Source organism: Vipera ursinii (genome assembly GCF_947247035.1).
Source record: "Vipera ursinii genome assembly, chromosome: 3".
NCBI classification, from domain to species: Eukaryota; Metazoa; Chordata; class Lepidosauria; order Squamata; family Viperidae; genus Vipera; species Vipera ursinii.
Window position 1 is genome coordinate 117,736,260 of NC_139516.1, and position 110,051 is coordinate 117,846,310.

Genomic DNA, 110,051 nt, shown 5'->3' on the forward strand with positions numbered 1-110,051 from the left:
GTTCAGTCTCAGAAAGCTTCTTGGAGATAGTAAGTGCAGGGTTGCAGCTGTTTGCTCTTGTTTTCTTGCAGCAGTGCTGCTCCCACAGCTACATCGCTTGCATTAGCTTCTATGACAAATGACTTTGTTGGGTCAGGGTGCTTCAGAACTGGTTAAGCCGCAAACAGGCATTTGAGCTTCTCAAAAATGGATTGACATTCCATTGATAATTTTAGCTGTTGACTAGGTTTGGGTTTCTTCTCCCCTTTCATTTTTAGCAAGTTTGTAATGGGGAGAGCCATTTGGCCAAATGAAGGAATGAATTGCCTGTAGAAATTGGTAAACCCTAGGAAGTTTTGCAGTTACTTCCTGGTGCAAGGCAATGTCCATTCTAGCAGCATCTGACCTTCTCAGGGTCCATTTCAATCCCCTCATGTGAGATATAGCAGCCCAGCTAATCTATCTTAGTTTCAAAAAACCCTTCAATGTTTCTTTTTGGGGCTGTGCCATTCTAGTCAGAGGGGGGAGGCTTTGCTCTGTTGGTGGAGGTTTATGGATGTATTTCCTCTACTTTGTTCCCTCTAAACTTTGATGTATCTCTTTGCGTGTGAAAAGGGGAAAAGAATGTGCCAGGGGCCATCTGCTTATCTCCACTCTGTTGCGAGATCCAGTGAAGTGCCTGGGAACCATCCCTTATCAGCTCCAGTTCCCATAACAACTTTGCACCTGTGGATTGGTTGAATGCGAACTGGACAGTTGGGCTCTGCAGTGGGGTTTTGTGAATGAAAGTTTTAATGTAGCAATTTGCGTGGGAAGTCTTTAGATCTTGCTTTGCTCTCCTGCTATCACTAACTCTCAATACAAGTTCCTGTTTGAAACAATGCTGGTTTCAAGAGTTCTGCTTTCTTGGGAGAATTAGCTGAGGCAGGTCCCTTCATTAAGCAAGACCTGCAAAGTGGTCAACCTGAAGAGCCACCCACCTTAATATGTGGAGCGTGCACACTATGTCGCTCTATGGCAGCAAGAAGGACACTGCTGAATGTGGAGAAGAGCTCATCACCAAGGCTCACTCTGAAGAGAGCCCACCTGGATGGATGGAAGAGACAGCAGCCATGGAGGGCTCTGCAAGGCCAAGATGGTTGTTCAGTATGGGGAAGAAGGAAGACTGTGTGTAACCTTCACCCAGGATAGCCGAAAACCAGACTGGAGGCATGAGATGGAACTACTCAGTGATGATGAGGAAGCTGAGGGGGAACTGGATCCAACTGACCAGATCCTGAAGCGGGCTATACATTTCATGGTAGAGGCGTTCCAGGACCTAAAGGCAAAAACTGGACAACACCAAGGGAGAAGTGAGGAACAAATCGAAGAAGCTGGGGGAAGCAAAAGCAAGGCCATAGTCACTGAGGTAGTGGGAGTGACAAGCTCCACCAGAATAACGGTGACCACCCTGGCCATCCCTCAGCAAATTGGAGCCCTTGGAGCCAAACTTCCTCAAGCCACAAGAGGAACATCCCTGCAACTTGAGCCTGAGCCAAAACTGGTCCCTCTGGGAGTGAAATTTGATGGGGACCCCAGCAATTAGAATTTTTCCTTGCACATGTCCTCATGTATGTGCAGGTATATGGAAGAACCATCCCTAGTGAGGAAGCTAGTGTCAGGGTCAGCACCCTGGCCCTGGAAGGAGCCACCACACGATGGATGGTAACCTTGCACAACTCAAATGCCCCAGAACTATGGAATTTCAGTCTCTTTATGTCAGCCCTGAGATGGTTTGAAGACCACCTAGCTGACATGAAGGCACAAGACTGCATAAAAACAGGTAAGGATGCTGCTTCATAGTCAAGTACATGGAGGACTTCCAGGACTCGGCATGTTGCCTCAGTTGGCCAGAGAACATCCTGGTGAGTTGTTTCCAGGATGGGCTTGATGATTATACAACGCCTGCATTGTCCATGGGGCCCCGGTTTGCCTACACGACTGATGCATTCTGACTGAAGAAGCAGAGATCGACCAGAATAGCAACTCATACAGGTCGGGGAAGACATGGAAGAGATCTCTCCTAGAAAAGAAAGGAGAGGCACCCAGACCCACAGCAACTCAGCCATGATCGACCACCTCCTTCAAATGTGGCAAGGAAGGTCATTGTGCCCTGGAGTACCATGCAAAAACACCCATAAAGAAGGGAGTGGAAGGGAAGGGAAGCCAGCCAGGAGGGAAGCCAGTGAGAACTACTCAGTGCCCGAAAGATTTGGCCCTGAAAAGTGCGGAGGTCATGGAGTTCCACTCAACCCCAAAACCAAGAGGGGGAACTCCAACCCCAGAGGAGGAGGAAGTGGGAATGCCTGAGAGTGACTACAATGATGACCTCCTGGTAAATGGAATGATCATGCCAATTACCATGCCCATAAAACCATTAATATTGGACAAGGAAGAGTAACTGGCTCTGAACACTCTACTAGACTTAGGCCACACCAGGTACATGATCAATAGGAAAACTGGGGGTCCTGTTACAGAGACTGAAGCCCATCACATTTTGCCAACTTGATAGGTCCATTGCAGGAGGTGTCCCGGCCAGTTTTAAGATTAATCATGGGGTTAATCTTAGGAAGTCACTCAAGACACTTTATCATTTATAGTGGTGTCTGGGATGGAATGGTCCCTCATCCTAGGGTTGACGTGGCTCAAAAAGTGGAACTCGAGGATAAATTGGCGGGAAGGGACATTAAAGTTCCCAAAAGAATCAAAAACCACATCTAAGAGTACCAGTGGGCACATTAGCAGGGGTATGAAAGGAAGACCCCAAACAGGCGTCCTTGGACAATGATGATGTCATTGGCAAATCCAGGGGTCCCCAACCTTTGGGCTGCAGCCTGGTAGTGGGCTGTGCCTGGCCAGCATACACACACCCCCACTCACACTAGCACTGTAGCCATGGGGTGCAAAAAAGGGACATCATGTCTTGAGGCATAAAAACAGGCAGTTGCTGCACTACGTGGTGCAGAAATGGGGCACCACACTGTGGCGCATGAAAACAGGATGCCACTGCACCATGGGGTGTGAAAACGGGATGCCACTGCACTGTGGGGCATAAAAATGGGACGCTACTGTGCCACAGGGCATGAAAATGGGGTGCCACACTGTGGGGTGCAAAACCAGCCACACAAGAATGGAGCAGGGCTAGTGAGTATCATGCAGGTGCTACCAACGCCCCTTTTGCATCCTGCACATGCTCATGGCCTTGTGTGTTTGTACGTAAAATGCTTCCCCCTCTCTTTCCCTCTGGTCTGCCAACTGAAAAAGGCTGGTGACCTCTGGGCTAATCCTTTCAACCTCCAAGTACCTTAGGTGCTTCCAACATGAACGAAAGCATGTTGCTCCTTCCTGGTGCATATGAAAAGGATCCTAGAATGGCAACTGACTTTAATGGATAGATTTATGTATTTAGTTATGACTGTATTGGTATGTTTAAAATATGTTCCTTTTCATTCTTTAGAAACCTAATTTTTGGTGAAATAATGACTGCTGGATCTGTTTTAACACCTCAGATTATACCACTTCGAATTTCAAGCAGCAGAGCAAAACATGAAATAGATACAAATACTCTTGTTGAAATGAAATCAGGTATGTTTACTATGTGAGAACATATGCTAAAGTTATTTGCATATACATGTCAGGCTGGCCCTTACTCAGACTGTTGACTCCAGTTCTTGGTGAAAGCTTTTACTAAAATCAAGTGGTTACAGCAAAAACAAAGCTGGATCTGAGTATTCCCGCACAAATATTACAATTTTCCCTTTCCCATTGGGCCTCCCCACTTGGCCAGCCAGTCAGTGTCCAATAAAATCTCTTTTTAATATTTTAAGAACAGTTTTGAAGGTTGGTGCCTCTCTGTTATAGATTCGCATACCGTTCTCAGGCTTCATCTTTGATCAGCTGGTTTAGTCCAGATCAGCAATTCTGGTTGTTCTCACCCTGTCATCCCCCTCCCCACACTTTCCTGCTCATTCCCATGCCCACTCCTTACTTTCCCAATTGCCTCTCTCATCCCTTACAGATTTCTGAGTAATACTAAATAAACATTAATATCTTAAAATATTATTGTAAAACCAAACAACCGCTCCAACAACTCAGCAATGATATTGAAAACACTAAAACAAGGACAGAACATAACACGATGTAAAGTTATGATCTGAAGCTTTTTATGAAACTGACAAAAGATTGTTAGAGAATAAGTAAGACAGTCTGCTTTTAGAAACCATTGGGTAAAACCAGTGAAACAGATAATTGGGTTGTCAGGAATTCAAAGGCCTCTAGAGGAAAAAAATCTTTCTAAAATAAGCAACAAAGGGGTGATTAGGATTTTGATTTTGAAAAATTACTAATGAACTAAGATTTTGAAACTAATTATAAAAATTATTCTCATGAGAAAATGCCTTTGTTGAATTCTCTTTTAAAAACACAATAGAATTGAGTCTTTGAAGGTTGGGCTAGAGGAAATTAGAAGGAAAGGCATTTTTAAACAATAGACCTGAAAGTTAATTTTAAGAATGTCTGTCTCTATAGATAGACTGGATTTAAAAGATGTTATGAAAAAAGAACAAGTTTTACAGGGCAAGACTGAGACTAATCTGAAAATGGATTTAAAAATCACAAGATACAAGAAAGTTATGGAAAAAGATGCAACACTGGGTATACAAAAGAAACTGGCTGATGAATAATTAAAATAACTAAATAAATAATTAAAAGAGATATACAGATAATAAACCAAGAGACTGACCTGGATAATTTTCCTATATTGGATTTATAAAAGAGGCTTGTTAAAAGTTTGAAGAATTTTGTGAGTACAAAGGAAAACAAATGGGAAAAATATCAAGTTCTAGAACATTATTTGAAGGGACTAATGATCAAGATGTTGAAAGTTAAATAAAGGAATATAAAGTTGGTTTATTTGATCAAGGTTAAAATAGATATGTTTTTATAACTGATAGCTCATAATGAACTTTTTATGGATCAGGATTGATATGATGTTTTAAGGATTTGTTTCTAGATAGGATATGGGATGTAGGAAGAAGAGGTTGTTGTATTTTAAGAGGAGGTGATAAGTTTCTAAAATTGTTTATATTTGTGATGAAGGGTAAAGTCATTTATATTTCTTTTAAGTTTCTTATTTGTTTTCTATTTTTTCAGCATCTTTTTTTTAGGTTGTATTAGTTTTTTATTGTTGAAATTGTAATTTTTAATAAAATTACTATTAAAATACAGAGGATTTCAATAGACCATTTTGGATGTAATGAAAACAATTTAATTTAATTTAATTTAATATTTGCATTTGTATACCGCCCTTTCCCTGAGGACTCAGGGCGGTTTACAGGGAATTAAAAATCAAAACATACAAAAGTTAAAACCAATTAAAAAGCATTAAATCACCCTGTACATTAAAACCCCAGTTAAAATTTTCTCCTCAGCCTGGGCCCGAGAGCTCAAAGAGCCAGGTCTTCAGGCCCCGGCGGAATGATCGGAGGTCGGGAGCAGTCCTCAACTCTACCGGCAGCTGGTTCTAGAGGGCAGGCGCTCCCACTGAGAAGGCCCTATCCCTGGGTGTCACCCGCCGGCAATCTCTCACCGGCGGAACCCTGAGCAGACCCTCCCTGTGAGAGCGCACTGGGCGAAGGGCGTTTGATGCCGGCAGCAGGTGTTCCCTCAAATAACCCGGACCCAGGCCATGTAGGGCTTTATAGGTGATAACCAGCACCTTGAATTTCACCCGGAGGGCAACCGGAAGCCAATGCAGCTCGCGGAGTAGAGGTGTTACATGGGAGTATCGGGAGACCCCCATTACAACTCGCGCGGCCGCATTCTGCACCAGTTGAAGCCTCCGAGTGGTCTTCAAGGGCAGCCCCATGTAGAGAGCGTTACAGTAGTCCAAACGGGAGGTCACAAGCGCATGAGTAACTGTGCGTAGGGCGTCTCGGTCCAGATAGGGACGCAACTGGCGCACCAGGCGAACCTGTGCAAAAGCCCCCCTGGTCACGGCTCCTATGTGATCTTCAAAATTGAGCCGTGAATCCAGGAGGACGCCCAAGTTGCGAGCCCTATCAACGGGGGGTAACACCTCACCCCCCATCGTTAAAGGTGGAATAACTTGGTTAACCCGAGACGCCGATATGCACAGCCACTCAGTCTTGGCGGGATTGAGACGAAGCCTGTTTCTCCCCATCCAGACCTGAACCGCCTCCAGGCACCGGGACATCACGGAGAGGGCATCACTGGGTTGGTTCGGGGTGGAAAGAAAAAGTTGGGTATCATCAGCGTACTGGTGATACCCCACCCCAAAACCACGAATGATCTCGCCCAGCGGCTTCATGTAGATGTTGAACAGGAGGGGCGAGAGAACCGACCCCTGAGGGACTCCACAAATGAGAGACCTCGGGGCGGATCTCTGCCCTCCTGTCAACACCGACTGCGAGCGGCCCTGGAGGTAGGAGGAGAACCACCGTAGGACGGTGCCTCCCACTCCCAACCCCCTGAGACGCCGCAGCAGGATACCATGGTCGATGGTATCGAAGGCCGCTGAGAGATCTAATAGGACCAGGACAGAGGAGCAACCCCTGTCCCTAGCCCTCCAGAGATCATTCACCAGCGCGACCAATGCCGTCTCCGTGCTGTGTCCGGGCCTGAAGCCCGATTGGTACGGGTCCAGATAATCAGTTTCCTCCAGGAACAGAGGGAGCTGATGCGCCACCACACTCTCAACAACCTTCGCCAGGAAGCGAAGGTTGGAGACTGGACGATAGTTGTTTAAAACAGCCGGGTCCAAAGCAGGCTTCTTGAGGAGGGGTCTCACCACCGCCTCCTTCAAGGCGGCAGGGAAGACACCCTCCTTCAAAGAAGCAGTTATTACTGCATGGAACCAGCCTCGTGTTCCCTCCCGAGCCGCATAAGCTAGCCAGGAGGGGCACGGATCCAACAAACAGGTGGTGGAGCTCAGTCTCCCCATGATCCTGTCCACATCATCAGGGGAAACAGGGTCGAACTCAGTCCAGATAACGTGCTCAAGACCGCCTGATTCCTCCACATCAGACTCTGCCCAGTCAGAGTCCAAGCCGGTCCAGATCCGAGCGATTTTGTCCGTCAGATGATGACTAAACTCCTCGGCTCGTCCCTGCAAGGGATCCTCCCTCACCTCCTGGTTAAGGAGGGAGCGAGTCACCCTAAACAGGGCGGCCGGGCGATTATCTGCGGACGCGACAAGGGCGGCAAAGTAGTTAGACTTCGCCGTCCTTATCGCCGCAAGATAAGACCTTATGAAGGTTCTTAACTGCAATCGGTCGGATTCGGATCGGCTGGATCTCCAACCGCTCTCTAGACCTCGTCTCCGACGCTTCATCTCCCGGAGCTCCACAGAGAACCATGGAGCCCAACGGGATCTGCGCCGAGTCAGAGGTCGCATGGGTACAACACAGTCGAGTGCCCTGGTGGCAGCCGTTTCCCAGGCCTCCACCAGAGCATCGACTGGGCTGTGGGTAAGGGTGATAGGTATCGGCCCAAGCGCCCTCTGGAACCGGTCCGGGTCCATTAGGCGCCTGGGGCGGAACCACCTGGTCGGTTCCGCCGCCCAGCGGCGGGGGATGGCATGACGGAAAACCAGCCTCAGGAGGTGATGATCTGACCACGACAGAGGGGTGATGGACGGAGAACCCCCTCCCAGATCATCCAACCACTGTCCAGACAGGAACACCAGGTCGAGAGTATGATCCCCCTCGTGAGTAGGGCCCTCAATAACCTGGGTCAGGCCCATGGCTGTCATGGAAGCCATGAACTCCCGAGCTAACTCCGACGACCCCCCCAGTGATGGCAGGTTGAAGTCACCCAGGACAATAAGCCTGGGGAACTCCACCGCCAACCCTGAGAGGGTGTCGAGCAGCTCAGGCAGGGCTGTTGCCACACAGCTGGGCGCCAGGTATGTGAGCAACAAGCCCAACTGAACCCGAGGACCACATCTCAAGAGGAGGGATTCACTCCCGGCCATCTGGACAATGGTGGCCTCCCGGGGACACAAAGTCTCCCGAATAACCACTGCCACCCCACCACCCCTGCCCTGAGCCCGTGGCTGGTGCAGCACCCGGAAACCTGGCGGGCATAACTCGGTGAGAGGCACCCCTCCCTCCGAACCCAACCAAGTTTCCGTGATGCACGCTAGATCCGCACATTCCTCCTCGATCAGATCACGGATGAGGGGAGCTTTGTTAACTACGGATCTAGCGTTAAAATAGACCAACCTGAGCTCAGGGGCCTGATCACCCTCATCCCCGGGTAGGAGGGTGCTAACTGGAGGGTCGGAGCGCGCCACCGCTCGGAGATAGCGGGGGCGCGATCCCAGATGTTGATATGGCCCTCCGCGCAAACACCTGCTGCCATACCCTATCGCCGTGGGGATTCGATGCCCCACCCCCACATTCCCAGCGCCAGCAGCCACCTCCCCCGACCCCGTCCCGTCGGGACCTCTAACAGGTCCAGACTGAGTGCCGGTTACAAATTCCTTCCCCACCCTCCCCTTCCTCCCCCTCCCTAACCTCTTAAAATAACCGGCTAAGAATCTTATCAGGGGCCTCTTAGCGCGTCTTAACTCGAGGCCCCTGTCCAAGCCCAACCACCTCTCGGAGTCCCAAAACTTGGACCCGTCATTAAGGGGAGTATGGAAACAGGCGACAGGTCGCGCCCATGAGGCAGGAACCGCCCTAAGGGCATACAAGTCCGCTTCGGAATAACGATAGATCATATTGCGCTCGAATAGTCTCTCAGGGCCGATGTTGCAAATATATCCAGAGGATCGCTCGTTGATGGTACATAGATGGAGAAAGAAAAAGTCCAGTGGGCGTATCTCTCAATCTGCAAAGCCAAAGCCATCTCAGCTCTCACCTGAGATGGAAATCCAAAAGACAACCTCAGCCGTCCTCTCACTCCGGCTGAGGCATCTGACTGGAGCAGAGAGAGAAAAAGGGGATCCTGAGCCAGGCCCACCCCAACTGGTCTCTCACACCAGTGAGGTGGACGCTGACCGGTCCAAAACCGTCCTCCCACCACGGTTCAGTCCCGTCCACACTGGACTATCAATAGGGAGATCTTAATTCCCATCAGGTACGGAGCCAGTCATAACGCCTGCCTGGCAACAAAAAAGTAAAGGACAGGGAGGCCAGGCCTCTGTTGATCCTCACACCGCCAATCAGCGCTGTCAGTCAATGCCCGTCCGCCAGTCCAAACCATCTCCAACGGAGGAAAGAGATAGTCCCAGCAGCTATATTGAATCAGAAAGATCGCTAGCATGTCCGCCGAGGCCGATGACCAGGCCCACAGTCTGCAACCACCATCCGGGAGGAGGAGGAGGCTCCGCACCGCAGAAAACGGTGCCAGCCAGCCGATGGTAGTGGAAGAATCTCCGTCCGGTGGGATCATCGCCGATGCCCCTCCAACAACAGAGGGTATCCACGGCGAACAAGCAGAGGAAGGAAGACAGGCAAGGCGTCCCGGGCTTCTCGGCGCTGTAATAGTGCTCGGCGCCATAACGGAGCTCAGCAGGTCGGCAGGAAATTCTCAGCGCTGCTCGTTCAAATCAGCAGGCCGCTGGTTGGGGGGGGGGGCTCGGCGTCACGAAAAGCAGCGCCCAGCAGCTGTTCCAACAATCCCCAATCCCCAAAGCTGCCTCAGCCCGCGAGCAGATGGAAACAAAGCAGACGTCCCGAGCTTCACGACATGGCAGCGCTCAGCACCATGATGAGGCTCAGCAAGTCGACAAACAGTCGACAGACAGTTCTCGGCACCGCTCGCTAGAATCCACAAGCCGCTATTTCGGAGGGGGGGGCTCAGCGCCACAGGGAGCAGCGCTTAGCAGCTGTTTTAAAAACCCCCGAGTCCCGGAGTAGCCACAACCAACAGCAGCACGAAGTCGCCTCGGCCAGCAGCAGATGAAAAAGCAGGGCTGACATCTCGGGTTTCACAGCGTAGCAGCGTTCGGCGCCATCATGGGCCGGCAGGTTGACAGGCGGCAGATATCAAAAGCCGCTAGCTCGAAGGGGGGATCAGCGCCGCAGAGAAACAGCGCCCAGCAACTGTTTTTAGACCCCCCACCCCCAGAATCGCCTCGACATACCGTGGGCTTCCCCGAGCTAAATCCTTTGAAGCCCTCAAAGAGCGCCCGAAGCCTAAGTTGCGGCCGTCGCCATCTTGGGCAGGAAAAAAAACAAGAAATGTAAGTTACATAGAGATGACACCATATGCTCAAATCCTGACAGTGAATGGACAAAATAAATTCTTGTGGAGTTCCACAAATCAAGAGATGGACCTCAGGTAGAACTAGTTTGCCTTTGTGTTCAGATTTGACTGTGAACTTACATCTTCCATTTGAACAGGATGCCAGTCCAAGCAATGCTGTAGATATGCCATATTATATAATGTATTACAAATAGAAAATTAATTTTAAGATTTTTTTTCTAAACATTAGAAATAATATCTTTTATGCAGATTATAGGGACGTGGTGGCTCAGTGGGTTAGGACACTGAGCTTGTCGATCAGAAGGTCGGCAGTTTGGCGGGTCAAATCCCGAGTGCCGCGTAACAGAGTGAGCGCCTGTTACTCGTCCCAGCTTCTGCCAACCTAGCAGTTTGAAAGCACGTAAAAATGCAAGTAGAAAAATAGGGACCACTACGGTGGGAAGGTAACAGCGTTCCATGCACCTTTGGCGTCTAGTCATGCCGGCCACATGACCACGGAGACGTCCTCGGTCAAACGCTGGCTCTTTGGCTTTGAAACGGAGATGAGCACCGGCCCCTAGAGTCGGAAACGACTAGCACGCATTTGCGGGGGAACCTTTACCTTTACCTTTACCTTTATGCAGATTATGTTAGTCAAACTTTAGGACATATAAAGGAACAAAATTGGTAGCAGGTTCTGAGGTTTAAAAAAATGGACCTATACAGTGCACATTGTAGGGTTGCCTACAAATAAAACAAATATGGCTGTTACCATAAGGGTCATCTTACCCCTTGTCTTTCACAGAAAAATCATTGATTCAGTGTCCAAATAATATATGCCATTATAATTAAAGGTAAAATGAAGACTGTGGATTAAATTGTATCTGCTTTGAAAGTCAGAAAAGCCATTTCTTCATTATGTTGGAAACTGAATCAAAAATAACATGCCTTCATATGTGATGGCTTGTCCAACAGTTTTTCTTTTTGATATAAAGTACTGTATTCACAGAATTCTCAGCCAACATTAACTGCTTGATGCAGCTTTTCATGAAATATGTTTTCTATACCCCTAAAGTCATCCTTGAGGGATGTGGTGGCTCAGTGGGTTAGGACGTTGAGCTTGTCGATCAGAAGGTCGGCAGTTTGGCGGGTCGAATCCCGAGTGCTGCGTAACAGAGTGAGCGCCTGTTACTCGTCCCAGCTTCTGCCAACCTAGCAGTTCGAAAGCATGTAAAAATGCAAGTAGAAAAATAGGGACCACTACGGTTTGAAGGTAACAGCGTTCCGTGCGCCTTTGGCGTCTAGTCATGCCGGCCACATGACCACGGAGACGTCCTCGGACAAGCGCTGGCTCTTCGGCTTTGAAACGGAGATGAGCACCAGCCCCTAGAGTTGGAAACGACTAGCACGCATGTGCGGGGAACCTTTACCTTTACCTTTAAAGTCATACTTGTTTGTCTCTTTCAGTGTTGCCGATGTTTGTTTTGGGTTATTTTTTTCCAAAATCAGCTATTTTTTCAATATAGTACAAAAGGAAGGATTACAATTGCATTATATGCAATGATCCCAGACTGATAAAGATTCAGGACATTGTTGTTGGAACAACCATCTGTAGGCTTCTTCATTAGTAGAAGAAAAGCTATCAATTTGCCAATTCACAGGAAGGCAATTAAAAAAGAAAAGCATCTCTACCCTAAAATACTTTTGGAATGTATTGGTTTTACATAGAAATAGACCTAATTTTTATAACCTCGTATCTTCATAAGAAAGCTAGCTTGGTGCAGTAGTTAAGGCAACAGACAAGCAACTGAGAGACTGTGAGTTCTAGTTCATCTTCAGGCACAAACCCAGCTGGATTACTCCGAGCCAGTCATTCTCTCTTAGCCCTAAGAAGGAGACAATTGCAAGCCAATTCTAAAAAAATCTTGTGAAGAAAAAACTATCTTGATGCCTTAACCACTGCACCACATTGTCTCTAGGTATCATTACAGACATTATTATTTAGCAAATTCTTAACTTTCTAGTAAGTTCTCCTAGATTTTCCAAACTACTTTCCAAAGCCTATAATTTCTTTTCCTTTTTGGACATCTGCGACATAAATGTTTGCCTGTGGGTTTTGTGTTTTTTTTGGTAAATTAATGTATAATGTCTTATTGAAAGAGATGATGTGGATTTCCTTATTACTGTCTTTCAGATACACGTGATGTGACCATACATTTTACTATTGATGGAAGTAAACCACAATATTTGAAGAGGTTTGATTATAGAGAACATAATACTTTTAAGTATAAGGAACCAATTACCTTACCACATGGGAAAATAACCATCAAGGCATTGGCAGTCACAAAGTAAGTATTTTCACTATGTACAGGTAGTCTTCGAAATATGAACAGTCACTTTATGGCTATTGAAAGACGCCCCCCCCCAGCTATTTATGGCCTTGTTTTGAAGTTATGGCCACTGCAGTGCCCCCATCATCATTCACCTTTACATCTGACCACAGGGATGCTGTAGTGCCCCCTGCCTTTATCTCCCCATCCCTTCCCTCCAGGAAACTGCAGTGCTTGGGGCTGCTCTTCACACGCCTATCACCTATCTCATACTTACCTTTTGAAGTTCTCCAAACCTCATGTTGCAGAAAAAGGGCAGGCCATTCACCCTTGACCCTTTCAGAAGCTTTGTGCAGTGCTATGCATTAAGGCAGCAAAATGGAGCGATTGCTGTCTTAATGGGGTCTGCACAATGCTGCAGAAAGCTTCTGGTGGCTACAGAAATGGAAGTCTCTGGAAGGCTGTGCAGACCATGTTAGCGAAGCAGGATGGGTTGCTTTGTCCCTCAGCTGCACGGTGCAATTCCAGAAGTGGCTGCAATGTTTTCAGTGGCCGAAGTGTTTCCAGTGCGATGAAGCAATCCATCCCAGTTCTCTGGAAGACCTCTTTAAACGTTAAGCAATGAGAAGGCCTGCAGGGCCTCAGTGGGAGTGGGAAAAGTTGTGTGGGGACCCAAGGGATGGGAAGCAGAGGACAGGCTGTCTCAGGTAGTGGGGGAGGCTTTGGGTGGGCTAGGGAACCCTGAGGAACCTTGAGCTCTATTTAACAATCCACAAATTTATTTAATGGCCACATCATGGAGAGCAACGGTAAGTGTTATTAAACGAGGCCGTTTAGCTTAAGGGCCTTGCAACATGCCAGTATAATGGGAAGGCTCCGTTACAGTTGTATCTTGAGGACTTGTAACTCCTACTTTGAATAAATGTAGAACTGAGTTTTTCTTTGTTCGGAGCTTAGAAATGAGATTTTTGGCATGCATAATTTGTTTTGCTTTTTATGGAAGAGATATTTAGTGAGGCAGGTTTTACTATATTGGAAGAAGAATGTGTATATGTAGTGGTGCTCATAGGAAATCATTTCCGTAAAATATTCTTTGCCTGATCACCCTATGTTAATACACAAAGCCTTATTGCTAAATTCCTATTTTGTAGAGATTTTCCTTACTGATTATTGATGGAATTTTCTGATTCTATATTTCGTTAACCCCTGTTACTTATAGTAGGTATCAACGATAACATCAAGATTTCTTGAATTCTGTGTCAGAAGAATAATTTTTATAGGCACAATTACAAAAGTGCTAATCACCTATATATGTCATAATTAAAACATGATTTTTCAGATCTGTTGTTCAATTTGCAGCATTTTTCTGGAAGTTTTCATTCTTTTTGATGAAATAGTGATATTTTTGTCTTCACCTTAGCAGTGCCAAACAAGTATATGTAAATCCTATCTAGTCTTTTAATTCAGAGCTGTATTTTGAGACAGACTTTTATTCTGAAAAATGGCAATCCAGAAGTCCTAACATAAAAAAAGGATTTATATTTTACTCTTTTTTTGTCTGTCATGAACTTTACATAATCCCTTCTTTTTGTCTTTCAAGAGAAGCTTCTTAAATTTTGTTTGCCAACTGAATTTAGAACATTTCACTTTATGGTACACTTTAACTTAAACCACCGGCCATGATTTTGTTTATGTTTTCCTAATCCAAACTGAAATTTGTTAATTCCCCCTTCCAGCAGGCTCTGAGTACAGAACATGAGAGGAGGAGCAATTACATAGTTGAGCTACTCCTGCAGCAGTATCTTTGCTGATTTAGTTTTGTTTTCAAACCCACAGATGTGGTGGGATATGAATCTGGACACAAGGTGGTGGTGATAGGGAGACTTACTCCATTCCATGTGCATTAGCCTTGATCTCAGTCAAGCCTTCTATATTTTTTCTGCATTTGTTTTGGGGAAAAAAAGATTGCCTACTGAGCATCCACTACAAAGAGGGCTGGGATATCACCCAAAGAAAGAAATTGGCAAGTTGGAGTCAGCTGTATAGTAATATGCTGTATTATCAGGAGTGATTTTGATGGATTAATACTTTATCCCTGATTAATGCTTGCTATACTGTATAATGCAAACATGGTAATAACTTGAATGATGATGTTTAAAAATGTAGTTAGAGTGGTAAGGAGAGCTGAGAAGATTATAGGAAGCTCGCTTTCCTGTGATTCAGGATACTGCTTATAAGCACTACTGCTTATAAGCATTGTTAGAGACCCCACACCCCCACTTCATGGTCTGGTTCTGTTGCTCCCCTCTGGGAGGAGGTTTCAAAGTATTTATAGTAGAACTACTAGATTCTGTAACAGCTTTGTTCCTTATGCCATCTGCCATGTATATGAATACATTCAAACTAGACTGATGTTTCTCTGTGTCATATGTGTGTGAATGAGTATATGCATAATGGTATTTTTTGAGAACTGAATGCAATGAAATTTCATTTTAATGCATGCTGATTAGTGTACATTTAAAGTGACTATAAAGTTTTCATTCTATTCTATGTGGTTGTGGTAAATCAAAAGGTTGGTTGTAACTATGTTAAGATATTAAACATATTAGTTTATTAGTTTTATCTGTGCCATTCTCAGCAGCTGGTAGTTCTTTGTCAGGATTCAGAAGCTAAGTTAATAAATAGGATATTTCCAGGAAATTCTTGAACTATAAATAATTGGAAGAAGGCAATGACAAACCACTATTTTATATTTGCCAAGAAAACCAATTTCAATTTGAGAATGTCTTTACCATTTTTTTTTCATTATGTAATATTAGAGAGCCAGTAAAAAAATAAGGTTTGTCATCTTGGTTAAGTTACTTATATGTGACTGAAGTGCTGTTCTTTTTTGGGCTATACGTTATGTAGGTTTTGTCTAATTTATTTATTTTGTTAAACTTATTTGCTACCTAAACTACCATGGAGCTACTTTTGGCAGCCTACAGTAATAAAAAGAAAGAATAATATTTCTTGATTCTTAAATTACAGAGATTACAGAGAAAGTGCCATTGTAACAAAAGTATTTGTAGTAGAACATGCAACTCCAAACCCTCATGACCTTGATAAAGATGAGAATTTCCTGAATTGTCTCACTAGAAAGGTAATTTTTGTAAGATTTGAAAAATCTATTGCAACGGGTTCTAATACTAGTATAATATGATCATTTTGCTCCTGTGCATATCCATTATTATTGTTCAAAGAAATCAGGGATTTGGAAACAGACTCACTAACAATAATATCAGAAATCTTCTATTTAAATGGGCTTTGAGAATTCTTACTTACTGAGCAAGTTTTGCTTAAATTACGTTTTTCCTTTAAACTTACAAATAAGTTTTCTTCTAGCTACTCACATTAGCCCGTAAGATTTAAGCCAGATTTTCATTACCAGTTTGCTAATTATCCTGCTCCACTCTGCCTTAGTCAAGCCCAATGTAGAATATTGTCTTCAGTTCTGCAGTTCTACCTTAGTCAAGCCCAATGTAGTTCTTCAGTTCTCCAGAGTTTAAAAAAGACTTTTCCCCCTTGACTGTATTCTCTCATTCCCCTGGTAGTTTTCCACCTGCCATTGAATTGGTAATGTTCAGCATCTTTTTTTTTTTAAAAAAAAATCTTTTATATTCTGTTCTTTGAACTATTTCTTTATGTGCCTTCTCTTTTTAATTCACTTCTATAGTCACGATGTTTGGAACATTGCTACTTTTGAGCTAATGGCCTCTTATGTTTGTAAGAACATGACCTAAAATCCCTTCAACTGATGGCCATTTCCAGCACATTCTTTGATTGAAATGATGTTGTTGTGTGTTTAAACTTACTGCCATAGAATTTTAGATTTGGAAAGCACTTAGGTCAGGGGTAGGCAACCTCGGCTCTTTTATGACTCATGGACTTCAACTCCCAGAATTCCTGAGTCAGCATAGCCTACCCCTGACTTAGGTCATCAAGTGCAACCCCATGCTATTTATAGGAATTCAAATAGAACATTCCAGACGACTGTCTAAATTCTACTTGATTTAGAGCAGACATGTCAAACTCGCGATGTCACGTGACGTCGCGCGACGTATCGGAACTTTTCCCCATTGCCAGCAATGGGATGGGCGCGGTTTCTCTGTGACGCTCTGGCCCATGGGCCGGCAGTTTGACACCCCTGATTTAGAGTAACCATCCAAGGAATTCCCCTTTCTTGTATGGCTACTCTACTCAAATAGAACTGATGAAAGAGAACAGGTCTTGACCTATCCTTTCATACCTCACTAATTCACATAATAGAGGGCATTGTGGGGGAGAGCAAAGCACAGACTTGCAACATTCTGTTTCTATAGCCAATATTTAGTCTTCTGGTGGTGTTGATTTCTTGGTTTGATCTACATAGTGGGGCTGACAATTTGTCAAGATGCTATTTTCTTCCGTTCTTCAGTTAGTTGGGTTCTGTAATTAAAAATCTATTTGTAATGCAGGAGATCTGTCTGACTCTCTCTGTCTCTCTCTGTCTCTGTCTCTCTCTCTTGTAATCTATCCTTCTCATATGCAGTGACATAGCTACCCTCTCTTCCCCCCTTTTTCTGTCATCATTCATTTCAATCCCCACATCAGCTTAGCTGCTGCAGACAGATATAGAAATGAGCTGTAGTTCACATAAATTTGCACCTTCCAATAAATTTGATTAGACTGAAAAGGTGCTATCAAAAAAACATCCTGCCAGACTCCTAAATTATCTCAAGGAGCTCAATTAAACAGATGAAATTACATTATGTAAACAATGGAACAACATCTAATCCAATCCCTCTGTTTAGTACTAACAATCGCTAAACCATCACTGACAGGTGGCTATTCGCCTTCTGTTTAAACATCTCCAGCAAAGCAGAGTTTTAGGTAGATTGCGCTAATGTTTAAGAACTCTTAACGTTAGACAGTTGCTTATAACAGCGGTCTCCAACCTTTCTGGCTTTGTGGACCTGTAGGAGGGAGAGAGGGATGGTTCTGCACGAGCTTTGAGTGCGCATATATGCAGGTCCATTGCCCAAGCAGCAGGCACACCCGTCCACTACTCACACAAATGGAGTTGTGCACACTTGCTCACCCGCTGCACACGGAAGTGGTACTGCAGGTGTGCGTGCTTGCACAGCCCGGTTCTGAATGGGCTGCAGCCCGGTAGTGGGCCATGGCCAGGAGTTGGGGATCCCTGGCTTATAATATTCAACTGAATTCTCCTTTTAAATATTTTTTTTTTAAAAAAATCCTTGTTCTGCATCCTGCTCTGTTTTGGCAAAGCTGAAGATGAGGAAACTTTGCGGCATGTGCAAGTCAGGATACAGTCAGGATACAGTCAGGATATCTTCTTACCATAAAAACCTACAATATTTGGAACAGAATATTACACAAGCAAATACATTACTCCAATCTTTCATACCCTTTTCTAGTAATTCCCTTCTTGAAATGAAGACTTGGATTGATCTCTAGTTTTCATAGTGCCTCTTCATGACAGGTCCTTTTATACAGTCTCTTCATTCCTGCTCTCCTGGTCAGATGAATCTACCTAGTTAGTCTAGATTCTAGAATCTTCCAGCCACTAACTGAGTCCTGACATAGGGGTGAGATAACAGGGTGATTCCTAAAAAAAATTCTCAGTTTCACAATATTTCAGATAACATTTTGCAAAGGTGCATGTGACCACTTTAAAAAAAAATCAGTATTACAAGTTAAGCAGCTGTTAGAAGATAGCTGTGTAGAAAGCTGAATTTGGGATTTAGAAAAAAAAAGCATAAATATAGATAGATCAACATCTTTTGTTCTTAGCAGATTGAAAGTGAATTGCCTGATTTGAAGCTAATAAAGAAAGGAGTGAATATGGAAAGTGAATCCAGTTGGAATGGTGCAGCACATAAATTAACAGGTACTGTTTATTTAAACCAGAGGTGAAAGATCTTTGGATTAATACCTTCGAATTTCGCCAGACTTCTACAGACTTCTACAGTGCTATGTGTTAGCTGATCACTTTATCTTTAAATCGAAAAAAGAACTGCATTATTGTGGCTTCCATCCTCATGCATTAAAAATAATGGGTTATGACCTGTCCAGGAAGAAACTTAATCATGGGATTGGGCTGTGGAAGCAGGAGGCATGTGCGTGTGTATGCAACTCCACTTGCGCAAGTAGCAGGCAAGAGCTGCTCCATTTGTGCAAGCAGTGGGCAAGCACACACATCCGCCGCTTGCGCAGAACCATCCTCCCTCCAATTTGCATACCCGGACAGGTTAGGGATTTTTTTAAAAAAATTCCATTTATATCCCGCCCTTCTCTGAAGACTCAGGGCGGCTTACAAGCTTAGCAGTTGCCTTCATTCTATGTATATGCCTGCTTATTAGGGCTTTCACACACACACACACCAAGCGGCATTATTACAAAGTCAGCTTAATTGCCCCCAACAATCTGGGTCCTCATTTTACCTACCTCGGAAGGATGGAAGGCTGAGTCAACCTTGAGCCTGGTGGGATGCGAACCTGCAATAATTGCAGACAGCTGGTGTTACTTAAGGAGGCATTAGCCCACTGCTCCACCAAGGCTAATTCCTGCCTTAAACAACAAATATTTGAGATAGACAAAATAAGCACAGCCCAATTCCTACTGAGTATTCTTAGCTGGGTGAGTTCCCAGTCATAAAACTGCTAGGCAGCGCTTAGGGACTCGCATGCACCCCCTGCTCACAGCTCGGCGGAAGCCTTAGTGGAAGCCTGGGAAAAGGCAGCCACGGAGGCTCTGGACCGAGTTGTACCCTTGCGGCCTCTGACCCGGCGCAGATCCCAGCGAGCCCCATGGTTCACCGAGGAGCTCCGGGAGATGAAGCGTCGGAGACGGGGCCTAGAGAGCCGTTGGAGGTCCAGTCGATCCGAATCCGACCGATTGCGACTAAGAATCCTCACCAGGTCTTATCTCGCTGCGATAAGGGTGGCAAAATCCAACTACTTTTCCACCCTCATCGCGTCCGCAGATAATCGCCCGGCTGCCTTGTTCAGGGTGACTCGCTCCCTATTAAACCAAGAGGTGAGGGGGGAACCCTTGCAGGGTCGAGCCGAGGAATTTGGTCAATATCTGCTGGATAAAATCGCTCGGATTCGAACTGGTCTGGACTCCAACTGGGCTGAGATGGAAGAACAAGACATGGACAGTCTTGTCGACATCATCTGGGAAGAATTTGATCCTGTAACTCCTAAGGAAGTGGACAGGATTATGAGAAGGTTGAGCTCCTCCACATGCTTACTGGACCCGTGCCCTTCCTGGCTGGCCTATGCAGCTCGAGAGGCGACACGAGGCTGGTTCCTAGCGGTCATCTCTGCTTCTCTGAGTGAGGGTCACTTCCCCACCGCCTTGAAGGAGGCGGTGGTGAGACCTCTCCTCAAGAAGCCCACCTTGGACCCATCCTCTTTGAATAACTTTCGTCCAGTCTCCAATCTTCGCTTCCTTGCGAAGGTTGTTGAGAGCGTGGTGGCGCACCAACTTCCTCAGATCCTGGATGAAGCGGTTTATCTAGACCCGTACCAATCGGGTTTCAGGCCGGGCTACAGCACGGAGACGGCATTGGTCGCTCTGATGAATGATCTCTGGAGAGCCCGGGACAGGGGCCATTCCTCTGTCCTAGTCTTATTAGACCTCTCGGCGGCTTTCGATACCATCGACCATGGTATCTTGCTGCGACGCCTCAGGGGACTGGGAGTGGGAGGCACGGTTCTGCGTTGGTTCTCCTCCTTTCTCCAGGGTCGCTCGCAGTCGGTGCTGACAGGGGGACAGAGGTCGACCCCGAGGCCTCTCGCTTGCGGAGTCCCTCAGGGGTCGGTCCTCTCGCCTCTCCTGTTCAACATCTACATGAAACCGCTGGGTGAGATCATTCGCAGTTTTGGAGTAGGGTACCATCAGTATGCTGATGACACCCAGCTTTTTATCTCAACTCCTAACAATATCAGTGATGCCCTAGACGTGATGTCCCGCTGCCTGAAAGCGGTCCGGGAATGGATGGGGAGAAACAGGCTTCAACTGAACCCGGACAAGACTGAATGGCTGTACGTACCGGCAAGCCAGGAGATTCAGAACGTCCCACTGCTTAACATTGGGGACAAGTTACTTCCCCCTGCTGATAGGGCCCGCAACCTGGGTGTCCTCCTAGACTCGCAGCTCTCCCTGGAAGACCACATTGGAGCTGTGACCAAGGGGGCCTTCTCCCGGGTTCGACTAGTTCGCCAACTACGGCCTTATCTAGACCTGGATTCCTTACGTACAGTCACCCATGCCCTTGTGACATCTCGCCTAGACTATTGTAACGCTCTCTACATGGGGCTGCCCTTGAGATCCACTCGGAAGCTTCAACTGGTGCAAAGTGCGGCGGCACGGACACTCTTGGGAGCCTCCCGATACTCCCATATCACACCTCTCCTCCGTGCGCTGCACTGGCTTCCGGTTGCCTTCCGTGTGAAGTTCAAGGTGCTAACAATGACATTCAAAGCCCTACATGGCATGGGTCCGGACTACCTACGGGAGCACCTTCTGCCGATGTCAGCACCCCACCGTCCTGTGCGCTCCCACAGAGAGGGCCTCCTCAGGGTGCCACCGCTCAAGGAATGTCGGCTGGTGGCCCCCAGGGGGAGGGCATTCTCAGTGGGTGCGCCAGCCCTCTGGAACACCTTACCTACCGAAATCCGGATGGCCCCTGACCTCCGTACCTTCCGTCGCGACTTAAAAAACTTTTTTGTTCCAGCAGGCTGGCCTGGCATGATAGCGTTAATTGGGGTCCCAGTTTGTGTTCATTAGTGTTTCTTATTATTTTATTGTTCGGTCTGTATTCTTCGTCCTTCCTCTGTACACCGCCCCGAGTCCCTCGGGAGAAGGGCGGTTTATAAAAACTAATAAATAAATAAATAAATAGATGTCTTATCCCCATATCAAAATTCCAAAGAGATTGGCATGTTGTGATGGCCTGCAAACTGCAATCTTGGAAGGGAGATACCAAAAAATACCATATAATCAATGCCTTTGTCACTATATATTAGGAGCTATTGAAAGAACAGCCCATTTGCTTCTTTACTGTCAGTTGTAATCTGCAATGCAAATTTATCACATCATCATAAACTCAATACCAAGCCTTGTTGATTCTTTTTAGCTCAATTATCATTTACCTGATCAAAGTGATGCGTTGTCTTCCCATGCTGCCATGTTTTGCTTAATAGCCAACAAAATTTTATAGCACTCTGCTAAGAAGAGTGTGACTTGATTAAAAGTCCAAGGTCTTCAGTAATTACACCAAATTTTAAGCCTCCTGTTTGTTTCTAGCTATATTTATGATTTCATATTATCTTTTATATTGATAAAAATAAACACAGATCAGTACCGTATTTGCATTTTAATTCTCACCACCCATTGGAATACAAAATGGGAATGATCAGAACCCTACACCATTAAACTGAAAGTTTGCCTACCAGTAAAGAGGGAAAAGAAGAAGAAAAAACACATCAAGGAATCCCTCAGAACTTGACCTTCATTAAATCCCAAAAAAGATCCAGCATGAGCTCTTCTACTACAGATAAAAGAAGAGAATAACAAATAAAACAACATTGTCATTCCATGTGTGCTGGAATGTCTGAAAAGCTCAGGAGGATTTTCAGCCTAACACCACATACTTATATACTAAGTCCAACAATACACTGAAACTTGTCCACCCAAGGATAAAATACCTCCACACAAACTGAGCAATGCAGTAAATGCAATACAATGCAGTGAGACGTGTGCAGATCTGTACATTGGTGAAACAAAGCAACCACTTCACAAGCGCATGGCACAATACAGGAGATCTGATCCATCAGGACAAGATTCAGAGGCACATCTGCCCTTGAAAGATAAGGGTCACTCTTTTGAACACAACAAAGTCCACATTTTGGATACAGAGGACCATTGCTTTAAAAGAGAGGTAAAAGAGGCCATTTATGTTAACATTGAGCAGCCTCTCTCAAGAGAGGAGGAGGGATAAGACACCATCTATTCCCAATTTACAATGCAGTCTTTTTGACTGTTCCAAGAAGATTCCACTTCTCTGATTCAAGTCACCCCGAGGTCACAGATAAAATCCCAAGTAACCACACAGTGTTAAGACCAGTTGTCTGCATAGGAAATACAATCTTTCCACCCCCACCCATTCTGTCAGAACCTATCATTCTCACACACCCCAACTAATCTCAACTGTCAATAACTGTCCTTCCATCTCCAACACCGTCCAATACAACAGATGAAGCTTCCAGGATAGGAAGCGAAACTTCAAGCTCCTCCAGTCCAGTAGCCTTTTCAAAAATAAAAACCACTTTTGATATATCTTTTATATTTTCTGTTTTATATCATGAAAAGCTGATCAAAATAAGGTATTTTGACCTTGATATTCTGAGCTCCCAAAGTTACTCAAAGATTAGCTGAGGACATGACCACTTTATTGTCAAAAATAAGTGAATACACTTTACATTAAGTATAGTCAGGAAAGAGATGGGATGGGATTATGTGAATCTGAAATGTATTCTCAGTACCAATATAAATAGAAATGCAATTTCAAAACATAATATGAATAATTTAGCAACTGAGCAGTTAAGTAGAAAATTATATAGTAAAGTTTTAACTGGGTTTTCATCTATTTTCTATTACCTCTTAAGCTAAAATGTTGGACTGTACCATAGGCTGTTCTATAAGATGCTAAAATATCTTTTCAAGTATAAAAATGTTCTTTCCTACCATTTAGAACTGTTCAGCTTGTATTTAACTTTACTTTCAGCAGTCTAGATGATATTCAACATTAAAGTTTTTGTGAAAATCAAATATGTTGCTAAACATACAAGATTTCAAAAAAATCCTAATTATATATTAATTGCAAATTAAAACATGAGGTGGATTTTGGGTGCTTGTTACATTTTTGCCCATATGTACACGGTGGCTCAGTGGGTTAGGACACTGAGCTTGTCGATCAGAAGGTCGGCAGTTTGGTGGGTTGAATCCCGAGTGCCGCATAACAGAGTGAGCGCCTGTTACTCGTCCCAGCTTCTGCCAACCTAGCATTTCGAAAGCACGTAAAAATGCAAGTAGAAAAATAGGGACCACTACGGTGGGAAGGTAACAGCATTCCATGCGCCTTTGGCGTCTAGTCATGCCGGCCACATGACCACGGAGACGTCCTCGGACAAGCGCTGGCTCTTCAGCTTTGAAACGGAGATGAGCACCAGCCCCTAGTCAGAAACGACTAGCACGCATGTGCGGGGGAACTTTTACCTTTACCTTTATTGCAGATTTGCTATGTGAGTTAGTTGTTAGAATTTTACACTTTATACAGTGTTAGACAAAGTTTACATTATTTTTAATATATTGTAGGAAAGTAACAGGCTAATATGATGTATGTATCATTTTAGGTTTGTGGAATGAAAAAACATCGTTGTCCTTACATGTTGATGGACCACATTCATTGAAAAAATATTTGAATGTCTCAAATATTAGACAAGAGTCGAACTCTGCTGTGTTGATATCTCAGTCACAGGTGATCAAATCATTTTTTAATGTGTTAACAAATTAATAAAGATTCTGTTAAACCAGGGGTGAGGGTGGGGGTGAGAGAGAGAGTTGATAAGAATTGTAGCAAGTAAGGAATATAACTTCTGTCCTGGAACTAGTTCTTGTTTTGCTTAAGAAAAAAGTGCTATTGTCACAAATGCTAACTGCAGTTCTTAATACCAACAACTGCAAACTCTTTTAAGAAATATTTCAGCCAGGAAGGGTGTTGCTGCTCCCACTTAGACTACCTTCATCCTAGTGATAAAGAGCAACTAGAAGGAAGAAGAATCTTTTAATTGTTGCATAATAATAGTAGCTTCTTTTTTGTTGCTCTGGAACATGAGTGGATCTAGTGCATAGTATTAGTGATAGATCAAATAATTCATCTTTTAGATTATGTTTGTTTTTTCTTCTCTGGAAATTTACCAAAAAGAATCCCTAGACTATGAGCTAGACCAGACATGTCAAACTCGTGACATCTGGTGATATCACGCAACATATTGGGACTGTTTTGCCATTGCCGGCAATGGGGTAGGTGCGGCTTCTGTGTGACACGTCTGGACCACGGGCCAGCAGTTTGATACCCCTGAGCTACACCATCAGAGACTAGGTTTACTCATGAGCAAATATATTAATAAATAAGATATGAATCTACTTTTGAACCTAATTCCAATTACATAAAAATCCTCTCTTTAATGTAAAACACAGTTGTAAGTAATGTAAAAAATATAACATTTTGATAATAAATAGATTGTCATTACCAGGCAAGTACAAATAATAGTCAGTTAAATGTCACATAAACTATCCTTTGTTGCAATTATAGATGATGGCTTTTTGAACCATCTACAGCATTCTGTGTTCTGTGTCTTTCCAAATTCAGTGTTATTTTCTCTAAAATTTTCTGTTTTGAAAATATTTTGTTGGGCTCTGGTAGTGCAGTGGTTAAGGGACGCGGTGGCTCAGTGGGTTAGGACGCTGAGGTTGTCGATCAGAAGGTCGGCAGTTTGGCGGGTCGAATCCCGAGTGCCATGTAACAGAGTGAGCGCCTGTTACTCGTCCCAGCTTCTGCCAACCTAGCAGTTCGAAAGCACGTAAAAATGCAAGTAGAAAAATAGGGACCACTATGGTGGGAAGGTAACAGCGTTCCGTGCGCCTTTGGCGTCTAGTCATGCCGGCCACATGACCACGGAGATGTCCTCGGACAAGCACTGGCTCTTTGGCTTTGAAACGGAGATGAGCACCGGCCCCTAGAGTTTGAAACGACTAGCACGCATGTGCGGGGGAACCTTTACCTTTACCTTTACCTAGTGCAGTGGTTAGAATGCAGTATTGCAGGCAAATTCTGCCCAAGGTTGACTCAGCCTTTCTTCCTTCCTGAGGTTGGTAAAATGAGGACCCAGATTATTGGGGGCAATATGCTGACATTATAAACTGCCCAGAGAGTGTTGTAAAGTACTATGGGGTAGTATATATGTCTAAGTGCTATTGCTACTGTTTCTTGGATCTTCCTATGGTATTTATTGATTTCAAATCCTATGATTTTATGTGTCCCTAGTATGGTATGTACCAACACTTACGTTCAGTCTATAGCAAATCTCTATTTTAGGGTACAATAGCATGAAATACTGCAGTTGCTATAAACTTGGAGGAGTTTCTTTGGGTGCTTAGCTTCATGAACAAAAGCTTGTGGTAGAATTAAATAGGAAAGCAATAGAAGGCTATTGGATCTGATCTGCAAAAATCAGGCCACCATTAGATGGCAATTGACAGATCTAGTAACCTTAGGAAACAGCAAACATTTCTGTATTGTTCTCAAGAAAATTACATGGAAATGTCCATAAGTCACTGTGAATCATGCTGATATAAATCCTTGATGTAACCAAGCAAGATCCATGTGGTCTGATTCGTGCTCATCTATGAATTTTGGCCTTTAATCAGTGTAATGGCTTTCCTTTAATATCTCAAGCTTGTGAAGTTCTTTGTCAAATGCAACATAAAGAAAAATTCATTTAAGCGTTAAATCTGTTTTCTCCTATAAACTATGTTCCCTGATATAAGCTACATTTTTTTACTTACTGAGTTGCCTTTTAAATTTAACCTGTCTGTTTCTTCCTTTCCTATAAGAAAGTTTTCTTTTGTAGAATATTGTAACCTATAGAATATCTGGCATGTATTGTTGATACATATATTCTACAAATTTTAGTGATTTGTGCTTGTTCTATACTTTAAAGGATACAGTATTTTGCTTTGCATGTGGTGCAGAAAATCCACTTCACATTAAAGAATGTATGATCTGTGAAAGCAAACTTTCTGAAGCCCAGATGGTAAGAATTTCTATAATATAAACAATCTCTGAACATATTCTTTCAACCTAGTACTATCTAACAAAAAGACAGTCAACTCTGGTTATATGAGATACCAACAATTATTTTAAAGTGTTTCCATGTAATATACCTCAGAGGGGGGCAACCGTAGCCCCAGGACCATAAGTAACCCTTTTGTTAAAACTCCTAAAACTCCTTACAACAAATATCCTGGTGCAAATGTCAAAATGGATTTGTCACCATTAAAAAGTGACCCACCGGCACCAAAAGCAGGAAAAGTCTTAATTCCACCCATATATATGCATGACATGGCACCACACAGTTGCAATCATTGTTTCACCTACTGTGGCACTGGACTTACCAAACAAGTATTAGGTCCTTTAGCATCAAAAATATTGATCACATGAATACAGTGAGAGCTTTTGTATCCATATTATTGTCTACTTATTTACTGCAAATAAATATGTGGCTTCATTACTCTAGAGAATTCATAATAGTATAGAAAAACGTTTCCATTTCCATAAATTCTAGTTAAAGTACCATAACAAATATAAAAATACTAAAATCATATTATTGAAGCTTACAAAAAGGCAACTCAAAGAGAACCACTTGGCTTCAAATATCCAGCAAAATAGAACTCCTTTTACTCCTTTATTCAATAGTGTGGAGCCCAAACTTGACTTTTATGAGGCAAGATGTTTCAACCACTTTGGTTTAATGGTAAAGGTACCAGGCTAGAAAGCAGGAGATTGTGAGTTCAAGTCCTACCTTAGCCATGAAAGCCAGCTGGGTGATTTTAGGCCAATTTCTCTCAGCCCAATTCGCCTCACTGGGTTGTGGTTGTGGGGAAAAATGGAAGGAGGAAGGGGTATTGGATATATTTTCTGTCTTGAATTATTTATAAAGCTAACAGAATAACAGAGTTGGAAGGGACCTTGCTGTAGATGTAGTTCAATTGAGAAATATACATTGCAGTTTGTCAGGCAGTTTATGAATTCATCTGGTAGTGATGTGTCTATCCCATATTTTTCTATCTTATCAAGAGGTAGGTTGTGGTTTACTTTGTCAAATGACTTACAGAAGTCTAGGTATACAATGTCCACATCATTTCACTAGTCCACCGATTTAGTCACTTGGTCAACGAATGCAATAAGATTTCTTCAGCATGATCTGTTTATGACAAACCCATTGGCTCCTAGTAATAGCTTTGCTTCCTTCTATGTGTTTGCAGATCCGTTCTTTCATTATTTTTTCCAGAATCTTACTAAGTAGTGATGTCAGGCTGATTGATCTGTAATTTTCTGGATCCTTTTTTTTCATTTTTAATAATTTAATAATAATTTAATAATTTAATTTGTATACCGCCCTTCTCCCGAAGGACTCAGGGCAGTGAACAGGGCAATACATAATAAAAAACAGGATACAAAAATTAAAAAGTAATTAAACAACAATGCCCATAATAAATTAATACAGATTAAAAAGTTAAAACCGATTTATAAAACCCAACCCCATCCCATCAGACCACGCCAGCTTGTTCAAAAAGAAAGGTTTTGAGATCGCGCCGGAAGGAGCGAAGGTCGGGGGCCATCCGGAGCTCAACCGGCAAGCGGTTCCATAGGTCTGGCGCACCCACAGAGAACGCTCTCCCCCTGGGGGTCACCAATCAACATTCCTTGATCGGAGGCACCCTGAGGAGGCCCTCTCTGTGGGAGCGCACCGGACGGAGGGAAGTTGACACCGGCCGCAGGTGTTGCCGTAGGTAATCCGGACCCATGCCATGTAGTTCTTTTCCAATCTTCTGGTGGTTCCCTGGTGGTCCAGGATCTTTGAAAAATATGATTCCGTGGTTCAAGATCATATCTGCTAGCTCCTTTAGATCTTTGGGAAGAACTGGTGATTTGAACTTGTCTAGGGGGATGAATGTTGTCTTAATGTTTTCTTGCCTATTTTGACTTTTATTTCCAGTCTGTCATTTATGGTTCTGCTTTGGTACATTGGGCAATTTCCCCCCCCTTTTTTGTGAAGATAGGTGCAAGGAACGAATTAAACAGTTCTTTCTCCTTGTTGCCTATCACTTCCTTGCCATCTTCTCCCATTGGTGGACTAATTATTTCCTTGATTTTTAATATGTTGAAAGAAACTTTTTAAAAATTATTTTTGACATTTGTTGCAAGTCTTACTTCATTCTAAGCCTTAGCTTTTCTGACTTCATCTTTGCAAATTTGGACTATTTGTTGGTATTCTGCCTTAGTTATATGTCCCTCTTTTCATTTTTTGTACTTATCCTTTTTGTCTTTTAATTTATCAGAGTTCTTTGTACAAACATACTGGTTTGTTCTTGGACTTCTTGTTTTTTTTTCAGTGGTATTGAGCTGGACTGGGCTTTATAATCATATTTTTCAGAGTTTCTCAAGCTTCTTGAGTTGTTTTTCTCTTTAAGATTTTAATCCATGGAACCCTTCCCAAGATCCCTCAAGGTTTGTTGAAATCAGCTTTTTTAAAGCCCAAGACACTGGTTTGATTATGTTCTATTGCTTGTGTTGAATTATTTTGAATTCCAATATGTCATGGTCACTCTCCCACAAAGTTCCTGCAACTTCAATCCCTCTATCACTTCTTCCCTATTACTAAGAATTAGGTGCAGTATAACTGTCCTTCCTCTACCTTTTGGATGACAAAGTTGTCAACTAAGTTGGTCAGGAACTTGTTTGATCTCCCACTTAATGCAGTTTATCTCTCAGTTGATGTCAGAGAAGTTCCCCATTACTACTGTGGTGTGTTTCCTACATATATTTGTTAAATCTTCCCCAATAAGATTCTAATCTTTTTACTTTAGTTTTAGAAAAGATTTGGATTTCTTGAAACAATAGATCTCTTCAAAAGATGTTTAAGACAGAGAAAGTACATATGGATCTTTTAGTACCAAATATATATGTTCTCACTTCTATCACAAATGAAGGCAAATATATGTGTTCTAGAATAATGTTGCAAGATCCAATCTGAGTTGCTCACTGGGATGAGAGTTTTAATCTTGAGAGGTTTATTCTTCCAAGCTTTTGGACTCATGATGGAGTGAGAGAGAGAGGTTCTCTGAGGATGGGCTCTAGCATGAAAGCTTGGAAGACTATAAACCTCTGATCCCGGTGATCAACTCAGATTGGATCTCAGTTCTATGTTGGTTCATCCACTTTTTTTTTTTCAAATAGAGGCAAAATGAAATGTATTATCTGGAAAGAGAAAAGGTTATAGCATTTTAAAATCAAGTTTCTTATCTAAGGCCATTTATAGATTTGATCATGTGCTTAATATATATTTTAATAATATAACAGCACTCTTTCAAATACTTAGTACTTTATTAAAAACATTAATATTAGTAGAACATAGATGTACAAAATCTTGGGGAAGGTATAGGAAATAGGTTTTGAGAGAGACATTACAAAATAAATAGAAATGAATATGGAAAAACTCATAAATGTTGTGCCATACTTATACATTGCTTTAGGATTTTAGTATGAAATATTTTAAGGGATATGTAAGATTAATAATTGTGATATAAAATTAGACTGTTTGTTCTGAATGCAGAATTCTTCAGGATCTCTAAAAGATCACAGGACTGGGAAAGGAACAATCACTGATGAATGATTTGGAAAGCTACTGTCACATGTATCAGAGGTTTTCCAAGTTTTTCAGGCCATGGAACCTGTTAGGGTTTTTTTTAAAGAAAAATTCCTGAAACCTGTTCTGCCTGTTTTTGAGACACAGAATGATGAGTTGTCATGAGCACAAACCCCCTGTGGGAACTGGGGGGGCTTCTGTTGTACTTTAGAAAAATTACCATGGATATTCCTGTTTGAATTACTCAACCCCACCCTCACCCTCCAACTTTCACAGAACTCAAGTTCTTGGAATTCAATGTGAACAAACCTGATGTACTTAGGTTAGATTCATTTACACCACACGTGTCAAACTCATGATGTCATATGACGTCACGTGACGTATTGGAACTTTCCCCCATTACCGGCAATGGGGTAGGCGCAATTTCCTCGTGATGAGTTCGGCCCACGGGCCGGCAGTTTGACACACCTGATTTACACCATTCTATCATTCAGTGCCTGCATATAGGGTATTTAAACTCTATTCGTGTCAGCCACTAACCCAACACCACCATGTCTGTTTTTATTGCCATCTAATATCATCTGGATGCCCTACATTTATATATAAACTGTCAGTGAACTATCAGTACATCATACTGGCAGATGCAAGAAGATAGCTCTGTTTCCTAAAAAATTAGAATCATAGGACTGGAGGTCTAGTTCAAGCCACTGCTGAAGGCAGGAGTGTTACACCATCACAGTCAAATGGTTGTCCGGTCTATTTTTGAAAACGTTCAATGATGGAACACCCACATCATCAGAAGGCCAGCTGTTCCATTAATTAATTGCTCTTGCTGTCAGAAACGTCCACCCATACTTCTTGTCCTGTCCTCTGGCATTCTAGAGAAAATGTCAAGCCATGCAAGTACTGGAAGACAATTATCACTCCCCACCCCACCCCACCCCGCCTATCCTACTCTTTGATAGGCTAGACATGTCCATTCATCATACAATTTAGCCTCCAAGCCCTTTATCATCTTTGTTGCTTGTTTGTTTTTGTTTGTTAATTTTTGTTTAGGGAAAATGTATTAGTGGGATTCTTATATTATTTGAATTATCTTAACAGAATATCAACTTTCAAATCAAACAACGATCAAGTATTTCATTGCCAATCTCAAGACCTGACACTGAAGAGAAAAAAGACCAAGGAACTCAGACTGTTGGATTGTTCTACCCATCTCACAAATATCTAGAGAAGAAAGAAAGTGAGGCACTCTTGCAAAAGGAGAAGCAGATTAAGACAAATAATCACAAATCTCTGCTCACAGCTATCAGCCCTGGAAGAGGTATGAAAAAAGCTGATTAAAAATGAAACTCAACAGTTAAGTTTAAGGTTTTCCATCTTTCTGCATTATGTCCTTTTTATTATTTATTTATTTAACTTTTATGTTACCCACCTCTCCTACAGAGTGGCTTTGGGCCACTTACAAGTTATTCCTGTTCAGTTCCTGGATTCTTGAATTACCATTTATATATATATATTTCATTCTTTTTCTTGCCTGCCATTGACTTCCTTTCTATATTGTAATTTTGTTTTTAATTGTAACAGTTTCTTCTACCCATCTTCTAAAGTCAGCCCATCATTTCACTTTTCATCTTTCTCTATTCTGCCTTGAAGAAGAAGACTGATCAGAATGAATATAAACTGCAGGCTACTCCATATGTTAATGAAAACTGGTCAGTATAGGACAAGCTTTCCTAAAAAAATATAGAAATTGTGTCACTGTACATGCATATATATGCACTGAAATTAATTTCAAAATTATCTTTCTTTTTTTAAAAAAAATACAGTAGAATGAAGCCTAAAGCTAATTATTCAGCCAAGGAATGAGGCCAAGAAATCAGAAAACATAAAGGGAGAATTAAAAACTAGGGCAGGGACTCAAAATTTGTAAAATTCCAATGGGCCAGTAAATGGTACTATTCAAATGTCAGATATTTTTACACTAATGTGTGGAATACGGGAAATAAACAGGAAGAACTAAAAACTGCTAGCTTAGGAAGATAAATCTGCTGTTGATAAGCCTCACTAAAACATGATCAGGAATTCTTTTGATTGACACACAGCCCTGGAAGACTATAATTTATTCAGTAAAAAAAATACAACAAAAAGAATAACAGAACAGAGTAACAGATTAACAGAGATGTAAGGGACCTTGGAAGTTTTCTAGTCCAACACCTGCTCAAGCAGGAGACCTTATACCAAAGAAATGGCTCTCCAATCTCTTCTTAAAAACCTCCAGTGATGGAGCACCCACAACTTCCAGAGGCTAGCTGTTCACTGATTAATTATTCTCACTGACAGGAATTTTTTTCCCCTTAATTCTAGGTTGGATCTCTCTTTGATAAACTTCCACCAGTTATTTCTTATCCTGCCCTCAGGAGAATAGTTTGATCGTCTCTTCTCCGTGACTTTTTCTTTTTAGGTGTGCCTCAGTTTTAAACAATATAGTTTTGAACTTTTTTTCTTTTTGACATATCTCTAATTAATCATCTGGTTAAACACTGATTTATTTCATACCCCCTTGCTGGACCATGAACTTTTTACTTTTTTTACTGCTTTGCTTTAGAGTTATGAAACCGTTTCCTTTTTGCCATATAGAAACTGACTATGGGAAGCAACTTTCTCCTTGAAAGTGACCTGATTTGATTTATATTTACATTGGATTTCTACTGCAAGGATTTTGTATTTTACTAGTTCTTAAAAAAATGCTGCTTTAGTTTTCTTTTGTATATAGTTTGGGCCTTTTTTCTTTCTCTCTCTAAAGAGATGGGAATTTTCCCTTTCTTTCCTATTTCCTCTCTATTGTGGAAAATATTATCTTAATTTTTCTTGCATCCATTTTGTTATAGAATTCTATTTTTGTCCTTCAGATGAATTGCCTACATTTTGCTGCAAAGAAATTTGTATTATATTAAAAATGAAAACAACAATAAACCCAGATCAACTTAATGTTAAAGCCTTATTGAAAGCCTTCCGTGAGGGGGGGAGAGTGCTTTTTAAATTATAAGCTCTGAATGAAAATTTAGATAAAATGTTTGATGATTTAACAACAGTCATAAATCAACCTAAGGATGATACTCAGATACAGGTAATAGCGGCTAAATAAAACTTGCAATTGAGTGGATTGGAAGTCAGTTTGTTGCTGTTAGAACTGAAGGAGGAGCTAACTGGAGAAGGCTGAAAGGGGCATGAATTTAAAAGCTTCAGTATTGTAATATGGATCAGTGATGAACGGCATTCTTAAGAAAACTGATGGAGATTGTGGAATAGACTTATTATATTCAATCAGAAGACAACTGTTAAGAGAAGTTATAATTCAACTTGTACAAAAACTTTCTGAACAACAAATGCTGCAGAGATATTTATAATAGAAATCTATGGGGAATGAGCTGCAATTGTTTGGAAAGATCCCAGTTATAATTCTAAGGAAAAGTTTCATTATTAAGAATCAATCAAAGATTGACTTCCGGTTTTGCACCATAGCAACACAGTCAAGGGATTGTGGGGCTCCACATTCCACAGCTGGCTTCACCCTGGGAGGGGACCCTAAATGGATCTAAAGCCACCCCAGAGAGACAATGAAGGAGGGGGCCCCTGTTGATCATGGAAAGACTGTGGTCGATCCATTTGATCCAGGGAAAGCCCTCCAACCCAACAGGAGAAAGGCTAGCTAAACTGCGGTGACTAGTCCAAAAGCACCAAGAACAACTGTGAACAATGTGTTTGGAATTGGGTGAGAATATCGATCTTCTCTATTTTGAAACTGATTTCCTGGAAAAAAATCCCCAAGAAGCAAAAAATCCTCCAAAAGTGAGAAGGAAGGTGATTATAACCCCACTCCTCCATAGATGGAAGCAGCAATTTAATTTTTATTAAATCAGAAATACATTGAAATGGATTGGTGTGATGTAAAGCTACAATCTGAATAAAACTGAAAACTATGGACATTGTTAAGATTTTTGATTTGAAAGCATATTGATGAAATTATAAGAAAATATTTTTTTCATTTTGGAGGTTGGAAAATAAGTAGGTACTGACATTGAGTGGTGGATCAGAGTATGAAACTATAGCTGCACTGTCTCAGAAATTGGCAAGATGCCCAGAAACAGAGCACAACTTGTTCCTTTGATCTACAGTGACTCTTAGCTAAATAGAGAACAACTGAGAATAGAGGAAAGAAAATACACTCGGCTATCTATCACAGAATGAGAAATACAATTGTTATAAAAACTGCTGACCTTCTTGTATTATAAACACTTACTGAGCTGTGATATTTAAGTTTAAGAATTGTTTGCAGAAAGAAAACTCTTGACTTTTTGGCTATGCTTCTAGGGGGGAAATTACTGGATTGTTTTTAAGTGGTTGAATATTTTGGACTGTTCATAAAGATAAGAACTATATAAGACTATGGTGTTTGGAACTTAAGACTGATTGGTTTGGTGAAAATGGAGGTTGCATACACAACTAAAAGTAGTAGGAAACCACACTCAATATTCCTTTCTAAAATCCCCAGTCTGGAGATCTGCAGGAGTAATACTTCAAGACAAGACAAATATCTTCCAGGAGGAAATGCATGCTATAACTAATTCAAATGACAATTGTTTCAAATCATGATGAAATTAAAAATAATTTTAATGATATAAATGAGCACATCTTTTACCTAAACTCAGAATTAAAAAAACTCTCATAAAATGATGACAAAGAATGAACAAATAAATCAGATAATAGAACAAAAACCAGAGGAAAGTAATTTAAAGATGGAGGCGACAAATGAAGAAAATCACAGCTTAACACAGACAAAGAAAAATCTGCAAGATTCTGCTATAATATTGGAAATGGAAAAGGATAAGAAAGATTTGATAAAATAGACTATAGCGCTGTCAGGAGAACCACTAGAGTTTGGGAGACAAAAAATGAAAAGAGAAATTGAGGGAGAAGGAAAGTGAAAGCTTCCTAACGAATATAAATGAGCAAAACTCTCCCTCAAAAGCACTTCACTCAATTTGTCTTTCCCATTTTTAACAACACTTATAAAAATACAGGAAGAACCCCCTGCCAAGCTGAACACACTGATTCAGAAACCTGCTTGGCAAAAGAAGAAGGTGAGAACTAGATTCAAAACAGAGGATTTGACCTACCAGATGGAGTACTATATGATTAAACACTTGTTAAAAGAATAGTTAAATTTTGGATATGAATGTGTTCTATAGTAAGAGAGATGTGATTTATAAGTAGTATAGTATTTTTTTTATGATATGGGAAATGTAAAAATAATGGGATGATTTAAATAAGCAAAATATTTCAGATATTCAAATTTAATCAATCTGGAGAAAACTATAACTGACAAGAAATGTTCTGAATTCTGAAGGGAAATTAAGCTTAAATAAGAATAGGCGAGAGCCAGACTCAAGAGAGACAATTTGAGCTAGTAGATGGAGTACTATATGACCAAATACTTGTTTGAATATGGTTAAAAGAATAGTTAAATTTTCGATATGAATGGGTTCTATAGTAAGAGAGATGTGATTTATAAGTAGTATAGTATTTTTTATGATATGGGAAATGTAAAAATAACAGGATGATTTAAATGTACGAAATGTTTTGGATATTTAAATGTAATCAGTTTTGAGAAAATTATAATTGACAAGAAATGTTTTGAATACTGAGGGGAAATTAAGCCTAAATAAGAATTTTGAAAACAGGACATATAGTGATTCACATAAGATGATTTTTTTGCAAATACAACTGTAAAATAAGCTGATTAGAAAAGACGCTACATACTGATGTTATTCACATAAAACACTTGAAAAATGTTTATATTCAACTTTGTATGTATTGAAAGTACTAAGAACTATATTTGCTCAATGTTGGTAAAAGGAGAATATTATTGGAAGAAGAGAGGATCAAGGAAAGCTATTTCTAGATAGTATGTTGATTATGAAATCATAGAAATTAATTATTGTTGTTAAATTTATGAACCCAGACAACACGTTGTTTACCAAGTACTCAGTGGGTTAGGACGCTGAACTTGTCGATTGGAAGGTCGGCAGTTTGGCGGGTCGAATCCCGAGTGCCGCGTAGCAGAGTGAGCGCCTGTTACTCGTCCCAGCTTCTGCCCACCTAGCAGTTCGAAAGCACGTAAAAATGCAAGTAGAAAAATAGGGACCACTCCGGTGGGAAGGTAACAGCGTTCCGTGCGCCTTTGGCGTCTAGTCATGCCGGCCACATGACCACGGAGACGTCCTCGGACAAGCGCTGGCTCTTCGGCTATGAAACGGAGATGAGCACCGGCCCCTAGAGTCGGAAACGACTAGCACGCATGTGCGGGGGAACCTTTACCTTTACCTTTAAAGATTGTTATTGTAAAAAATCAATTAAATATATTAATAATAAAATGAATCAATTGAAGATTGATCCTGGACAGATCAGAGATGACTGCAGTGGTTTATGGTAGATTTGAAGCCATTGTGGACTTTCGCATGTGAAATACAATAATAGATTATTAATAGAGAGAACTGAAGTTTAGATTTGTTGTTTGGTTTACCTGTTCATTGTTTTTTATATAGTAAATAGTAGGTGAAATTAGCTGGCTAAATAGAGCTGTGGAAGTTTATAAATTGTATACTGTTTTGCAAGGAGGGGAACTATTATTGTTGAAATAATCAGTATTCAACTACAGGGGACAATATATGTGTGTGTTGCTTTTCATGCATATTTTTGACTTGTTTAGTTTTTGCTTTGTTATTGTTTCTCTTTTTGAAGTTTGTATTTTAACTTTGGAAATAAAGTAAAAAAATTATCAGGTGGAATTCTGTAGTGGATCCTGCATTTAGCGGCAAATTGAAGTAGATGATTACTTAGTTACTTCCAATACATGGAGTCTGCAACTTCTGACCACAATAGGGTCCAAAATTTCTGTTGCTAAGTAACACATTTGTTAAGTGAGTTTTGCCCCATTTTATGACCTTTCTTGCCACGGTTGTTAAGTGAATCTGGCTTCCTCGTTGATTTTGCTTGTCAGAAGGTCTCAAAAGGTGATCACATATCTCAGGGCACTGTAACTGTCATATATGTGAGTCAGTTGCCAAGTGTCTGCATTTTAGTCATGTGACTATGGGGAAGCTGCAATGGTTGTAAGTGTGAAAAATGGTCATAAGTCACTTTTTTCAGCACCATTGTAAGTTTGAATGATCAGTAAACAGACTGTTGTAATTCAAGGAGTACCTATATTATGACTTTATGAACTCTGTGTTTTTAAATTCGTCTCAGGATTGTTTAAGTATTCTGTATGCAAAGTCTGTTGATATTTTTCATGTGATCTTTTTCCTCACTTTTTATTTTTAGGCTATTGGAGGAAGCAATTAGATCACGTCTGTGCACATCTTAGAAGCTATACACAAAATAATATGGAGTTCAGGACATTAATTGGAGAGCCTCAGATGGGAAAGGTAAAAAATTCCTGATATAAGAAGCCGTTACAGCTTAGACTTCCTGCTGTGCTGCTGATAGCATCCTTCGAGGAAAAATCTTATCTGCTTTTTTCCATGGTAAAATAGATGTAAGTAATCTTTGCTGAGTGACCAAAATTGGGGCCATCAACTCCATTGCTAAGCAAAAGGGCACTAACAAAAACATCATATGATTGCGATACACTTACAACATCACTTCTCATGTGGCCATTAAGCGAACATTGCAGTTTATTAAACCGAACATCACATGACCATGACTTGAGATTTTACTACCATTGACTTCTCCATTGACTCTGCTTGTCAGAAGTCAGATGTGAAGCACACAAATGGCAATTATTTGCTACAGGGATGCTGCAACAGTCCAAGGACTGGTCATAACATTTACGTTTTCAGCACCATCGTAACTTCAAGCAGTCACTACATAGGGCTATTGTTAAGTGAGGACTATCTAAACTTCAGTAGTTTTTTCTTGGTTTTTTTTTGTATTTGTACTCATTCTGTATGTCTTTTAAGTATGTAAATCAACCAGTCTATAGTTAAATCTTTTCTCAAAAGAAGGATCAAACGGAGATAAAGTCATTTTTTTTCTCTTCTTGCTAGTCTTCTGTCTTTCTGTTTCAAGAGAGATTGCTGTAGTTACCATAGAAATAAGTTGTACTGCTCCTTTCAGTATAACAAAATGAGAACCGTCTCTTGCCTACCTTGTGAGCATCTCCTTCATCACTTTTGAGGGAAATTGAAGAATGGAAATGAAGGGATTGTATCAAAGAAATAAAACCTTTCCATAAAATGTGAAAATGCTTCAACTTGCCATTAACCTCTATTCACTTCAGGGAAAATTATTTAATAGCCGCTGGATGAATGAAATGACATTTTTCCACTTCCACCCCTCAAAATTACCGTATATACTTGAGTATAAGCCGACTCGAGTATAAGCCGAGACCCCCAATTTTACCCCCCAAAACTGGAAAAAGTTCTTGACTCAAGTATAAGCCGAGGCTGGGATCCGCCGAGTGGCTTTCAGCACTGGAGAAAATGCAAAATCGCTCGAGACCAAACTCGAAGGAATCAGCTGCCGGTGGGAGCGAGGCGATCCGTGCGGTCCCGTGACAGCCAGTCGGGCAAGCAACGCGAAGAGCGGCAGGGCTTTATTTTTGCACCGTGGAGCTCCCCCTCCCCCTCCTCCCAAACTCCCCCTCTCTCCCCCTTCCCCCCACTTCCCAGAGCTGAATACAGGGTATTAACCGGCGGCGGAGGCTTGCAGAACAGCGGATCGAGCCTCTGTCGCCGGCGGCTGGATCCGCGCTCCGCAAGCCTCTGCCGCCGGCGAAGGCTGGATCCGTGCTCCACAAGCCTCTGCCGCCGGCTGGATCCGCGCTCCGCAAGCCTCTGCCGGCGGCGGAGGCTGGATCCGTGCTCCACAAGCCTCTGCCGCCGGCTGGATCCGCGCCCTGCCGCCGGCAGAGGCTTGCGGAGCGCGGATCCAGTGGGGGGGAAAAGCCCTTTAGCAGGATTTGCCTGCATGCCGGCGGAGGCTGGATCCGTGCTCCACAAGCCTCTGCCGCCGGCTGGATCCGCGCCCTGCTGCCGGCAGAGGCTTGCGGAGCGCGGATCCAGTGGGGGGGAAAAGCCCTTTACCAGGATTTGCCTGCATGCCGGCGGAGGCTGCATCCGTGCTCCACAAGCCTCTGCCGTCGGCTGGATCCGCGCCCTGCCGCCGGCAGAGGCTTGCGGAGCGCGGATCCAGTGGGGGGGAAAAGCCCTTTACCAGGATTTGCCTGCATGCCGGCGGCGCTGGATCCGTGCTCCAAAAGCCTCTGCCGCCGGCTGGATCCGCGCCCTGCCGCCGGCAGAGGCTTGCGGAGCGCGGATCCAGTGGGGGGGGGAAAAGCCCTTTAGCAGGATTTGTCTGTATGTCTCAAGTGCTACCTAATGTGCTTTCAGCCTCAGTCGGCCACTCCACATTGTAATCACGAAGGTAGCTCTCTAACGGAAAGGGAAGGGAAGGGAAGGGAAGGGAAGGAAAGGAAAGGAAAGGAAAGGAAAGGAAAGGAAAGGAAAGGAAAGGAAAGGAAAGGAAAGGAAAGGAAAGGAAAGGAAAGGAAAGGAAAGGAAAGGAAAGGAAAGGAAAGGAAAGCCCACCATCTCTCCTCTGCCGCTCGCTCTCGCCGCTCCAGCCCTGGCGAGCCAAAGAGACGAAAGGCCCCGAGCGATAGGAAGGGGATCTCTGCCCTAGAGCGGGAGTGGGGAGGGAAAGGGGGGGAGGAAAGGCCCGATCGCTTTGTGTTGAGCTGGTTCAGCTCAGCCGGACTAGGCGGGGCTGCGGCTCCCAGCTGATGCCGCTGCTGCCATCCAAGTCCGGCCGGCAAGAACTTTTTTTCTCCCCGCCCCGCAGTGACGAGTAAAGCGCGACTTACTTCCTCCTCCATGCCCACGTCGCCTTCTCGCCCAACAATCCCAAGTAAGGGGCGGCCTCAGAAAGGGGCTCTAACTTTCCCCTACCGCTCGAACTTATCTTCGAGAGGAAGGCAAAATCGGGAGAGGGAAGAAGAGCGAGGACTGGAGCAGCGCTTGCCCGGCTTCTCTCCCCTGCAGGGAGCGGCAGGGTCGGTTCCGCCTCCACCATGTTCTCTCTCAAGAGCCTTGTCCCACCCACAAAACGCCAGCGCCGCTGCCGCCGCCCCCTTCCTAGCCAGCCCTCAGCCGCTTCACAAGCACCCGTTGCCGGCCCAGTTCTATCAGACCCGCGCGGTGCCGCACGTACTCCGTTTACACGGCCCCCGTACTTCCCCCACACGTCCCTTCTCCCGCCTCCTTCCCATAACGGCCTCTACCTACTGGACGGCGCCTCAGCTCCCCGTGTCCGCCGCCGCCACCCTGACCAAACCCTCTCTGCCTGTGCGCGCCCTCCCTCCCTCCCTCCCTCCCTCCCTCCCTCCCTCCTTCCTCTCTGTCTCTAGCTGGGCGAGGCTTCCAGCCGTCGCCATGACGCTGCACGCCCAGCTTCTCTCTGATTTCTCTGGCCCAGTCCAGTGATGCTTGAGAGGAAAAAAAAAGCGAGCGGGCGGGCGAGGGGGGGAGGGAAAGGCGAGAATGACCGCTTTGTGTTACCTGCCATGAAACCAGTCCTTGCAGGCGTCGCACTCTATCATGAAGCGGGTTACATCGTAGGGCAGCCAGGCAGTGGAAAGAAGCAGGCAGGCAGGGTGCGGAGACCTGCCGAGGTTTGGGGAGGTGCGCGTGCACCTCCCCAAACCTCCCCAAACTTCGGCAGGTCTCCAGACGGCGGCAGCTTGGGAGAGGTGCGCGCGATCCCGGAAGCACCGAAGCCTCGGCCGCGCGCAAGTCCTCGGTAAGTTCTTTTTTTTGTTGACTGGAGTATAAGCCGAAGTGGATTTTTTCAGCCCAAAAAGTGGGCTGAAAAATTCGGCTTATACTCAAGTATATACGGTACTAAAGATAATTTGCCTTATGGCCAACATGTTTAATTTCTTTTCCTTTCCTTCCAATGACACTGTGTAAACTCTTACAATCATATTTTATTTACAATTGTGCCCCCTTTGCTTCCTCTTCAGTTCTTGCTCTCCTGTCAGTAGAAAGAAACACTGTGGTCTGTTTGGGAACATATTAATGAAGCTTAGCTGTTTCCTATTTCTACTAACCAATGATTTCTAACACTCAACTGTTCTTCTAACAACAGAAACCTATATTCTAATGGAGCTACCTAGACTCTCCTGGTTCGATGCTGAAATACTAATAGTATTCCCAGAAATATCCTCAGACTTCAAATCTGATTCTTCAGAGGAATATGAATACATCCAAAGCAGACTGAAGATAATTTTCTATACTCAGGAACATATTTGTCTTGTATAGATAAACATTCAATATTAGTCCTCATTAGTCCTTTATTTAGATAAGGAAATGATTAGCGCTATTTCTCTTTAGCTAGGAAGAAGTAAGTAGAAAGCAAAGCTAATCACTATTTGTCTTTTTTTAGCTTATTTCTGCTACTGTTCATAAGGATGGCTATCAAGTCAGTCTCCAGATCAATCATGCACTTGCTAAAAAGGTTAGTGTGAACATTTAAGCTGAAATAGTAAAATTTTAGTATCGGTAATTCTAGTTGCAGATTGCAAAATTCACTTTTTTGAAATTAAAGAAATAGTTGAATTATTTTAAACCAGGGATTTTTAAATCTACTCTGAGCATTTTAAATGATTTGAAAACATATTTAGGGTATGAATTCATACATATATATTTGAAGGTAAAAGAACCCTGCCCCCCCTGCATCCTCCATTCCCTCCCCCCAAGGCTCCAGCCCTATCCACAGCTGGCATGAGGACAATAATCCATTTTCCATCGTAATACGTGGTATATCTACTTTCTTAATATACAGTTGCAGGAAACGCTTGGAAATAATCTTAATTAAAACATAGTAACAATGATGTCCAACATCCTATCATTTTCCGAGGACGCTTATAACAATGCGGTCCACAGCAGCACAGGATTCACCCCCTTTCAAGTTGCCATAGGCCAGGTGTTCAATCCCATTTTTGAGCTCCCCCAACATGCCTCCTGCCACACCTTCTTGAGTGGATGGACCCCCCTGCAGAACCTCTAGCAGTAGTACGCCAAGCCCATGCCAAAGGAATACAAGAAATATGCTGACAAAAAGAGAGCTCTGCAAAAGGAGTTCAAAGTAGGAGACAAGGTCTTCCTACTTATGAAGTTGTTGCAATGCAGGCTACCTTCCAAAAAACTGGGCCCCAAATACGTTGGCCCCTTTCCCATCATTCACCTGATCAACCCAGTGGCTATAAAATTAAAATTACCAAAATATCTTCATCAGGTTCACAAGTGTAGCTAACAAGTAGGCTGGCTTGGTCCCTCAACAGTGAGAAACTGATGAAGCGGGCGCAGCAGTGCTTGCACTTTCTGCGTCGCATGAGAAAAGCTCATCTTCCTTCCCCTGTTCTAACCACTTTCTACAGGGGGACGATTGAAAGCATCCTGTCATACAGCATCACAGTCTGGTTTGGAAGCATCACTGCTTCAGACAGGAAGGCGGTGCAGAGAGTGGTGAGGAGGGCCAAAAAGATCGTTGGCAGTTCCCTCCCTCCCATCCAGGACATAGCACATAAGCATTGCTTGAGCAGGGTCCACAAGATTGTCGGGGCACTACACATCCTCTTCACGACCTGTTTTCCTTGTTACCTTCTGGGAGGAGGCTTCGTGGTATCCATAGCAGACATCCAGACTCAACCATAGATTCATTCCATACAGCATTAACCGTGTGAACTCTCAGGCTTCGTCCTTCCATTATATATTCAAGATGGGACAGTATTTAATATTTTATTGTTATGTATATGTAGGGGTGTGGGTCTATACATATATTGTATATAGTATGTTTTAGGTGTGTGTCATATATGTGTTTCACTTTGAGAGCGGGCAACTAAATTTCATTTTTGATGTGTGCAGTTGTGCCTACCGTAAAATGACAATAAAGATGATCTTATCTATCTGTGCCTTACTGTAGTTTGTTGAAAGCAGCAGTCCAATTCCCTTTGCACCCAACTGACAAAGCTCCCCCTATGCCTATTTTGATTGAGGGAGAGCAACACTTCGAACTTAGGGAAATTTTGGATTCCTGTGTTCACAGGGGAAATCTCCAGTACTTGATCCTATGGAAGGACTTCCCTCCCTCAGAGACTGAATGGGTGGCTGCTAAACACGTTTATTCCCCCCCCCCCGCCGCCTTGTCAAACAATTCCCTGATTGATCTAGGTGATTGTCTAAACCTGTGTCTTCCCCCTCCCTTTCTTTCCCTTCTCTTCATTTTTTTCTTCTTTCCCCCGTTTAGCCACATTTCAGTAGGGGCAGAATGTCAGGCCTGCCATCCCACTACATTGGACTTGCTTAGCTAGATGTCAAGCTGTCATAAGTACTGGGGGGTGGGTGGGCGGAGGGAGAGCTGTGGGATGGGTGAACGGAGGGGAGCAGATGAGGAAAAGAAAGTGAAAGCCTTTGTACCATCCCATGGAAGCTGCAACCTGTTCCAAGGTCACCCAATGGAGTGCAACATTTTCAAGCCTGTGCAGCTGGAGACTGTTACCAAAACAATTTATTTGAAAGTGTTTGATCATTAACTGATAATGGGGAGGGAGATGGATTCCAAGGGAAAAGTTAACTGCTTGGTTTGGGTGCCAAACGCTAAATTTGGCTTTACTACTCTGTGACCACTTGCCCTTAGTAAAGTATACTTTCAAATGCTATGCTTGTGGGAGTCTTTCTTTTCTATTGACCAAATTGGAATGGCTGACACCTTCTAAAAAGTAGCCTGAGAATTCAACACTTTTTGTGCGGATAAAACATCCTTCCCTTTGTTAAGCTGCCCCATCCCAATAGCAAAACAAGCATAGTCATGGAAACAGAAACTATTGTGATTTGTAAAATATGTTCTATGTATATACGTATGCCCATGGAAGATCCACACATATACCAAATATAAACTAGTTGAATTACTGGAAGAAAAAGTAAAGGATCTAAAGCAACTGAAATCACTTTGAAACTAAACTTACAAAATGAGAAACTCCAAACTAAGCAAGAAGGCTATATCCAAATTGAACACAATAAGCAGTAAACAATTTGTAAAAGAAATGACCCTTTATATGAGGAGGACCAATGGAAACATGTCACCCACAGGAAAAATAACATCAACCAAAATCAGTGACCCTGTTGCTCCCTAATCCAGTCCACTCCACTCCAGTGCAATTCCAGTGGAACTGAGTTATCAATTTCATAGCCTACACCTGGAAGACAACATGCAGCCACTTATAAAAGAGGCATCACCAAGTGCCCCTAAATATGGCCTTAGAAGGCATCATCAAGTCCTCCTCTGAAAGTAAAGTAGCCCAAACTTCCCTAGTAAAAAAGGCAAGTGTTAGTGACTGGAGATACAATCCTTAGGGAAACAGAACCAGCATTCTGCAGACCATATTTTCAATTTTCCCTTCACCAAGTGCGCTAACATGTCCTTCATTAAGGGGAGTGAGTAGAGGTTATTCTCGCTCACTACGTTCAGAGCTCTAATCTACGCAGAGGCGAAAAGACCTATCTTTTTTCTTGTGGAATAGCAAAGGGCTTCCATTTTGGGTTTTGCTAGCTGTATGAAACCTCTTGCCAAATTCTTGTCTATAATTTTTTGTAGCCCTTCCAACTCTTGAGGGGTCATAGAATACATTTTCAGCTTAGGTAGTTTTGCTCCCGGTAAGATCTCAATGGCACAATCTGTGGTTCGGTGTGTGTGGGGTAGTTCATTCCACCTTTCTTTGCTGAATACTTCAGCTAGATCCTGATATTCCTCAGGCATGCCATGTAGTCCCCCATCATTTGCCATTGGTACAGCTTCCGTACCTCTACTCCCTTCTGGGGCCGGGACCCCTCCCCTTACGCCAGGTTTTCCTTTGGGGAATCTGTTTTCCCGTCCTCCAGTCCACTCAGTTAACTATACCATCCCTAAAATAAGGGGGCACTCCATTCCAGGGGTCACCTCAAAAGTCAAAGTTTGTGTGTGTTCTGTACCAGCCTGCTACCAGCCCTGCAGAAAAAGCAGGGACAACCCCCTTTACAAACGGCAAGAGGCTGGAATAAAGCCTCAAATTTATTAACATAAAACAGACACCAACCATGAAACAGGAGCTATGAAACAGGTACTATTCAAGCGGTTGCCTTCAGCAAACCAGCCCTCCCACACATTCCTTTTATACAGTTCAGGGCGTGGCTTCTCTCTGCCTCCTTCCGAGGTGCCCCATTGCCTTCCTCTGTTTACTCCTGATTGACTGCCTCCTGCGTCGGGCGTCCTTGAACAGGGCCAGCTGTGGGTCATCTTCATCCATGCTGTCAGGCTCACACAGCTGGGTCTCCGTCGTGACCAGGTGGAAGGGGCCTGGCTGAGGGCTCTGCGGAGCCTCAAGGCCATCATCAGCAAGCTCTTCAACACCCCCCTCCTCCTCCTCTGAATCGTCCGACCCAACTGCCGAACCCACAGGCTGACCCTGAATCACAACAGTGTGATCCCCTATGGTAAGTCGGATGGGCTGTGTGGCAAGGGTGGCTGGAACTCCCCCTGTGATGGACCCATCTACTGTAACTAGCCAAATGAAATTGGCTTCTTCAGCCTCCTGTGATTCCTAAGTTCCTCACCAGGGTTGGGCTTATGAGGCAGCAGGTGCAGCCTGAGTATCAGGGCTCTTAATGAGACCTTTTCCGCCATCCCTAGGCTGAACAGTTCTACAACTCTGGTGAGGGGCACGATGGGTCCTCTTACCAGGGGTTCGTCCTCCGAGTTGCTGTCAGAAGATTAGGGTGGTTTTCCTCTTTGGATCAGAGTTCCTCCCCTCTTTGTTGTTGGAGTTTGGACCTCGATGATCTCCATGCTCTTTGTGGCAGTTTCTTTTGGTCGCTGTGGTGTTTTCCTAGGCTTCCCCCCTCCGGCTCAGTCCGGCTTCCACATGGAGGTCTTTGAGTGGCACTCAGTTGCACGGTGTCCCTCCTTCCCACACTTGAAACAGGCCGACGACCTAGGTGTTGCGGTGGGTGGTCTCATCAGCTCCCGGGTCCCCTCTGAGGGGGAACGTCCTCATGACCATCCTAGGCATCACTTTCTGTGGGCTCGATCGATTTTGGCTTCTCCAGCCAGGATGTACCAATTATGAAGTTGATCAGGATCCCCCTGGGGGATACAGGCGTAATATAGATCATCATCTCCGGTCAGTTGAGTCAGCTTGCCAGGGCTTGGAATTCCTCTGTACATTTGGCTACAGGGTGACGGACTTGCCTCACCGTTTTAATGCGTTCTCTAGACTTCCGATCAGCCAGGGGGTCCTTGAACCTCTTCCTTAGGGCAGCCATGAAGTGATTGAAATTCTGCAGCTCCAGAGCATCGGCGTCATGTAGGGACACCATCCACTCGGTGGCTGCTCCTTCCAGAGCCATAGTTACAATTCTCAACCACCCATGATTACTGGCGATGTTCCAGCTGTATTCTTCCATATAACTCAGGATGTGGGCCAGGAAAAACCCTAATTTCTGGGGTTCTCCATTGTACTTTATCCCCAAGGATGGGACCTTCTGTCCGGACCGGTGGCCTCTCTTGTCTGGCTCTTTGTCCATCTCTGCCAGCTGGTGTGACTCATGCTGGGGTGGCAGCTGCAGTCTCCAAGGTGCTGGTGGAAGGGCCCGGGCTCACGACCTTGCTCTCCATGCACTCTTCTTCTGTCATGCCATGGTCACTGAGCCCCGGCATGGAACCACCTTCTCCTCCTTTAGGGGAATTGAAAGTGACCCTCAGCATGTTGATAGCTTGTTCTAGGAACCGGCTAGAGCGGGCCAGTCTCTCGTCCTCTTCCTCACTAAGCTGGAGCGATCTCTCCCAACTCCCGGTTTCCACCCCAGCTGGTGGCTGCCCCGTTTGAGGGTCACCTTTCTGGCTTTCACCTCCCAGTCTTCTTTCTTCCCAACACCCATGGACCACCTTGGCTTATATCAGCGCTTGGTGGCTACGGCTTCGTTGGAGGAACTGGAGAAGCGTTAACTGTTGCCACTTAGGCTAACCTGGGGAGGGGAGCTTCCCCACAAGATTGCCTTCTCCTTTCTTTGCGCCGAGGTTTGACATTGTTTGCATGGTCCCCATGGTAAGGGTCTTCCTTCCGAACTGACCAAAATTGCAGATCTTGCCTAATGTAAAGACCTGCTTCAATCCCTCTTCCCAAGAAAGCAGAACTCCTGGAACAGCTTCATTCCAAAAGGAACTTTTATTAGGAGAAGTTGACAGGAAGCATAAAAGGCAGGATCTGAGTTTCCTACGCGAATCAATAGATTAAAAGAGTACTTGCAAACCCTACCCCAATAGTCAGTCCAGCCGGTTCAAGCGGCCCAATCCCCAGGTGTGAATCTGCTGTAGGAATGGGGCTGATAAGGCACCATTCCCAAGGCTGTTAAGAGTGTTAGGTCTTCACACCTCTTCTTCCGCAGCTAGAGATAAGGCAGATGGCCGGAGGCACATTCCATTCTCACCCTAGTTTGGCAGCAAGGGAAATAGATCAAAGAGCAAGCAAAGAGGGGAAAGCGGAGAGGATACATTGTAAAGCCCATAACTCCCCCCTCCCCCAGGATACTGGCAGAGCCTGCAAGAATGAAGAAATAATGCCCCCCCAACAACCGGGTTCTGATACAAGCCCAAAAATGCTAGGGAATTTTTAGAAGCTTGGCACTCTGATAAATTAGCCATCAAACGTCACATAGACATAATATCTATAGATTATGCAAAATAGACAATCAACAAGCCAAAAGGGTAACAAAAAGACAAAAGCACTTCTCCACCAACAATCAGAAATCAGCACCAATTTCACTTTTACAATAAACTGCATTTTTATTTTTAATGGATTTTTCTTGTAAAGAATTCATCTCAGAAATGTCAAAGAATCACCCTTCTCAGAAAAGCTGAACAGCAGGTATCCAGCTTATTACCAATGAACAAAACAGAGTAGTAAGCAGCATTCTAGGCCAAGATTTCCTTTACTGGAAGGTTTTCTACAAACTTATCTACTAAGCCTATGTATTATCGCCGCAACCTCAGGAAGAAGGCATGTTTGCATTCCTTACTATCCAAAGGGTAATATTTGTCATAAAAATCCAAAATATATTCCTCAGTTTTAAATCCGAACTTCTGATATAACAGCATTGCAGAATTACTAGCAGAGACATGGAGAGTTGCATCTTTTCCCATGCAAGTCTGTAAAAAAGAAGAAAAGAAAACAAGAATTATATTAAAAAGGTTATATGATTCCTCTTCTTTAATAAGATAAATAACTTAAGAGACTTAATACCAGATCCTATATTAGCTTCCATATAACACCGTCCATGTTGTTCTCTTGTAAGGAGTACAACATTAGCACTGAAAATGAGTTCCTACAACATTGACAAGTAAAAAAGATAATTTCAGACTAGTCAGTTAAGGAAACCTCAAGAACAGCACATTTGGAGAAGTGAACATTTTTTTTATTAACTGACATATTACTTAAAATGTTTTGGAGGGGTTTAGATGCATTTTATGGTCCTGACTTGACATGGTTATAGTAATATGTTGATTGTATCTGAGATGTTTTTCATATATGATATTGTTATCCTTTTCATACTTTATATTGGTTGTGCTGTAGTGAGTTGAATGGTCCCGTACTTTTTGATAAAGTTGTATGAGTATCTACTTTGTTGGAACATGTTACATAAAAGGTCTGATTTCTTTTTCTGTCTTGCTGCAATGTGCTTGTCTGAATAATGTTCTTATACAGCTCTTCTTCTGAGAGGTTGTGTTGTTAGTTTGATAATGGAGCACTTTGCTAATGTGGGTGGTTTTTCAATACACTTGTGTTTCCAGTTTGCTACCATTTCCTCCATTGTTGAGGATATCCAGGAATGGTAGTACCTTTTTTTCTTCTTCCTTTATGAAATATATTCCTTTGAAGATGTTAATTTTTCATGTGTGTCAAGTCTTTACCAGCCCTGGTTCCACAAATGATAAATGATGGTGAACAAGGTAGCTGGCTAGGCAGGAACGTTCTGACCAGTGTTTATTGACGGCAAATAACAGCAAATAAAGTCAGCACTGGGAGTGACTTGCTCCCAGTGCCTTATATACAGGCAATCCCCTTAGCTCCACCCCCCATCCAACCAGCCAGCATCCGGCGTCCGTCCCTAAAACCAGCATAGCTGGCCTCCACCTCTCCCCTCCAGCGTCGTTTCCAGCAGTCCAGCATGCAGCCAGGAGCTTCAGCTGTTCGGCGGCCGGAAAGAAAGTAGTCAGCATGCAGCCGGGAGCCTCAGCTGCTCGGAGGTCAGGCACAGGGATTCCCAGGCAATGGGGAATTCCACTCCCTTTCCCTTCCCTGAAGTGGCAAGCCCACAGGGCTTGACTCATGTGTCTTCTCTAGTTGTTGCTTTTTTTATTATGACAAAGGTGCCTACCTATTGGGTCCATACTTTTGGTTAAATGTGTGGATCTGCTATTACTTCTAGAATTGCATTACAGTTCTGTATCTTTTTTCCCCCTCAATAATACAGATTTTTGACAAGGAACAATAAAGAAAAAAGAAAAGAAAGAAAAGGGGGGAAAATAAAAGGAAAAATACAAGTGCAAACTTCCTCCTTTAAGAAAGAGATTTCCCATCCTTTTCATGACAAGTATAAACAATTTCATAATCTCTTTACCCCTTCCTTAACAAGTATAAAACACTTCATCCCCTAACCCAGGGGTCGGCAACCTAAAAAAGGAAAAGAGCCACTGGGAACCGGTTCCATCACAAATTTAAAAAAGTGGGAGCCGCGTGTGTGTGTCCATGCACGCGCATGTGCAAAAAACATTTTGCGCATGCGCAAAACAGTTTTTTGCACATGCGCGGACGCGCACGGTTGCCATTTTTTTAAAGTGAGATGGAACCGGTTCCCGGTTGCCCGATGGCAACGGCCCGTCTGCAAAGCTGCCGCTTTCGGCAGCTTTGCAGACGGGCCGCGGCAGCTTCCTCAAAGAGCGGCGCCGCTGCCCGTTCGTGCGGAAGTACGCGCGCACCTCTCCAAAGGTTTGGGGAGGTGCACGCGCACCTCCGCCCATTTGCAGACGGGCCGCGGCAGCTTCCTCAAAGAGCGGCGCCGCTGCCCGTTCGCGCGGAGGTACGCGCACACCTCTCCAAAGGTTTGGAGAGGTGCGCGTGCACCTCCGCCCATTCGGGGAGGTGCGCGCGCACCTCTCGGAATGGGCAGCAGCGCTGCTCTTCGAGAAAGCTGCCGCGGCCCGTCTGCAAAGCTGCCGAACGCGGCAGCTTCCTCAAAGAGCGGCGGCGCTGCCCCTTCGCACGGAGGTACGCGCGCACCTCTCCAAAGGTTTGTGGAGGTGCGCGCGCACCTCTGCCCATTCGGGCGGTGCCACTCTCCATTTAGAGGTGCGCGCGCACCACTGCTCGTTCGAAGAGGTGCGCGCGCACCGGGCGGCTCCGGAGCCGCGGGTTGCTGACCCGTGCCCTAACCCTTAGTAATAAAGAGCTCAAATAAATAAATCTTTTCCTTATCCAATTGCCATCAAAGAATCCAAAGTCAACTTTCCATGTCTTGACTATTAGCTACAGTGTAAAAGAAATCCTATTTTAAAGGCACAAAAAAGTTCAAATCATCTAATACAAACCAAACCTAAACTTTTACGCAACAAAGAGATCTTTTCCCCTTTAAAAAGACACCAGTAACCAGTAACACAAACCAAGTATCAGCTATTGCAGAGATAATTGCCCAAATAGCAATGTATCTTTCTAAGCAACTCACAAATATAAGTTCATGTATACACATACCGTGTTTCCCTGAAAATAAAACCCATTCTTATATATATATTTTTTGCCTCAAAAAGCACTGGGTCTTATTTTCAGGGATGTCTTACCTTAGGACCGCCGCAGCCAGGCCTTCCACGCTCCGATACCTGTTACACTGCTGCTTGACTTCTTCAGTGACCGCTTGCTGCCGGACGCGTATTGTGCCAGCACCACTTACAGCCAGATGCCACATAGCACATTGTGCCGGCAGTCATGGCAGAACACTGCATGGTGCTTCATGCCAGTGACAACAGTCGTGGCATGAAGCTGCAGGGTGCTCCAGGCCATTTTCAGGATGCCACATGGCACTTCAGCCCGTTGCCGCCAGTCGCAGCAGCATGCCACACGGTGTCCTGCCGTACCGGTGGCAACGGTCCAAAGCACCTTGTGGCCTTCTGCAAATGGCCCAAAGCACCAAACGTCTTCCTGCCACATCCAGCGGCAACAGCCCAAAGTGCTGCATGGCGTCCTGCCACAAGGAGCGGCAACGGTCCGAAGCACCATATGGTGTCCTACCACGAGAAGCAATGGCCTGAAGAGCTGCACAGCATCCTGCTACAAGGAACGGCAATGGCCTGGAGCACTGCGCAGCATCCTGCCATGAGCAGCAGCAATGGCCCGAAGCACTGTGCGGCATCCTACCGCAAGGAGCAGCAATGGCCCGAAGCACTGTGCAGCCTCCTGCCACAACCAGTAGTACCAGTGTGATGAGCCACGTGGTACAAGAAGTTTCAGGGTGTGGGAGGCCTTCCTGCGGCAGTCTACCCAGTAAGGTAAGCAGGTGTGGGGCATGTGGGGCAAGTCCACCCCACTACCTTCACCCTAGCTTGATTTTAGGCATGTGCCTTACCCCAAAACTAGGCTTACCCCCAAAAATCAAGCCGAAGCTTATTTTTAGGGTATGACTTATTTTCAGGGAAACACAGTACACACCTAAAATGTGATCTAACACCAAATTTACCGAAATAAAATCACACAATTACAGGGAGTGCAGAATTATTAGGCAAGTTGTATTTTTGAGGATTAATTTTATTATTGAACAACAACCATGTTCTCAATGAACCCAAAAAACTCATTAATATCAAAGCTGAATATTTTTGGAAGTAGTTTTTAGTTTGTTTGTAGTTATAGCTATTTTAGGGGGATATCTGTGTGTGCAGGTGACTATTACTGTGCATAATTATTAGGCAACTTAACAAAAAACAAATATATACCAATTTCAATTATTTATTTCTACCAGTGAAACCAATATAACATCTCAACATTCACAAATATACATTTCTGACATTCAAAAACATAACAAAAACAAATCAGTGACCAATATAGCCACCTTTCTTTGCAAGGACACTCAAAAGCCTGCCATCCATGGATTCTGTCAGTGTTTTGATCTGTTCACCATCAACATTGCGTGCAGCAGCAACCACACCCTCCCAGACACTGTTCAGAGAGGTGTACTGTTTTCCCTCCTTGTAAATCTCACATTTGATGATGGACCACAGGTTCTCAATGGGGTTCAGATCAGGTGAACAAGGAGGCCATGTCATTAGATTTCCTTCTTTTATACCCTTTCTTGCCAGCCACGCTGTGGATTACTTGGACGCGTGTGATGGAGCATTGTCCTGCATGAAAATCATGTTTTTCTTGAAGGATGCAGACTTCTTCCTGTACCACTGCTTGAAGAAGGTGTCTTCCAGAAACTGGCAGTAGGACTGGGAGTTGAGCTTGACTCCATCCTCAACCCGAAAAGGCCCCACAAGCTCATCTTTGATGATACCAGCCCAAACCAGTACTCCACCTCCACCTTGCTGGCGTCTGAGTCGGACTGGAGCTCTCTGCCCTTTACCAATCCAGCCACGGGCCCATCCATCTGGCCCATCAAGACTCACTCTCATTTCATCAGTCCATAAAACCTTAGAAAAATCAGTCTTGAGATATTTCTAGGCCCAGTCTTGACGTTTCAGCTTGTGTGTCTTGTTCAGTGGTGGTCGTCTTTCAGCCTTTCTTACCTTGGCCATGTCTCTGAGTATTGCACACCTTGTGCTTTTGGGCACTCCAGTGATGTTGCAGCTCTGAAATATTTATTTATTTATTTATTTATTTTAATTCCATTTATATCCCGCCCTTCTCCGAAGACTCAGGGCGGCTTACAAGCTTAGCAGTAGCCTTCATCCTATGTATATGCCTGCTTATTAGGGCTTTCACACACACCCCAAGCGGCATTATTACAAAGTCAGCTTAATTGCCCCCAACAATCTGGGTCCTCATTTTACCTACCTTGGAAGGATGGAAGGCTGAGTCAACCTTGAGCCTGGTGGGATGCGAACCTGCACTAATTGCAGGCCAAACTGGTGGCAAGTGGCATCTTGGCAGCTGCACGCTTGACTTTTCTCAGTTCATGGGCAGTTATTTTGCGCCTTGGTTTCTCCACACGCTTCTTGCGACCCTGTTGACTATTTTGAATGAAACGCTTGATTGTTCGATGATCACGCTTCAGAAGCTTTGCAATTTTAAGAGTGCTGCATCCCTCTGCAAGATATCTCACTATTTTTGACTTTTCTGAGCCTGTCAAGTCCTTCTTTTGACCCATTTTGCCAAAGGAAAGGAAGTTGCCTAATAATTATGCACACCTGATACAGGGTGTTGATGTCATTAGACCACACCCCTTCTCATTACAGAGATGCACATCACCTAATATGCTTAATTGGTAGTAGGCTTTCGAGCCTATACAGCTTGGAGTAAGACAACATGCATAAAGAGGATGATGTGGTCAAAATACTCATTTGCCTAATAATTCTGCACTCCCTGTAGATGCTATTTAAATACTAAACAATTTAGGACTTACAGTTTTGTATCATAGCGATGCAGGCAAGAGATTGTGGAGCTCCACACCCCATGGCTGGTTTCATCCTGCCAGAGGACCCTAAATGATTTTAAAGTTGCCCTGGAGAGCCAATGAAGGAGGCCCCCCTGTCTATCACGGAAAGACAGTGGTCGATCCGTCTGATCCAAGGGAAGCCCTCCAAACCGATAGAAGAAAGGCTAGCTGCACTACGGTGACTAGCCCAAGCTACCGGCATCTGAAATCCAAAAGCACCAACTAAGAACAACTGTGAACAATGTGTTAGGAACCGGGTGAGAATATTGATCTTCTCCTATTTTGTAACTGATTTCCTGGAAAAGATCTCCAAGAAGCAAAGTGAGAAGGAAGGGGATTAAACCCCACCCTTCCGTAGATGGAAGCGGCAATTTAATTTTTAAGGGGTACAGAAATACATTGAAATGGATTAATATAAAGCTATAATCTGGATAAACATGAAAATAATGGAAATTGTTAAGATTTTCCATTTGAAAGAACATTGATGAAATTACAAGAAAATAACTCTCCATTTTTTACTGACATCTAGTGGTGGATCAGAGTATAGGACTATAGCTGCCCTGGCTCAGAAACAGAACAACTTGTTCCTTTGATCCTCAAGTACTCTTAGCTAAACAGAGAACACTTGGGAATAGAGGAAAGAAAATATACTGGGGTATCTATCACAGAATGAGAAATACAACTGTTATAAAAACTGCTGACCTTCTTGGATTATAAACAATTACTGTGCTGTGATATTTAAGTTTAAGAATTATTTGCAGAGAAAGAAAAACCTTGAATTTTTGGCTATTCTTCCAGGTGGGAAACTACTGGATTGTTTTTAAGTGGTTCAACATTTTGGACTGCAATTTTGGCTGGTTGATAACTGTAAGACCCCGATCAGAAGAACCATTATAAAATATTGTCGTAAATGGTGGATTGACAATTGGAAATGCAGTGGACTATAAAGACCATACATAAAGATAAGCACTATATAAGACTTTGTTGTTTTGAACTTACGACTGGTTGGTTTGATGAAAATGAAGGCTGCATACATAACTAAAAGTGGCAGGAAACCACACACAATATTTCCTTCCAAAATCCCCAATCTGGAACATCAGAGACCTGCAGGAGTTATACTTCAAGACAAGGCAAACATCTTCCAGGAGGAAATGCATGCTATGTTGCAACTAATTCAAATGACAATTGTTTCAAATCATGATGAGATTAAAAATAATTAATTTAATTTAATTTAATTAATTAAAATGATTTTGATGATATAAATGAGCACATCCTTGACCTGAGCTCACATTTAAAAGGCTCTCAGAAAATGATGACGAAGAATGAACAAATAAATCAGACAAAAGAACAAAAACCAGAGGAAAGTGACCTAAAGATGGAGGCTAAAAACGAAGAAAATCACAGCTTAATACAAAGAAAAATCTGTGAAACTCTGCTCAAATGTTGGAAATGGAAAAAGCATTTTATTTCTAAGAACTTCAAAACAAACCTGAGGATAAGAAAGAAGATCCGATAAAATGGATATGAATGAGTCCTATAGTAAGAAAGATGTGATTTGTAAGTAGTATAATATTTTTTTTAGGATATGGGAAATGTAAAAATATTGCAATGGCTTAAGTGAATGAAATGTTTTGGATATATAAATGTAATCAATTTTGAGAAAATTATAACTGACAAGAAATGTTTTGAATACTGAGGGGAAATTAAGCTTAAATAAGAATTCTGAAAACAGGACCTATAATGATTTACATAAGATGATTTTTTGCAAATACAACTGTAACATAAGATGATTAGAAAAGACGCTACATACTGATGTAATTGTTATTCATATAAATACTAGAAAAATGTTTATATTCAGCTTTGTATGTATTGAAAGTACTAAGAACTATATTTGCTCAATGTTGGTAAAAGGAGAATACTTGTCATGCCCCCGTCAGACCCTGAATCTGCTGGGAAAAATGAGCTGGAACTGGAGCCGAGGGAGGTCGAGGAAGAGGTGTCTGGGGCTTCAGAGGAATGTGGGGAAGATCAGGCTGAGGCAGGCCAGGGCCTTTCAGGATTGGGGCAGGATGAACATGAGACAGAGCTCAGGTGATAAGCAAGGGTCACCCCCACCTGATCCTAGAGCATGGAGAGTGGAGAGAAGGAGGGAACAACACAGGCAGGTTCAACTACCCAGGAGGAGAGCGCCCGGCCCCTCTTCACAAGGCACACCGGGAGACTGAGACTTAAGGAGATGCTGTGGGGAGGGGCATCGGGAACAAACGCTGAATACTTAGGTTTGGGTGCCATTGCTGCTCTTGGAAACAACTCTCTGATCTCTTGTTGTGTTTTCTGCTTGGAAACCCTGAAAGTCTGACCATTACTGGCTGACAAACTTGATTTGGTGTTCAAAGACCTCAGATTGAATTTTGGCTTTTCTTCTGAAACTGCTCAGGCAAGCTTCTGTTTCCACAGATTTGTTAGATTTTGGATGTATGTTTCTTTCTGTTATCTACGTGGCCTTGAGTAAATTACTCTTCTAATCTAACTGTGTGTGAGTCGAAACCTGAAGGAGGACAGCTTGTTTCATACACACATTTTCCCTGCCTGAAAAGTTAAAAACTTGTGAAACTACTTGCAGCCAGAGGCTGCTGAAAGTGTGTGTGTCTTACTATATTCTGGGGCTTGCCAGAAATGTGGGAGCATTTGGGGAAAATTTGGAGCAACTGAACTGCCAGCTGACTGTGCTGCCTCTGTGCCATGCCCTGGGTCATCAAAATACTATTGGAAGAAGATCAAGGAAATGTATTTCTAGTTAGTAAGTTCATTATGAAATTATAGAAATTATTATTGATTGTTGTTAAATATATGAACCCAGACAACACATTATTTACCAAGCACTAAAGATTGTTATTGTAAAAAATCAATAAAATACAATAAAAAATACTAAACAATTTAGATTATGGTTTGTCACACAATCAGCCAGATGTTCAGACTGGATTTGAAATTTTTATCCATCTACCGAGTCCTTCCCAAGAATCTGGAATAGACAGATGTAGATGTTTAATGGCATTAAAGGTATCATCATAGGATATATGCTATTCTGAGTAAAGCCATCTTTTGTAATTGAGTGATGGGGATATTAAGATGATTATTATGGTTCGTTGTATAGACTGCCAGATGTTTAGATAGGATTTGACATTTTTATCAACCTATCAAGTCCTTCCCAAGGACCTTAGATAGGCAGATGTGGATGTTTGATGGTGTTAAAGATATCATTGCAGGATGTAACCTATTCCAAGTAAAGGTGCCTTTTGATAGTGAATTTGTCAATGCCGATGGTGTTGAAGTGGTGCTCCATTTCTTTCAGGATTGCACTGACCACCCTTATTACTATTGGTATTACCTTTACTTTCTTTTCCCACACTTTTTCTATTTCTATTTGCAGCTCTTTGTATTTTGCTATCTTCTCCTGTACTTTCTCTTCTGTTCTGCTATCTCCAAGTACTGCCATCATATGCAGACTGTTTTGTCTTTCTTATCAACTATTGTTAAGGCAGGTTCCTGTCTGTTTGAATTCTAAAGTTCCAAAGCACTTTAACTTCTTCATTTTCTATTACTTTCTCCATTTTATGGTCCCAAAGTTCTTGCTTGCAGGCAAATGGTATTTCTTGCAGATCTTCCAAAAATGCTAGAAAATTCCTGGAACCCTGGCACTCTGACAAATCAGCTATCAACAGGCACATAAACAAAATCTACATACCATTCAAAAGAGACAAACAACAAGGCAAAGAAGAAAAAAGACCAAAATACCTCCTTACCAGTAATCAATATCCAGATGAGCAGAGATAAACATCAAGAGTAACATTAGACTACCAATTAAGATGCAAGGAACTGCCAAACAAGCCAACAATAAAGAGCCCAATCAAAGTACCACCGAGACCATTCCCACCAACAATGACCAGACAAGCCATCAGAATATAAAATGAAGCAAATCCCACTTTCTACAAGCATTGATGATGTTACTTAGTTTGGTTAATGAAACATCTGCAAGAAAAAAAAACAAGCTGAGAGCATCAAAGACCTCTCATTTCAACCCTGAGCTACAAATACAGTATTTTCCCCTAACGGTATTTTCCAAGGCCCAAAAGCAAAATAAAAAAAAAAATAGGTAAATAGCCTTCATAATTTTGAAAAAGCTAAACAATGAATAAGTCACACAAGTGCAGATTTATTTACTTGAATAAATGAATACTTGAATTTGCAATTAAATTAATCAAGTCATGTTTCTCAGGATAACAGAATTATTTCAAAGTACCTGAATAAGATGATATATCATAAAAGTTGCAATCCCTGATCGTCTCCACTCAGGATGAACGAAAAGGAAAGAGATATACGCTTCATTATATTTGACATCTGGCACCATAAAACCAAAAGCAACTATAACTTTTTTGTAAAGAACGACAACACTGAAATCTGGATACTGCAGGCATTCTGAGAGATCAATCCCTATAATGAAAAAAGGAAACCACAAGCAATGACATATTCATGATTGAAATAATTACATGTTAGTGTATCATATAAAAATAATTGTACAAAAATGTATTTTCCAAGTGGTAAACTATCTTGCAGCAAAAATATTTTAAATATCAAAATCTAACATAAACTTGTGGATGATAGTCCATTTCATTAGAAGCAGAGTACAGGTAGACCTTGCTTATCAAAGGCCAAGTGCTATGAGTATTTGAAGTTGCGATGGTGCTGAAAAAATAACTTCACAACTAAGGTGTGCACTTACCTTTGCAGCATCTCTCAGTCACATAGCCATCGTTATAGTCAGTTACTATGCCTGAACTGCTTTTTTCCCCCTCCTCCTTGCAGAGTGGAGAGATTGCCTAAACAAACATCGCTTTAGACAATCTTTCCTGTCTCTGACCCTTTTTTTTCTTCCTCCGCTCATAGAACACAATGGAGAGGAAGAGGCTGGGAGCCCTGAGCATGTTAGACAAACAGCAGGTACTAGCACATTCCTTTCAATGTGTATCCCCTATTGCAGTGGTGTCGAACCTATGGCACGTGTGCCAGAGGAGGCACTCAGAGCCCTCTCTGTGGGCACACACGCCGTCGCCCCAGCAGAGTTCGCCAGAGTAGCAAGCATGTGGCGTTTGGAAGAGACGGGGCAGGAAGTCAGTGGCGTTGGCCCCCTGGGGATGCCACAGAGATGGCAAGGGACTGGTCCCCACCACCCTGGTCCCGGCCCACCCACCCCGGCCACGCCCACCCAGTCTGCCATGAAGACTACAGCTGTGACCACCGCAGCTATGCCTACCGGCAGCCATGCCCCCCCCCGGCTGTCCCTGAGAGCACCACAATGCTGATGCGGCCCTGGCACTTTGCAATAAATAAATGGGTTTTGGGTTGCAATTTGGGCACTCGGTCTCTAAAAGGTTTTGCTTCCTCTCAAAAAAAACCCCGCAAATACAAACATTAATTCTCTTCTTGCTAATTATCTCAGGGCCACAATGAGCATTCCAAAGGGTAGGGAAGTAGGGAGAAAGGAAAGCTGAAATAAAATTGTAAACACAGTTGTGGTCATGTAGTTTTTCAGTCCTATGTAGCTAAATAAGGACTACCTGCATCTAATCATATAGACTATGGTCAATATAACCTATTAAGTGTGCTAATCTTCAAGAACCAGCAAGACAGTTTTTACTTTAAAAATAGTCTGAGTTGTTGAGAGTTAATAAAAAGGCATTACCCATATACATTTATGAATATCTCCCTATTAAACAAAAGTTTTTCAATAAGCACAAAATACTGCTTTAGTTTTGCCACAAGTTCATGATTTTAGTTTTTTGTACGTTATCATATTCTGTCAATTTTCTTTAAACTTTTTTGTCTGATGCTACCTCAATATACACCAGGGCATCTTGGATGTATTTACTCTAGAAACCAGAGAAATGGCCTATTTGTGGCATACAAACCAGGACACCAAGGCATTTCCAACAATTGCTAGACTTATTTTTAAACATTTTTGCTAACGTCACAGGTGGTAAGTGCCATCTGTAAAACATTTTATATATGTTTTCTTTGTAAGGCACCACCTTTTTTATTTTAGAATTTCTTTGCCAAAGTCTTTGCCAGTTTTCCAGTTCTATGTTATGCAAATGTTTTTTGCCCATGTTGTCATTGTTTCTTTAACATGTTCCTCTTCCATCTTTAAACTTAGTGTGTACTTACACAGTTTCTTAATCAATTTTTCATCTCATGCCAATAGTATCTGGTCAAATTCTGTCTGTTTTTTATAGAAACCAGATGTTTTAGCATCTTTTTCCTATCTCATTTGAATTTACAGGTGTGGCCACCATGATAGATCAATACCCTGTTCTTCTAGTCCTTGTCTAGATTTTAGTTCTCCTTCAATATTCAAAATGCCTTTATAAGCCAAAATTTGCTCATAGTTAATTAGGTTTGGGTGAACAAATGCTGCCATTGTTGAAAGCCATCCAGGTATTTTCATGTAAATTTTCGCTTTTACCTTTTCCCATTCTAGAAGAAGTGTTTTTCTTATGTAGTGGTTTTGAAATTATCTATGTATTTTATTCTTCCCATACCATAGGAATGCATGCCATCCAAGTTGTAGGTCTTGCCCTTCTAGGTATAGCAATCTTTTATGTCTAAGGGTTATCCATTATTTTATTCATGTTAATGCAGATGCTTGATAGTATAGGGCCCAATCTGGTAGCCCAAATCCTCCATTTTCTTTCACTTCTTGTAGCATTTTCAATCTAATTCTGGATTTTTTTCCTTGCCAAATAAATTTCAAGATCAGTGTATTTAGTTCATTAAAAAAAAATCCCCAATTTTATAGGTATTGTTTGAAATAAGATGAGTAATTTTGGTGAGATATTCATCTTCGCTGTTGCTATTCTCCCTAACATTGAGAGTTGTAGGTTTTTCCATTTATCCAAGTCTAGTTTTATTTGCTTTAATATGTTTAACATAGTTGTCTTCTTTTATTGTTGCACATCTTGCTGTTAAGTATATCTCCAAGTATTTAACTTTCTTAACTATTTGAAGATCTGTTTTTTGTGACAATTGATTTTTTTTGTTTATCTGTAAGGTTTTTGGTTATCACCTTGGTCTTTTCTCTATTTTCCTGCCACTTCTCCAAATTCTTTTTCAGAAGCTTGGGGCTTGTCACAAGCAGGTCTTCTAATATGAAAACTAAGTCATCTGTGAATGCTTGTAGTTTATATTTTTCATCTTTTATCTTCATTCCTTTAAGTTCTGAGTCTTGCCTAATATTTCTATTTAATACTGCCAGTGTTAATATAAATAATAATGGGAATAGTGGACATCCTTGTGCTTTTTTAATGTTAAAATTTTCTGTAAAATCTCCATTTACAATTATTTTAGCTATTTAGTCTATGATAGTTTTAATTGTATTTATAAAGTTTTCTCCAAAGTCCATTTCAATTAGTTGTTGAATCATGAATTGCCAGTTTACATTATCAAAAGCCTTCTATTCATCTAGCAATATTAGCGCCATCTGCTTCCCTGGGTGCATTTCATAGTATTCCTAGGTGTCTAAAATCATTCATAAATTGTTTTTTATTTGTCTCTTAGGTAAAAAATCCATTTTGGTCTCTGTGTATTAATTCAATCAAAAATCTCTTTAATCTTTCTGGTATTGTTGAAGCAGGGACGCGGTGGCTCAGTGGGTTAGAACGTTGAGCTTGTCGATCAGAAGGTTGGCAGTTTGGCGGGTCGAATCCCAAGTGCCGCGTAACAGAGTGAGCGCCTGTTACTCGTCCCAGCTTCTGCCAACCTAGCAGTTCGAAAGCACGTAAAAATGCAAGTAGAAAAATAGGGACCACTCCGGTGGGAAGGTAACAGTGTTCCGTGTGCCTTTGGCGTCTAGTCATGCTGGCCACATGACCACAGAGATGTCCTCGGACACGCGCTGGCTCTTCGGCTTTGAAACGGAGATGAGCACCGGCCCCTAGAGTCGGAAACGACTAGCACGCATGTGCGGGGGAACCTTTACCTATTGTTGAAGCAAAAATTTTATAATCCACATTTAATAGAGATATTGATCTATAATTTTTTTTATCTGTGTCAAGTCTGAGTCTACTTTGGGTATTAATGTAATATTGGCTTCTAAGTATTTGGTATTTTCACCTCTAAAAGTTCCTTGTTACATAATTCTTTCATTAGTGGGCTTAATGTATCTTGTAGGCATTTATAAAACTCTGCAGGTAGCCCATATGGACCCGGGGCCTTATCTTTTTTTTTTTTTTTGCCTTTTCCTCCATCATTGATATTTTTTCATTTAGCATATTTTGGATATTCTCTGAAATTTTTGGTAAGTCAGCTTTTTTATGTATTGCTTTATTTTTTCTTACAAAATTTCTTCTGTCATAAAGTGTCTCGTAAAAGTCCGATTATTTTTTATGTTGTTTTGGAATTGTAAATTGCCTTTTGAATCTTGCAGTTTATCATTTTTTTCTCTCTTTCTTTTTTCAATTTGTATGCTAACCACCTACCCGTTTTATTAGCATTTTCAAAAATGTTTTGTTTTGCCCTTTTAATTTTGGGGGCCATTTTTTCAGCCTCTGCTAGGTTTAATTTGTGTGTTTTATTATTTCCATTTGCTTTCTAAGAGTTTTCTTTTGTGGATCTCTTTCTAGTTCCAATTCCAATTTTATAAATTCCTCCTTTAACTTTGTTTGTTGTTGCATTTTTTATTTATTCTTTTTCACCATGTAAGTTATAGCCAAACTTCTAAAGCATGCTTTAGCTATATCCCACACAATTTGATGCAATGTCTCTTCCTTTTTGTTTATTTTAAAGAAAAATTCCATTTCCTTTGTTACTATTTATATAAATTTTCAGTAAAGATTGATTCAGAGACCATCTTAGTTTTTTCTTAGTTCCTCTCCAAGTCATATTTATCCGATTATGGTCTGTCCATATATTGGCTTCTATCTCAATCTCTTGTATAATCGTGCTTAATTCAGGGGATATCCATATCATATCAATTCTAGACCATGATTTGTTTGAGTAAAATGTATATTGTGATTTTTTGGGGTTCTTTTCTCTCCATATATCCTGTATACAGATTTCTTCTACCATTTTAAAGAAAATCTTAGGTAATGTACTCCTTTCTTTTCCCCCCATTTTGCTACTTCTGTAGTCCAGCTTTCCATCTACTATTGCATTAAAGTCTCCCATTTAACAAATGTTTTGCTATTCCAATTCCACTATTTTTTGTGTAATTTTTGATAAAATTCTTGTTATTAGGAGCATATATTGGCACCATCAATATCTGTTTTTGATTTATCATTATTTCCAACATTAATATTAATAGTGTTGTCTTTTAATATGTGTTTCTTGGAGACAAACTATATCCATTTTTAATTTTTGTAGTCCTGTAAAAAATGTTTCCCTTTTTGCAGGGAAGTTCAATCCATTTATATTCATTATATTCAAAAAATCCCATTTTCCTTCTCCATCTTCTTCAGTTATATTTAGGTTTGATTCTCCTAGTTGTTCTTATCTTTGTTCTCTTGCTTTTGCCCCTTCTTCTATGTTTGTGTTTTCTGTTTCTTCTTCTTCCCTTGGTTTGGCTGCTCCTTCTATTGCTATCTCTTCCTGTTTTTTTGCTTCTCTCTCTGCATGAAATTCCGGACTTTCCCCTTCCAAAAAAGTTTTGTATCTCTCATAAAATTCCATTGCCTTGAGTGCAGTGTCCAATCCGTATCTTTTCATGTCCCAATTAATTAAAGTCCCTTCCGGAATCAGCCTTCTGAAGTTCACTCCTTTTTCAATTAATTTTCTGGTCAGGAATTACCGTAGTATTCTCTTCTTGAATCTCTTATCCTCCTGGGATCTGCTTCAGCACTACAATTACCTTTTCTTTATAATGCAGGGGATCATCTCTCGTTCTTCTCAATATCTCACCTATTGTAGATCTTTTGACGAATCTAACATGTATTATTCTAGGACTTTATTTCTCCTCACATAGCTTGAATTAACTCAAAATATCAGGTCTATCTCTCATTCCATTTCCTGTTTCCCAATTTCCAGTGCTTCAGCCAATAGCTCTGTCATCAAATCCACAAGTTCCTCATCTTTGTCCTCCATTACATTTTGAAATCTTAAAAAATAAGATGCCTTTTCCATTTCCAAAACTGCCATTGAATTTTCCAATTTTTTATTTGCCTGCATCAGCCTCAGATTTTCATCTTTTATTTCTTCCATCTTCTGATCAGTCTCTACTGACTTGTTTTCTATTTTCTGAATTCTTTGTTCATCTGTCAAAGGCTTTCTAGTTGAGAGTTTATGTTATGAATTTCGATTCATTTTATCAGTTACGGTATCTTGTCTCATCATGGTTTTTCTTTGTATCTTCTCTGTGGGAGGAGATTGCCTCTTGGATTTCTTGTATCTCCTTCTGAAAATGGTTAGATTTTTCTTGTTGAAGCACTGATTTGATTGATCTCTGATATAGAGGGCTTGCAGAGGTGGACGATGGGGCTGAGGGTGTTTTCTTGCCAGTTTTAGCTAAATTCAGAACACTCATTTTTTATTCCACCCCCCCAAAATTTTTATCAATTCTAATACTTTTCCCAGATGTCCATCTTATACCAAACCGTTAATCTTGTATGCAATACCACAATATATCATTTAAATTAGTCTTAAATAATTCTTATAGTTCTTATCTATAATCTTTATAATCCAATAAACTCCCTAAAAAGAAGGGAAAACAAAGAAGAAAAAATTTGTAATCCAATTCTGTTTGTGAGGCTCACTTCCAGAGCAGTTGTCCAAAATCCAAGATTATTGCTCAATCAAAATTTCTAATCCACAAGGTCCTACTATTCAAAATTAATAGTCCATAGGGCCTTCTCCAAAGAAAATCACCAACAGTTAAGCTTCCACTGTCCTTAAGTAGTTCTGATACTAAAACTTTATAATCCAATAGGCTCCCCAGAAAAAGAGGGGGGAAGGGGGGGAGAAAAAAAAAGAAAAAATGAAGAGGGGGAAAAAAGTTTATAATCCACTTCTATCTTCTGACTCCAGCTGTGACCAATTGTCCCAAAATCCAAATATGCCAATCTGCCAAAATTATAATCCAAAATGTCTTGCTGTAGATAGATCCTTGCCATTCACTCTGTCTCTAAATAGTGTATAAAGTACAGTCAAACAATATTTGTAATCCAAGGAAGACGGCTTCAAAATACTTTGTAGTTTTAGTTGTAATCTATCCTACAGAAAAGATAGCCCAAAAAGGTTTTCTCTTTTTCCAGCTGCAATCTACAAGTTTATGAAGTTCAGAAACATCAAAGGGTTTAGCCCAGGGGTAGGCAACCTTGGCTCTTTTATGACTCGTGGACTTCAACTCCCAGAATTCCTAAGCCAGCCATGCTGGCTCAGGAATTCTGGGAGTTGAAGTTCACGAGTCATAAAAGAGCCAAAGTTGCCTACCCCTGGTTTAGTCTGTTATCTATATCTGGGCTTCAGGCCAAGTTCCCTCACTCCAGACAAAATATAAATAGATCTTGGTATAATCCTTTTTTTTTTCACCATTAGATGTCATTAGGTATCCGTTTTGTAATTTTCCCACCAAAAAAGTTTTTCTTTATGTTTTGCTCCTATACTCTCCAAGAAAGGTAAAAGAAATATATATAATTCCCCCAAATTGTCCCCCAAGAAAGCCTAAACCGCTGCTTTTATTCTGGGAGAGGGGGTGAAAAAAGGAAACCCTTTTTATGTGGAGATGGTTAGATAAGAGATTAATCATCTAGTAACACGGAAGGTAGCATGGCTACTTTTTATCCAATTCTGCCTATAGGGGAGAGAAAAAGGTTCAGGGTAGCCATGCCCTAGTATCTCTCAGGGTCAATCTATTAGGCTAGAAGATTATAGCTTTAGTCTGATGAGATTCTATTAGGTCATGGATCCCCAACCACCAGGCTGTGAGCTTAGGCGGTGCCCACTGCTTACACTAATGGCGCTCTGAGTGCACGTGCGCTTGCCAGCTGCTCGTGTGGAACCACCACCACCACCGCCAGCCCGCAAAGCCGGAAAGCTTGGGGAACTCTGTATTAGGCAAATAAAGAAGTGACCTTTACTGGACTTCACTGTGACATTTTTGGACTTAAGTGTGATATTAGCATTGCATGTAACCCTTACCATCTGTTAAAGCACACAAAGTTGTTTCAGTGAAACTCAATTGCAACTCTCTCCCCAACATTTTGGAAATATGATTTTTACAGTGTGAAAATAGATGCAATAAGCCGTGAGAATACAAAATGTTATCTGTTCTTGTCTTTTAAATCTCTCCACTAATAGGACAAAATCAAACTACCAATATTCAGTGGCATACAGCCTAGAATTTAGCAATGAGATTTTTTTTAAAAAAGAGAAATAAGAAAGGAATGGAAGCACAAGATTGTTATGAGGGAAAATTCCAATTTCCATTCTTAATCCATCCCCTACATCTGCCAAAACCTTTTAATTTCCTACTTCAAGTACCACTACTGAGTTAGTGGAAGACCTCAGCCCACCAGGTGATTCAATCAATCAGGTGCAAATATTTATATCAGGAAAGATTGGCCAGCCCTGATCTAGTAAAATCCTACCTGGCCAGAAGAACTCATGGCACAATGAATTAATGGTCGGGATGTGATTAGGGCGCACATAGCAATAATCAATCGGGGCTTCTGGTTCAGCAGTCCAGCTTGGATCGTTCTTATGATAATGAGCTCGTATTTCCATCAGCAGCTGAAGTTTGGGGGGCCTATTCTCATAATCACGTCTAGAGGAAACAATTGAAAAAACTGAGTTAAATATAACATTCAAAGTGGGTCAAACCTGATTTCACAGAAATATGTTTCAAAGGGGATACTGGAGGCCTTTTGGACCAATCCCCTTCTCAGGACAGGAATATTTATCCTACTCTAGACAAAATGGCTGTCCAAACCTTGTTTGAAAATTTTCAGCAATGGAACCCTCATGATTCAGGCTGTTTCACTGCTTAACAGTTTTCACAGTAAGGAAATTCTGCATTATTTCAACTTTGAACTTCCCTCTGTAAAGTGTCCGCCACTGGTTTCCATACTAACTTCAGGAGTTATAAAAAATAAATCCACAGTCTTTTCTGTGATAGCTACTGGAAGAGAACTATCATGTTCCTCTTTAACCTCCTCTTCTGTAGGTATATTGGTAGGAATAAACTCTAAAATTAATGAAATATTGCTAATGTAACTTTCGATTATTTAATATGTATAAAAAGGTAAAGGTAAAGGTTCCCCCGCACATGTGTGCTAGTCGTTTCCGTCTCTAGGGGCCGGTGCTCATCTCTGTTTCAAAGCCGAAGAGCCAGCGCTTGTCCGAGGACGTCTCCATGGTCATGTGGCCGGCATGACTAGACGCCAAAGGCGCACGGAACGCTGTTACCTTCCCACCGTAGTGGTCTCTATTTTTCTACTTGCATTTTTACGTGCTTTATGCATATACACGAACGCACACACACTAATGATGCCCATCGCCAACTCATTTCAACTAAGAAATGTATGAATAGGAAAAATCCAAAAGTAAACATAAATACATTACCCTAAGCAGGCTCACAATAATACTTTCCAACCATCTCACCTGAGAAGTGCTGAGAAATATCTTTTCTTTTTGCTACGAAAAATGTGAATATTTCTATCTGAACCACTGTCCTGAATTCTCAAAAAGCAGAATTTCAAGGACAACAGCTTTCTGGGAGTTCTAGTGCTCACTTTATTTCAACCTTATCCACATTAATGTTATTTCAACATTAACCCCAAGAGAGAGCAAAACAAATTAATGTGTGTTGATGATAGGTGACTCACTACTCACAGGAACAGACATCAATTTGTAGACCAAATAAATGCCTTTCTGAAGTCCAGGTAATACTATGTCCTCAGCATTTCACTGATCTACTAATTTAGTCATTTTGTTAAATAATGCAATACAGTTTGTCTGGCATGATCTGTTTTTGACAAACCCTATTTTGGCTTCTTTGACATCTAGGCATTTACAGATCTGTTGCTTATTTTTTCCATGAATTTCCCAGGTATAGATGTCATGCTGATCAGTCTGTAGTTTCCAGGATCTGGTGTTTTTTTTTCCCCTTCCTTTTTTTGAAAATGGGAACCACATCAGCTCTTTTTCAGTCCTCTGATACTTCCCTGGTGCTCCAGGATATTTGAAAAATATAGTTCAATGGTTCTGAGATCACATCTACCAGTACCTTCAGATTTCTGGGATTTAATTATTATTTTTGTTATTATTATTATTATTAATTCGGTTTATATACCGCCCTACTCCCAAAGGACTCAGGGCGGTTTACAAGGCAAAATTTAAAAACAATACAATATAAAATTAAAATTAAATTAAATTAAGTCTAGCCGCAAAAAATTAAAACCACAATTTAAAAACATTAAACACCTCAGTCCAGACCAGATAGCTCAAAGAGCCAGGTTTTTAGGTCCCGGCGAAACGAGCGAAGGTCGGGGGCAGTCCGGAGTTCCGTTGGCAGTTGATTCCATAGGGCAGGCGCGCCCACAGAGAACGCCCTCCCCCTGGGGATCGCCCGTCAGCAATCCTTGACCGGCGGTACCCTGAGGAGGCCCTCCCTGTGGGAGCGCACAGGACGATGGGAAATTGACGCTGGCAGCAGGTGCTCCCTCAGATAATCCGGGCCCATGCCATTTAGGGCTTTATAGGTCATCACCAGCACCTTGAATCTCACCCGAAGGGCAACTGGAAGCCAATGCAGCTCGCGGAGAAGAGGTGTTACATGGGAGTAACGGGAGACTCTCATCACAACTCGCGTGGCTGCATTCTGCACCAGCTGAAACCTCCGAGTGGTTCTCAGGGGCAGCCCCATGTAGAGAGGATTGCAGTAGTCTAGCCGGGAGGTCACGAGCGCATGGGTGACTGTGCGTAGGGCACCTCAGTCCAGATAGGGCCGTAACTGGCGCACCAGGCGAACCTGGGCAAAAGCCCCCCTGGCCACGGCTCCTATATGATCTTCCAAACTGAGCTGTGAATCCATCTGATCCTGGTGATTTGAACTCATCTCTTAGCATTTTCTTGCCTATTTTGATTTGTATTCCCATTCTGTCCCTTGGGTACTGGTTTTGATAGGTTGGACTATTTTTTCCTTTGTGTAGATGCAAAGAATGAAGTTAACAATTCTGCTTTCTCCCTTCTGCCAGTCACCCCCCTTGCCATCTTTTCCATTGGTGGAACAATTCTTTCCTTGACTTTTTTGTGTGTTTTACATGTTGAAATAAACTTTTAAAATTATTTTTAGCATTTATTCCAACTTTTAATTCATTCTGAGCCTTAACTTTCCCGACTTCATCCTTGCAGATCTGAGCTATTTGCTGGTATTCTGTTTTAGCTATATGTCTCGCTTTTCATTTTTTATACTTGTCCTTTTTTCTCTCCCAGTTTATTTATTTTTAATCCCATTTATATCCTGCCCTTCTCCGAAGACTCAGGGTGGCTTACAATCTAAGCACAAATCAAATGTGCTTAGCAATAGCCTTCATTCTATGTATATGCCTGCTTATTAGGGCTTTCGCCCTCCCCCCCAAGCGGCATTATTACAAAGTCAGTTTGTCAGAGATTTCTTTATGCAAACCTACTGGGTTCATCTGTGGTCTCTTGTTTTTATTTCTCTGTGGTATTGCGTTAAATTGAGTTTTTATAATTTTTCTGATTTTCCCAGCATCTTTAGTTTTGTTTCTTTTTTCCCTTTTAGGATTTCTATCCGTGAAATCGTTCCTAAACTCTTTAAGAGATCTGACTTCAATAATCTAAAAGTCTAAGACAATAGTTTGATTTTGATTACATTATGCTGAATTCTAGTTTGACATAGTTACTCTCTCCCAAAGTTCCTCCAACTTCAACCCCCTCTATCATTTCATCTCTGTTAGTAAAATTAAGTCCAGCATAGCTGACCCTCTACTTCCCTCCTCTATCTTTTGAGTAACAAAGTTGTCAGCTAGGGTTATCAAAAACTTATTTTCCTTGACTTTTTTTTTACATTTGAAAGAAAATTTGTTGGTTTTGATATTTGTTGTTAAGTCTTTGTTCATTGTGAGCCTTAGCTTTCCTGACTTCATCTTTGCAGATTCTGGCTATATGCTAATACAGGTAGTCCTTGACTTACAACTATTCAGTTAATGACCAAAGTTAGAACAGCATTGGAAAAAAGTGACTTATACCCATTTTTCAAACTTTTGACCGTTGCAGCATCCCCATGATCATGTGATTTACATTGGGATGCTTGACAACTGACTCACATTTATGACGGTTGCAGTGTCCCTGGGTCATGCGTACCCTTTTGCACACTTCTGACGAGCAAAGTCAATGGGGAAAATAAATTCACTTAACAATCGCTTGACTAATTTAACAACTGCAGTGATTCACTTGAAAAATGTGGCAAGAAAGGTTGTAAAATGGGGCAAAACTCACTTAACAATTTTCTCACTTAGCAACATACTTTGGGCTCAATTGTGGTCATAACTTGAGTACTACCTATATTCTGCTTTAGTTATGTGTCCCTCTTTCTACTTTTTATACCTGTCCTTTTTATCTTACAATTTGAGTGTTCTTTGTGCAACCATGCTGTTATTTTCTGGGATTTCTTGTTTTTCTTTCTTTACAGTATTTAGCTAGACTGGGCTTTTATAACCTCATTTTTCAGTTTTCCAAGCTTTTTGATTTGTTTTCTCCTTAAAGATTTCCATCCAGGAAAACCTTCCCAAGCTCTAAGTTGCTGAAATCAGTTCTCTTATACTCTAAGACATTAGTTTAACTTTGTTCTATTGCTTGTTGTCTGCATAATGTTGAATTCCAAAGTCACATGGTCACTGTCCTCTAAAGTTCCCATAACTTTAACCCCCTCTTTCATCTCTGTTAGTGAAAATCAAGTACAGTATTGCTGACCTTCTAATGTTTAATAAGACAATTTTAATAGGATAATTTCTCTAGAGAGATGCAAAGATTAAAGATGTAACAAGGAGACTTACTAAAATAATGAAGCCCACAGATTATCATCACTTTCTCCTCTTTCATGTTGGGACGAATAATACAACTAAGAGTCTGAAAACAATTTCAAGGGACTATGAGCAACTACGTGGAAGAACAAAGCACCTGGAAGCACAAGCAGTGGTCTCATCTGTATTTCCAACAAAAGGTCAACATCTAGTGAGGGAAGAAACGATTCTGGAAGTAAACTATTGGCTCAAGGGATGGTGCCACCAAGAGAATTTTGGATTTTTTTGACATTGCCTAGAAGAAGGGTTTCTAGCAAGAGATGGGCTACACCTCAGAGGGACCAGCAAGAATGTATTTGGAAAACAACTGGCCAAGCTCACCCAAAGAGCTTTAAACTAGGATTGAAAGGTGAGGGAGACCAATCTTTAAGATCAAATCCCAAGTATAATCCACAAGACAATGAATCAGACAATGAGAAAAGGAGTGAAAAGTAGGAAGGGAACCTAGGTATTAAAAGGAAAGGTAGGAAGCAAATACAAGGTCAATCATAATGAACTCTGATACACTAATGCTCAGAGTTTGGTAACAAACAGAGAGAACTTGAAGTCCTAGTACATAAAGGCAGGTATGATATTGTTGCTATTACTGAAAATTGTTGGGATGAGCCCCACAACTGGAACATACTGCAGGAGAATATAAATTGTTCAAAAAAACATGCCCCCCAAAAGAAGTGTTGCGTTGTATTTAAGGAATCATACCACCTCTACAGAATTACAGAACACAATGGATGAAAGTTTTCTTAAATGCATTTGAGTCAATATGAGAGAGAGAAAAATGAATTGCTAAAGGTATGTACTACATTTCACTTAACCAAGCAGAGAAAACAGATGAACTTTTGCTAATCAGTTAGCAAAAACAGTATCTGGGAAAAGCCTAGAAAAGATACTCAAGCAGCTTTGTGAGCACCTAAAAATGAACAAAGCAATCTCTGGAAGCCAGCATGAGTTTGTTAAAAATAGATCATGCCAGACAAACCTTATTCCCTTCTTTGATAAACTGGCTAAATTAGTGGAACAAGGAAATGCTGTGGATATAGTATACTTGGACATCAGTAGTACATTTGACAAAATAGACCACAGCCTATTTCTTGCTGTGTTAGAGCAATGTGTGATAAATAGTACCACCACTAAATGGATTTGCAATTCGCTGATCAACTGCACTCAGTGTGTAGACCTTAGTGGAATTACATCTACATGGAGGGAAGCATACAGTAAGCTTCTTCATAAATGATCTAGATGATGGAATAAAGGAGAACTCATCAAATTTGCAGACTACAACAAACTAGCGGGAAGATAGAGTCATAATTCAGAAGGATCTTAACAGACTTGAGCATTGGGCCCTATCTAACAAAATGAAATAGAGTTCAATTGTGAGAAAAGTAAGATCCTGTACTTAGACAGGAAAAATTAAATGCAGATATAGAATAGGCAGTACTTAGCTCAAAAAAGTAGTAACCATGAAAGGAATCTTTGTGTCCTAATGGACCATCAGTTAAAATAAGCTAGCAGTGTGCTGAAGTTGCGAAAAAGTCAGTGCAGTCCTAGGCTGCATCAACAGAGGGATAGCATCAAGATAACAAGAAATGCCACTAGTGCCACTCTATACTACACTAGTTAGGCCACACTTGGAATATTGCATCCAGTTCTGCTCACCACTATACAAAGAAGATGTTGAGACCCTAGAAAGGATGCAGAGAAGAAAAATAGATGATAAGGGATCTAGAGACTAAAACAAATGATGAATTCTTAAGGGAACTAGATATGTCTAGCCCACAGGTCGGCAACCCGTGGCTCTGGAGCCGCATGTGGCTCTTTAAGCCGTCTCCTGCGGCTCCCAGTCGCCCGGTGCGTGCGCACCTCTCCGAACGGGCAGTGGTGCGCGCGCACCTCTCGGAATGGGCGGTGGCGCCGCCCTTTTGGAAAGCTGCCGCGGCCCGTTTGCAGGTCTTCAAGAAAAGATTGGACAGCCATTTATCTGGGATGCAGGTGGTCTCCTGCCTTGGGCTAGACCTCCAAGAATCTTTCCCGCCCTACGATTCTATGACTTTGAAGTCACAGGGTGTGTTTGTCAAATCCAAGTATTTCATCTCCCATAAACTCACCAGCTCTTCCTTCAGCAAGTAAGATATATGTGGCTGTTCCATTTTTCCACATAATATTAAATTATCTTTAAAATGTTTAGCACAGGTTGCTGTTTGATGGGTTTGGGGTAAAAGGCGAGTGCTTGATTATCACCATAATCTTAGCATAGTCAGTGTTTTACTGTGGCAAGAAGAACGAAACTCCACTTTCCCTTTTCTTGTCCATATGCAGCAGCAAACTCTACCCCCCCCCCCCCGCCATCCTGAAAGCCACCTTTTACTTCTTCCTTGTCCTTTATATTCTTCAGGAAGAAGCAACGAGGAAAAGCAACAGGAGTGCTATAGCTGACCAGTGTTATTTCCTTAATTATCAATATTTACCAAGATCAAAGAATGCTGGTGATGACCTATAAAGCCCTAAATGGCGAGGGTCCAGGATATCTGAGGGAACACCTGCTGCCAGCATCAAGCTCCCTTCATCCTGTGCGCTCCCACAGGGTGGGTCTTCTCAGGGTGCCGCTGGTTAAAGATTGCCGGCGGGTAACACCCAGGGGTAGGGCCTTCTCAGTGGGCGCGCCTGCCCTTTGGAACCAGCTGCCCGCGGAGCTTAGGACTGCCCCTGACCTCCATTCATTCCGCCGGGACCTCTTCGAGCTCTCTGGCCCAGGCTGAGAATTTTTAACTTTAACTGGGGTTTTTATTTTTCTCTCAGGGATTGATGTAATCTTTTTAAATTGTTTTTAACATTTGTATTGATTTTCTTTTAAATATCCTGTAAACCGCCCTGAGTCCTTCGGGAAAGGGTGGTATCTAAATCTAAATCTAAATCTAAATCAATAAAGGAGCCCAGAAGGAAAAATGTCTTCCCACATAGTGTATCTATACCTGATATAAGGTTTCAAAACACGAGAAGTATAGGGACTGATAATGCTATGATCAGTCGTATCTTCAGAGCCTACAAGTCGGCACCAAAATGTTGTCGTTCTATGTTGGAACTCTTTCACAGCAGAAACCTTAGTCTGTAAACAAAAGTGAAAAATAACTTGAGTTAAAGAAATAGTCAGCAAATAAAATCAGTGATATGGCTAATACTAATGATTAACCAGATATGGCAGATATATGTGATGACATCTAATGTTAAGCAGAACAAATAGAATTTTAACATAGAGAGATGATATAGGTATACAAAATAGCAAGAAGTTGCATGCATCTAGAGAAACCATTGAATAAGTGGTCTTATGCATATAAAATCAATCTTACTTTGATGCCCAATATTGGGGAAGAGAAAAAGATGAGTAAAAAAATCTTAATTTGTGACACTGCAGGGACAAGAAACCTATCAGCAGCAAATTACAAATAAACTCACTGTTTTTATTTTTACAAATTTATTGCACAAAAGTTATTCTTAGGATGTGTTCACCTTTGACTGGGAAACAGAAACATCTCCACAAGTGACTGGAAGAAAATTCATAATACCTGGAAATAGGATGGTAGTCTACAAAATATTACAAATTTGGAACATCTACACATTCTTCCTTTATCAGGAAAATTGGCAGTCACCTTCCCATTTACATCAACATTTGAAAAGAGAATCATAAAATCCCTGCCACCCTAAGAAACTTAGAAATAGAGAGGGTACTAAAATAAACATAAAACAATTGTCAAAATTCCAATGACGTAACACCCATTTTTCTTTTTTGATTAGTATTATACTGTGAGACTCTAGGTTTCTTAGTTGTGAACAGCTGCTAGAAACCAAGTTGCCTCCATCTGCTTTGATTTGTAGCTTTAAGGAATTATAGAAACTGCAGTTCAAATTATCTAGAGGGTGCCCACCCCTAACCCAAGTTCTTCCCGAGAGGAAAAAAAATATTTTCTTTGGTTTTGTTTTCCAAAAGTAGAGGACCATCTTTCTCTTCTGCTCTGCCATGGCACAGAACTATACTGTGATTTCCTTCTCATGTCCTTCTCATTCCTCAGAAATGCTTCTGCCAAAAATTACCATAACCTCAACATAATTTACATTGCTATAGTCTGAAGCAAGCTTGGGAGAAACTTTAGTACTGAACAACACGTCGTTTTGCCATTAACAGGTTATTCTCAACTTATAACTATTCATTCAGTGACCAAAATTATAACAGCACTGAAAAAAGTGACTTATGGCCACTTTTTACACTTATGACCTATGACCAGCATCCCCACGGTCATGGGCCAGAGGTTTATGAGATCAATAATCCTCAGTGTTTCAATCTTCATCCATTTGATTAAGTCAGTTGTGCTTTGGAGCAAAGCAGTCATGGATTCTTTGATTAAGTCTGGATCTGTACACATGAATAGGGCTGTGACATCAAATGAGACCATGATTTCGTCTTCATCACATCCCTGATTATTTGAAGACACTGTAGTGGACAGTTAATATAGTGTTTGCTTCTTCTTGTGAGTTGCCCAAGCTTTTTTGTTAATTCTTTTGCAATGTTGGGAACGTAGGGAACATTGATAGTGATACGATTGGATAGAGGGGTATGCCAGTTTGTGTATTTTGGGGCATATGTAGAAACATGGGAGAATGGGTTAGCCGCTTCTCATCCGCCAATGTTCCTCTTTGGTAATTTGGCCTTTCTTAGTGAGGTCACTGAGGGTTCTCTTAGCTGGTTGTCTAGGTTTTGTATTCGGTTATTGTTGACTGGGATGTAGATTTTTTTTGTCCTTTTGCTTTTTGAAGGTATTGTGCTCTGTCCATAATAACTATGGTTTGGCCTTTGTCTCCAGGTAGGATGATGATGGCCTGGTCCTCTTTTAGCTTTCTGAGGGCTGCTTTGTCTTCTGTTGTAAGTGCATTCTGTTCTTGTCTACTTCTGATCTGTGGAACGATGCTTTGTCTCATGTCTGCAGGAAAACAAGCAAGCTCAGAGGGCACCAAGGACCCCTCATATTTTATATGAACTAAATGATCCTGAATGAACTTCTTTCTCTCAGTATATATATTGATCCTGAGAAAACTGAATGCTCATTTATTCAAGACTTAGTTTACACTACAAGGCTCTGCTTACACTGTAGACCAGGGATCCCCAACCCCCAGTACATGCCATGCCAGCAACTGGGCCGCCCAAACAAGCAAAGCCCCATCCACGAGATGCAGGCAGCACACAAAACCAGGCACCCCCTGGTCCACGGAAAAACCTCTCTCCACGGAACTGGTCCCTGGTGCCCAAAATGTTGGGGACCTCTGCTGTAGACTGTCTGGCTATTACAATAGGTGATTGTCTGTGTCAGATCAAGATCAGTTATAACAATTGCAACCACTTCTACGTGGGGCAAACATCACATCAATTAAAAATCAGGATCCACAAACACCAGCTAGCAGTCAAACGCCACAATCCCAAATCCTTAATCAATACCCACACTGACACCAAACAACGTGTTTAATTGGAGCAACACTAAAATCATCAGCCATGATACCACCCGCCACACTCATGAGTTCATCGAAGCCTGGTACTTCACTAGCAATTCCATCAACAGACACATTGATCTGCAACCAGCCTATGAATCTCTCAGAATCCAAATCAATTGCACAGCCAACTGTGCACCAATCCCCAACCAATGCACACAGGCCCTCCCCCCAGCAGTTCACTTCCCAATGACCCTGACCTGATGTAATTTCCCCCATCACAAGACCCATCACCAACTTCTGATGACTTACCCGACCCACTGATAATTCACACCTTCCAACCATCCTGACCTGAAGTGATCTCCCCATCCTAAGACCCATCACAAGCCTCTCTCTGATGACTCATCACAAGACCCTCTGTGCTGCCACCACGTGGCTGTTCTTGGGAAATTATAATATGTTAATTGGGTCTGCCAGTACCTTTTCCCTTTGTGATGTATTTCCTATCCTGCTCATGATGCTGTACTAGGATCCACCCCTTCTGGGTTGGACTTCCCCCTTCTCCTTGTTCCTCTGTGTTCCATCCTCCATTGTAACATCTGAACACAAGCCATGCAGACAGTAATCCCGTTACTGTCTTTTGACCTTAAAGTACAGTCCAGACTTCACCTGACCACACCTTCTCTGCTGTAATCTTCTTCTACATGCAAAATAAAGGTATTTCAGATGAACCAGGTGCTTTATGAGTTCACTGTCTGGAAAGGGCCGTTAATTGTGACTAAATTCCCTTAAACAGACCAGTGCAAGTGTCTTAACAAGGAATTAAATCACTAGCACAACGAGCTTCAATCCAGAACACCCTCCCTTGACACACCCACACCTGAAGCCCTTATAAATAGAAGAGCACTGACACAGACATCTCCTAAACACTGCTGAAGAAGTTACCTAGTCTGGTAATGAAACGTTTGGAAACCAACCCAGAAGCTTGGAGAACGAACCTTCACCCTCATCCTACACCCAACTATAGATATAGGTATATAAATGTAATACAATAAATATTTGCTACTACTGCATTCCAAATCTGCCAAGTAAATATAAAGACTTTGCTGATGTGTTCAGGGAGGAAGCCTTGGCCCTCCCTCCAATTGCACCATAAATTTGGCCCTGCTGCCAAAATTCCCACCAAGAGACAATACAGAATTAGAAATTTTAAAACAATATTTGGAGACTTAATTTGAAAAAGGGATTTGTAAGATCTACTGTCTCCTACCCTGGCTCTCACCTTATTTGTACCCAAGAAATAAGAACCTAGTGGGCCTAACAATGGTGAGAGATCCCCACTGAGAGTGGTTCATGATTACAAGGCTTTAAATTCAGTCACAATAAGAGACCATTATACACTGTTGTTAATTCCATACCTATTAGATAAGACTACAGAAAGCATTTTTACAAGACTAAAAGAATGCCATGAATACTTAATCACCTTTGACACCAGATATGGCAAATTTGAATACAGAGTGCTGCCTTTTGGTCTGTGTAACACCCTGGTCATATTTTCCAGATTCGTGGACCAAATTTTTAAAGATTTCATAGATAAATTTGTGGTTTTATATTTAGATGATATTTTAATCTAATCTGAGAATTAGGCCAAGCCAGAAAAATATTCCTTTGATTTGCAACAACTACATTTCTTGGGCTACTGTATTTCCACAAGCGGCATCCAGATGGACCCCCAGAAGGTCCAAGCTGTACTTGACTGGCAAGCCCCTCACATAGTCAAAGACGTCCAATATTTCCTGGGCTTTGATAACTTCTACAGGAAATTTATACCAGGCTTTGTTCATAAAGCCAAACCACTAACCCAGCCAAGAAAGGAATTAAATTTGTTTGGACTCCTATACACCAATCAGCATTTGAAGAGTTAAAGCAACTTTTTGCTTGCCAGCCCCTGCTTCAGAACCTGGACACCTCAAAGAGATTTATTGTCCAAAGAAAAGCTTCAGTTGTAGCCACTGGGTGGGTGGGGGTTCTAAGACTTTTAGGCTCCCACCCTTGCCCGCGCCTCCTTCGCCTAAATCCTGCCCCCTCAGCCCATTTACAGCCAGATTTCCTCCTCTGCTGGCCCTTCCCTGGCCAATGAACCCATGGCCCTCCGCACCGCACCCTTCGGCCTGGCCCATTCGCCCAGGCACCCTTTGTCCCGGGCCTTTGGCTGCATGGGACAAAAAGCTGTCAGCCAATTGGGTGGCAGGCAGAAGCAATGGTGTTGTGGGGGCAGCGTGCAATGGGCGACAGGAGCTGTGGCATGGGAAGGCAGGTGAACGGCATTGGCGTGGCTTCTGCCTTTGCAAGGGGCTGTGGCACCAGCAACCCAGTCCGTAGGTAATTCTTGGTTAACTCAGATGCTGTTCTGGGGAAGAACAACAACAAGAAAAAAAAGCAATGTCACTCTGAATTCGGATTTCAACTCCCCCAAAAGCGGTTTCTGAGAAAAGTAACAACCTGTCTCAAAAAACCTCCACTCACTCAGGTATAATACCCTGATTCTCAGTCCTCTGGAAAAATAGGTTTTCTAAACCCACAAAATCCATTACAGTACCTAAAGATGGAGTGCTCAGAAAATCTCTATTTTCCAGACTAAAAGCCAGCACTCAGAACGTATATATGTGGAAGTATTGTCTGGTAAGCGTGCATGGGACTGCAGTCTTAAAGACACATGAAGAGGCACACCTGCCCCTTCAGCAGGCTTATGTTTAGCTTCAGTTAAGATACCAGTCCTCTCAAGAGGACTAGTAAGTCTGTAAGATGCACTAAAACAGGCTGTGCCCTCTTCTGGCCCCTGGGTTGCCCATGATCCATCCCAGACAGAGAGACAGACGTGCCACCGAGCAATACAGGTTCTTTAATTCTTCTTGACTGCTACTGTTAACTTCCAGTTGCCAAGCCTAACCTGAAGAAAAGGAAGTCCCACTTCCTGAGTGGGATGAACTAGACTTTGGGAGGGTAGCCTTCCAAAAAGAGAGAACTGTAATTTCCATCATCCCCAGCCAGTAGGGCCATTGGCTGGCTGGCTGATGCTGAAAGGAAGCGCATGCTGAGTGGATAATCTGGACTGAAATCTGATGGCTTTTAGAAGCCATTTTAACACTCATTAACTTTCGTTTCTCACTTTCACTTTTTCACCCAGTCCTTAAAGAAATCACAGTTCAACTTAGAAACCCAGGTTGCAACTTTGTTGCTTTCCTTTTAAATCTCCGAATCTTGTAAATCTCTTTTGTACCAGCTTCAAATGTTTTTAAGAGTCTTTTACAGCTTTTAAAAGTTCATTCCAGCGACATCTTCCTCCCCTTTCTTTTAAATTAAGCTTTGGAGAAGAGAAAAAAAAATAACTCCCCAGAGTTAAAGAACTTGTACTTGCAAATTCAGAAATCTCCTGCTCAGCTCTGCCTGCATCCGAGTAATCCAAAGTTCAATATTGAATGCAGGGATGGTTGCAGCATCCTGCTCTGTTTTAAAACCTTAAAACAGAGGAGTCCCCGAGTCCGGAGCTGAATTCAGGCTCCAAGGGAGGTCTCTCCCTTCGCTCCCCAGACTAATCATTCTGGAGATCTAGGGGAGCTCTACCTCTACCTGAATGCTCACCCCCCTCTTCTCCTGAAGGGGGGGTTCCCAAACCACGAAACAGCTGATTGTCGCTGTTTTCGCGATTTGAACGGAACAACGGGGCTGACGGTCAAAAATGACCACCATCGATGGAGACTTGCCACCCGGAAGTCTAAATCTGGTGGCTTTTGAGGGGACAACCTAACTTGCGTTTAAGTTCTACTTAGCACTTAGTTCTACTTAGCAACAGGAGGGACCAAAAGAAGAAGGGGAAATTTCCTGACAGTGAGGACAATTAACAAGTGGATCAGCTTGCTTTCAGAACTTGTGGGTGTTCCATCACTGGAGGATTTTAAGAGATTGAATAGCCATTTGTCCAGAATGGTATAAGGTCTCCTGCTTCAGCGGGGCTGGGGGGTGGGGGGGTTGGACTAGAAGATAAGATTTCTTCCAAAGCTCTTACTGTTATTCTAAAAAAACTAATATTTAAGAATAAAAAATTTTAGTTTAATTTTTTTTTAAAAAAGTCTAAAGTTTGGGGGTGGTGTTCTTGGGGTCACCAGCAGCATTCCTCCTCATCCAAACATGGCGAATTGAGATGATGCCAAAGAGGTCAATTTTGGTCTCATCTGACCACAACACCTTCACCGAGTTCCCCTCTGAATCATTCAGATATTCATTGGCAAACTTCAGATGGGCCTGTACATGTGCTTTCTAGAGCAGGGGAACCTGCAGGATTTTAGTCCTTCACGGCGTAGTGTGTTACCAATTTTTTCTTGGTGACTATGGTCCCAGCTGTCTTGAGAACATTGACAAGATCCTCCAGTGTAGTTCTGAGCTGACATGAGATCTTGCATGGAGCCCGACAGAGGGAAACTGACAGTTATTTTGTGTTTCTTCCATTTGCAAATAATTGCACCAACTGTTGTCACCTTCTAACCAAGCTGCTTGATGATTTTTTTGGTTGCTATTCTGTCTCTCACTGTTAAAATAAACCTACCATTAAAATTATGGACTGATCATTTCTTTGTCAGTGGGAAAACGTATAAAATCAGCAGGGGATCAAATAATTTTTCCCCTCACTGTAGTTGCTATTACTGAACTTTGGCGGGATGAAACTCACAAATGGAATGTATTGCTGGAAGGATATAAACTGTTCAAATGAAACAAACCTAACAAAAGACAAAGCGGAGTTGCATTATATGTAAAATAATCACTACATCTCCACAGAAATGCATAAAACCAAGGATGAAAGTCTCCTTGAACGCATATGGGTTAATATAAAAGGAAAAAAAGAATGACATTTCTATAGGTGTATTACCAAGCAGAAGAAAGAATGACATTGCCACCCAACCAAGAAGAACTGAGTTAAATAATGCATAACTCAGTTAAATAATGCATATAGGAAACACAGCACAATAATAATGGGGAATTTAACTACCCTGATATCAACTTGGAAACAGACTCTGCAAAAGTGGGAGATCAAATAGGTTTCTTACAAGCCTAGCTGTCGTCATCTAAAAGGTAGAGGAGGGAACTGGAGTGTCAGCTATATTGGACTTAATTCTTACTATCAGAGATTAAATGATAGAGGGGTGGAAGTTGTTGGAACTTTGGGGGACAGTGATAGGTCTTATTGGAATTCAATATAATGCAAACATAAGAAATTAAAAACAAACAGTGTCTTAGACTTTAAAAGAGCTGATTTCAACAAACAGAGAGAGACTGGGAAGGATTCCATACATGAAAATCTTAAAAGGGGACAAAAACTCAAGAAGCTTGAGAAACTCTGAAAAATGTGATCATAAAAGTCCAGTTCAATGCAATACTGCTGGGGGGGGGGGAAGAAATCCAAGAAGAAACCAGCATGTTTGCATAAATAACTCTCTGATAAATTGAAAGGCAAAAAGAACAGCTATAAAAAATGGAAAGAGGAACACATAACTAAGGCAGAATACCAGCACATAGGCCAAATCTGCAAAGATGAAGTCTGGAAAGTTAAGGTTCAGAATGAACTAACACTTGCAACTAATGTCAAAAATAATTAAAAGTTTCTTTCAACATGTAGAAAACAAGAAGAAAAAATCAAGGAAACAATCAGTCCACCTATGGGAGAGGATGGCAAGGAAGTGATAGGAAGCAAGGAGAAAGCAGAGCTCAACTCATCCATTGCATTTGTGTTCACTCAAAAGGAAAAAATAACCCAACTTACCAAAAACAGAACCCTAAGAGAGAGACTATAAATACAAATTAAAATAGGCAAAAAATGGTTCGGGAACACCTGTTTACCCTAAATGAGTACAAATCACCAAGACGAAATGGGTTACATCCCAGAGTTCTGAAGGAGTTGGCAGATGTGATTGTGGAACCGTTGAATCATAACTTTCAAAGATCTTGGAGTACCAGGGCACTACCAGACAACTGGAAAAGAGCTGATGTGGTTCCAATCTTCCAAAAAAGGGAAAATCTCTAAAAAATATGATTATAAAAGCCCAGTCCACCATAATACCACTGAAAAAGAAAAATAAGAAATCCAAGAATAAAGCAGCATCTTCCAAAAAAGGGGGGAAAATGGATCCAGGAAACTACAGACCAATCAGTCTGACATCAAAACCTGAGAAGATCTTGGAAAAGATATTCAAGCAAAAGATCTGCAAATACCTAGAAGCAAGCAACGTTACAACATGGATTAGCAGTGGGCTAATGCCTCCTTAAGTAACGCCAGCTGCCTGCAATTAGTGCAGGTTCGCGTCCCACCAGGCTCAAGGTTGACTCAGCCTTCCATCCTTCCGAGGTAGGTAAAATGAGGACCCAGATTGTTGGGGGCAATTAAGCTGACTTTGTAATAATGCCGCTTGGGGGGGGGGCGAAAGCCCTAATAAGCAGGCATATACATAGAATGAAGGCTAATGCTAAGCTTGTAAGCCACCCTGAGTCTTCGGAGAAGGGCGGGATATAAATGGAATTAAAATAAATAAAATAAAATAAATAAAAAATTTCTCAAAAACAGATCATGCCAAACAAATCTTATTTCATTCGTTGACAAAGTGACTAAATTAATGGACTAGTGAAATGCTGTGGGCTTAATATACTTGGATTTCAATAAGGCATCTGCCAAAGTAGATCACAAACTACTTCTTAATGAGGGAGAAAAATGTGGGATAGCACTACCACCAGATGGATTCGTAATTGGCTGACAAACCGCACTCAACATGCAGTCCTTAATAGAACTACATCCACATGGGAGGAAGCAAGCAGTGGGATACCCCAAGGTTCCGTTTTAGACCCAGTACTCTTTAATATTTTCATAATGATTTAGATGAGAAAATAGAAGGGGAACTCATCAAATTTACAGATAACACAAAGCAGGCAGGAATAGGCAATACAATCCTAGCATGCATTAACAGAGGGACAGAATCAAGATCATGTGAAGTGTTAGTACCATTATACAATGCCTTGGTAAGATGAACACTTGGAACATTGCATCCAATTTTGGTTGCCACAATATAAAGATGATGTTGAGACTCTGGAGAAGAGCAACAAAATGATTAGGGGGCTGGGGGCTAAAACATATGAAGAACAGTTGCAGGAACTGGGTATGTCTAGTCTAATGAAAAGAAGGACCAGGGTGACATGATAGCAGTGGTCCAATATTTGCCACAAAGAAGAGGGGGTCAACCTATTTTCCAAAGCACCATAAGGCAGGACAAGAAACAATGGATGAAAACTAATCAAGGAGAGAAGCAACCTAGAATTAAGAAGAAATTTCCTGACAGTAAGAATTAACCAGTGCAACAGCTTGCCTTCAGAAGTTGTGAGTGCTCCATTTCTGGAGATTTTTAAGAAGAGATCAGACAACTATTTATCCAGAATGGTATAGTGTCTCCTGCTTGTGCAGGTGGTTGGACTAGAAGACCTCCAAAGTCCCTTCCAACTCAGTTATTCTGTTCTTTTAAGCATTATTGGTCCATCCTATTTACAGGGATGTTACAACGGATGATAATTTATTATTTGTCCCTTCAAGTCAGTCTTGTCTCTTACCAGAGTTCACACTGTGTTCTTGGCAATATTTTTTTTCAAAATGGGTAGCCCTTGCCTTCTTACTAGGACTGAAAGAGTGATTGGCCCAATCTCATCCAACTGGTTCTGTGCCTAAGATGGGACCAAACTCACCAACTTTCAGTTTGTAAGCCAGTGTCTTTCACCATGGCACCAAATTGTCTCTAAATGGATTCTCATACATTCTGAATTTGTAGAGAGCAACTTAATAAAACACAGAAGAGATTTTGAGCCAATTACTGTGTCTCAGCCTAAGCTACTTCTCAGGTGGTGGTTGTGATACAGGGGGAGATTTCAAAAGACGTCACTTTTCCCAGGGGAGTTCCTAGGAAAAGTGAGATAATGTATAGTTTATGATAATGATAGTGATAATAACAACAGAAAAACAGGAACCTGATATCGATCCAAGATTCGGAAAGTCTGGCAAGATGTTCTGTATACTGCATAATCTGCTGGGACATAGGAAGCATTTCTTTCCTTAGTTCCATAAAACTGATCGACCAAGATAAGAGCAGAATTCACAATATCATCCAAGTTAAAAAGGGGAAGACCATTCTCTCGTTTTGTCTTTCGAACTATCAGCTTGCGTCTCAACCTCCGAGCCTCAGGAGTCATGTCTGTTGCATTTGGATAGGCCTCCAAGTTCCTCAAAAGAAGTTTTTCTTCATAGATACCAATAGAAGTGTATTTAGACTGAGAATCCTTATGAGTCAGTTGGGTCTTCTGCTTCTCTGAACCTTGGTCTTGAAGGAAGCCATGTGTACTACTATGATTTTCCGCATCATTGACTAGCCTCTCTGCTCTTCCTTCTTCACACATCAGCTCTTGTTTAATCTGATCAGACAGCTTCATTTTCTTTTGGATCATTCCCCCTGATGCATCGGATGGAGGAATATATTCTATTCCTGGGTCTATCATACCTTCCAACTCTTCATCATCTATAAACAAAACAAAATGCCTCAGAAACACTAATATTGTAACCAAATACTTTTTCCTGCAAATAATAAAATTCTAGGAAATTCTGAAAGTATGGCAAGTTTGGCTTTTTTTCCCCCCTTACAAAGTAGTACAGATAAAATGTATATCCCAATTTTTACAAAACAACGGAAAACTAAAATACAGGTAGTCCTCGACTTACTACAGTTTGTTTAGTGACCATTTGAAGTTACAACAGCACTGAAAAAATAACATGACTATTTTTTTACACTTACAACCATTGCGGCATGTCCATGGTCACATGATCAAAATTCAGACAGTTGGCAACTGACTTGTCTTTATGATGGTTGCAGTGTCCTAAGGTCATGTGTTTACCTTTTGTACCTTCTGACAAGCAAAGTCAATGGGGGAAGCCATATTCACTTGACAATCCTTTGACTAACTTAACAACTGCAGTGATTCACTTAACAACAGTGGCAAGAAAGGTCACAAAATCTGGCAAAACTCACTTAACTATCTCACAGCAACAGGAATTTGGGACTCAGTTGTGTCATGCGTCAATGACTACTTGTGCGTTTTTGTATAAATCAGTGGTATTTATATTGGTTGAAAAATTAAACAACCCTACAACTAAGGATAGTTTTATTTAAGTATGATTACTACTTTATAGGTATAATAAAATTTCTTCTATGTTATCCTTGCTTATATACATATCATTCTGAATAGAAATGTGGAATACACACAAACACACACGTTTGTATATACGCATGACAGAAAGTAAGTGAGAGACAGAGGTCTGCCACTTCAACCTAATCTTGATGCTAATCTGTAGCTTTTCCAAGACCACTCCAATGTACATCTGTCTATAGTGAGGGAAAACATTATTTGATCCCCTGGTTTTATGTTTCCCACTGACAAAGAAATGATCAGTCTATAATTTTAATAGTAGGTTTATTTTAACAGTGAGAGACAGAATAACAACAAAAAAATCCAGAAAAATGTATTTCAAAAAAGTTATAAATTGATTTGCATTTTAATGAGTGAAATAAATATTTGATCCCCTATCAATCAGCAAGATTTCTGGCTCCCAGGTGTCTTTTATACAGGTAACAAGCTGAGATTAGGAGCACTCTCTTAAAGGAAGTGTACCTAATCTCAGCTTGTTACCTGTATAAAAAACACCTGTCTACCCAAGCAATCAGATTCCAAACTCTGCACCATGGCCAAGACCAAAGAGCTGTTCAAGGATGTCAGGGACAAGATTGTAGACCTACACAAGGCTGGAACGGGCTACAAGACTATCACCAAGCAGCTTGGTGAGAAGGTGACAACAGTTGGTGTGATTATTCACAAATGGAAGAAATACAAAATAACTGTCAATCTCCCTCGGTCTGGGGCTCCATGCAAGATCTCATCTCTTGGAGTTTCAATGATCATGAGAACAATGAGGAATCAGCCCAGAACTACATGGGAGGATCTTGTCAATGATCTCAAGGTAGCTGGGACCATAGTCACCAAGAAAACAATTGGTAACACTCTATGCTGTGGACTGGAATCCTGCAGCACCCGCAAGGTCCCCCTGCTCAAGAAAGCACACATACAGGCCCATCTGAAGTTTGTCAATGAACATCTGAATGATTCAGAGGAGAACTGGGTGAAAGTGTTGTGGTCAGATGAGACCAACACTCTTTGGCATCATCTCAATTCACCGTGTTTGGAGGAGGAATGCTGTCTGTGATCCCAAGAACATCATCCCCACCATCAAACATGGAGATGGAAACATTATGCTTTGGGGGTGTTTTTCTGCTAAGGGGACACGACAACTTCACTGCATCAAAGGGACAATGGACGGGGCTATGTACCGTCAAATCTTGGGTGAGAACCTCCTTCCCTCATCCAGGGTCATGGATGGGTATTCTAGCATGGCAATGACCCAAAACACACGGCCAAGGCAACAAAGGAGTGGCTCAAGAAGAAGTACATTAAAGTCCTGGAGTGGCCTAGCCAGTCTCCAGACCTTAATCCCATAGAAAATCTGTGGAGGGAGCTGAAGGTTCGAGCTGCCAATTGTCAGCCACAAAGCCTTAATGACCTGAAGAGGATCTGCAGAGGAGTGGGACAATCCCTCCTGAGATGTGTGCAAACCTGATGGCCAACTACAAGAAATGTCTGACCTCTGTGACTGCCAACAAGGGTTTTGCCACCAATTACTAAGTCATAGCAGAGACATCACCCTGTAGCAGAGACATCACCCTGTCAACAAAAGTGCGTATAGTCAAGGCTATGGTCTTCCCAGTTGCAATGTATGGCAGTGAAAGTTGGACCATAAGAAAGGCTGAGCGCCAAAGAATTGAAGCCTTTGAACTATGGTGCTGGAGAAGACTCCTGCAAGTCCCTTGGACTGCAAGGCGATCAAACCGGTCAGTCCTAGAGGAGATCAACCCTGACTGCTCTTTAGAAGGCCAGATCCTGAAGCTAAAACTCAAATACTTTGGCCACCTAATGAGAAGGAAGGACTCACTGGAGAACAGCCTAATGCTGGGAAAGATTGAGGGCAAGAGAAGAAGGGGACGACAGAGAATGAGGTGGCTGGATGGAGTCACTGAAGCAGTAGGCGTGAGCCTAAATGGACTCCAGAAGATGGTAGAGGACAGGAAGGCCTGGAGGAATGTTGTTCATAGGGTCGCGATGGGTCGGGCACGACTTTGCAACTAACAACAACAACTAAGTCATGTTTTGCAAAGGGGTCAAATACTTATTTCACTCATTAAAATGCAAATCAATTTATAACTTCCCTTGAAATGCGTTTTTCTGGATTTTTTTGTTGTTATTCTGTCTCTCACTGTTAAAATAAACCTACCATTAAAATTATAGACTGATCATTTTTTGTCAGTGGGCAAATGTACAAAATCAGCAGGGGATCAAATAATTTTTTCCTCACTGTAACTTAATTGCTACCCATTCTACTTTCCTCCCATCTTTCAAGTACAATAGCTTACTTCGAAGTATCATCCTATCATTCAATCATATTAAATGCTTCAAAAATGTGAGTTGCTGTTTTTTTATCTCAAGGAAGCAGTCAGTTTACTGTACTTGGTCCAGGACAGATAAGCGTCCTCTTGCCATCCTTGGTACTGTTAGAAATTATGTACAATGCCATAATACAGAGGCATGTATCTTTTTTCTTTTACTCATTCCCGGTGTTCAGCTTAAAATAGCTGAACATTTTTTTCCATATTAACACTGGAAAACAAAATACCATTATGATCTGTGAGTCACAGAGACATTCTTCTCCTTCATGACCCTCTCTCAGTTTATTATTTTCCTATCTAAAGTTACTGCTCTCTTTACATCCTGAGCACATGATTCAGCTTTATCTATTTTTGAAACCAAGAAAGCAAAGTTATCCAGGCCCTTCCATTATTTGCTATCAACTTTGAGATCAAGCACATGCTGTCTAAATATTAAATGTTATTATATTTAATAATGCTCTGTCCCCCTGGATGGATGAGATGAAGGTGTCTCATGTCAGTTCAGATAGTTTAATACCAGAGATGATTCAAGAAACATTGTTAATATTAGTAACATTGGTGTATATGCTATTCCTGTACGGTGCACAGGGCAAGTCACCCCAATGATAATGGACAGAATACTCGGTCAGTCAAGTAATTCTCCGTACAGCATAAGAATCATTCTGTGGTGTTGCAGAGACTGAAGAATTACACAGAGTCACAAGTGTCTTCATGTAATGTATATGACTCAGGCAATATGAACAAGTACATAAATGAAATGGTACCAGTGGGACAGCACTAATCCTTCACTCTGAGCTTAATCCAGACATTGATTTGGAGACCGAAAATATTTAGGATTGTAAAGTAAAGGGCTTATCTAAGGAAGGGCAGAAAAGTCCACTGAGAAATGTCTTGTTTTAAGCTTTACCGTACTCCATCAAGTAACAGCCCAGATATGAGCTCTGACGTGTCACTTCACTTGCCCATAAAATTCTTCTTGGTAGGCAAGAAACCACCAGGCGGCCATTGCCAGGTTCAGTCAGACTTTACCACTGGTTGCTCAAAAAGGTGAATTCTTCCTTCATGCCCTTCTGCTAGTATGCACTACATGTTTTTAAATTAAGTAGAACCTAGAGCACATTTTTAAAAGCTCTATCAAAATGAAGACAGCCAGGCAGATATACTCAGCAGTGAAATTCCACCAACACTGAAGATAGTCCCCCAGTAGCAACATCTAGATTCAAAATGGCTTTTTATTGAGTCTTGTGACACTTTAATGCCTGCTGTTTTGCCCAGCACTCCACTCCTAAATTCACTCCATCCAGATAATCCAGGTAATAGCAGAAAGGTCACCTCTACTCCTTGCTGCTGTATTGGCAAATTCAGTTCCAAGCCTCAAAAGAAAAGTCCAAATATAGCGTCCAGAACAATTAGAACACTTCTGTGTATTATTCTGAGTTCAGAGCATTCAAAACAACCATTTAAAAGTGGGTCCATTTTCCATATCTCAACACAGAGAAAGTGTGCATAGTGCATACCCAATCAATATTATCATCACATATCAATTTTCTTTTATTTTATGATAGAATTTTAAAAATACTAATCATATATACTGAACTTTGAAGCTCTGTCAAACCACTTATTAATATTATTGCTGCCCAGATTTCCTTCAAAATGAGATCAGCGGCAAATAAATTTAATAATTATGATGATGATGATGACGATAATAATAATAAAAATACACTTCTGTCTATATGAATGTCTTTCTGGGCAAAGTATAAGTATCATATGTTTAAAGTCTTTAAATTTTTCTTAAGATTATCAACCTATTTAGATAATAGCCCAAACTGTGGGCTTTTTAAAATTTTTCAATGTTTCCTTTTGTATATTAACTGTTTTATTTTTGTGTGTCTGAATAAAAAAGGAAAAAATGAATTAATATTTGTTATGCTGCACATTAAGTGCTTATTTAGACACACTGTTTTATTTTCTCAAGTGCTGCAATCAGGAAAACTATATCTTCTTTGTCCTACACACATTCTTCACAAACTTCACACACCTCAGTAGTACAACTACGGCCAAAAGACTGGCCCTTTGTGCAAATGCATCTAGGAAGAATGAACAGGTAAGAAAAACTTAAAAAATTGCTTTTACCATGAAAAAGAGCCTGGGGTGGCATTATATCTGGAATAAGATCAGCTTCTGAAAGCAGGCTAGGTGTAGCTGAATGTGACGCTGGAGTTCCAGGAGCAGAAAAATCCAGAGAGGGAGAAGGAGACGGGCTGGTCAAAGGTGTCTGATCGGATGAACTGAGGGAGGAAAAGTCAATCACCTCCCCCTTTTCAAGCATAATGTCTGAATGCCTGTTTCGACTGGTGAACTTGATGGGTGTAGAGGACGTACTCCTGTCCAAGAAGCCAGCTGCTTCTTTCTGAGCTCTCCTGATTTCTTTGGCTTCTTGAGTGCGAGACCGCTTCTCCTTCAGCTCCATAGCAGATTCTACTGGATTGCGGCTCACTCGCTTTCTAAGCCCCTCCACTGTAATGATTGGATCTACAGAGAGTTTTGAACCTGTTGGAAAACAAGCAGTGAGTTTCTATAACCATAACAACAGTGTTACAATGCTGCTTACATTTCGAGCGTTAAAAAAATCAGAGCCAAGTTTACATGCGTATATGCTTGCTTACTTTAAATCAAAGTGAGCAATATTCTGCTGATCGAGAGGCTGATATTTAATAATGTGTAGGAGAGAACCAAAAAAAAAGGATGGTTTAGCGATGGTGCAAAATGAACGAGAACAGGTATATCAATGAGGTTGGCCATTCCTGGATATATATTTTTCTTATGTGGTCAACTGCATTAAATCTATTTTAGGATTGCACTATATTTTTAATTTTTCCTACATGAAAATAAAGATAAAAAATAATTCACTGGTGCAGACAGAAGATACAAGAACATTTGCAGGAATCTAGAATCTAGTAAGAATGAACAGATAAGAACGAACAGATAAGGAGACTTAAAAAATAGCTTCTATCATGAAAAAGGGCCCGGGGTGGCATTATATCTGGAATTATATCGGTCTAGTCTAACAAAAAGAAGGACTGGGTTGACACGATAGCAGTATTTCAATATTCGAGGGGCTGTCACAGAATAGGGGGGTTGGCCACCAAAGCACCTGAGGGTAAAACACAAGTAATAGATGGGAGTTTATCAGTGATATTGTAAGAGCCTGCCCCAGCTGTCCCTCTCAGGAAAGCATGACTCTTGGCTCCATGTGTTTAATCAAAAGAACTTTCACTGAGAAGTAGTGGTTGCAGTAAAGCCAAGCGGAATCTAACATTCCTGAGCAAAGCAACAAGCTATTCTTCCCATTTTGAATTCCCAATCCCCTGACCAGTGTGCACCAGCAGCCAATACAGTGCCACAAGATTGTTTTAGCATAGGACAGATAATGGTTCATCTTTGAGGCACAGTGTCCTTGGCATCAGGCTGGAACTGGCTGGGAAGAAGTCTGTCTGTCTCATCTCCCTAATTCCCAAGCAGCTTCAGTGTTACAGCAAAAGCGAAAGTATGTTTCCTCAGAGGCCTCCTCCCCCTCCACAAAAATGGCAGGGCACCTGAAAAAGGGAACCTGATAGATATCCAACTATTAATTAATTAATTAGAACAATTGATTAGTGGAATGGCTTACCTCCAGAAGTTGTAGGTACTCCATCACTGGAAGTTTTTAAAAGCGATTGGACGACCATTTCCCAAATGACATAGGGTCTCCTGACTGAGCAGAGGGTTGGACTAGAAGACTCCAAGGTCCCTTCCAACCCTATTATTCTGTACAGATAAGTCTTCAACTTACGACCACTACTGAGATCAAAATTTCTGATGCTAAGCAAGGCAATTGTTAAGTTGCCCGATTTTACATTTTTTCCTTGCCATAGTTGTTAAGTGAATCATTGCAGTTGTTGAATTAGTAACACAGCTGTAAAGTGAATCTGGCTTTGCCACTGACTTTGCTTGTATAAAGTTGCAAAAGGTGATCACATGAGACTGGGACACTGCAACCGTCATAAATATGAACCAGTTGCCAAGCATCTGAATTTTGGCAACTGGCCATAAGCAATGGCCATAAGCATGAAAAACAGTCATATTTCACTTTGTTCAGTGCCATTATAACTTTGAATGAAGTGTTGTAAGTTGAGGACTACCAGTATTTTGTATCTTTATATTGTGATGCATAAAATTTACTCTCAATTAAATTTTCAAAGCTTGCACACATTCCTCTTCCACTCCCCAAAATGCCTACGAACCTAGGCTTAGCTTGAATCTTGAAATACACTGATTTATATGCAGTTCATAAAGCCCTACCTTTTGCTTTTAGAGAAGACACAGAAAGTTTCTCTCCTTCAGGCTTCATCGTAGGGGGCCTATTGTGAACAAGTTTCCACCATCCTGGTTCTCCAAATTCCTGAGCCCCTGAGCGAAAATACAGAGGGCTTCCCACAGAAAGGCAACCAGCAACAGTGCTCCACCATGTAGATGTCTTCTTTCTAAACAATTAGAAAGGATTAAGGAGTTTAGCATTATGATTTTTAAATAACACCTTAATATACTGCTGAAAAAAAATAAAGGGAACACAAAATAAGACATCCTACTATTAAATACAGTACATTGTGTTGTTTAAGTGTTCCCTTTATTTTTTTGAGCAGTATATAACATTTATACCAACATCTAATAACACGAAGCTTTATAAACTACAAGCATTATTCAATAGCCTTGTTTAATAACCACTAATTCAGCGGCTATCCAAAGTCATGACGGTGCTAAACAAGTGGTATTCACAACCGGTCCTCAAAGTTCCAATTGCCCCAGGATCCCTCTAGTCACGTGACTGCACTCACGGTGCTTGGCAACTATTTGCTACCTCCCTTGCTGGCTTCCCACAAAGTCAATGTGGAAGCTTGAAAGGAAGTTTGCAAGTTGCTTTTGTGAGTTGCTTGCACCCTTGCGGCTTTTTCTCCTGAGGAATCTGGCTACAATGTGTAAAGGATCCCAGGGATCTTGTACTCCATAGCATGTGTGTGCCCATAACATCCCCGTCTAGTGGCAGCCACCTGCACATCCTCCCCCACCTGGTAGCAGCTACCCCTGGTCCTGCCATACATTGCAATGCAGCAGCTTCTTATCCCATCTACTAGCATGCTTGCGGGCTGGCTGCCTTGGACTTGCAACTTCCTGCCAGCTTCCCCACTGATTTGGCTTATTGGCAACCAGCAAGAAACTGTGAGCATTCCCTGCTTAATGACAGCAAGGGGGACTGCAGGGTTTGCCATCACTAAGCCATGCAGTCATGTGAGATCACACTTTATGACTGCACTGATTAGCAACAGAAATTCTAATCCCAATTACAATCATTAACCAATGTCAATCTGTAATACCTATTTCTGTTGTCCTCCAGTTCCTAAGTACCTGGCATTGAGTCCTTCAGATCAAAATTAACCTGTGAAGTTAACTTCTATGGTAAATCATAGTATTTCTAACATGTCAATTATTAGGTGAATTCACCGATTTCTTCTTTAAAAGACACACAGGAATCCAAAAGATAGTAAAAAGGTTTTCCTGAACTTTCTAATTTTAAATCTATTAAAATATGAAATATACATGCTAAAATGGATGTCCGATTCCTTATTTCTGTCTCTATGTGCTTTTTAATATCTAGAGGTAGTTCTCACTTAACAGCCACAATTGAAATGTGCAATTCTGCCATTAATTCAGTTAGGTGAAATATCACATGACTGCCACAAACCTACTTTTGCAGTTATTAAGCAAATCACTCAGTCTTTAAGCAAGACATCACATGGCCACGAAATAAAATTTCACTGTTCCACTGACTTTGCTTGTTGGAAGTTGGCTGAGAAGAGTCCAAATGGCAATCATATGACCATGGGACATGACCAGCATAAATACAAGGACTGGTTGTAAAGTTACTTTTTCTATGCTTTCATAACTTTGAATGATCTCTAAATAGGGTAGATGTTAAATGATGACCACCTGCAATTTTTTTATTCTAACAACTACTCCTAAATTATTATTATAGGCTTACTAAAAATTGTTAAATTCTGTAGAAGGAATTCTGGAAAATTTCTAGTTGCTGATCCATATCTAGACAAGAAAACGTATTTTAACTCAACATACTGCTATTCCACACTTTTCATCAATGGTACCTGTACTGCAATTTTTCAAATAATAAAAATTCATCGTTTAATATTTTAAATAAACAGAAAAGTGAACACCATACTCCACACAGATTCTCCAACCAAAAGGTTGCTTTGCTGTTTTAAAAAAATTCATTCACCCATAATGGAATGTGCTTTGGGGTTTTTAAAATATAATGCAGTATAAACTCACTTTGTTTAATTAACTAATTAGGACACAGGTGTCAAATATGAACAAACTGATTAAATTGGACAGTAGACCTGTGACAATTTGCATACATTATGTCAATTTCCTGTTGCTGAATATTAATCCATTCCATGCTATTAAGTCCACTGAATTGAGAGCCAATACACTGAGATTTCATGTACCATATATTTAAGAAAGCTACAATAATTGAAAGTATAGCAACTATAAGCAGGCAATTACTATGAAAATATCAGAGCATTTTATTTTACTAGGATTATTGGTGTACTAGAGATTTCCTTGAATTGTATTTGGTTAACATTTCAACTACTTGACATGACATAGTTGTAAAAACAAGAATGACTTTATGATTATGCTTTACAAAGTTTTTTTTTAATATGCTTTGCAAGTTCTGAAGCTTCTGTCCCTTCTCTCTCCCAAGAATTAAAAATAATATTACTGAAACTATTTTCCAGATTAACAGTATTTAAATTATCATACTACTTGTATACAATATACTTGTAACAATTACCTGTTTCCTAGTAGATAACTCCAGTGTTTTTCAATAAAAGCGCAAATGTCTTCTTTCCATCGGAAATAACCTTGCCGACCAGTTCCTTCTAGAGACAGATTATACATAGCCAGCATGACAACCTGTTTTACAAACAGAAATGCTAATATTAACACCTTAAAATTTAACTCCTTACGTATAAAAACGTTCTAAATCTTCTAAACTTGGTATCATAAAACTTAAAAATTCCCAGGGATGAATTACTGATGCAAATTCTACATTCAATTTCCCAATTTAATAATATCCCAAGCCACAGAAAACCCAAACATTCATCTTCCAAAAGCTCAGAAGTATTTCTAAATGTCATGATAAACACATTCCTGATTTTTGTCCCTTCCTTCCCCTATTGCCAGATAATAAAATAAAAATATTCTGAAGTAATTGGCAGAAGTGATCTTTGAAAATTCCTGGAGGATTGGTGAGATGCCAAAAAACAACAACAACCCAACAACAGCAGACTCCCAATATTACAAAAGGAAAGAGAAATAGTATGGATGCAATAAGGCAGGGGTGTCAAATTGCCGGCCTGCGGGCCGGTTGCATTCTACGGAGGCCACGCCCACCCCAGCTCCGGCAATGCAAAAAAAGTCATGATACATCATGACACATCACGTGACGTGGTGAGTTTGACACCCATGCAATAAGGTATTTGATAAGATCTCTTGTGATATTTGGAGAAGCTAAATATGAGTTAGATGTACCTCAACTTACAACAGTTGATTTAGTGACTGTTTGAAGTAAAAAAAAAGGCACTGGAAGTTACAATGGCACTGATTTATGACCATTTTTCAGGACCCCCATGGTAACATGCTCAAAATTAGCATGTTGTTGCAATGTCCTGGGATCATGTGATCATCTTTTGTGACCTTCTGACAAGCAAAATGAATGGGGAAGTATGATTCATTCAACAACCGTGTTACCAATTTAATAATTGCAGTGATTCACTTAACAACTGTGGCAAGGAAGGTTGTAAAATTGGGCAAAACTCACTTAACAACAGAAATTTTGAACTCAATTGTGGTCGTGCGTTCAGGACTACTTGTACAGTCAAATGGATTTGTTTGTGTTGGTTGACAGATACATCCATAGAATGTTCATAAATGGATTTAAATTATTAAGTCCTTCCTGTAGATTCTCCTCTAAAAGATTAGCCAAGAGCCAATTTTTTTCTTTTTTCTCTAAGCAATTCTTAAATTTAGTTAACAGTCCAAGTATTTTTCTTTCAGACACTTTTTAATCTTATGGCTGGGCCAGCTCATTCTTTATTCCTTGCTGTCTTCATGGTCATATAAAATTTAAGGGAACAGATTATTCTTTGTTTCTAGGCATCCTGCCAGTTTCTGAGTCATTATTGTTAGTGTTCTGTGCTCTGATTCTCCACTAGGTGTCAGTAATTGTTCATTTTCCAGTTTTTTCAGACAAAAAATATTATTGTTATATATTTTTTATAATTTCATTAAAACCCTTTTAGGTGTAGTCTTAGCAGTTTTTTTTAAGTTTCTATTTGTCCAAACTGTAGTATTTTAAATTTAATTTCAGTCTATTTCCTTCCCCCTTAGTATTAATTCACCACTTCCATCTATGAGGGAATGGGGATGTAATTCCCCCCCCTTCACTTTTGGAGGTTTTCTTGCTTTGGGGGTCTTTCCCAAGGATTCAGTTAGTAGATAGAAAAGATCGATACTCTCACCAGTTCCAAGCATGCTGTTCTTGTTCATGCTCTTGGGACTTTGGCTGCAGGTAGCTTGGGCTAGATGCTGATGCCATGTTAGCCTTTCTCCTGTCGGGTCAAAGGGCTTTCCCCGGATCAAACGAAATGACCATCACCGTTTGTGATCAACGGAGTGCCCCTCCTTCATGGTCACCGGGGCAACTTCAGACCCATTTAGGGTCCCCCTTGCAGGACGAAACTGGCCGAGGAGCTTCGTTATCCCGTGGCCTTGCACTAAGGCACAAAACCACATAGAGGCGGCAAGCAAGGAAGAGATTCTCGTTGACTGCGGGGGGGGGGGCACAGCCCTCCCGTTTGATCCAAGGAAGCCCTCCAAACTGGCAGGGGAAAGATTGGCCGCATTCGTGTAGCCAGTCTGAAGCTGCTGACAACAGAAGACAACAAGCACTAGCAAGCAATTTTACAGCAACGTAGATGAAACTAGGTGACACCCGATGCTCTCTTTATGATTTTAAGACCTTTTCCTGAAAATCTGCCCAAAGCACTCCCCCCCCAGATGAAAGAATGAATTTCTACCCCATTCCTTCAGAAAAGAAAAGCGGCTAATTAATTACTTGGGGAAAATGGCAAAACCTATAAGACTTATTTTATTTGGAATTTTATATATATAACAGATACACACACACACACATATTACTTTGGCCACCTAATGAGAAGGAAGGACTCAATGGAGAAGAGCCTAATGCTTTGAAAGGTTGAGGGCAAGAGAAGAATGGGACGACAGAGAATGAGGTGGCTGGATGGAGTCACTGAAGCAGTAGGCGTGAGCCTAAATGGACTCCAGAAGATGGTAGAGGAAAGGAAGGCCTGGAGGAACGTTGTCCATGGGGTCGCAATGGGTCAGACATGACCGCAACTAACAATATACATACATACATACATACATACATACATAAAAATAAATCTTGAAAATTCTGCCATAAGTGGACTGATCATTCCTTTGATTTTTTTTTGTTTTCTACATGTTGAAAAATCTTTCTTTTTTATTATTTTTGACATTCTTTGCAAGTCTCAGTTCATACTGAGCCTTAACTTCCTTGACTTCATCTTTGTAGATGATATACAAGGATACTTATGTGCTGGTATTCTGCCTTAGTTATGTGTCCCTCTTTCCATTTTTTATATTTTTAAAATACTTTTTTATACTCATAGTATACTTTATGCATTAGCGTATAGGCATCTGAGTCCTTTTATGCCTGGCCCTTGGTACGCTTCCTACGTCTTCTGCTTTATGCCTGATTTTTCCTCCTTCCCCTAATTCTCCACCTCGTTTCATTGGTTGTCTTGGGATTTATGCTTGGGATTAGGTCCTAAAGATCCTAAAGATTGGACATCTTCCCCCTTAGTTTTAGTTAAAAGCCCTTCAGATAACCTAAGCCAGTCATTTTCCAAATACATTCTTCCTGGTTATTATGAGGTGCAGTCCATCTCTTACCAGAAACCGTTGCTATATGTAATGGAGACCATGAATTAAGAATCCGAAGTCATCTCTTAATCCAGTGATTTATTTCTAAAATTCTTTGTTCCCTAAATGGATATTGACCTTTTGTTGTAAATACAGATGAAAACACCACCTGTGCTCATAACTCTTTTTTTTTTGCCAATCTGCTCATAGTCTCTTGATATTGTTTTCAGGTTCATTGTTCTGTCATTTGTCCCCATATGAAACAGAAGAAAGGGATAGTAATCTGTGGGTTTATTTTAGTAAGGCTCTCAACCACATGATTTTTGCTCCAGGGACATACCTCCCTAGATTGATTGCCCAGTCTACAGACTACTGATTACGCTCCCCTGAGAATTGAATCTCTTATCACCAACACTTGGGTTTTTTTTCCTTGGGAAACTCTGGGCTACTTTTTTTCCTGTCTCAGGAACACTTGATGATATCCTTTCTCCAGATGTGCGCATGATTTCTTCCAGGGGAAGGATATGAAATTGATTGCTCAGCTCCAATGGGGCTGCACTGGACTGGGCTACAAAAGGCACCAGGGACAATGCTCATTGTTTTTTTCTATGAGTGAAATGTTGCCATCAATCTGTCTCTAAAGGTACAGGCTCATTTCTTCTGGTAGTTGTTTGTTCCTTATTCAGTTTGCATACAGCCTTCTTCCTTTGGCTGGAGTTTCTTGGTTCAGTCTCAGAGTGGCTAGAGTTGACTCTAGACCAGACATGTCAAACTCGCAATGTCACGTGACATCGAACAACCCATCGGGACGGTTTTGTCATCGCCAGCAATGGGGTGGGCATGGCTTCTGGATGACGCATCCGGCCCACAGGCCGGCAGTTTGACACCCCTGCTCTAGACCGTTTACTTTTTCTTTAAGTAATTCACTTAGTTTATAGTTGATATTTGTAATTTGGGTCTTCTATAAGCATGGGTACATAAAAGTAACGTATTATGGAAATCACAAGAGCATCAGTCTCTTTTTCCATGTTTATGCTTCTTTTCATGATTAGTTCATTTGAACATTAAATATTTCAGAAGTTTTTGAAATGTTCAAAATTATAAGATTTTTCCAAATATTAAAAAAATAAATCAATTTTTAAAATTTTAAATGGTTTCAAAATTTCATTTTTATTTTTAAATTTTTAAAGGATTTTTCAAAAATGTTACCAATTCTAGAAATTCATGTAAAAATAAAAATCATTTTCAAAATTCCCAAAAATTTACAAGATTTTTTTTAATTTAAACTAAAAATATATAATCTTAAATGTTAGTCTTTTAGAATAATAGAAGAATTGAATAATACAGTGGAGGTTTTCTAGTTCAATCCAGTGCTCATGCAGGAGGCCCTATATCATTTTATTTATTTATTTATTATGAGACTTATATGCCACACTATCTCCCGAAGGACTCAGGGCGGCTAACAATAAAATACAGAATACAAATATTAAAAAACTTAAACTATCACAAAGCCCCACTAAAACCAATAAAAACGTTAAAAACATAATTAAAAACCCTTATCATCAGTCCAGGTCGGCCTGTTGGAAAAGGTATGTCTTGAGGTCACGACGAAAGGACCAGAGATCTGGGGCCATCCGGAGCTCCCGGGGGAGCTGATTCCACAAGGCAGGTGCCCCCACAGAGAAGGCCCTCCCCCTGGGGGTCGCCAACCAACATTGTCTGGCGGATGGCACCCTGAGGAGGCCCTCTCTGTGTGAGCGCACAGGGCGATGGGAAGTCGTTCCTGGCAGCAGACGGTTCTGCAAGTAACCCGGGCCTAATCACTGTCCAATCTCTTCTTAAAACTGTCAGGGATGGAGTACCCACAACTTCTGAAGGCAAGCTGATCCACTGGTTAATTGTTCTCACTGTCAGGAAATTTCTCCTTAGATTTAAGAGTTCTTACTTTTCTTTTGGTCTCTCCTGTGGCTAACATTGAAGTAAAACTTAAATGCAAGTGATGTTGCCCTATAGATGTACTTTATAATACACAGATGTATTAAAAATGACAGATGAATAAAAGATGAAAGAAAAATAAAATGTCAGCTGAAAAGAAAAATATAGCATCTCAGCTGACAATAAAAAAGAAATATCAGCTTGTAGTTAGTATACAAGAAAAGTAGAAATGTAGTAGTTTGCAATAATACATAAAAAGTTTCAAAAATGTTGTAGTCTTTGTAGTTTGTAACCCACACAAAAACATAATTGCAGGTAAATAGAATCATTAGTGTCTTATTGCAGTTTAGAGCACAGTTTAGTAATCCTGCTAAATTAGTTTACAATTCATTAATATTTTGCAGTCTTGCTTTGTGGTTTGTGTAAACAGTCTTGCTTTAAAACAGCCAGAGTCTACAGTGGAAGCAGAGCCTTGTAGTGTAAACAATGTCTTGTATAAAGGACCATTCAGTTTTCTCAGGATCATTCAATATATAGAAAAATTCATATTCAATTCATTCAAGGTCATTTAGTTCATATAAAATATAAAGTACAGTTCAGATATTTTAATCCCTACAGTGAGGGGAAAAAATATTTGATCCCCTGCTGATTTTGTACATTTGCCCGCTGATAAAGAAATGATCAGTCTATATTTTTTAATGGTAGGTTTATTTTAAAAGTGAGAGACAGAATAGATGGAAATTTTATGGATTTATTTATAGATAAGAGATGGGATATGGGATAAAAGTGAGATAGAAGACAGATAAAAATGTCTGTAACCTTAGAGGGGGGTGAAGAATCACTAAATTTCATTATAGTTGTGATAAAGGCTAGAAGTAACTTCTTTATATATTTCTTTTCTCTTTCTAATTTTCTCATTTTTTTTCTTGTACTACTTTTTTCTATTCTCCTTTCTTTATACATGCCCCCCCACACGCACACATATGAAAAGAAACATTGTTTACTGAAAAGGGTGTTGAAAGAAATAATTTAAAAAACTCTTCTAATGTAAACGTATAAAGAAATTTGAACTATTTTATCATTACATTATTTAAATCGTATTAATTAGCTTGCTACTTACTTGCTGCCATGTTAGCTTCAACCGTTCAAACTGCTCCTTCCCATCCTCTGAGCAATCAGAGCAAGTAAACTTGAAAAAGTTATCACCTTTAAGACAGGTTATCTGCTCTCTTGTATGACCTGTAAATAAATAAAAATCAGTCCTTTTTTCTCCACAAAAACAGTGTAAGTCACATCATTATGAAGTATTTTACAAAGTTTTTTTTTCCTCAATCATGTCTGATTCTTGGAGATTGCCTAGACCAGGGGTAGGCAACCTTGGCTCTTTTATGACTCGTGCACGTCAATTCCCAGAATTCCTGAGCCAGTCAGGAATTCTGGGAGTTGACATCCAAGAGTCATAAAAGAGCCAAGGTTGCCTCCCCCGGGCCTAGACAAATCCCTGCAATTTTCTTGGCAAATTTTTTCCAGAAGTAATTTGCTATTGTCTCCTTCACAGGCCTGAGAAAAAGTGACTAGCTCAAGGTGACACAGCTGGCATTATGCCAAAGGCAGGACTAGAATTCATGGTCTCCCTGTTTCTACCTGATGCCTTAACCATTATCTCATACTGGCTCTCCTCATATATATTACTTGATTCCAATTGTAATGTTCTCTATTTTAGCCCTGGGAAGGAGGTAAACCGCTTCTGAAAATCCTTGCCAAGAAAATTACAGGGACTTATCCAGGCAGCCTCCAAGAGTCAGACATGATAGAATGGAAGAAAAAAAATTCCTTTTAATATACTTTGTGTCTAAGATGGGATTAGAATTCAAGGTGTCTTGAGTCTAGCTTGATATTTTAACCACTGTACCAAACTGGCTCTCTCACAAAATAGCTATGGTACCTGAGAATAAAATGTAACAAATAAGAGATACAATGGTCTTCAAACAGAAATCTTGGCATCTATACTTTCTTATCAATCGAATAGAATACACAAAACATATACTAGATGCTACTATGTAATATTTATTTAACGTCTTTACATGTTATGTAAAACATTTCAATTAAAAGATTCCATCCTGAAAATAGCCACTTGATGTTTCATGCTCCAAACCAATCACTTTTGTTTGGGAGTGATATACTACAATCGGAACAAATCATGCTACTTAAGTATTTCAAATGTCCAAGCATGAAGCCAAGCTATTATTCTTTGGTTTGTACTTTTTTTCAAACTTTTGACAACTTAAGCTAAAATTGATTGTGTCCTTGCTGTTCCTGATTTAAACTTTTCTGAGAGCCTGGTATGAAGCGTGAAGATAGAAACAGTTAATCATGTGGTCAATCAGAAGACAATTCTTAATAGTGCTTAACTATTTCTCTCTCAGTTACATGATAGTCAGCCTTTGTGGGAAATTAATAAGATTTTCTAAAGCAATGTACACCAGCGGATGCAATTAAAATATGGATGGGTGAGAGGGATGAATGGAATTTGTAAAGATTAATTTGTGTGTTTTTTCTGCTCAAAATGTGTTGTTAATGATGTGGTTCTCATCTTCAAAAATGAAAGGAAGAAAAAAAGAACAGACCCAGGAAACTACAGACCAATCAGACTACCCTATCTTCCCTCAATACCAGGAAAGATACTGGAAAAAATAATAAAACAACAGATCTGCAAACAGATCTAGAAACAAAGTGATAACTAGAAGCCAGGATGGGTTTGTTAAAAACAGATCATGACAAACCAACCTTATTCCATTCTTTAACAAAATGACTAAATTAGTAGACCAGCAAAATGCTGTGGACACAGCATACTTAGATTTCAGCAAGGCATTCAACAAAGTAGACTACAGCCTACTTCTTGGTAAACTAGAAAAATGTAGGATAGGTAGCATCACGACCAGACAGATTTGTAACTGGCTGGCAAACCGTACTCAACGAGTAGTCCTCAATGGCACTACATCTACATGGAGGGAAGCAAGCAGTGGGGTACCACAAGGTTTCATCTTAGGCCCAGTACTCTTCAATATCTTCATAAATGACTTAGATGAGGGAAATGAAGGGGAACTCATCAAATATGCAGATGACACCAAACTGACAGGAGTAGCCAACACCTGAGAAGACAAACTCAGGATCCAAAAAGATCTTGACACACTTGAACAATGGGCCCTATCAAATATCATGAAATTTATTGTGGAGAAAAGCAAGATTTTATCCCTAGGCAGGAAAAACCAAAGGTACAAGTACAGATTAGGTGAAAACTGGCTCAAAAACTATAATTGTAAGAGAGACCTTGGAGTCCTAGTGGATGATCACTTAAACACGAGCCAGCAGTATACAGCAGCAACCCAAAAAAACTAATACAATCCTTGGTTGTATAAACAGAGGCATAGAATCAAAATCATGTGAAGTATTAGTACTGCTTTATAAAGGCCTAGTAAGGCCGCACCTGCATGCAGTTTTGATCACCACATTACAAAAAAGATGTTGAGACTTTGGAAACAGTGCAAAGAAGAGCAAGTAAAATGATTAAAAGCCTGGAGATTAAAACATATGGCAGGAAACCCTATACCATTTCAGACAAATGGCTGTCCGGTCTCTTCTTAAAAATTTCCAGTGTTGGAGCATTGTTTCAGGAGGTAGGTTGTTCCACTGATTGTTCTATCACAGGGGTGTCAAACTCAATTTCATTGAGGGCCACATCAGCATTGCGGTTGTCCTCAGCGGGGGGCAGGGGGGTATGACCAGGGTGGGCGTGACCTACTGGGTGGGCGTGGCTGGAGTGCATATGGCCTACTGGGTGGGCGTGGCCAGCTCTACATCGTTCGTATCAAGGGTGCCTATGGGGGCCTGGGCAGGAGTGGGACAGATCTGAGGGTCTCTGGCAGAAGGAGGGTCTCTGGGCCAGGGCCAAGGCCGTGGGGGCTGTTCCCTCACTGTTTCCAGGATGGCTTCACGGGCCACATGAAACCACTTCGCGGGCCGGATCCGGCCCACGGGCCTTGTGTTTGACATGTCTGCTCTATCAGGAAATTTCTCCTTAGTTCTAGGTTGCTTCTCTCTTTGGTTAGTTTCCATCTTTTGCTTCTTGTCCTGCCTGCACGTGCTTTGAATAGCTTGATTCCCTCTTCTATGTGGCAGCCCCTGAGATACTGGAACACTGCTATCATGTCACCCCTCATCCTTCTCTTCATTAAACTAGACATACCCAATTTATTTCTGTCTTCAGAGGACTAGGATATGTCATTTATTTTGGAGTAAGCATAAATGATTTCAATGTTGTTTACTTCAAGATCTCCAGGCTTCTGCAGTTCATACAAAGCTAATTGATCATTTCTAAGGAACACCAGGTGGTTAAAGCAGAATACATAAACTTGTGTTAAGACACTACTCTATATGGACATGTGTGCTTATGTGCAAAACAGAATAAAAACTGTAAGTTTGAGGAACTCCAATTCACAAAGGACACAGTATAAAGAATTAAGAAGTCTTACTTGTTGGCAACCATTTTTGACATCTTTCACAGTAGTACGATAACTCCTCTGTCCAAGATGTATCTCCTTCATCACTATTCACAGAATCCCCGCTTTGATCATGGCTCAAATCCACTGATGCCTGATCTTCAGATTCTACTATAAGAAGAGTCTCTCCTTCTACTTCCCCTTCTTCCAGCCCTTCTGAAGGAGATGTTCTTGTAGCTTCATCATCATGACAAGTCATCATGTCACTCATGTATGTATTTTTATCCATTACGCCTATGGAGAATTATTTTCACTATAGAAAAATGTTTTCTTCTAATATTTAAAAAGAATAATGATTGACTTGGTAAATATAATAAAATTATGTAACGGAAAATTATAATGATAATTCTTTTCACGCTTCGGATTTTCTTGCTGTTAGCATTTTGCTACTTTCTGTTTCAAGTTGTAAGGCCAAAGTAGTATGCTTATCTAAAAGATTATAATGTTCCTTGTATTTCTGTCTCTCAAGATCTCTGTACACACCTTCATGTAACCTCTGAAAGATATAATATCATTAAAACATTGGAAAATATCCATCGTACTTAAGAATACTTTAAAACTAATATATATTGCAATGTAGGTTTTCATCAGATATGCATAATTATAATTATACAATATTAATTAGATTATAGATTCTTAAAAATACTTATGAAAAAAATATACAATAAGCAAAAAATACAATAGCCCTTGACTTATGACCATAAATGGGATCAAACTTCCATCACTAAGCAACATGGTCATAAACAAGATGTCACACAGCTCTAAATGAGATCCTTTCAATAAGAAGGGTGGGGGGGAGGCCCAGCATAGGTTACGTGCAAACTGGGGGGTGCTGCAGTATGCCACAAGCACAGATAGGCTGGGAAAGAATATGCTTGGCTCAGGGGCTTCTTGATGTGGTACAGTGAAAGATGCCTGAGTCATAGTGCTGCATAAAGTTGCAACCATCCCTGGAAGCTTTAGCCATCTCAAGCTATTGCAATTATAAGTGCAGGCAGACTGCCAAGAGCCCAAAGTCTGATCGTGTGACTGCAAGGGCACTTCAATGGCTATAACTTCGGGCATAGGTTGTAAGTTTCTTCATTTTGGGCCATCATAAGTTTGAATGGTCATTGAACAAGTGGTCATATGTAGAGGACTACTTCTACTCATATACAGGTAGTTCTCAACTTACAAGCACAATTGACATCAAAATTTCCATTGCTAAGAAGGTGGTTAAGTGACTTGGATGTGATTTTATGATCTTTTTTTTGCCCCAGTTGTTAAGCGATTCACTGCAGTTAACTGAATACTATGGTCATTAAATGAATACAGCTTCCTCTACTGACTTTGTCGGAAGCCAGCTGGGAAGGTCACAAATGATGATCACATGACTCTGAGACACTGGAACAGATGCCAGTTTGCAAGTGTTCAAATTCTGATCACATGACAATGGGGATGCTGCAAACAGTTGTTAAATACAAGGACTTTTCTCAGTGCCATTGTAACTTTGAAAGTTTGCTCAACAAATGGTTGTAAGCAGTGGTGGTATTCAAATATGTGAACAACCGGTTCTCTGTGTGGATGCCGCTTCCGGAAGTCCATTCTGGGCCTGCGCAACAAAAAATTAGCTACCGGTTCTGCCAAAGTGGTGCAAACCGGCTGATTCCCACCACTGGTTTTAAGTAAAGAACTATAGTCAACTTAAAACCAATTATTTATTGACTGTTCAAAGTTACAGTGGACCCTCCCAAAGCTACTTATGACTTAGTTCCAAAGTTATGACTTTTGCAGCACCCCTGCAGTCGCTTGCCCTTACGACTGGCTGCAAGGATCTGCAGCACCACCCTGTTTATCTCCCCATTGGGTCCTGAAGGGCTTGGGCCTGCATCCCATTCCTTCAGGCCCCAACCTCTTCACTTACCTTTTGAAGATCTCTGGAGCTCAAGTTAGGGAAGCAAAACAGACCTCATTGTGTCTGGGCTGCATGGCATGATTCCAGGAGCAGCCACCATTTTCAAAGCACCCACTATTCAGGGCAGCTTCCCTAAAAATGGCTACCACTTCCTGGATTGCACCATGTAGCCCAGGAACAATGAGGCCTGCTTTGCTTCCCTAACACAAACTCCAAAGATCTTTGAAAAGTGCACAATGGGTGACGTGGGATAAGCACAATTTGGGTCTGTGGGTGGGAAACAGACCCAAGGCCTGTGGGGACCCCAAGAGCAGGAAGCAGAGCACAGGATGCCTCAGGGGATGGGGGGGACCTTGGGAGGCTCAGGGAAGGATGCACTATGTCTCCCAGGGCCTCCTCCTGGGCCCCAAGTCCACTTAATGACCTCACTGGGAAAAGCACGGAAGTGGAATTGTAAGGCTCCATTTGGATTGTCGTTTGAGGACTATCTGTTAGGCGAAGCATCACATGACCACACTATTTAGCAACAGCAGTTTTGGTAGTCCTGGTTGCAGTTGTTGGGCCAGGACAATGCTATTATTAGATGAGGTTCTCATGTTTATCCTGCCATGACATGCTCCCCTTCACTTATAACTTCCCCAGCCCAGCTCCCCTCATCTCTGCCTTTTTGGTCACTCTGCACTCCACTGCCCTTGCTGCCTGACACCTCCGCAATCCCCACATAATCTCTGCCATCTTCTTCCTCCCACTGAGGTTGGGTAGGGTGCAAGGTGCAAAGACAAAAGACAGCAGTGGTGGAGGGCAGAGTTAGAGGGGAAATTGGGCAAGTGAGGAGAGTTGAAGGGCATACGGCAGTCATAAAGGCAGACAGGCTACCAAATGTCTGAATTTTGATCACATGACCATAGAGGCACTGCAAGGGCTATAACTTTTGAAGATCAGTCATGAATATTGGTTGGGAAGCTATTCCATTGAATTTGGGGCAGCTACTAATCCTGGACAATATACCTGATCCTCTCATTTCCTGTCAGTCCCACCATATCTCCCTAGTGGAGTACTGTTAACAGTTTCTCTAGGTTAGAATATAATATCTATGCAAAATATTTTTTCTTCCATTAAATCATGGAAACTGCTTGGACAGACCTGCAGTTTTCTTGACAAAGTTTTTCAGAAGTGATTTCCCATTGTCCCCTTCCTAGGGCGGAGAGAAAACAACAACCACAAGACTGTGGGATGCTGCAATAATATGGGATTTGCCTAACAAAGTGACTGGCAAAACTGTGTCATAAGTTGGCACATAAAGGTCAGGACTATGAAACGTAGAGATGGAGTTGCTGGTCCCAGTTGCCATCAATAAGTGAGAACTATTTGTAAAAACCTCAGCTTCACTTGTGGGAAATCAGAAACTAAAAGACTATTTAACAGAAAAATGAAACTTGTACTATTACTATTAAAAATAAAAAATTAAAGTAGTACTAATACTATTATGTATTGCTTTAACAAGAAACCAGAGAAAAAAAGAAATGTTAGCAACAAAAGGATGAACTAAAAATAAGACTGAAGTTGATTATTTATTACCTATATTATACTTACTATACTTATTATAGGGACGCGGTGGTTCAGTGGGTTAGGACGCTGAGCTTGTCGATCTGAAGGTTGGCAGTTTGGTGGGTCGAATCCCGAGTGCCGCATAACAGAGTGAATGCCTGTTACTCGTCCCAGCTTCTGCCAACCTAGCAGTTCGAAAGCACGTAAAAATGCAAGTAGAAAAATAGGGACCACTACGGTGGGAAGGTAACAGCGTTCCGTGCGCCTTTGGCGTCTAGTCATGCCGGCCACATGACCACGGAATGTCCTTGGACAAGCGCTGGCTCTTCGGCTTTGAAACGGAGATGAGCACCGGCCCCTAGAGTCAGAAACGACTAGCACGCATGTGCGGGGGAACCTTTACCTTACCTTTATACTTATTATACAGGTCCAGTTTTTGAGAAACGGATACCAACTTTCCAGGGAATTTTTCAGTTTCCTATAAACTTTTATGAAGATTCCATTTAGCAGTCATTGACTCAAACTTCTCCTTCTCTAACATTGTTTAATTCTCAAAATGCTTAAATAGAATTAACTTGGGGAACCATGCTGTTTTAATGTTACTTTCTTCTTCTGCATGGAACTGAGGGTAAGCCATTGTAAATGATACCCCTAACCAAAAGCAAAAAATGTAAACACAAAGATACAAGTTTTGACTTGCTTTTTAGAAGATACCTTAATTAGGAAGACGATAACTGCTTGTTTAGATTTCCAGGAAGAAAACAAAAACCTTACAACCCAGCCTTCAGGTTGCGCAAAAGTCAAACGGTTTTTCCCAGTCCAAATTCAATATAAGCCTTAGAACAGGGGGTCTTCAAACCTGGCCCTTTGATGACTTGTGGACTTCAACTCCCAGAATTCCTCAGCCAGGTACACTGGCTGAGGAATTCTGGGAGTTGAAGTCCACAAGTCACAAAAGGGCCAAGTTTGAAGACCCCTGCCTTAGAATGTACTAACATATATTTAGAAACTCCCTTACTTTTCTTCACAGAAGAGGGATTGGAAGGAGAAAATTTTGAATGCGTTTTTTTTTCTTGGAAAGAGAAACGACGGAATTACACATACTTCAAGAAAAAAAAACTTTTTGCAGCTTCCCTAGTGTACAGCAATATAAAACCGCAGATCCCTCCACAGTTTTTCTATGGAACTGCTATTACCTCTGACCCGAGAGAGAAAGAAAAATGGCTCCCAAAATCAACGAGGAAGCAGGAGCTTGTAATGTATGAGAAACCTTTTGACGTTACCTCTCTGAGACGTCTCTGTTGGACGTGGACACCAACGATAGCTCCGCCCGACAGAAGGACAGAAACTCCCAGGGCTGCCTTAGAAGCCGCCGACATGACACAACGTAGCGCCACAACTTCCCACAAGAGCAAGCGTGAAAACAATCCACACCATTGCAGACAAGCGGCTAGGAGCATGCGCGCCTACGCGGACGTCCCCATGTGTTCTATTTTCCGCGCATGCTCGATGGGTTTGACTGGCGCGCGTGGCTGGGGTCCTTTCTTTCTGGAGGGCGTGCTTTCTTTCAAGAGATAGAACGTTGACCCTCATTCTTTTGAGCAGGGGTCGGCAACCTCGGCTCTTTTATGACTCGTGGACTTCAACTCCCAGAATTCCTGAGCCAGCTATGCTGGCTCAGGAATTCTGGGAGTTGAAGTCCACGAGTCATAAAAGAGCCGAGGTTGCCGACCCCTGCTTTTGAGTAATTTTGGAGACTTCGTTTTTACATTGATAGAAGGAAAAGATGGAGCCCATTTGTCGGCAAGTAGCATTTTTTTTTAAAAAAAAATGAGGAATAAGATTGCAGCAAAAATACTTTTCATGGAATCTGTGATTTTAATTTTCTGCTGAGAAATCTAGAAAGAAAAATAATACGTCTGATGGAATAATGAAATTATTTCAGATA

At 41.4% G+C, this 110,051-nt stretch overlaps 2 protein-coding genes across 2 annotated transcripts; one reads left to right on the top strand and one right to left on the bottom strand.

Annotated features, from left to right (window-relative positions):
• The first annotated feature begins 3,491 nt into the window (after positions 1-3,491).
• DZANK1 (double zinc ribbon and ankyrin repeat domains 1) lies at positions 3,492-43,088 on the top strand. The gene is made up of 10 exons (XM_083357709.1): positions 3,492-3,603; positions 12,425-12,578; positions 15,591-15,702; positions 18,399-18,492; positions 24,026-24,150; positions 26,396-26,488; positions 31,208-31,427; positions 37,490-37,593; positions 41,612-41,683; positions 42,606-43,088. The coding sequence occupies exons 1-10, from the start codon at positions 3,498-3,500 to the stop codon at positions 42,615-42,617; spliced, it is 1,092 nt and encodes a 363-aa protein (XP_083213835.1). The 5' UTR covers positions 3,492-3,497; the 3' UTR covers positions 42,618-43,088.
• A 3,635-nt stretch (positions 43,089-46,723) lies between these two features.
• KAT14 (lysine acetyltransferase 14) lies at positions 46,724-109,635 on the bottom strand. Its single transcript, XM_083357539.1, has 11 exons — positions 109,387-109,635; positions 104,635-105,157; positions 101,223-101,341; positions 94,992-95,113; positions 92,429-92,610; positions 90,221-90,637; positions 84,513-85,057; positions 73,955-74,088; positions 66,531-66,706; positions 58,199-58,389; positions 46,724-48,406 (listed from the first exon to the last, which is right to left on the bottom strand). Exons 2-11 carry the CDS (start codon positions 104,888-104,890, stop codon positions 48,233-48,235), a joined length of 2,316 nt encoding a protein of 771 aa, XP_083213665.1. The 5' UTR covers positions 104,891-105,157; positions 109,387-109,635; the 3' UTR covers positions 46,724-48,232.
• Between the last annotated feature and the right edge of the window lie 416 nt (positions 109,636-110,051).

Coding starts and splice junctions, on each gene's coding strand:
- DZANK1 (XM_083357709.1), top strand. CDS start 3,498: ATGACTGCTGGATCTGTTTTAACACCTCAGATTATACCACTTCGAATT. Junction 3,604..12,424: donor TCTTGTTGAAATGAAATCAG/GTATGTTTACTA, acceptor ACTGTCTTTCAG/ATACACGTGATGTGACCATA. Junction 31,428..37,489: donor AGCTATCAGCCCTGGAAGAG/GTATGAAAAAAG, acceptor TTTTATTTTTAG/GCTATTGGAGGAAGCAATTA.
- KAT14 (XM_083357539.1), bottom strand. CDS start 104,890: ATGGATAAAAATACATACATGAGTGACATGATGACTTGTCATGATGAT. Junction 101,342..104,634: donor TCAAAAATGGTTGCCAACAA/GTAAGACTTCTT, acceptor ATTTATTTACAG/GTCATACAAGAGAGCAGATA. Junction 58,390..66,530: donor CCATGAGTTCTTCTGGCCAG/GTAGGATTTTAC, acceptor TTTTCATTATAG/GGATTGATCTCTCAGAATGC.